This window comes from Zingiber officinale, chromosome 5A, assembly GCF_018446385.1.
Source record: "Zingiber officinale cultivar Zhangliang chromosome 5A, Zo_v1.1, whole genome shotgun sequence".
Taxonomy (NCBI): domain Eukaryota; kingdom Viridiplantae; phylum Streptophyta; class Magnoliopsida; order Zingiberales; family Zingiberaceae; genus Zingiber; species Zingiber officinale.
Genome location: NC_055994.1, coordinates 117,519,694 through 117,648,194, shown reverse-complemented (window position 1 = coordinate 117,648,194; position 128,501 = coordinate 117,519,694). Strand labels below are relative to the sequence as shown.

Below are 128,501 nucleotides of genomic sequence, written 5' to 3'. Positions count from 1 at the left end.
GGCAGTCCAGTCAGTCGGACTTCGCCTCCTTCGACTAGACTTGAAGGGGAGGCAAGTGATCCGGCGGATAGAACAGGGGGCCCCCGTTCTGAAGGGTCGACGCCACGTGGAAATCAAAAGGCCAGGTGGACTGGGCGGTTGACCGGAGAAGGTTGGGTCGACCTCCCAGCCAGCCGGATAGGAGTCGGGATACCGGCGCTTGAACGAACAATAATGAGGGGCCGAGCGAAAGTCATGCTTGGCCGAAGATATAAAGTAACATAGCGCTAACAGTCCTTGCCTAGCACCCTACCGAAATCTCCCCAGCGTATCGATACCAACGGCAGGTCGGACGTGCCGTCCGGCCGGCGCGTAAGATGAGGGCCGTCCGGACAGCACTCCCCGTCCAGCCTGCTGGACGGACCCACCGGCCTGTGGCAGGTAGAGAAAGACAAGAATATCTTATGACAGCTGTCAAGCCCTAGGGCTAGGCCATACTCCTAGTCTGACAGCTAGGTGTTCTCCTGTCCCATCGAAGACGTGCTTGGACTGTAGCAGTATGGCGTCAGGTAAGCTTTCTGACAGACACATACCGAGGTGTGGGCTGCGGATACGTATGTGCCTCGGTGGACGTGCAGGAGCTCCTTCACCACTCTATATAAAGAGCCTCATATTTTGCCGGAGGGACGCGTTCAAGACCTTTGGAGCTACTTTTTCCACCACCTGCTTACTTGACTTGAGCGTCGAAGGGTCGCCGCCGGGAACCCCTTCCCGGCCCGACTTCTGTACAGGTTCGCCGGAGGTTCATACGACTAGACGGAGGCCCACGTCATCGACTAGGAGAGCGTCACGTGCCCAGCGTCCATTGGTTCAGCGATTCGGACAGGATCAATTTACTATCTGTATCTTATCGTGAGACTGATGATACTAGATTGATTATTTAGGATAAATGATATTACCTTTATATATATAAAGATTTTACCCTACACACCCATTCAGTGCACCTGTTCAACCATGGGCAACATCCCATGTGGATCATCTGACATAGCCAAAATTGATTTTTTTTTATTCTCCTCTCTCATCTGCATGTAATTTTTCTCTCTCTTGTATACATCACCAATATGAAAATCATCACCAACACATTGATACTGATTTATTGAAACCTGCACTTTTTTTCAAAGCAATACCAACGTTGGTGTTATTTGAAAAAAAAAAATACTACTGTTGGTGCTGTTTGAAAAAAAAATATCCATCAATGTGGTGTTGGTTTAAAAAAAAAAAAATAACACCAATGTTGATGTTGTTTTAAAAAAATAGTTATACGTTGGTGTTGTTTCAAAACATCACCAACGGAATAGCACCACATTGGTGATGTTTTGAAAAAAAAAAACATCGTGCTATTTTTTTTTTCAAAACAACACCAACATTATGCTATTTTTTTCAAACTAGTACCACATTGGTGTTGATATTTTTTTCAAAATAACATCAACATGATGCTTTTTTTAAAACAACACCAACGTGTTGGTTTTAGTTTCAATAAATCAATATCAACACATTGGTGTTAGTTTGTAGAAATCAACACCAACGTGTATACAGGAGAGAAAAAAAATTGCATGTAGATGAGAGAGAGGAATAAAAAAATCAGTTTTGGACGCGTCAGATGATCCGTGTGGGATGTTACGCATGGTTATATATATATAAAGGAAATATTCTATATACAGGAGAGAAAAAAATTTGCATGTAGATGAGAGAGAGGAATAAAAAAAATCAATTTTGGACGCGTCAGATGATCCGTGTGGGATGTTACGCATGGTTATATATATATATAAAAGAAATATTCTATAATTAATAGTGAATTAATACTATGATAAACAATAATCAGTATATTTTAATTATTTATTTCATTTTGCCTTTTTTAAATTATGAATTAGTTGAGTGTTAATTATGTTTTACAAATCTAATAAAATAGTCAAATTTATTGATATTGTCCTGCCCTAATTGTTAGTGTTCGACCAATTGTTTTTGATGTGTTCGACCAATATTTTTTGATGCGTTCGACCAAGATTTTAAACTAGATTTTTACTTGTTTTACTGATGTTTGTGTGGAGTTTGCAAGGGCTTGGTAAAATGCATGTAAAACTCTTAAAGCTTGTGATTCCACATGGTCAAGTTATGATGTTAACTTGGCACAACCAAGATGGTAGCCCGAGGCTCAAGAGATCCAACAAAGTTCGAAAAAGAATGGTATGAGACATGAGGAACTGCAATACAAGAAGATTGAAACTAGTTCAACAGCTTTGAAGAGAATCACAAGAGATGGACTTCGTAAGCGATAATGAAGGATGACATGTGGAGTAGATTATGAACTTAGGCTCCGTTTGGTAGGGATGATAGGATTAGAATTATATTTTCAAAAAGTTATTAATATGTCTTTTGGTAGGGATGATAGGATTAGAATTATGTTTTCAAAAAGTTATTAATATGTCGTTTGGTAGGGTTGATTAGGGGTAGGATTATGGTTGATTAGGAGTAGAATTCACAATCGCTAGACATGGAGAGTGATTATTAATCTCACCCCTAATCCTATCCTAATCAACCCAATTCTAATCCTATCATCCTTACCAAACGAAGCCTTAGTGTTTTCGAGGGACTAAGAATGATAGAAGATAAACTCTTGGGCAATGTAAAGTTATGACAATTTGAAAACAATGAGCTGTGAGAGATTATATGATTTGTAATATTTAAGTTGTGACAATTTGTAAACAATGAGCTGTGAGAGATTCTATGATTTGTTATATCTAAGTTCACGATTCTAGGTTAGATATGTTGATTGAGAGCTTCAACAGGTGAATATGAGTTCTTAGTTGTAATCTAAGCATGAGCTTCTTTCAAATGATTGCAACGGTTATGAGGTGTAGGTCAAGTAAAATTGGAGATCGAGTTGACTAATATTTGTCTCAGTTGACTAGGCTTCTTATTCAACTATATGATCGACTTTAATCCTATACTTAAGCTTATACTTGGTCTCTAATAATTTAAGTCTATTGATGTGATCGTTAGATAAGATAAACTTAAATAGGCTATTTGAATCTACTATCATGGGTATCAGTCAACTAAACATAGTTGAATCAACTAAACATAAAAGTTGTTTGGTGATAAATTTGTGACCTTATCCAACTCAATTGACTAGATGCATACTGAGTCCACTAGAAATGTTGTTAGTCAATTTGATGTAGACTTGTGAATACTAGTTGTTAGCCAATAAAATTATCTTATTGAGATTTTAGTCCGTTATTGGATAATTAAGTCAATTGATTCCCACTAAAAGCTATATAAATGATCTATCTTATACTATGTTTACATGCACCCTTGTTACTATGAATAGGAGTGGAAAGGAACCTCGAATATACAACATTTATAAGAAGTATTCCCATCACTATTTCCATTTTAAGGCTTTTGATGCTCACATTTGGTAAATATTTTCCTCATGCTTTTATTGTCTCCGGGACTATGATACAATGGAAGGGTGTCAAGTTATTACCAAGACACCTATGGTTTAACATCCAGCTGTGACACATTTATTAAGTTTTTTCTTCTAAATGAGGCACGCAACCACGGGATATTGACATTTTGGGTTGCTCGCTACGAGTACTTCCCAATTTACCCTAATGAACGATAAAAAATTTCTATAGAACTAAGTTGATCTCCCTAAATTTAATGTTATCTAGTTCATTTTTTTTTTCCTTCTGCATTCATTTCATATATGTAAGAAAATATTTTATACAAGTTTCTTAACCTTTTTCAAAGGAGTCTTTCATAGTGGAATTAAATTTGATCATCCAAGGAATCATTAGGCTATGGAGCAGGAACTGAGTTTAAATCATTAGTACTTATGATTTCTCTATTATTTGTACATATTCATTATGTTAATCTTTAAATTTGGCTTTGCAAAGTTATTCACTCCCCTCTAGATGCACAATAATCCTAATAATTGATATAAAATTTTAGACATTCTAAAGGAATAATTGCTAATAAAGTTATATGTTAGAAGAAAAATACTTTGATACTAATTAACAATTGGTATCATAACAAGACCCTTTTAGTACTAGCTAGCCGTCAACAAAGTCTAAAACTAGAGGGTAGCAATGGTTAGATTTCAATTGACACCATTGAAATTTGAAGCAAAATTCAAAATATGGAAAAGACTAATAGAAGTATATTTTTTATTTTAGTCTAACACTTAGTATAGAATATAGATTGTGGATTCACAACTCCAAAAGATAAAAAAAGGGAGAAATTTCTAAAGAAAAACAATGAACATGTACAAATTGAGCTTTTTTACAAAGGAAATGAAAAAATAATAAATATTATTCTTTCGATTATAACTAATTTTGTATTGAGCAAACGCAAATGCAAAGAGCCTTTATAAAAAAAATCACTCCTGTGCTTGAAAGCCCCATGTAAGAACTAAAAAGTTCAAAATCCTACAAAAGTGGTTGAAGAGTTCAAAGCACTACAAAGCGATGTTGAACGAGAAGAAATAATGGTTGAAGATGTGTGATCCTCTTCATTGGAAGATTCAAATAGTGTTGCATCTATTCAAGGCGTCTCAAGGTCCTTAGAGGCCCTAGGTAAACAAAAAAAAAGTCTTTAATATTTTTTTTAAAAAATAAAATATTTTCCTCGCCCTTTTTCATTTAGTTTGGGACCAACAACTACGGATTTACAAATATTTTTTTAAAAAAAATAAAATATTAATTTTAAAAAATATATTTTTATATAAAATTTATGTTTCTAACCTTTTGAGATGTCAAATTGAATGAAGAGTCAAATATTATAGTAGTCGATGGAGCCAAATTGACGTAGATACCCCCAATAAGAGAATAAGAAAAGAAAAAAAAATAAGACAAAAGAGCACTAAAAACAACACAATTAAAGTCAATAGGATAATTAAAGACCTTATGAAAACTAAAAAAAGAGAAAAATAATAATTTGATATTAAAAAAAGACTAGCATTCTATTTGCGTTGTATGATAAAAAAAAACCTTTAATTCATGTTTTTATCGAGGAAACAGAAGAAAGAGCGGAGCAGAACATCCTAAGAGTATCACTAACGAGGAAAAAGAAGAGGATATAATCAATACGAAATTATTGATGAGAAAGAAAAATGACAGAGGATTAATGAGAGAGGAAAAAGTTATAAGATCACCTAGGATTTTTGAGAGATATTAAAGAAGAAAGTATTAATTAGGTCCTATAGCATATAATTAATAATAATAATTATAAAAAAACAAAAATGATATAAATAATTTAATATTAAAATTAAATGTTTTCTTAAAAATAAATTTAAAATATTAAAAATTATGATCATAAATTAAACATTTTATTTTTAAAAAAAATCAAATAAATATCAATATAAAAAAATAATACGTCCCAATTTAATTGGGATCTTAGGCATAGACCTTAATAGCCTATGCCTTAAGCCAGGCCTGCATCTATTTCATTAAATGATGAGAATCCATCAAAGACAATGGAGATAGAAGTTGTCTCCTCAAGTTTCTCGATTCAAACCGAAACAAAATACTATATTATTTGCTTCGGATACCATGATAAGGGGGCATTACAAGATACATGCGAAAAGGGAGAAAGGAAAGGTAAATAAGTTTAATTAAGAACAATAAATTTGAATACGTTAATGTTGTGATAAAAAGACGAATACGCTCGTCCCCAGCGCCCCTGTCAACCCGTCCCAAGGCCAATATGTTAATGTTGTTTATCCAAGTTACAGGAAAAAGTATAAAAATCATAAAGACTACATACTATGCTTCAAAGGTTCGTACAAAGGAAAGGTGACGATGAAAAAACTAAGAAAACCAAGTAAAAAGAAGGAAATTAATTCAAATCTAGGGAAACTGCAAATGGTAAATGATGAGGTATTATTTTCTTCACTCACTCTAAATTTTTCCATAAAACAGTTGATTATATTTCCCTAAAAATAGATGAATATAAAACAATGATAAGAACTTTAGAAAAATGAACTTAGAAGGATTAAAAAATAATTATTTTTGAATGAACTAGTTTGGGGTACAACCCCATATTCAAATATTAGACCAAAAGTTCATCACATGCTAGAATCTCATATAATTATGATATTAGAAATGAGCCTAAATATATTAGCACTCAAATTGAAAATAGGAAGGTATTTAGGGAGATTATTCTGAGAGAATATCTTGTAAATCCATATGGGACCAATTGATTTTGAATCCTAAAGAATATAATCCTATCATCTTAAATGAATTTAGACTGTGTCAACCAGATTGAGTGGTAAACTCAACTTGAATTAATTGATCTTAAATGAGTGTGAGGGTTGCATGAGTATTACACTAGTTGGTTATACATGTTGCATATATGTTTAAACATATAGTTATTATTTGTATAGGTGTTAAAAGGAACGTTTCTAAAGTTCTTAGTCATTGAAATTCATTAGTTGCCATAATATTAGTAGTAATCTACCATTTAAAACAATCTCATGTTTTTTATAGAAATATTTGGTTACTATTTTATTATTTAAGGTTTTGAAGTTTTGACCTATTTCACAAATTTTGTTTCAAAATAGATAATTTATAATATTTCTCATGAAAAATAATTTTTTATTAGTTGAATATCATCAAAATAAATGTTTTATGAAATTTTATAAATTTTAGATCTTTATGTTGGAACTATAATCAAAGTCTTACATTATAAATATATAAAAAAGATTATAAATTTAAAAGATAAAGATATTTCTATTGGTATTTAATCTTTTGGGTAGAGTCCAAAAATAAATCCGTAAGAGGTTAGATCTAAAGTGGACAATATTATACAATTATGGAGATATATAAATTCTTTTGATCGTAACAATTGATATCAGAGTTATAGTCCATACTAGATACCATGTGAGATGACCTTGAACAAAGTTGAGGGGAGGCCTAGAATAAGTCAAGAGTGACCAGATGGTGAGGGGAGGTCAGAGTAAGTCAAGAGTGATTAGATGCTTAAAGGGAGACCAAATCATGAGAGTAATGATGGTTCTTTATTTGAGATGATTGTTGAGAATACAATCAAAGTCTTACATTGGAAATACATAAAAAGGATTATGAGTTTAAAATATGAAGATATTTCCATTGGTATGCGATCTTTTAGGTAGAGTCTAAAAATAAATCCATGACAACTTAGGTCTAAAATAGATAATATCATATTATTATAGAAATATGTGAATTCTTTTAGCCCTCATACTTATACAATTTTTGAAATTATTTTGAAAAAAAATATATTGGTAAAGATTGACATCCAGCTTACTTGACTATTTGGTCGAGTAAAAAGATTAAAAATGAGTTGTTACAAAAAGTTTTTTAAAATAGTTGGATGACTATTTGGTCGAGTAAAAAGATTAAAAATGAGCTGTTACAAAAAGTTTTTTAAAATTTAATTTAAAATAAAAAATTTATCAAATTTTGCACTTATTTGACTGTCTTGATCTTTCTAAATTCACATTGTACAAACTAAGATCAATTTGAATTACCATGTGTGCCAAAGGATATAAAGAAATGTTAAGTTAGTAAATCTTGTCTCATATTAGGAAAACTCTTGGAAGTCGTGTAGTTAAAATTTTAAATTCATAATTTCTATGTTTCTAATTTAAAAAGATTTGTCAAGCATCAAAAGGGTAACTCAACATGGTTAAATTGACTTGGCGCGACCAAAATCGTTTAGATCAAGGCTCAAAGATTTGCTAGAGTTCGGATGGTGTGGAACATCTAAGGAACTGTAGGACAAGGAGATTGGAGCTATTTTGATAATTTTGAAATGAGTCGCAATAGGTGATAGTTAAGGATGACATGTAGAGCAGGACTTAGTGCATATGAGAGACTAAGGATCAAATAGAAGATGAACTCTTGGGTGAATTAAAGTTGTGACAATTGAAAGACTGAGTTGTGAAAGATGATGTTACTTGTAATATCTGAGTTCACAATTTTAGGTTAGATGAGCTTAATTGAGAGCCTTCGACGAGGTGCATACTTTTTTGATCGTAGTCTAAGTATGATATTGATCTTAGAGGATCACAAGGGCTTATGAGGTGTAAGTCGAGCAAAATTAAAGATCGAGTAATATTTGTCTCAATAAACTAGGATGCTTACTCGGTTGCCTTGACGAGTTGAATCCTACACTCGAGCTTAGACTTAGTCTTTGTTTGATTTGAGGTGATTGGAATGCTAAATGAGTCAACTCATGTTTGTTGGATGAGAAAAGCTTATTGTAGCGGCTACTAGTTAAGTCGACTATCAATCAATCAAATATGGTTGAGTTGATTAGATTGTCATGGAGTTGACCAATCATAAAAGTCATTGGTAGAGAAGCTTGTGATCTTATCCAACTCAATCGATTGGATGTATATTGAGTCGACTGAATGCAAACTTAGTCGACTAACTACTAGTTGTTGGTTGGTAGGAGTATCATATCTGGATTTTTGTCATTTATTAAACAATTAAGTAGCTCGATTCCAATTAGAAGCTATCCGAATGAGCTATCTTTTCCTCTTTTTGAATGCACCCTTGTTACTATAAATAGGTGTCCAAGGAGAACTCGAATAAATAACCCACTTCCAATAAATATTCGCTTCTCTGTGCACATCATAAGGCTTTTGATGCTCACACTAGTAATGTCTTCTTTGTGTAACATTTCATATTTGTAATAAGATATTCTATATGATATTTCACGATCCATCTCAAATGGATCAAGTGGAAATTTTGAATTTGATCCACCTAATGGATCATGAGGCTATGGAATAGGAGTTGGGGTTTGAGCTATTGGTGCAATCATATCCCAAGTGATCTAGTGTAACCTTGGATTTTTGATGTTTTGGAAAATACTTTAAATTAGTCTTTGTATTTGGATTCAATATGAGTTTGAGTTTGTAGAAACTTATAGGAACACACATGGAGCTTGGAGTGCACGTGACTCAACAAGGTTGAGGTTATGATGATGACTTGACATGATCAAGGTGATACACTTAATGTCTTAGAGGTCTTTAGTGATTGGAGAAGGATGATATGAGACATTCAAAAAACCGTAAGATGTGAAGCATTGAAGTGGAATTAGAGTAGCTCTAGAGCATGATTTGGAGTAGCCAAGTTGAAGGCTCAATGGCTCAAGGTCCAAATAGATCAAAGAAAGTTACACAAGGTGACTAAGGGACCATAGGACGAGGAGCATTAAGGATGGAAGCGATGGAGACACACTACATAGGTGAAGACAAAGGATGGTATGTGAAGATTATTGTTGCAATCAACCTCTAGGATTTTGATGGTTTGATTTGAATAATATGTTAACGGGAACTTGGTCAAGGGTGACCAAGTAACTTGATCAAGGTTGATCAAGTTTGTGAAAGAGTCCAAGCAAGTAAGGTTAACTTAAAGCTTAGAAGTGTGTAAGAAGTCCAAGTATGACTAGATACTTGGCAATTGGTGGAAAGTCCTAGTGGGACTAGGCAAAGAGAAGTTCTGGTTGGGAACCAAACAGTAGAAGTACTAACAAGGCTAGGCAGTGGAAGTCTTGGTTGAAACCAGACAGTGGAAGTCTTAGTGATTCTAGACGGTGGAAGTTCTGGTTGGGACCATACCGTGGAAGTCTTAGCGAGGCTAGGAAGTGGAAGTTCTGGTTGGGAATAGGCAATGGAAGTCCTAGCGAGGTTAGGCGGTGGAAGTCTTGGTTAGAACTAGGCAGTGGAATTCCTAACGGTGGTGAAGTCCTAGCAGGGCTTGACGATGGAAGACCTGGTTGGAAATTAGACGATGCAAAAACCTAGTTGGGAACTAGGTTAAGAGTTGAACACTTGACAAAGGGTGAAGTCTTGAAGGAGTGAGCTCCGAACGAGTTAACCTAGTAAGTTAGGTACTAGGTTTTTGTTTGTTGTTTGTGTGGTTTGTCTTGTAGGAAGCTAGAAGCAGACAAAGAAACATAGCAATATTAGGATCGAACCGGAGGACAGGACCGAGTTTGGTTGACCAAAGTGGTCACGATCGACAAGACCACATGTCTGAGCGATCGGACATGTCTGAATGATAGGAGATTGGTCCAGTCGCCTGGAGTCTAAGGTTGATCATCTCCGAGTAGTTTGTTCAACGGATGAGTTTTGACTGAGTTCCAAGCGACTGGAAAGCTAAAACTTAGCTCAAAGATGATCAAGTTTGCAATGGAGGTCCAGTCATCCAGAGGGAGTTCCAGTCAACCGGAAGAGTGTCGATTGAGCTCTATCAAAGGGGTCCATAATCAATTGCAAGCAATCTCTTCCTTCATAGTGCTCAAAAAGTGCTCAAGTCCTGCTCATATGGTCTGGGAAGCGCCAGGAGGAGTGATGTGACCCTCAAGGTTTCCAATAGCTCATCACAAGTTTGTTTCATACTTGTATTTTAATATCTACCTTCATACTTATGCTTTCACCTTGTAAATTATGTAAGAGGTTTCTCTACCTCTAGAAAGTGTCTGGAAAGGATAAAAAAATAGTGGACTCACACTTGATTGCATATGTTAGACATAGCACCACGGGGTGTGTAAACCAACGAAAGAAAGCCGAGGGACAAAGTTAAGCTCTGATGGTTGAACTCTGATAGTAAGCTGAGAGTTGAGTGACTTGTATGCGTGGAACGAATGTAGAACTCAATATAGACAAACTTGATGATTGGATGATTATATTGCAGAATCTAGTCGACTAAAATTGTAATCTAATTGACTAATAGAAAAATCAACTTATGTGGCAAGTCAGTTAACCGCAAGTCCTAAACATTATTAGGTTTTGTGGTTTGGATTTGGTCCTTTTGGATAGTATGGAATTCAATAGATTAACTTAAGTCGAGGAGCTAAGAAGCAAAAACATTCTATTCAAGAGAGTAGTGAACTAAATAATCAATTGATGGATGACTATACAATTAGTAATAGTGCATCATGTATGGAAAATAGAAAAGAAAAGAGTTATTATTGCTCTACTTATTAATGCCAGAATAAATTATAGCTCGAAGACTATAAAAATGAGGTCAGTGGGAACTTCAAGGCTAGCAAAATAGCATTGGTGAAACCCTATTAGAAGCCTTTGTAATCCTTTAGCCTTTTGTCTTGTAAGAGGTTTCTTCACTTACAAAAGTTGAAAGGGAGAAAAATATTAACTTTATGAGAGTAATTCATTGACCGCTCATAAGTCATAAAGTAGGAGCCGAAGGAATAGTTGAATCATGTAAGTAAGCGTGTTAGTGATTATAAGTATTTGTCTTCTATGTTTGTTTGTATTCCATTATGCTAACTTATGTGACCTTACCAAAGATTATAATAAAAGTTGTTGTAAATCATATTTGATAAGTACATACGTTATTCATCCCCTCTAACGCCCAACCATCTCATATCTATATATATCCTTCCTAACACAAATCATGTAAATTATTCTTATTTGCATTTGTGATTTCTCTTATTATTTTTTTATATATTAATCTATTTAGTTTTGCAAAAGAAAGGAATTTTATTTTTCAAGTCAATCACTCTTCACCCCTAAACACAACTATCCTAACAAAATTGAAATCCAATACAATAGGATGGATGCGCACAATACAGGATTTAGGTTTCATAATTCTTTATATAATGGATATGCACAGTTAATATATTAGAGTTTCTTAGTAATTATATATACAATGCATCTTACATATTTTATATTAAATATAATAATTGTATACAATTTATCAATAATATATATATATATAATCTTAATTATAATTTTTCATATTTATTTCATTTTATTTATAATTTCTATTTTGCTTTCTTTCAAATAATATTAGGTTGCTTCTAATTCTTGGGTGCCTTTCTTTCGGGCCCTCTATTAAAATAAAAATAAAGAAAAATATAATATATACTATGACATAAATCCAAGTGATCTTTTTTATTTCTATTTGAGCAATTACTTTAAAACCCAAAAGAAATGGTGAAGTTGCGTTGTACCAGTGTGAAACCGAGTGGATTTATTTATTTTCACTAATTTTCTATTATATTTTTTTTCACTCATGAATTATATTTAACCATAATGATTATTATATTCAACTATAAATAATATAACAATTTGAACGGCGCCAATTAGATCGAGCCAAAAAGGGTGGCATAATTTAGTGAGTGAGTCGAATTGACTGGTTTATACTACCAGATGAAGCTGGTAAGTAATTTGGATACATTTGTTAGGTGAACTGGATGGACCAGCGGTGTTAGACAAGGTGACGAGGCTGAATGTAGAAGTCATTCATCTCTCTCTTTTTACATTCTTCTGATTTTTTTCATCTGTCAAAGAAAATCAATGAAAGAATAAATTAAATAATATTCCTTCACTTATTTATCCATCCACTTATTCTAATTGATTTCTTAAGCTCCATGCTCGTCTCTAGTATGCTCTAATATCGAACTGTATTCGCAACTGTTCACTTGGGATATGAATCTATGGGATAATTATATTCCACCCAGTTGTTCCTAGGATAACGATAACAATTAATGAAAGAACTTCAAACGAATGCCAACTCTTCATCAGCCTTCCTACTACTAACACATGTGGCAAAAGGCGATTCGCTCGCCCCCAGCGCCCTCGTCAACCCGTCCCTAGGCCAACACAGAGGAGGTAAATCACACATTAATGGAAGTTTGATCATGTTTCGATATTAAAATCATCACTGGTTTGTCTCTACGTACTAAGGTTACAGGCATTTCAATAGGAGGCACAACCATTCAACCACAGCGCAGATGAAGTAGAATCTATCACAAATGCACCGACCATTCTAGCAAAATCACTGCATTGTACCTAAAGGCAATCATAAAACAAAGGAGCAGGAGCAGTAGTTGTATTCCCATCCTCAAGTTTTCACCAGCAGTAAACTATATATTTTGGGGAATATAAACAAATTCTTGACTTGCTACATGAAACTATAGAACTATAACTACTGTTAGATACGTGAGATGTAAAGCTGAGACACTGTTTGTGATACCATTATCAACTTTCCACCTTGCTCGTTGACTTCCAAAATTATATATGTCAGGTTAGCTACATCTTAGGCCCTCTTGAGATCAGTATGTCCCCATATGCTACATGTTGTTCCACCTTGATGAAGTCAAAGGTGGCGAGAACTGCAAATCAGAAACTTGTTTTAATTGGCGAAGAACATAAATGAATTGCTCAGGTTCCATTTAGTAGAAATGGAGAAAACTTAGAGCAATCTTCCTGTTTCTAGAGATATATGAATTCCTAAATTAGAAAGAAATTGCAATTCATAAGCGTGGAAACCTAAATACCGCAAGTTTGGTAAAAGAGTAGAGCAGCTGTTTTCTTGTTCATTCCTAAAGCTAACTGGTTCAATGATTCAGACTGTGGGGCTCCTGGCGTATCAAAATGCAACTTGAGATGCCTGTTCATTATCATGCAAACTATCAATCTGCTATTTTATTTGTCAAGGGAAAACGAATAGAGATGAACTAAGTTGTTGCAATTTATGGCCTGCTAAAAGTATTACTGTGTACTTACGTCCGGATCAATTCAGTAGTGTGGTCGATCGAAGTACTAGATGGAGGAACTGGGGTTTGAGTTGGTCCGGTTTCCTCCAGTAGTTCTACATGAAATTTGTTGCAAGTAGCCGAGCACAATATTTAAGTATCACCTTTTATTAGAAGGTAAAGAGTGCATCTTTCCAGTTCACAAAGTGGCAAAAGACAAAATTAGATTAAGATAACAAACCAGCATCAGGGGCTGGACTTAATTGTGATATCCTTCTGAGTTTGAAACTTCTTAAATCTTGCTGAAGTGGTGACTCCTCTTCAACTGGATCAAGGTTGCCAAAGTTAGTCGTTGATGAGGAATTCTGCTTTCTTTTAGACCTGTCTCAAAATCCCAACATAGATGGCAGATCTAAATGTGTATGCCAAGTAGTAGTATTCTGTATTAGAAGGCTATTTGCGGCAGTCAAATAACATTTCATACAAGAAATATGACTTGGGTTGACATTTAGAAGCAACCCTTTCAGAAGAAAGGGAGATACCAAGAAGAAAAAATAGCCAAAGAGATTGAATATTCATATTTGGTGAGAAATTTCACTACTGCATTCTAGTTAATATAAATATCTTGTTTTCAATCAAGAATGTGAAAACAAATAGATTTGTATGCCTTTTTTCTTCTATTTTTGAGATTTCACTGACCTTCCAGAATGTAATTGTATCTCAGGTTCCAATGGCATGAAATGTCCAGAACCAGAGCTAGGAATAGACTTTGAACTCTGCCCTGCCATTAGTTCAAGGGCACATTTATCATCTGAAACTTAAGTTGGCAAAGTACATGTAAAGATCAAGTTACCTTGACTCCCAGGAGTAGCAAAATGGTCACTACTAAATGACTTATCAATTCCCTGGAACTCCAAATTTTCAAGGTTTGCTCTGACTTTCTCAATGGAGAACTCTAAGGGGTTGGGTTGTATTTCGGCTTGAAATTCGTTGTTGGGTGGGACTTCAGCCTGGAACTCAGGGTTGAGTGGTATTTCAGCCTGAAATTCTTCTAGAAACTTCATTTCCATAAATGATTTGTTAGTACAGTTGATTAGTTACCACAACTAGAAAGTAAAATGCCTGTAACACTTACAGATTCATGTGCTTCATGTCTCTCTTCTGCAGGTGATTTATCTCCTTCAACCAATAAAAATTTGTAATTGTTTAAACTTCTGAAGTGTTGTTGACAAAGTTTTGAAGGAAGAGGGAAAAAAATATTAACCTAAAATTGTAGAATTCCTCCACAATTCAATTAGAGGGGCAGGGAAATGCACTCGAGAAGGAAACATCTCTAAACCAGTAATGAGAGCTACTGGTGGCAAGTTCATGAGCTTGGATATCTTTGTGGATCGAATGGGATTATGACACTGCAAACATTGCTATAAAACGGAGTAATTAGTAAACTTGTGAAAAAGAACTAGTACTGGTAAAGTTAAAGCAAGAACAACTTGCTTAAGCACCAACCCTAACAGTTCTTCCTCTTTTAGACACTATATCAGAAGTGTCCTGGAGCCAAGATTGATAGTGGTTGCCTGGTATCATGAGTTGCTCATCCAGGATTAGATGGGTACGCTTTCTGCGTGCATTTTGTTTAACCTGCTGTTGTTGTTGAATACCTTCTCCCTGTTACATTGACCAGCAACCTTACACTAACAACTCAATCCATTTAGACCTATGTTTGAGTTGAAGGTTCATTCCTACTATTCTTAAAAGAAACTTTGATCAGATTCTGAACAAATTTAGATATCTAAAACCTTTTCCTTCGGTTCCTCCACGTTCATACGATGGTTTGCATCTGAAGTGTTTACTGCATAGGTAATCAGGCAAATCATATTGTATACAATACATTCAAATTAGAGTACTCCAACTATAAGGTTTGGAAAAGCATACGTTGATGAGGCATTGAGCTTTTGGGTCCATCGTCTACTGGTGGAGAGGGTCTAAGAGGATTGTGAAAATGGGGTTGCTCTTGAGGAGTGTAGTTGATCTGTGTCTCATCTTCTCCTATGTCAAACCTACATACGAGAGGACACGTAGATATCATATCAATTTTATTAACCTATTAGAAATAAATAGATTAGGGTAATAAATTCATGAACGTTAATTAAACAATGTTTGGTACTTAACTTTCAATACTGAATCCAACTATTGTATTTATCAAAGGGGGCATTTGATTTTAAAAAACCCTCCTCTATAAAAAGAAATTAAAAATATTAATATCAGTGAGGAACAGCAAGACTAGCAACAACACTAATCAGCCGTGGGCATCGATCATGGCCACATCAATCTCAACCATAGGGCATGGCTAAGCCAGTCTAGCTGTAAAATTACGACCAAGTTGGTCTACCTACAAAATCGTGGTCAGTCTGATCGCAGTCTCCTGGTTACAAAATCAGTCAAAGCTAATCACGACATCTTGGCCGTGAAATCGCAACCAGGTCGCAACTGACCTCTTAGCCACGAGATTGGACTTTTGGTCGCGATTTCACGACCAAGGTCATGATTGACCTAATCAAGGTTTGCTAGAGGTTGCAAGCCGCTCTAACCTAACCGCGACTAATGGCCAAGATTGGCCTAGCCACAATCGGCAACATCGGCCGGTCATTGCTTCCCCTAGTAGCGCTGGTTGCATCAAAATTTTTTATTATTGTTTTTTTTAAAAAAAAAAAAAAGGTAATTTTTTTTTGGGGAATGTGTGCCCTTTTATCAATATAAAATTTGAATGCATTTTTATATATTATTGAAATATTTGTAAATTGTCATTAAAAATATCCACATACTTTAATCATCATGGTTTGGGTGACGCTGTAATTTAGTCTAGAAATCAATTTATTTAAATGCTTCAAATAAAATTAAACAGAGCATTGAAAATTAACAAAACGTATATTGCCAAAGTCAAAAGGTAATTTAATTTTCTTGCCTCTCAAAATGGTTACCCTCTGGTGGTCCTGATCCAAAATCGTCAAATAGGGTGATATTTTCAGCATCAACTGCAATTACATAAAAAAAACAGATCCCAACTAGTTTAGGTCGGTCTAACTTGTGGTCAAGTAAGAGCAATCCTCAAACTTGCAAAATTTTCAGGACTAAGGAATAACTAAAGGTATTAAAAAAACAATGCGAAGGTAATAATAAAGGTGTAAAGAGACCTTGATGATAGGTGTCTGGTGGATCACCGTTTCTAATGTCGATGTTAATGTAGTGTTCTTCCACCTCATCCAATCGCTGCAATCATAGTAACTCAAAACAACCAGATTATTTACTAAGCAAATATTAATTATAAAATTTAATTGAAATTGAAAAAAAAATCAACAATTTTATCTGATACGACAAATTAAAATCAAACTGATAAAATATTAAACTTAATTTTTCGATTTAGATCAACATTCAAAATGTATGCCTACCCTAGTCTACCCATAACAGAATAAGCATGCAGTCCTATAGTTGAGCCCGATTTCAGAGTCTGCCCCCACCTCAACTGTCCACTCATGCAAACTGGAAACAAGATCGACACGTACATCAGTCGATACTGGAAAAATTGTCAAAAAGGGGGAAGAATGAGGAGTTCTACCATGCGTTGGAATCTGGAGGCTGCTACGGAGGCGTCGGAGAGGAGCATCGACTGTTCTACATCCATGTCCACGCACTCCGGCAGCGTCACCGCCTCGAACCTGCAAAAAACCATCGCACGGTTCACAAGACCCCGATCGATCTTAGAGAGAGAGAGAGAGAGAGAGAGAGAGAGGCGACAGATCACTTGGCTTGAGCTTTTGCCTTCGGAAGGACGGTGGGATCGGCAACCGTCTTCGTCTTCCATGTTCCATTGATCTCTGCCTGTGGCATTCATATAACGGAGGATTAGGGATCACCGAAAACAGAACAGGGAAGGAGCTCTAGAACCTTCCAAGGGGCACACCAGTAGCCGCGTGACATCGTCTGTGAATTTCAACCAAACATTAGACGATGGAGAAGAAGAAAAACAGGAGGATCAATGTGACCGGAGGATGACGAACCGTAGAGGAGCTTGACCTTCCGCTCATAGACGATAACAACGCCGCCTGAGATTTACTGGCCGGAAGAGTTAAATCGATTTGCTAACAAATTAAAAACTAAGAAGGGAAAATTAAGGAGCTTACCCATGAGAATGCCAGAGAGGCGCAGGGCCATCGGAACCGACGGATTCAGAATCTCCTCACTGCGATCGCGTAGGAAACTCGAAAATGTTTTTCCGATCTAGAAACAAACGAGTAGAAAACAGAGCACTCGGGAGATGTTAATTAATTTCTAACCAGATTTTGATGATATCGAGCTTGTCGAGCTTCCTCCGGTTCAACTTGGCGTGCAGAGTAGCCGCCATCCTTGATGCGAGAGCCCCAGATCAGAATGCGCAGAGACGACGGAGAGATGAATGCGAAGAAAGAAAGACAAATCTCACCATATCTGCCCGAGAGGAGCCTTCTTGGCGAGGAGCTGGTGCGAGTAGAACATCTTGCTCCCCGATCTCGACAGATGAACCGCAAAGAAAAGAAAAGAAAAGATGCTAACGATGAGGAAGGGGAGGAACCATTTATAGTAAGAAGCGCGGAGCTTCGAGAGTGGACAAGATGGGTAATGAAACAGTGCGCGGAGAACGAAAACTGCAACGACCAAAAGTGGTACGCAGCTTGGGTATAACTGAAGTGAAGCCGCCTACGTGTGCACACTTATGTGACTATAAATTTTTTCTTTCAAAAAATAAAAAATCATTTGATTTTACTCTAATTAACCGTCTTCGACTTGTTGTTTCTCATATCCTACGACGTAATCGATCTATACTAATGATAATATTTAACTTTTTATTATAATTTATCAATTACGAATAAGATAATAAATTATAAATAATAGAGTAATTTCACTAATTAATATGAAGTAATTATATTTACATTATTTTTCTTTGTAAGTAAATTGTTTATGCAATGATATGACTAATAATCTGTCATTAGCACTGGAACTAATCGCTCATTATTTTATGCCGAACTAATCTTTCATTAGCTTATTAAGAGCCAGATTTGATCAGGGCATGAGTAACACTATCTCAAACTTGACACATTAAGCTCCATCATATCGTCGAATATATGGTATGTTCTATTGTTAAAGCATACGAAATATAACTCATCCTTGCTAATTAAAGCCGTGATCTTGACATCTATCTATTGTGTTTCATAATCATAAAAAATCTTGTGGACTTACATGATCGTCTATGAAAAAAGTCTTTTCATAATCAATCCTCTTTAGATTATTCCATATATATATATATATATATATATATATTCCAAGAAAGTCCCAACAACTTTGATCCCTAAAGATCTTATACCTACAGTATATTAGGAAGATATTTGATGTTGCTATATTGAACATGTACATAAGTTGTGTTTGGACGGCTTTGGAGACTGAGTTAGAGGTTAAGGGAAGAGACTCATATCGAGAAAATTCTTAGAGTACTCAAGGGTGGACAGGGGAGAAATCAGAAAAAAATTTCAGGGGAGCGTTGAATTACACAAATAATTTTTTTTGCTACTAAATAAATATATTTAATAATTAAAGTTTTACATCAACAACTATAAAAATGATAAAAATACATGAGAAAAAACATAATTATAAAGATTTTGTGATGAATCCTTGTATTCGCCGCACACGTTTGCGACATATTCGTTGCAAACTCTACGATGAATACTGAATTTGTCGCAAAAGTTTGCAACAAAAATGATATTCATCACAAAATTTATAACGAATCTGAAATTCATTACAAATAATGGGATGAATTCCATATTTGTCGCAAAAATATGCAATGAATGTCATATTCATCACAAAAAGCTACGACAAATGCCTTATTCATCGTAAATCTATGATAAATGTTGAATTTCATCGCTAATTGGCAATGAATTTGGTGACGAATTATACTTAATATGCGACAAAATATTTTTGTCGCTAATTTCATTGTTAATTAGCTATAATTTATTTTTTGTTGCTAAATTTATTACAGATTTCGGATGAAAATTTTTCAACGCTAAATTTCATCCCTAAATCAATATTTTTTTAGTGATTTAATGTCCTTATAGTTTGTATAATTTTGTATGTTTCTTTTATTCTTTTAAATATATATATATATATATATATATATATATATATATATATATATATATATATATATATATATATATATATATATATATATATATATATATGGGAATTAGAGTACTTACTATTCATTGATCAGATTTTTTTTTAATTTTCAATATTGAGTTGAATAACTTTGTAAGTCATTTATCACCTTATTTCTCAAGACATTCCCATACTTCTATCGAAATATCATTTAGTCTAATGTTTTTTCCATTTTGTATCCTATTTAAAGCTTTCTATCTCATAAAGTACATATTTGGCCGGCATATTCCCTTCAATAAGGTTCATGGGCTCTCTCACCAGTTCAGCAAAAATTTGACCAGATGTTTTATAAAATAATTGCATTGCATGAGGATGTCGAAGACAAGAAGAAGGACCTCATCGATGTGCTCCTCTAGCTCAAGACCAAGGAGAGAACATCATGATGTGGTATAAGAAGCACGAGATGATTGAACTTAAGTTTTGATAATGACAAAGAGTTTAAAGTTAAAGTTTGTTATTGTTCTAACAAGTTTGATCAAGTGTACAGGAAAGTTCTAAGTGATCTTAGGCAATGTGAAAGTCCTAGTTGAGGCTAGACAAAGAAGTCCTAGTAGATACTTGGCAGGTGAAAAGTCAAAGTTACGGCTAGGCAAGGAAGTCCTAGTCCGGGGGACTAGACGAAGTCTTGACAGGTCAAGGACATCAGATAAAACCTAGGGTTGAGGACACTAGGTTAAAGTCCTGGGGGTGGTCGCGGACATTGGGCGAAAGACTGGACGGGTCGGAGTTCGGATGCCCAGCAGAAAGTCCTAAAGTCTCAGATGCTGATCAAAAGTCTAAACAGTCTAGAGGATCAGTTTGGCATCAGATAAACTCTCTTGAGAGGAGTAAGTGAGGACGTGTTTCTTGTAGAGGGAATAGTAAGCATTGGTTCGACCTAGGACTTCAAGAAAATTCGAAAGTCAGAACCGAACAGTCCTAAGACTGTCAACACACTATAGTTTTATTGTACTAACTATATTTTGCAAACTTAATATGTTTCTGCTAGACTAATAAGTTTTTGCAGGAGAAAAAACAAAGAAAAACTTTGGGTGAATAGTGCTCGAAGCGCCTCCTATGCTGCTAGAGGCACTTCAAATAACCTGGTAGAAGACACCACTGAAAGGGCTCGGAGGTGCCTTAGAGCTAGGCGAGGAGGCGCCTTATAGAGCACAGAAGGTGCCCTCAAGTGGATAAATAACGCAGGTTGCGGGGTTTATCGAGTCCAAAGCTAAGGGGATAAATCTTGTAGCTGGAGGCACCTTGGACGAGGTTAGAGACACCCTCAATGCTCTATGAAAGACTTGTTCAAGCAGCTCTCTATACGAAATTGAAATTCAAGTTTGCTACGACTTCTCTCTTGTGTATTGCTTCAAAAATGACTCTACGAAGTTGTAGCATGACTCCGACAATTGAAAGTCCAGAACTTCTAATCCTTAGTTGTCGATATAATTTCATTTATAGCATTTAAATTATTATACTTGTACTTATTCGAATTATTAGTGAATTACTCAACAAAAGTGGTCATCGATCACGAACCTTGGAATAGAAGTCGTCACAAGCTCTGAACCAAGTAAAAAAAAAATGTTAGCACTTGTTTTCTTTTGCTATTATCTTTATCTCAGCTGCGTTTACTCTGACTATTTTACGAAAAATGTGAAAAAAAACACGAGTAGTATTCCCCCCCCCCCCCCCCCCTCCTAGTGCTTTCAATTCTACACATGACTCCCAGGGCAATGGTGCAATGATTAGAGTCTTCAAACAGTTAATCATGCATCAAAGGGTCGAATCCCAACTACGGCGCACTGTAGAGATTTTCTTCTAGTGTGATGACAACTCTAAGGCTATATTTGGTTAGGGGTAATGTAATCAAGTTTGTAATGTAATTAGGCTTAGAATGTAATTGGATTACATATTGTTGGCCTTGTAATTCAAATTATAAAATTTTATTACTTGTTGTTAGCCTTTCATAATTCAGATTATACTATATTACAGTTTTAAAATTGTACCAAATTGATTACATTATAAGGTTGATTACCCCTCACTAAATATAGCCTAAGAACATTGGTCACTTGGATGGGCCTCCATGAACACTTCCTAATTTACCCTGATAACTAGTAGAAATTTTTTATAGGACTAAACCGATCATCATCAAAATTATTAGATACCATGAATTACTATTAAAAAAATATGCTGGAAAGCATCAAGGCTATTATCCTAGTACGTAGTTAATTTAACTTCTTTTTTTTGCTTTTAATTATTATTTTTCCTTTTTCAGGAAGTACTCCTTCCCGAGAGCTAAACAAGAATGACAACCATGCATCGATGATAAGGAAACCTAAGACGTTAGTGATGTAAGGTCATGTGGAAGGGAGATAAATCATGGTCTTGAATGGCCTCCTAACATGAGTTTCTCTATATCGTCTTCTGTGATCTTTGTCGACTTTCCATTGATAACTTGCCTCACTTTCTTTTGTGCTTAATTTCACTAATGTCTCAGGTTTCATCCTCACGGGCTAGCACAGAAGGCTTATACACTGGTGTTGCCACATATAAGTCTGGGATCAATTCTCAACGGCTACGGAAGTCCTGTGGATTATCTTATCCCCTTGCATACGCTAATATTACTATGTCCCTAATGATTTACTTGTCTATATCTAACCTAAGGAGCGACCATACTAAGAACGTTATCACTTTTTACAAGTTCACGTCTAGGGTTTCACTAATTAACGTCGTTCTTGTCCTGCTCCCTACAAGGAATACTTGCTAAAAAAGAAAAAATATATATAATTAAATGGAAAAAAAAGTTAAATTAACTATATATACCAAGATAACAGCCTTAATGCTTTCAAGCGTGATCGATGTGATTTCCTTGGCCCAATGCCCCGGCGACGGTGACAGAAATGTCCTTGGCAAGGGTGCAGTCTATACTCCACCTCTCTAGTGGAGAAGAAAAACTTCATACGGGTGAGGCTCATCATTTCCATGGCGTTGATCTTCCTCAGTTTTTTCCAGTAGTCTCCGTAGGGGGGAGAGGGCAACATTGCAGTTGTCGTAGATGAAGAACTGGTCGAAGGTCACATCTTTGGTCGATAGGCGAAGTTCAAGTCCTAGTTCTTAGCGATCGCCCGTGCAGCCTCTCGGTTGGTCGCCACGAAGCAGCTACCTACCCAAGCCGCAGGCGGATGAGCAACCCTTTCACGTGCTCACGCACCAAGTCAATGAGCTTTTGGTGTGAGACACCCTTGCAAGGAGGTGCCAGTTTTCGATCAGGGGATACGCACTAGACGAAGATAAGATATTAGTTATTTAGTTCAATGTAGGCGCGGTCACTTTCGCTACCTAGCGAGGTAGCAACATGGCAGTCTCACGAGCGATTATTTCCCCACCAAGCAACGACATGGCCGCACAAGGTAGCAACAAGAGCGTATCTAACCGTTGTACGACTCATATCACAAGCATAATTCATGGTGTTTGAGCAAGTGCTGAGTTTGAGACTGTCTATAGCAATTTTTACACGGTCTTGTCTTCCAATTTTAAAAAATTTTGGTTTTATTTTGTAATGTGAGTTGAAGTTTTAGCCCTTTTTTTTTAATTATTATTATTATATCTTCTTTGGCTTCCCTTGGTTTCATTGTGTATTGTGAATTATTATTATTATTATTATTATTGTTGTTATTATTATTATTGGCTTTCTTTTTACGTGTAATACTATATTTTGTGGTCCAATGTGGAGATGGCTCATATTGGCTCCGTCCTAACGCATGCGACCCCGTTGGGAGAGGAGAACCATTGTCTCCCTTCCTTCCTCGACCATACATTGAAGAAGATGGCAGCAAAGCAAAGAAAGCGAGTAGTAGGAGAGGGCAACTTCCATGGCTAAGTAATTAAGGCCAGTTAGCTCCTTGAGCAGTTAAGTGGCCCCTCCTAGTTTATGTACATATATTAATTTTGAGAAGACTGAGTTGGAAACTGAAGGCACCGAGTAATTTTGCGTGTCAAAAATAGAAAGTAAGAAAAAAATATCAACAATCGGATTAGGGAGGGGTCTTGGTACATGCACGGGATTAGTTTCTTCGTATTCTAAATCACGGCGTTACCATTTGCTAAGAATTGAGCGTTTTCTAAACATTTTAACCATGAAAATTATTATATATATATAATTAAAGATCTATTTATAACAGTATCATTTATATAGTAGGGATTAATTGCCACCCTTGATTATTATACTTAAAAAAAAACGACGAAGATGTTAAAATAGACCTTCGCACCCCTAAAGCTTGGGGTGTGGTGTTACATTCTCAAATATGATTCAATTCTCATGTAAAATACAGGTATGATGATTAAACTACTTAGTAACATTAAATCGTCACATCAAACACAATTACATTTTCTGAATTCACTTACTGAACAAAATATAAGAGTAAGACTATCCATCTCAGACTAATCAACTAACCAGAATTGAATACACTATTAAAATTAAATTTTTAAAAAAACTTCCTCAAAATAAATGAATACTGTTTTTTTTTTATTTAGAAAATAAAACCTATTTTTTAAATATTAAAATATCATTTAATTTTTAAAAAATAAAAAGAATAGATTGAATATTAAAAACTAAATATTAAGAGAAAAAATAATAAAAATAAAAATAAGATAAATTATAGGGAAGATGTATTGTATAGTTAAAAAATATCTAAATTTAATAAAATAATTCTTCTATCCTAAATTTTAAATTTTAAATAAGAAATACGACGTGGATACTCTTATACTCTCCCGGAATCCAGCATTCTGAAACAGTGCCCGAGCTCATAGGAGAGGAGTTGCAGAATAATTCATTGAGCAGGCACAGATCGCTGTTGGAACAAATACAATCATAAACTTTCAAGAGTATTCACGAATTGTGTCAATATTCAAGCATTCTATAAGCTGAATTAACCATATTGACAGTGATGAGTGAACAGATTTATTTTCCTGGTATACAATGCCTTCCGAAAGAACTCTGTCAAGCTGCCGTCCTATGTGCATGAACATGCAATCATTATAAGTATCAGCCAGCAAAAACGATGAATAATTTGTTCGTTTCCACATTAAAGGCTAGTCAAAATGTTCCCAATCATTGGTAATCATGGCGGATGATGTGTTCGGAAAAGATGCATTTAGGTTTTCTGACCCAGAATCAAATGTCTCCCATGAAGTAGTCATAGAGACAGCACTACTGTTGTTGTCAATGAAGGGGTTAGAATTTAATGCTTTTAGCGAGTCTAGTGTCTCCACGATGTTCTGGATACGGCGAACCTGCAAGGAAGTTAGATTCTTGAACAATGATGTATTGGAAGTAATCAACTGCACAATGACTGTTAACTCAAAATGATGAAAAAATGTTCTCGATAGGGGAATCAGTAGAGATTTTCCTCTTTTCTGTTTGCACATAATAAGATCAAGTCATGATTAAAAAAAAAAAAGAGAAAAAAAAAAGAGAATTGCCTTAGGCTTAGACATCCAGTGTCAAACTCTATCGATTTTTAGTGAGAGGCTATGCCATCATCCACAGGTGGAAGGATTTTCATCATTCAAGTACCTCAATATGTAAAGGAAGAGCTAGGAAGTTGCCAAAAGTGACTCATCAAAAATAAGGGTTTTCAAATTGTTAGATGAAGTTAATCAATGATAATAAGCAACATAAATATAGAAAAACTCACAAGAAAGTACCAGAATTAGTAGGTGCTAAATAAAGTCAACACAAATTGCTTACAAGAAATAAACTAGATTGGAGAAAAAGCTAGATAAATAGGAAAAATATGTTCTAAAATTTGGTATACTGAAGTTAAGAATAAAAATGGAATGGGTATCATGCTAGAAAAGGATTATAAGAATATATTTGTCAAAGTATAAAAGATACGACGATAAAATTTATTGTGCTACAACTAGTTTTAGAAAATAAGATACTTAACATTATGTCTATACACTTCAGCAAGACTGATTGATCAAAAGGGGATTTTGAGAATACCTAAATTCAATTATTCACAGTATACCAAAAGAAATGAATACAATTTTAGAATCTTCTAATTCTCAATGCTTGCTTTTAAGAAGAGAGAAGAGTATTTGTTCACCTTTAGCAATTCACCTTTCTAAATAATTGTGTAAAAATTATGAGGTAATACCTTGGAATACAGGACTAACCATCTTAGAAACCGTATGAAAAAACTTATTTACAAAAGATACTTATTTAAAGAGTGAAAGATATAGAGATGTAGATAATTTGAATAGAAATATAAAGTAGCAAAAATTGGGATAAAAAAATTTATAAGAATAGCAATTGGCAAAACATTTTATTTTTACATTTTGGATATGTTGTTAACATATACAATAATCAAATTTTATCCCACTAAGTATGGTCAACTTTATGAATCCTCCTAATCTTTTAAGCTCTATTCTCTACTATATTATCTATATTTAAATATATTTTATCCTTAGTAACCAAGTCTTCTCTGGTATTTCTCTTCTTCATTTAATGCATTTATTGGTCTTCTAAGGTTGTACCATCTTAAACACATCTCTCGAAATTTTTTCTCAATAAGCGCAACTTCAAATTTCTCTTTAATGTTCTCAATTTTTATCCTCTTTATCCTCGTATGTCCGCACATCCACCTTAACATACTCATCTCTACAACTCTCATATTTGTATAATCATCATTTTGTAGAACTACCATTTAAGTTTTAGAGGTAGTTTACGATAACAAAGAACATCTGATGCTCTCCTCCATTGCAATCATCTTGCCTTTATTTTATGTAAGACATCTCTCAATCATTTTGCAAAAACAATCATAAATACTTAAAACTCTAGGTAACTCGTCTTCTCCTATCTTAACAATTATCTCATTACATGTAATATCATTTAACTTAAATTTCATATATTCTATCTTTACTAAGTTTAAAACATTTCAAAATATTTAAAGCTCTTTGACTCTTAGTAACTCGTCTTCTCCTATCTTAACAATTATCTTACCACATTTAATATTATTTAACTTAAATTTTATATATTCTATCATTACTAAACTTAAAACATTTCACTTTTCAATTCTAGTGTTTCCTGCTAAGATTTGAGCTTAGCATTTACTTCTTCATGTGCCTCATCTACTAAAATAATATCATCTGTAAATAAAATGCATCATAGTAACATGTTTTGGATGTCCAGTGAATTCATCCATGATTTGTGTAAAAAATTAAGAATTTAGAGTTGATCCTTGATTAACTCATCTTTATAAGAAAGACTTCGGTTAATATGTCTGGAGTCTTCAATCTTGTCATTACATCATCGTACATATTCTTTAATTATTTCAATATACATTACACTAACACATTACTTCCTTCAGGACTCTTATCATATTGTTTTCTTAAGGTTGACAACTACCATGTGTAAAACTTGCTTCTTTTCTTAATACTTTTCAATTAGTTGTTTGAGAAGATGTATAACTTCTATTATTGACTTTCTAGACATAAACCCAAATTGATTTCCGATCAATATAGTCTCTTTATTTTTTTTCACTCTTTTTCAAAGTTTCACAATATAACTCATTAGTTTAATACCGCTATAATTGAATTGCACAATTTTATGTCTCCTTTGATTTCATATATTAGGAAATATTTTCCCTTCACGAGATCATCTTAATGAGACAACAGTTTGGTTAGACTAGACCAATCGAGGGAAGCTAATTACTCCATCTAGCCCATTAAAACCAACTGAGTTGTTAGAACCAATCAACTCACCCAAACTAAATGACCTGAATGGCCTCGTGACCCAACCAAACAACTAAATTAATTGTCTCGACTAAATCACTCGAATCTATCAGTCACCTTGGCTCACACTAATTTACTAGACCACTTGGCAGTCCCATGTTGTATGGCCAAATTAGCCTTTGCAAATTGATCTACTTCCATGAACAATTGTGAAAGCTAGAAAACAAAAAAGAAAATGTTTACATATAAATAAAGTGAAGAACTTGTGGGTAAGTGAAAAAAATGACTTTGGTTTCTTTGCCAAACAAAGAAATATCTAGTGTCCCTAAAGAAATTTTTTTATTGACCAAAAATAATTTTACATTTGACCATGATTTCTTACAGCATCAAACATTAAAAAATGTAAAAAATATTTTCATGAAGCGAATTAAGCCTTAGGAAATGCTTGATGTATATATATAATTTTTTTGTAAACTTGTTAATGAGTCTTCTATAGATAATTTATTTTTGGAGACTAAAAATTATAAATATTTAAGAATCATATACCTGTTCATAAAATTAGATCAAATAAGATTTATAAAAAATTGAAGAAAATGAAGATAAATACAAGGCCGTCATATATTCCTGTAGACATTTATAAGAATTTAAAAGATCAAGGTAATCTTTAGTTAACTGTGTTATTTAATAAATTTTGAGTGCTACAAAGATACCCGAGCATGTAGGAAAAGGTTTCTACTCCAATTAATAACAATAACAATGATATACAATAGTCTCTAAGTATAAAGATATTAGTGAGTTATGCGATTAAACTTTAAAAAGTAGTTATTAAAAGAATTTGATAAAATATGAAACAATCATTTTTAAGAATCAATTAGGAACGTCCTGCAGGTAATTTGGGGTATTGACCCTAAGGCTTCATATTGGGAAGATTACCCTAGATGCAATTTATTTAATAAGACAACTATTAAAAATATTTAAATAAAAAAGGAGGAAAATTTACATATAGTGTTACCAATTTAGGATATAATAATGACATTGTTGCCATAAAAAATATGCATGATAGTTGTTACTAATATTAGAACTAATGATGATTTTCTTGTAGTTATTTATACACCTCCATTAAAGCTCATTTGTATGTTTTAAAATTAATATTGAATAAATTAACTAACTATAATCGCATTCACGAACAATATTATATTAATTGACAAATCATTTTCCTATAGCTATAGCCTTGCATTAAAGATCAAGTCAAAGTTGTTTTTAAATTAACACTAGATAATCATAATGATATTCAATAAATAAATGGTTAAAATAAAAGCTTCTAGAGTCTTGTGCGATTGTCATGTTCCTCTTTAGCTAAAATAAAAGATACTAGTATTTGAGGGAAATTAAATGTAGCTTTAGTATATAATAGAATGAGGGAAAAAAAATTGATCATCATGGCATTATCATTGACACACTAATAGTTAAAAGAGTCAAAACTAAAAGAGTGGAAGGTTGTAATGAAAAAGACAAAAAATGTTATCATAAGTAAAAAAATAATTAATTTAAAAACTTGTCAATACTACAACTTTGCACAGCAACTTAATGAAGGAAAAAAAACTCATGCAGTTGTAGTTGACCTTAAATAGTTGGAAAAAACGCAACTCAACTTTGCAATGTCCTTGCACATGACTTTAGATAGTTGATATACTAGCAATTTGGCACAGAGTGAACATTAAGTAATAAACAATTTGTTAGCAAAAAAAAGCCACTATAGAATTATCAGTTCATATTTCTTCCAATAATTTATATTCAACTTTCATAACTTCCTCAACGGTCATCTATATGGATTCTCCTAAGCGAATGAGATTGATTCTTTACTATATTATCATCCATATTTAAATAAATTTTATTCAATTTTATTGTTAATAATTAAGTCTTATTTTGTCTCTCTTACTCAATTAATGTGCATATTTGTCGTGATCATACATCGCCTAACTAGGACATTTATTGATTGCCTAAGTATATGTTTATACCATCTTAAATGCATTTCTCGGAGTTTTTCCTTAATAGATACAACTTTAATTTTTTGTCCAATGCTCTTATTTCTTATCTGTCCATTTTGGTATGTCCATACATCAACTTTAACATCCTATCTTGTAACTCTCATCTTCTGCTTGTATACTCGCTTTATAGCCCAACATTAAACTTCATATATCATATCAAATCTAATCAGCATTTTGTAGCACTTTTCTTAAATTTTAGAAATATCTTACGATCACAAAAAATAGCGAACACCATCCTCTATTTCAACTATCTTCCTTATATCTTACGTAAAATATCTATAACTCCTCTATTCTTTTGCTCTTTCAATTACAAGTAACTCATCATCTTTTATCTTAATAATTATCTTAATATGTATATTACTACTAAACTTAAATTTTATATATCTTATTTTTATATTGCTAAGTCTAAAACATTTAACTTCCAATGTCTTCCGCCAAGATTCAAACTCTAGCAATTACTCTTTCATGAGTCTTACAAATCAAAACAATATCATCTATTAACAACATGCACCATGGTAATATGTACTTTCTCATTCCACCACCAATATTCTTTTCCCTTCAATGTCTCTTGTACTTCCTCATTTCACCACCAATATTCTTTATTTAATGGTGTTTATCCTCTTGACTCACCGAGTATGCTCTTGCCACTGTTTTTATATTTGACGCTATCTTATCTAATGTATTTGAGCCGCCATGTATTTCTCATACTAGTATTTTTACCTTCCATTAAAGATTCTTTGTTTCTCGTCCTTTAACTTCCACCACTTGATCGTCATACATATTTTCCTTAAGTATGCTTGAAGCACATATCTAATTGTTCTTCTCTCTTTTTAAAAAATATATTAGCTATTATAAATTTATATGCTATTGCGAAATCCAATATACTTTTTCTTTCTTTTCTTGTTCCAAAATCATAGTCATCATGCACCCTCTCATATTCCTCGTTTCTTACTCTATATATCCATCTAGATCTCCTCCTATTAAAATCGTCTTATTTGTCGAAATTTTTTTGTACAGCCTCATTTAGGTCTTCCCAAAATCTAAGTTTGATGTCTTCATCTAATTTATTTTTTAGGTGTATCTATGTTAATTTCATTAATAAATTCTTTTAATTTCGCTAACTTAAAAACTATAATCTTATTTTCCTTTCTAACTACTATTATTATTTTATCCTTTAACGAAATATCTACAATAATATATACTTCATTTCTAATTTTACTTTTTCCTATGTACCAAAACTTAAAATTATAGTTTTCTATCATCTTTGTCTTCTCCCCTATTCATTTTGTCTCTTGTAAATAGAAAATATTTTTTTTCTCTTAAACATCGTAATTACTACCTCTATTGCTTTGTCAGTGAGTGTTCCTATGGTGTATGTTCCACTTTAAGACAATCAATAATTTTATAATATTTAGTCTTATCCAACCTGCAGAGTATAGGGGTGCATGGGTTATAGGTTTGGAATAAGAAATGAAGAAGGAAAAACTATATTGAATTTTGTAATAGCATATGACCTTATACTAGCTAATATGTTTTTTAAGAAAAGCGAAGAACACTTATCACGTTCAAAAATGGAAATAACAAATCACAAATTGACTTTCTTATGGAAGGATAGAAGAATTTATAAAGATTGCAAGATTATCTTTGGAGAAAACTTAACTACCCAACATATGTTAGTAGTGTTGGATATACGCCTCAAACATAGTATCAAAAGAAGAAAAATATGCATGACTCCTAGAATTAAGTGGTGAAAGTTAAAGGATAGGAAATAAAACATATTTAAAGAAAGGATAGGAGTACAAATATTAGAAGAAATATACGGCAATTCGAATATGATATGGGATAAGATGATATTAAAGTTGAAAATAGTAGCCAAGAGTGTACTCGGTGAGTCAAAAGGGTATGCACCACAAGTAAAGAATCTTGATAGCGGAATGAGAAAGTACAAGAGAAAGTGAAGGAAAAATGAAGTATTATATACTTGTAAGAACGAGGAAAACTTAAAAAATATATATATAATAGCCAAGAAAGAGGTTAAGAGAGTAGTGAATGAAGCTAAAAATGAAATTTTGAATGGTTATATCGTAAATTGGTAATGTTCAAAAGTGGGAAAAATAAATTACAAATTAACTTTCTTATGGTTAGGAAGAAGAATTAAAAAATTTATAAAGATTACAAGGTTATTCCGAAGAAAACTTAACTACCAAACATAGGTTAGTAGTGTTGGATATACGCCTCAAACATAATATCAATAGAAGGAAATTATACACGACTCATAGACTTAAGTGATGGAAATTAAAAGATAGAAAGCAAAATATATTTAAGGAAAGGGAAGGAGTACAAGTACGAGGAGAATTATACAACGACTCAAATACAACATAGGATAAGATGGTATCAAAGTTTAAAATAATAACCAAGAGTGTAATCGGTGAATCAAAAGGGCGTGCACCACTAAGTAAAAAATTTTGGTGACGGAATGAGTAAATACAGAAGAAAGTGAAGGAATAGCCTATAAAGTATTATATACTTGTAAGAATGATGAAAACTTTAAAAAAATATACAATAGCTAAAAAAAAGAGGAAAAGAAAGTCATGAATGAAACTAAGAATGAAATTTTAAATGCTTATATCTTAAATTGGATACAAAATAAGGGGAAAGAAACATTTACAAAATAGCTAAAGCGAGAGAGAGGAAGTCAGGAAATCTTATCGAAATAAAATGTATTAAAAATTAAAAATAAATGTAATAGGATACTAGTAAATTATGAGGAAATAAAAAAGCGGTGAAAGTGGTATTTTCATCCTTTTAATGAAGATTTATGTGACCAACTTAACTTAGGTAATTTAAGTAGGTCGATGTGTATAGAAATTTAATTTTTATTGTATAATTTAAAATTCAGATGTAGAATAAGTTTTAAATTAGATGCAAAATGAAAAAATAATTAAAGCAAATGATATTCCGATAAAGGTATGGAAGTGCTTAGGGAAATAAAATATTGAATGACTCACAAAGTTATTTAACTTGATATTGAAAACAAAAAAAACTAATCAATGGATGGTAAGTACTCTAATTTCCGTATATAAGAAGGAAAGAGTACAAAATTGTATAAATTATAAAGGTATTAAATATATGAGTTATACTATGAAATTTTAGAAAAGAGTAATAGAAAAAAGAATAAGAAAGGAGACCATGTGATTGAAAATCAATTTGAATTTATGTTTGGAAGGTCGATAATAGAAGTTATACATCTTCTCATACAACTAATTGAAAAATATCAGAAACAAAAATAAAATCTACACATTATTTTCGTTAACCTAGAAAAAAAACTTATTATAGAGTTCCAAAAGAAATTATATAGAGAAGCCGAGAAAAGAGAAGTGTTAACGCAGCATATATTGAACTAATTAAAAATATGTATGAGTATTTAATGACAAGATTGAAGACTTCAAGCGATTAACCGAAGCATTTCTTATAAAGATATGATTACATCAAGGATCAGCTCTAAGTCCCTATCTTTTTACACTAATCATGGATTAAAACACATCCAAGAAGTTCTTGTGATGTGAAACTATGACAATTATGCACATCAAACAAGAAAGACCAAAAAAATACTTGATTAGTAACAATAAAATAAAATAAAATTTATTTAAATATAGATGATATAGTAGTGGATAGAGTCCAATGGAATAAAAGGATCCACATAGTCACCCCACCTATAGGATAAGGCTTGGTGGTGGTTGTTGTATGCAACTTACAAATTAAAATCTCTTGCATATTTAACATAGTATTTAACTTAGCATCCAAATTCTCATGTCCTTGCTGAGACATTGCAATTAGACCCTACAACGCGTTTCTTCCGGACCAACATAAGATTAACACAATAGTTTGATAAATCCATACATAATATTTATCTATGTTTTAACATTGTCTGATAACCTAATACAACCCTCCTCTTGATGACAAGAAATTACAAAGAAAAAATCCCTCATAAACCGCATCAGAGTTGTGTGAATAGGAAACAAATTACCCAGAGTAAAATAAGTTTTCCAAAGGCGCAGATGAAGAGAACATTTGAAGCACTTCTAGATCATGTTTGACCTCTACATCATGTTTGACCTCTAGATCATGATCTAGTATCATCATACTCTAACTTAATTCTTCACACATTATGCTCATATAAAAGAAGGGATCATGTTTCTCTTCCCTTAGCCTCTTAGTAATAGAAGCTTCAATCAGTTTCTCTGTCCCCTTATTCATTGGTTTTGCAAAAAAAATTTTAGTCAACCTCTTTATAGACTTTCCAATTTTCTCCATCAACTGTCGACATTCATTTGTGCCATGGTCACAGTCTCTATGATATTGATAATACTTATCTATGCTTCTCTCGCCGACTAGAGAATCCATTAAAATTGAATTCCATAGCAATTTTTGCCTTTAATTGCAGTCAAGATGGAACTATGCCTAGTATTTAGACAAGTATACATCATTTTTAAAACTACCCAATAATCCTCTTCTCTTGTCCCTTTTGGACTTCTAGGCCACTCCAAGCATGATGTTGAAACTCTTCTTTCACTTCTCTAGCAATCTAAGATCAATAAAATCAGATAGCTCTCGCCAAAAACTCATAGTAACCATTGGTGGTCTGTTATAAAGTTCAAAGATAAATTCTAGATTATCAAGTCCAGCCCGCTATTACCATCAAAGGGACCACCAGAAGTATTCCAATATGGTTTTAGCTTCTACATTAAGTCTTTGACATAATCTCTAAATCTCATCTAGATGTTACTTTATTGTCAAAAGAATTTTTGCATTCTTCTTTGGTCTAGCAATTGCCATCATGTTCCTCAAATTCCAAGTGAATTTACGGAAGATAGCCATGGAACTTATAGGGAGATTCATATACCAATGGCATGCAACTGCTCTTGGAATTGTCAAAAAATTCTTCTACAATAAAATCCATAATGGCAAGTCTATCTCATGGAAATCACCTAAGTGCCATCGGATCATTAGTTCCATTGCAGATGGGTAGAGATGGAAGCTTAAAATCAGATAGTACAGGAGTTCCTCAGTTTCAGCTATAAACAGTGTCCACAACTCCCAAAATCTGAATTTGTCTCTGAAGCTCTCTTTCATCTATCATCATTGATTTATCAGCAATGCCTCTCCAAGATCCATTTTGACTAGCTTGTAAAGCAACTGGTTGTTGTGAACCCAATTTAGAGTCTTGATTGACCTCAACGTTGGAAGTTCATTAGGCATTGCCTTTTCAAGCTCCTCCAAATCACATGGCAGTGGTGGTGATGGTGCCATCTCAAGAGCCAATGAAGGTTGCCGCTTGAGATTATATATGAGTAGAAGTTGGATCCGGCATCACAGCCTTCACATAGCAATGGTTGAGCATGGTTTGCAAATGCTACAAATCCTTTGGAGTCTTTCATCTGAAGATTCGTTGGTTGGTTGTAGAGGCAGCACCTATAGTGAAGCTCCTGGCACAGCACTGCCATACTAGTTATTGATGTCTTAGGTCAAGTGGTCTCAGAAGATCTAAGATCCATCTTTTCTGTTAGGCTCTACTAGCACTAGATATTTGTGTAGTTGCATTTACCCCATGAGCAAAGATCAAAGGATGCCAAATTCAAATAAAAAATAAATAGAGTAAAAATGTGGAGTAAATAAGTACCTAATGCATTAAGTGGCTGCACAAAACTTTGAGAAGTATTAAGTCAAGACATTAAAAAAATAACTACATTCAAACCTGGCATCATTAGTCTATTGGACGTTGGAAAGCAAAGCATGAAAGTTCCAAATCATCAATTACATAGTTTGATTGCTCTTATATGGCCACTGATATCCCAACATTTAGAAATCATATTAGCAAAAGCATAAAATAGGGCAAACTTTAGTTGTTAGATGTATTGATACAGGAAAAGGATTTCATATCTGATAATAGAAATTAGAATGTGGATGAGATGAAAACAAAAGTTTAGTAGCTGGATACTAAACAAGATTAGCTAATAAATAATGCAAATAACTATAGAATAACATTAAATTTATTCTAATTTCAGTAAAATCTAGATGCATATGTTCACCTCTGACTTCCTCTGCATTTTGGCTTCGCCCTCAGCCTCAATGCCGTCCAGTTTCAACAATTGCATCATGAGCAACTCAGTCAAAACAGCAAAGTCCTTAGCATCAGCTTTCGTGCTTGAATGAACGGCAGCCTCCAAAGCTGACACCTATGTCATAAATAAACTGAATTTAATCAAATTTGGAAGGAATATTGAAGATTACCAGGTGTCACGTGGGGAAGGCGCCGACCTTGGTGGCGAGCTTGTCCACTTCCGCTCTCACAGCTGCGATGGCATCGTAGGCCTTCTTCATATACAGATCCCGCTTCATCTGCTCGAACTTCCGCGCCTTGCTCACAGGGTCCTCTAAAAGCACGACCTTGGACATGTCCTTGATACCGGCCATGCGCAAGCAGTCATCATCATCCTTCTCTTTACCCCGGAATAAGAGCCGCTGTTCGTGCGGCTCCAGACCAGTCTCTTTCTCAAGTACCTTCTTCAGCTCCCCTTAAAACCATGAATCGATCATCAGAGCCAACGAAACAAAAGAAGTGAGGGGTCAATAGGGGCGATGGAATTCGTAAAGGGAAGGGGATCTACCGAAGGTGGATTCGACTGGGACGGAGACGTCAAGGAGTTGGGTGCCACGGAGAACCTTGATCTTAACGAGGTTGCCGCGGGGACCGGAAACCGCGTCGCTTCGATTCTGAACCAGTATCCCTCCTGGGTGAAGCTCCCCAGGTGCTATGCCCACGCTGCCATCGGCCTGCGCCGCCGCAGCGGCGTCGGTGGCGCTAGAGCCGTTCATTCGATACAGAAGAGAAGGAAGATGTGAAGGTTCCAGAATAGAGAGAGATATAAAAGTAAAGCAGGTATGTGCGTGAATCGGGAGAAGGCGAAAGGGCAACAAGCATTCGCCAGGAGATGGCTGCTTTCGACTTAAGCAAAAATGACTTGACAAAAAAAAAAGGTTTCGAATGGGAATCCACTAGCACGGGGGGGGTACACGAGGTGGTTAGGCCGAGCCCCACCTAATCTTGGGCCATGCTGGAGTATATCGGTAGACCTTGTGTAGGTAGCGGCGGCTTAGCCCATGAGTCGAACTGGGCACGATTAGAAAATAAATTTTTTTTGCTTGATCTGGCACAGGACGACCTCGTTCTGGGTCGAGGGCAATTTAAACAATTGAATTTTAGAGAAAAATACCCTCTTATTTAGAAAAAAAATGGATTAGAAATTTTTTGGTAGACAATATCAATATCTATAAACCTTTTTAGAGAGTCTCATCCTAACTTCTCAATAAGTTTCTGTAATACTATCTCGTATAATGACCAATGATGGGTTATCCGCTTATCCAAAGTATAATTTTATTTATTTGGTATAGTTCTAGGACATAGTCGAGTTAGTTATTACATGATAGATTTATAGAATTGAGTAAGAGTTGAATTATGATAAAGTCCGAAGAATTATCTTTTCATATGATGGCTAGTTTTAATTTTCGAATTTACTCCTATCATCAGAGTGATAGATTTTATCATTGTAGAATAGTTTATTTACTTGGGAGAACAAAATTAAAAATTAAGAAACGATGATATGTTTCCACTATTTATTTATTTTGTTGAAGTTTGTTTGCGTGAGAACACTAAGAAAAGAAATCATAGTGTAATTTGTTTTCATTCTATCTTAATATATTATTAAGAATCTGGATCCTTTAATAACTAACTCTCAATTAATTTGTTGAAAAAAATAAATTATATTAATATCCTTTTTTGGAAAAAAAAAATCAAGATTTATTAGTAATTTTCATAGACATATCAATCAGAGATATAGAGTTCACAACTAGCTTGGGCATATTATTAAAAAAATTTCTCATTAATTAATCAAGGATCTAGAGTTTGAGACTTAGCTGTGGCATATTATTGAATTTTTATCATGAATCAATTAGGAATCTAAAGTTTGAAACTTAGCTACGATGTATTATTGAGATTTTTTTCTAACATAAATTTTCTCTAATTCTCTTTAGTCTTACATCTTATAGGATTAACAACACTGCTAGTAGAAAAGCTTTTATAAATACCTTGGGTCGATGATATTATAAAGTATTTTTTTTTATTTTTTGGCTAATATCAAGTATAATATTAAATTAATTTTTTATAAGAGTAAATCTGTTACAGTAGTTTGTTGTTGGAATTCTTGAGCATCACCTTTGTATTATACTATTTAGCGCACTCTTACCTAATTTATGAGCAACCTTTTGGCTAAGATTAAGTGTAGTATTTATTCTTATCAGTTTAATATCTGATATAAAGAATTAAATTATTTTTTATGAAGGAGAGTTCCTTGCAAACGTAAGGGTGACACTCGAGAATAAATCATATTATCATTGAATAATGTTGTTTAATTACTTATAGAAAATATTCGTTTTATAAAATTTATGTATATTCATGTATTATATTACATATATAATGTGTCTGCCCCGATCACTAGTATTTCATTAAATTTTTAGGCAGGATGGGAATCTTAATCGGTCAAGGGTGATTTGGAAGTAAAAATTTGTCAATTCCAAATTGGGAGGAAAGTAGCAAGATATAAAAGATGGAAAATAAAATGATGCATCTGACCTCCTCATCATTCGGTGAGTCATGCCCGCTTCTCGCTCCAACCATCAAGCTAAGCGACATCTTCAACATCCTCCAGGCGGGATCCTCTATTCCCACCTGCCCTGGTATGCTCCTGGACTAGGGGCAGTGATAGGCGGGATTCAATAACCCCCACTTGTTTGCTAGGGGCAATGATAGACGGGATTCAGCAGGTGGGGATCATTAAATTCATCTATTACTACATTGGACCATGGGCCCTAGTCCGCTAAATATGGATCAAAGGATCTCTGCTCAACATCCTCTAGCATTCCTTAGCGGAGTTCCTTAACAACGTGTGGCAATGTGGTCCTTGACGTTCAGCGGTAGAGTTCCTCGACACTTGCAACAACGTGGTCCTCAGTGAAGTTCCTTTGTGTCTTATAGTCGTGCATTCTCCAGCGTGCAGCAAAATTGCTCATTTTGGTCCTTATCCAAAGTGTAGCATTTGGTGACAACAGCAATCAATGCTTCTCCCTTCTTAAGGCTTTGCTTGATTTCCTAGATTTTTTTTAACGACTACTACGATCCTATCTTCTACCTTCTCCTAGAACTCCTTTTTTTTTTATCAGCTTATACTTTTTCATAGCATGACTTTTAGGGGTTTAGAAGTTCCTTTTAAATAATTTTTTATCAGCTGTGTTTTATTTTTATTTTATAGTAATTAATCTTTTTGAACTTTTTTTACAACAATCTATATTATTATTGTTACTCTTTGTATAGGTTTTGATCCTGTTCGAACCAAGGGTCAACGAACGCTGGGGATATGGCGCTCCTTGCTGGGTCCTCGAGTGCTCCGGTGAACCTGCAGCAAAACCGAGCCGGGAGGGGTGTCCCGGCGACGGCCCTCCGACGCTCAAGTCAGGCGAGGAATAACAAGAAGGTGGTCTCCAGATCAAGATTTCTCATACCTCCGATGAAGAAATGGAGGCCTTATATAGACCTCCCGAAGAAGCCTGGGCGCACCAATCAAAGTAACCACCTGCCTTTGACCATGCCCAGGTATGGGTCTGTCAGAAGGGCCATGCCCAGATATGGATATGTCAGGAAGATGTCCATGAGGCCATACTGCTACTGCATGTATCAACCTTTCCATGATGTGACGGCAAGGTCCTCCATCGTGCGATCTTGTGTACGGCCTAATCATCAGACATGCTTTAACTGATATCCCATATCCCGAGCCGAGCGCATAGACCGCTCGGCCCCCTTTGTACCCTCGCCCTTATCTTGGCCGGGCGGGTCCAGCCAAGCGGCATCCCGCTCGGCCCTTCGATCCTCCTGCCTTGGCGTCGGAAACCCAAACCCTTGGATGGGTTATGTCTAGCTCCGCTCGGACTTACTCAGCTGCTCGGCGTAGCCATTAACCGCTTAGTCAGCCCTTCATCGGTCCTCAAGCTGAGACCCTTCAGGAAATGGGTCCCCCATTCTTACCGCCGGATCACTTGCCTTCCCTTCAAGTCTAGTCGAAGGAGGCAGTGAGTCCGACTGACTGGACTATATGTGTCCGAGCGGGCGGTCGCCGCCTTTCCGTAGCTTATAATATCCCTGGGGCCGTTCGGCCCTTCTGTCAAATTCAGCCGTTCGGCTCTTCATTCCAGTTGTCTTGTCGCTCAACATGGATGTTTGCTTGTCTAGATCTTCTCGAAAATCACGCAAATCTTCTCCATTAAGTCGAAGCATGCGCGGTATGGGCGCATTAATTGTGCCTGGCGACAGAGCGCCACGTGGCTCTTCTCGCGTGGCGGTGATGATCCGTATGATGGGACGCTGGTCATTTTGAAACGGACGGCTAGATGATGACTTCGTCTTCCGTGACCTGCATCCGACGGACGAGGCTGACCAGCCTCGTTCGTATAAAGCCCTCGTCTTCGCCTTTTACGCCGCATTTTCTGTTTCATCGCGTATTCTCCGTCGAAGGTGCCCGCTGCTGCTGCATCATTCCGGCCGTCCCAGCTCTCGCCTCTTGGTGGTCTTCGGCTCTTTGGTGATCCTTTCTGTCTACCTTCCCTCAGTAAGCTTCTCCCTTCCCTTACAAGGCCTTCCCAACTTGTTCTGCCTCCTTTGTTCCCATTCCTTCGATTTCTCGCTGTCTTTTTGCTCCTTCGAGATGGCAAGCTCCTCCGAACCCGCTGTTGGTGTTCACGGCCCTTGGTACCTGACCATGGAGAGTCGGTTTGATGAGGAGGGTGCTCGGCGCCTTGTTCGGACATATGGGATTCCCGATAACTATGAAATAGTTGTAGCCAACCCGACTGACCGGCCCCATGACCCCCCGATCGGCACCATTTGTTTTTTTCTAGACCAATTCCAGGGCGGCCTTAGATTTCCTACCCATCCCTTTATTTTAGAGGTTTGCAACTATTTTCGCATCCCGCTCGGCCAACTTGTGCCGAATTCCTTTAGGCTGCTGAGCGGGGTGGTCGTCCTCTTTAAACTGCACAGTATACCTCTTGACCCCAAAATATTCCACTTCTTTTTCTACCCTAAACAATCCGAGTTGGGCACTTTCATTTTCCAGAGTAGAATAGGCTTTAAATTTTTTGATAATATGCCGACCTCCAACAAGCATTGGAAAGAATTTTTCTTCTACATCCGACTTCCCGAGCGGCCAGCCTTTCGAACCAAATGGCAAACCGCCGTGTCGACTCAGCCGGAGCTCGGCAAATTCAGAAGCAACCCGGCATATCTTCATGCGGCGAACTGGTTGTCCGGTCAGCGGTACAAGATAGACCAGTTGCTTCTCAAGGGGGTGTTGTATATTTTTGGGTTATCTCCCGTTCGGGCCAATCTTCCCTACCGTATGGGTAAGAGACTCTTTACTCCCTTCACCTTTTTTATCTAACTAATTTTAATTTCTTCTATTGCAGCTGAAGTCATGTGGCGCTCCAAGGCTACCGCTCATCTGAAACTGAAGGCCGTGGAAATTGAGGCGGCCACCCCAGCCGCCCGGCAGATGCGGGAGAGGGGGGGCGCAGTCCGCCCCTGAAACAGATGCTGCCTCATCCGCTTCAACGGAGGTTGAGGCGGATCCTGTTTCCTCAGCCCCCGCCGAGCTGGGGGTCCCTCAAGTCGGGGATCCACCGCTGGAAGTTCGGCGAAAGCGTCAAAGGGACTCCAGCCTTCCGCCACCACAAGAGGGAGCACCACAGGTGCCAATCGGCGTAACTTCGCCGGCTCGCACGCCATCACAGATCGGGACTCCAACGGCCTCGCCTACCGCACAGCCTTCCGGCTCTCCTCCCCGGACTCGTCGCCGTTTACGTCGGTTGGGCGAAACTTCCACCATAAGGGAGTCTTCGCAACAAGCGGCTGCAACTGAAGAAGCGCCGTCCGGCCATCCGACCATCAAGACCACCCTCCGATTCCCATCGGAGGAATATTTACTGTTTGCCGATCGGCCATCGCCAAGCTTTTTGAGGACGCCCAGATTCAGGTTGCCCTCATGATGCCCAAGCAGCTCGGCGATAACAATATGCAGCAGGCCACACAGGTAAATTCATCTTTCTTCATGTGCCATGCTATTGTTTGACTCCTGATTTTATTATTTCCTTACAGCGTTGGGCTGAGCAAATCGCCACTAGCCACCGGCTGGCCGAGCTGGAGGATCTCCTGGAAAAACTCCAAGTATCAGGGGGTCCATCGGCCGAGCGGGAGAAACAAACTCTCGAGGCCGAACAGAAGAAGGCTGCTGATCTGGCTGCAGAGGTGGCCCGACTCGAAGACTTGGTGAAGAAGCGGGACGGGGACGTGAAACGCGCCAGTGGCCGGAAGAGGCGGGCGATTGCTGATCTGGATAAAATGAAAGTTGAAGTCCGGGCCTTAGATCAGCAATCTAAAAAGCTAGAGGCCGAGCTGAATGCCGAGCGGGAGATCCGTTCGGCCGAACACACAAAAGCTGCGATGGACTTGAAGGCAGTCCAAGATTCCCTAATTGCCTCCCGGGCGGTGCTTAAAAGGTATAAGGAGGGAGAGCCGAGTCGCTTAGCAGCGGCGCGCCAAGAATATCTCCACTCGGAGCGGTTCGGCGCGAAATTCGGCGACAATGTCTCTTCTACATTCGCCGAAGCGGTCAAGGTCACCCTGGCGTACCTGAAGAAGGGTGGCCACCTTCCCGAGGGAATGCATATTCCCGCCTCCGACCTAGCGGCCATGATTGATGACATCCCGGACGCCTTTTTTAATTTTGAAGACCCGGAGTGAGGCGAGTTCTTTCAAGTGCTTTTTGTATTTCATCCGCTCGGCGGATGCAAAAACTTTATTGTACGTGCCGTTCGACTCCCTTATGCGCCTTGCATTTTTTGTTTGCCTTTCATTGCCCCTTTTTAATGCGTTGCTGCTCATTCGTATAATCTGTTGGGCTCCCCGGGTTTCCTACTAAACGATCGATCGGGTTAATCAATTGACTCGCTTCCTCAAAATCACTTAGCGCTTAACCATATTGTTTGCATTCAGTGCACGCGAGCATTAATCAATCTGGTACTTGTGAACGATCATGAGCTCGTCGGCGTGGATGTTTATAGCCGATCGGCGCGGCTCTCGATTTTTAACGACGGTGCTCGTCGGCGCGGATGTTTATAGCCGGTCAGCGCGGCTCTCGATTTTTAACGACGGTGCTCGTCGGCGCGGATGTTTATAGCTGATCGGCTCGTCAATTTTAACGACGGTGCTCGTCGGCGCGGTTATTTATAGGCGGTCGGCGGCTCTCGATTTTAACGACGGTGCTCGTCGGTAGCGGATGTTTATAGCCGATCGGCGGCTCTCGATCTTTAACGGCGGTGCTCGTCGGCGCGGATTATAGCCGGTCGGCTCGGCTCTCGATTTTAACGACGGTGCTCGTCGGCGGTGCGTATAGCCTATCGGTGCGGCTCTCGATCTTTAACGACGGTGCTCGTCGCGGTTATTTATAGCCGGCTCGGCTCTCGATTTTAACGACGGTGCTCGTCGGTAGCGGTTATTTATAGCCGGTCGGCGCTCTCGATTTTAACGACGGTGCTCGTCGGCGGTGCGGAGCTAGTCGGCGCGGCTCTCGATTTTAACGACGGTGCTCGTCGGGAGCGGATGTTTATAGCCGATCGGCGCAGCCTCGATCTTTAACGACGGTGCTCGTCGGTAGATCGGAATAGCGTCGCCGAGCGGCTCTCGATCTTTAACGACGGTGCTCGTCGGCGGTAGCGGTTATTTATAGCGTCGGTGGTCGACGGAGCGGTTATTTATAGCCGGTCGGCTCTACTTTAACGTCTGGCTAGACTTTATTTATAGCCGGCTCTTAACGTCTGGCTAGACGCGGTTATTTATAGCCACGGTTTAACGTCTGGGCTAGACGGCGCGGTTATTTATAGTCGGTCGGCGCGGCTCTACGGTTTAACGTCTGGGCTAGACGGCGCGGTTATTTATAGCCGGTCGGCGCGGCTCTACGGTTTAACGTCTGGGCTAGACGGCCTTCAAGGCTAACTCCTTACCAGGTCGAGCGACCTTGGCCTTCATAACTTATCTCGCGCTTGAACAGTCTTTGTGCCCGGCCGAACGGCATGGGTCATTTGCTTGCGAACCTAATCGGCTGGGAGGCCTTCACTTATTCGGGTGCTTGGCTCGGATAATCCATATGCCCCTTTTACCCAGCTTGGAGAACGTACTCCTGGCCGAACGGCTCAGGGTCTGCTTCGAGCATTTTGGCTCGGATAATTTATCTCCATCCGGAAGGTATTGGGTCTTTGATCCTCGAGCGCTTGGCTCGACCCATTTACCTCCGGTTAAGCGGCTCGTGGCCTTCGTTTCTTGCCAATGCCTTATATTTGTTCTCTTGATTCTTCATTTCTGCATTTCTAGTATTAGTTGAAAAAAGTACATAGGATGATTTACATTGGCACACCTCTCACCCCGCCCGGTAAGGCTGGAGGTGGTTCGCGCTCCACGGCCTATCTAACTGCCGACCGTCCTCATCCTCCAAATAATACGCGCCCGAGCGGAGCTTTTCAATGATTTTGAAGGGACCTGCCCACGGAGCTTCAAGCTTGCCGACGTCGCCGACCGGCTTGACTTTCTTCCAAACAAGGTCGCCGACCTGGAATGATCGGGGGATGACGCGCCGGTTGTAGTTTTGCTTCATCCGTTGACGGTACGCCATCAGCCGAACGGATGCCTTGGCACGCTCTTCGTCGACCAAATCCAGCTCCATATTCCTCCGCTCGGCGTTGCCTTCATCATAACACTGGACCCGGATGGACTCAACGCCGACCTCAACCGGAATGACCGCTTCACCTCCGTACACCAGATGAAAAGGTGTAACGCCCGTTCCTTCCTTAGGAGTTGTTCGGATGGCCCATAAAACGCTCGGCACTTCATCTGGCCAACTTCCTCCCAAGTGGTCGAGCCGAGCGCACAGGATACGGAGATTGGCCACTTCAGCTTGACCGTTGCTCTGAGGATAGGCCACGGATGTGAAATGTTGCTCAATGCCGTAGCTCTTGCACCAATCCTCTAACATCTTCCCTGTGAACTGCCGCCCGTTGTCGGACACTAGTCGACGAGGGATGCCGAAACGACAAATGATGTGTTGCCAGATGAAATTTTTAACCATTTGTTCAGTGATCTTTGCCAGCGGCTCGGCTTCCACCCATTTGGAGAAATAGTCTACCGCCACTAGTAAGAATTTCCTTTGCCCGGACGCCATCGGAAATGGACCGACAATATCCATTCCCCATTGGTCGAACGGGCATGAAACGCTTGACGCCTTCATTTCTTCGGTCGGTCGGTGGGAGAAGTTGTGATACTTCTGGCATGAAAGGCAGGTAGATACTGTCCGAGCGGCGTCTGTTTGTAAAGTTGGCCAAAAGTATCCGGCCAAGAGGATCTTCTTGACCAATGAGCGCCCGCCCGGATGACCCCCGCATGATCCTTGATGTACTTCCTGGAGGATGTAAGCTGAGTCCTCCGAGCTTACACATTTCAACAATGGGCGCGAGAAAGCTTTCTTGTAAAGCTGATCTCCAATGAGTGTAAACCGACCGGCTCTTCTCCTGAGGAGTCGGGCTGCATATTCATCGAAGGGTGTGGTGCCCGAACGGAGGAATTCTATAATAGGTGTCCTCCAGTCGCTTGGAAACGTGAGGCCTTGCATCCGATCGACGTGTGCCACCAGCAGTACTTTTTCAATTGGTTGCTGAATGACAACTGGTGTTATTGAACTTGCGAGTTTGGCTAACTCGTCTGCTGCCTGGTTCTCCGTTCGGGGGATCTTTTGAACAAGGACCTCTCGGAAAGTGGCTTTGAGTTTTTCAAAGGCTTCAGCGTAGAGCTTAAGCCGAACGCTGTTGATTTCAAAGGTACCAGAAAGTTGCTGAGCAGCCAACTGTGAATCCGAATAGAGTGTCACCCGACCAGCCCCTACATGCCGTGCTGCCTGCAATCCGGCTATGAGGGCCTCATACTCTTGGTAGCTTTGTAATCCAGCCGGACGGATAGGTGCATCTTCTCTTCTTGAGGTGAGAGCAGCAATATTCCAATCCCGCTTCCGAGCCGAGTAGAGGACCCATCCACATATATTCTCCACATAGCTTCCGGCTCTGGCCTTTGCACTTCGGTCACAAAATCAGCCAGGGATTGGGCTTTGATCGCCGAGCGGGGTTGATATTGGATGTCAAATTCACTTAATTCTGTCGTCCACTTGATGAGCCGTCCGGACGCTTCTGGATTTAACAGTACTCTTCCGAGTGGACTGTTCGTCCGGACAATGATGGTGTGAGCCAAGAAATACGGTCGAAGGCGCCGAGCGGCTAGAACTAAAGCAAAGGCCAACTTCTCGAGCCCGGTGTAACGAGATTCAGCATCTTTTAAAATGTGGCTTAGAAAATACACCGGCTGCTCTTCGCCGCTTGCCCTCACGAGTGCTGAGCCTACAGCATGCTCAGTTGACGACAAATAAATATACAGTGACTCACCCCCGATCGGCTTGGCTAGCACTGGCAGAGAATTAAGATATGTCTTCAATTCTCCGAAAGCTCGGTCACATTCTTCATCCCACTGGAATTTAGTAGCCTTGCGCAGGATCTTGAAGAATGGAAGGCTCCGGTCGGTGGTTTTGGAGATGAATCTGGACAAAGCAGGTCAACTGCTGCACTTCCCTTGTGTTTCTGGGAGGAAGCATGTCTTGCAGAGCTTTCACCTTGCTGGGGTTGACTTCAATTCCCCGCTCGGTCACTATATATCCCAAGAAACGCCCTCCTTTTGCTCCGAAGAGGCACTTTTGGGGATTTAGCTTGACTCCATATTTGCGAAGCGTTCGGAAGGTTTCTTCTATGTCCTCGAAGAGATCGGCCGCTCGGACGGATTTGATAAGAATGTCGTCCACATAGACTTCCATATTACGCCCGATCTGCTCCTTGAACACCTTGTTCATCAAGCGTTGATAGGTGGCCCCGACATTTTTCAATCCGAACGGCATCACATTATAGCAATATGTGCCGTCGGCCGTTACGAAGCTTACTTTTTCTTGATCTTCCCGGGCGAGCGGCACTTGATGATATCCTTGATAGGCGTCAAGCATGCAAATTAATTCGCAGCCGGCCGTAGAGTCCACCAGCTGATCTATCCGGGGCAGAGGATAGAAGTCCTTGGGGCATGCTTTGTTCAAATCCCAAAAGTCAATGCAGACTCTCCACTTGCTGCCCGGCTTGGAGACCAATACCACGTTGGCCAGCCAGCTCGGGAACTGCACCTCGCGTATGTGGCCGGCCTCCAGAAGTTTTTCTACTTCCGCCCGGATTATAGCATTCTGCTCGGCACTGAAATCCCTTTTTCTCTGCTTCACTGGCCGAGCATCCGGTCGGACATGCAATTCATGCTGCGCTAGGCTTGGCGAAACCCCGGGCAACTCATGTGTCGACCAGACGAAGATATCATGATTTCGTTGGAGACATTGGATCAGTTCCTTCTTCTGTTCCTCCTCCAGATCAGAGGCGATAAAAGTTGTAGCCTCCGAACGGGTCGGGTGAATCTGTACTTCCTCTTTTTCTTCATAAATTAAAGAGGGCGGCTTTTCAGTGATGGCATTTACCTCGATTCGGGGTGCCTTCCGAGCAGAGTTGGATTCTGCTCGGACCATCTCGATATAGCATCGCCGAGCTGCTAACTGATCACCCCGTACTTCTCCCACTTTGTCTTCGACGGGGAACTTCATCTTCTGATGGAAGGTGGAGACGACCGCCAGGAACTCACTGAGCGCCGGTCGTCCCAAAATGACGTTGTATGATGAGGGAGAGTCCACCACCACGAAATTTGCTGTTCGCGTCCTCCTGAGCGACTCTTCCCCCAATGAGATAGCCAGCCGTATTTGTCCGACCGGCTGCACTTCGTTACCCGTGAACCCGTAGAGCGGCGTTATCATGGGCAGCAACTCGGCTCGATCAATTTGCAGCTGATCGAACGCCTTCTTGAATATAATGTTGACCGAGCTCCCTGTGTCAACAAATACGCGATGAATAGTGTAATTTGCTATTACCGCTTTGATGAGCAGAGCGTCGTCGTGGGGCACGTCGTGGGGCACGTCTATTCCTTCTAAGTCTCTGGGGCCGAAAGTGATTTCCGGTCCACTTGCCCGCTCTTGGCTACAACCAACTGCGTGGATCTGTAGCTGCCGGACGCCCGCCTTTCTGGCTCGGTTGGAGTCTCCTCCGGTCGGCCCGCCAGCAATAATGTTAATCTCGCCCCGGGAAGTATTGCTTCTGTTTTCCTCTTCCCGAGCGGACGGTCGTGACCGTTCTCTAGACGCCCGGCGATTCTCCTGTATCGGAGATCGGTGCCGATCGGGTGTATGTTGATGTCGCCTTTCGGTGCGAGTCCGGTCGGCTTCATGGGTCCTTTGTCTCCTGTCGATGGGAGGAGACCGTCGTTCGGCATTCCTGGGAACGGGATTGGCCACGAAGGGAAGACTTCGACAATCCTTCATGTTGTGCGTATTCGTCTGGTGGAAGGAGCAGAACATAGGGGTCCACCTCTTTTTTGGCTTGGGTCGAGCGGCAGCCACTTCTTGTACGTGCGACCTGGCGTGGGGGGATCGGATTGCTTCAGCTTTCGGTCCTCTAGGTGGCTGCCGCTCGGCATGAATAGGTGCCCGCTCGGTGGGAGTTTCCTTTTTCCGGGCGGCTTGTGCTTCTTCCACGTTTATGTATTCGTTGACCCGATGTAGCATATGATCATAATCTCGGGGCGGCTTTCGGATGAGCGACCGGAAGAAGTCCCCATCCACAAGGCCCTGAGTGAAGGCATTCATCATCGTCTCCGATGTGGCCGTTGGGATATCCATCGCCACTTGGTTGAATCGCTGGATGTAGGCTCGAAGCGATTCTCTCGACTCTTGCTTGATGGCAAACAAGCTGACACTTGTTTTCTGATAACGCCGACTGCTAGCGAAGTGGTGGAGGAAGGCCGTTCGGAAGTCCTTGAAGCTAGTGATGGATCCGTCCGGCAACCTCCGAAACCACCGTTGAGCCGATCCCGAGAGAGTTGTAAGGAAGACGCGGCACTTTACTCCATCTGTATATTGATGGAGCGTAGCCGTGTTATCAAACTTACCCAGATGATCATCCGGGTCCGTTGTTCCGTTGTACTCGCCGATCGTCGGAGGCACGTAGTGCTTGGGTAGAGGGTCTCGTAGAATAACCTCCGAGAATTGACGATTGATCCGCTCGGGAGATGAGTCCGCCCGGGGAGCTTTCCCCTTCCTGTCATACCGCCTTGGCATTTCGTCCGAAGAAGAGCCTCTATCTCTTCGAGCTGGTGCGGCTTCAGGGGTGCGAAATAAGGCCCGATGGAATGCGACGGTGGTTTGAGGTGCTTCCGCTCGGCCACCAGACGCAGATGTTGCTTGTTGCTCCGGCCGTTCGGCTGATGCTTTTTGTTTTTGCTCCATAAGTTTGGCGGCCCTCATCTCGACTAGAGCATCGAGTTCTTCTGTTGAAAGCGTCACGGTGTGTTGTCGTCCAGCCTCGTCCATTGTTCCTGTTCGAATGCAGGTGCGTTCCCACAGACGGCGCCAATTTGATCCTGTTCGAACCAAGGGTCAACGAACGCTGGGGATGTGGCGCTCCTTGCTGGGTCCTCGAGTGCTCCGGTGAACCTGCAGCAAAACCGAGCCGGGAGGGGTGTCCCGGCGACGGCCCTCCGACGCTCAAGTCAGGCGAGGAATAACAAGAAGGTGGTCTCCAGATCAAGATTTCTCATACCTCCGGTGAAGAAATGGAGGCCTTATATAGACCTCCCGAAGAAGCCTGGGCGCACCAATCAAAGTAACCACCTGCCTTTGACCATGCCAGGTATGGGTCTGTCAGAAGAGCCATGCCCAGATATGGATATGTCAGGAAGATGTCCATGAGGCCATACTGCTACTGTATCAACCTTTCCATGATGTGACGGCAAGGTCCTCCATCGTGCGATCTTGTGTACGGCCTAATCATCAGACATGCTTTAGCTGATATCCCATATCCCGAGCCGAGCGCATAGACCGCTCGGCCCCCTTTGTACCCTCGCCCTTATCTTGGCCGAACGGACGACCCGCTCGGCCCTTCGGTTCCAGCCGAGCGGCATCCCGCTCGGCCCTTCGATCCTCCTGCCTTGGCGTCGGAAACCCAAACCCTTGGATGAGTTATGTCTAGCTCCGCTCGGACTTACTCAGTTGCTCGGCGTGGCCATTAACCGCTTAGTCAGCCCTTCATCGGTCCTCAAGCTGAGACCCTTCAGGAAATGGGTCCCCCATTCTTACCGCCGGATCAGGTTTGATGAGATGGTGTGAGATAATGGTGAAGGAGATGACCTAAATTTTAATGATGAAGTTTTAATAAATAGGAATTATGTAGTCCTTCCTTGGATGATATTGAAGTATATGAGAAAATATGTAGTTAGGGGTTTGATAGAGAGTAATCAGCAAAAAGATAATGTTCGACGTGTTTTATTACATAATCTTATTGAGTTATTGTTGGTACTTGGAGTACAACATTTAATCCAGAGGTTTAATGCATGACTAAGATTAAAGTTAGATTAGGTATGATCTAATAATTTGCGTCAAGTATGCAGGTGTAGGTTACTTGACAAGTGGTGAAGTCTGGTTAAGAGTCTAACAATGACTATGTCTTAGTGAAACTAGGTAATTAAAGACTTGATTGAGAGTCAGACATGAGCTAAGTCTTGATTGGAATTGAACAAGAAAGTCCTAAATGGGTACTAGGTGAATCAAGTTTAAGTGGAGTCAGCTAGGAGCTGGAAGTTTGGTGGACAAGTACAAGTGGAGTAAGCTTAAGTTTGGCAGACAAGATCAAGTGGAATCAACTGGGAGTTGTATCTTAACAACTCAATTTAGATGAGTCAGTCGGAAGCTAAGCATCTAGACCCAAAGTAAGTGCGAGCATTACAAGAAAACCCCTCATAGACATCGGTGGAACAACAACGGTTTTAAGCAAAAATCGATGTCTTTGAGTATTTTACACCGATTTTTCCAAAAACCGGTGTCTATGAGCGCAGATTTTCGCTCATAGACATCGGGTTTTTTAGCCGATGTCTATGAGCGCACTATGTGAAAAATGACTTTTTACTTCGCCACAATTTACTTCGTCAATTCAAATATACGAAGTAAAAGTGTATAAGCAACTTCGCTGAAAAACCCGACGAAGTATATACAAATATAGACTTCGCAGATTTAAAAACGCGGGCTTCGCTTTAAACTGAAATAAGCTATTACTTCGGAAAGTTGTTAAATACCGAAGTAGTAACGTCATGAATACAATTTTTAGTGTTTACTCCGAAGTAATAGTACAAGAGTTAACTTTTATTTTGAGACCACTTTTATTTCCCCCCACTTTTTCGTTTTCTTGGGTTAGGGCTTCCCTCTGCCGAAATTGTTTTTTTGGACCTCCTCTTCCTTCCCCTTCATTTCAGTCCTCTCCGTTCCCCCTCGTTAGGGCTTCCGATTTGGAGTCTTAGGCAATAGAGATGAAGGTTTCCTCGTTAGGGCTTCCGAAATAAGGTTTGACAACTTGAACTTTCTTACGCAGGGTTTAGGTTGCAAGTGTTTGAGATATACCGTATGTTTTCAATTTGACAGAGTTGGCGGAAGGCTGAGGTCCAGGTTTCTTTCCTTCGATTTTTTTTTCTTATTCTTCTTCTTTTTCTCCTCCTTTATTTTGCAAAATCATGTTTTAGACGGTCTCCAATTTGTTGTAGGTTTGGTGCTATTCTTCCAACAAAGACAAGTGTTTGGAATTTTTTTTTGCTTTTTTTGTTCAGTCTCTATGTTTACGAGGTCATTACCTAAAGGGCTAATTCATGATGCTTTCTTGGAGTAGATACTTCTGTTTTCGGTTGTTCTTTATTTGGTTTGTTGTTGTGGATCGTGATGAGACCCGTGGTGGGGGCTGCCATAGTCCTCACTGGTCAGTGGGAAGGCAAGGAACACAAATTTCCGACGACGGCAACTGCTTCTGGTGGCCCGTAGACCTTCAAAGGTTTCTCCGGTAAAGTCTTGGGGAAGAAGAGTGTGGCAACCTTGGAAACCGTGGCCAGCAAGGCAAGAGAGGTTGCATTCAAATTTTGTGCCCCGAAAGTCAAAATGAACAGGGAGGGCGGTGGTTTCAAGAATGGCACGTCACCGCTGGAGCTGTGCACGGCATTTTCCAAAGTCGAGATCAGTCAAGGCACGACATTTGAAATACAAAATTTGAATTCATTCTAAGCAATTCAATCAAGGCACGACATTTGAAATTTTGAAATTTGAATTCAGTCAAAGAAATTCAGTCAAGACATGACATTTGCGGCATTTGAAAGTCGAAAATTGAATTCAGTCAAAAAAATTCAGTCAAGGCACGTCATTTCAAATTCAAAATTTGAATTCACAATTTGTTGCTGTAAAATAGTATCAACTACTTCGGTTATTACCAAAAATTCCGAAGTAGTATCTATCTATTATTTCGATCCAGAACGAAGCTAAATATAATTTAATCGATAATTACTTCAGGAATTAATGATATATTACGAAATAAAAGTAATCCATTACTTCATTTTTAACCGAAGTTAAAGTAGGTATATTACTTCACAACAAATACTAAACGATGAAGTCGAAAAGGATTAATTACTTAGGTGTTTTTAAAAACCGACGAAGTTATATGCACTTTTTACTTCGTAATATGTCCGAACCCGACACCCAATACGACTTCGTTTTTTCTGGGCCTACGACTTCGGAGTTTATCCGAAGTAAAATGAATCTTTTTACTACACGCGTGTCTACTTTGGTAAAAACATGTCTTTTACTTCAGGTAATCAACGAAGTAAAAAGTCGTTTTTCACATAGTGGCACCTTTTTTTCATTAATAGACATCGATTTTAACCGCGATTTTTAAAACCGGTGTCTATGAACCAAAATTTTGGCGGACTTTCGTAGCGCCCTTTCTTTTGGGCCTCGCCCACCATAAATCGAAACCCTAATCCTCTACATCCTCCTTTTAGGAGATACCATTTGAAAGATGAGCAATGGATATCTCGACAGCGATATGGATGGCGGCCGTCGTCGGCGCTATCGCGGTCTACTGGTTCGTGTGGGTGATGGGCTTGTCGGAAGTGAAAGGCAAACGGGCAGTGAACCTTAAGATGGGATTGATCATGCGGGATAAGGTGCAGGACAAGTACAAGCAGTACTTGTCCTTCTTTCTCCGCTCCAAGGAGGGCATTGTCGTCGCGCCCGACGACGATAATGTCCCTGCCTTCGTCGACACCTTCTACAACCTCGTCACAGACATCTACGAGTGGGGATGGGGGCAGTCCTTCCACTTCTCGCACTCACTTCCCGGCCGCTCCCACCGGGAAGCCACACGCATCCACGAGGAGCTCGCCGCTGATCTGAGAGATGGGGATCTCCTCTCTCAGATCCCCATCTGAGGTCGCTCGCTCCTCCTTCCCTTCACTATGACCGGCAAAAGGATGGTCGCCCCATTTCTCTTGCTGCTAATCGCGTCCTGCTAATCTCTCTTGCTGCTAATCGCGCTCCGGAATGAATCGCAGCGCAAAGGGCGGCTCAGACTCTTTGTCCCTCCATCTCTGTCCTTTCTCCGTCTCCCATTGCTTCGCCCGGAGCTAGATCGAGATGGTGGTGAAGCTCTCGAAAGCGGAGAAGAAGGTCCGCTACGACAAGAAGCTGTGCTCGCTTCTGGACGAGTATGGGAAGGTCCTAATCGCCGCCGCCGACAATGTCGGGTCCAACCAGCTCCAGAGCATCCGCAGGGGCCTCCGTGGCGACTCCGTCATCCTCATGGGCAAGAACACCCTCATCCGCCGCTGCATCCGCTTCCACACCGAGAAGACCGGCAACAAGGACTTCCTCAACCTCCTCCCCCTTCTCGTCGTACGCACTCTTCGCCATTTCCCATTTCCTCATCTTTAGTTCCTCCATGAATCGATCATTTAGCTATTTAGTAATTATCCTTGACTGATTCAGGGGAATGTGGGATTGATATTCACAAAGGGCGATCTTAAGGAAGTTAGCGAGGAGGTTGCCAAGTACAAGGTGTTGAATATAATAAATGTGATTTTTTGATGTTGGTTATCACGATTATCATAGTTTTCTGTCGAGTGATCAATATTTTTGGTGTTTTCCATTTGCAAGTTCGTAGACAACTTTTTTGCTAGATTGTATAAACCTTTTCCACTCTGTAGTATCTTTAGTTCAGTACCCCATGCGTACATTTGAATTCCTTCACCAAAGGGGCCAGATATGAAACACTGAATCTATGCTGCTTGATCATCTATCTGTTAATGTGTTTTTAATGCTATTTTATGTTGGATATTACAATGATCAGAGTTTTGGGTCAAGTGATCAATATTTGTTGGTTGAGGTTTTCCATTTTGCAAGTTCTTAGATAACTTGTTTGCTATATTGTATAAACCTTTTCCACTCTGTATTACTTCCTGCACCAAAGAGACCAGATATGAAACACTGAAACTAAATCAGCGATTAAAGGTGATTAATCATCTCTAGTTTAAGACATTTTGTTCTCCAAAGAAAGTATCTTTCTTCTAGTGCTCTGTCAAGCAAATGAAACATTTAATAAGAGTGTTGATGCAGGCATTGATAATGAGAAGGCAGTCAAGTTTTATGAAGTTCCACTCGTCAAATTCTTGGAGCAGAAATAGCTTTGTCATTTGGGTGGTAAGTTCCTTAAATCCAAAATTTTGTATGAACTTTTAATACACTAGGAAAAGCATACGAGAATCTCTAGCAACATAAGACTCCTTATCAAAGGTAGCACCTAACTCCAGTTTATGGATGATAGGTGTAAATGCTCTTTGCCTAAATGATCTTATAGAGCCTAGGAATGTATCTTACTTGTTTCCTTTATTAATATCGTCACATCACATTATGCAAACTTGTTTCTTTCGTCAGTTTGGAAAGTCGGTCGTACGGGCTGACTACCCTTCGTCAGGGTTTTATCTTGGTATGCTGGAAGTTTTAAAGACATTTTTATATTTGATATCTTGTTCATTAGTGATGTTGGCTTCATGAGTATAAAGGCCAGAGGTTAGACTCATGGAGTGTGATAATGCATGAGTATAGGATAAAACCTTTATTTGTTAGTTGTCTTTGGGCTTGCCATAGATTGCCATCTTAAATTAATACAAATGCATGCTTGCTTTACTTTGGGAATGTTTCCAGATAAAATCTTGTCTTTTTGACTCGCTTAATTTATTCTTCGTGGGAGAAAAAAAAAGGAAGAAGGAATCACTTTTGGTTAGGCTGTAATTGGGCTATGAAGCCAATCACTTACATCTTATGGTTACAGTTTCTCCTTTGAAGATAAAAACATTGCATTATAATCTTTATTTCTAAGAAATTTTTTAGTAGTACTTTAAACAAGTCTTCAGTATTTATAGTATGACTAGCATCATTTATTCTTCTAGCTGCTACCAGTGTAGCCACTTCATATGATTTGCTAACTTAATATCTAAAGTGCGCTTTATTTTTTGAGCTCGGGGTATAGTCAGAACTGTCAATCGGACGTGCAGAGAGTTTTTATTTATTGGCTGGCATAATGAAGGATCACTGCATCTGGAATTGAGTCTTTCTTGAGCACGTGGCAAAGTTATAATGTCTTGGCTTCTAAATGTAACTCTTGCTTTTCTGATTTTCAGTTTATTAATTGCATTTTCTAGTCTCATTCGCCTGACATAGGACTGTATAACCTGTATGCTCGATGTTCAGGTTTTTCTAATTCTCTCCTTTCCATATATTTGGGATTATTTGGGATATTTTCTCTCGTTGATGGAATTAATTTATTTTACCTAAAACTATTTTTCATGATAACTGGATTCTCCTTGGTATTATTCATGATTACCAGATAGATTTCGTAAACATCGTACTAGGGTGTATATAGAGAAATCACTAGGGTATGTTCCAATTTAAGAAAGTTATCTATGCTGTCAAACAAATTTTTAGAGCATGGTTTAAGAAATCACAAGGTTACTAAATTGATAATCAAATCTTTATTGAGTACAACTTGACAAACTAAGCACCATCAATGTCTATGCTCCATTATGTTCTAGCTTGATGGAGAGAAGTAGAATAAATAGTTATAGACTTCAACATTCATCCCAAATTGCCTATCTGTTATTTTATGTATGGGATTTGTATCTGATGTAATTTTACTCTTGGTATTAATAATATAATCCCTTATTCTTAGCTGAGTTTCAATTGTTAGAGATGAGTAATTTTTGTTGTTTGGTGCAGATGTTCAATACAATTTATGTAAATACTAACTTGACGCGGTTGTTTCTTTCTTGTTGGTTAGCATACCAAGTTTGTTAGCACCTAGCCCATGCCCTGTGCTTTTACTAGTCTTGCTTTTGCTGATAAAATTACTGGGTCTCTTGGTACAGCCAACTCTTAATGGTTCAACATCTAATCTTGCAGACTCCTCAGACCGACCCTATACCACATTATTTTCTGGCCAGTCTGCGGCAGTGCCTGGGTTCCATCCTTCTGGTTAGACATTCCTACATAAACTTTATTAACATATTCATGTGAAATTTTGCTTGTATGTGGAATTTTGATTACGGTTTGTAAAAAAATAGGTGGTCTTCAAGGATTGCATAATATTCATGGAAGCTTCAACCTGCCAAATGTGCCTGGTTCACTTGCATCCAGAGAGGTTGCAATGGGTGTTGTACCATCAGGTGGTGTTCAGCAACCAGGAGGAAGCATTCCTAGTGGATGGTTCTCATCAAACAATCTTTTGGTTGCATTATCTCAGGTCCGGCATGAGTTTATTTCCACATTACTTCACTGCATCATATGGTCCTTTGAATGTGTTTTATAGTATTGATTCTGAATTTTTTTTCATGCAGATGCCTCATGGCTCTGGTGTCACAAATAGAGGGGGTATTAATGTTGTTGGAAATCATGCTTTTAGTAGTAGTAATATTAATGAAGTCACTGGGTCAATAACTGGTATTTCCTCAAGTTCAGCTTCTGGGAATCGTAGTTCTGTTCCTGGTTTGGGAGTTTCTCCGGTATTGGGTAATGTAGGGCCAAGACTTACGAGCTCTGTAGGCAACATTGTTGGTAGTGGTAACATGGGAAGAAGCATCAGTTCTGGAGGATTATCTCTGCCTGGAGGATATTTAGGATACCAAGATGGCATCAGAGGTAGTACAATAAATAGTATATCTCTTCATTAGAGGTAGCTTTGTTCTTCTATGCTTCCTTCACTGGATTTGTTGTGTAGTCATATTTCTTTGTTCAACCATTATCATGCCTAGTAAGTTGTTGTATGATGCTGTCGGTTCTTATCAATCTGTACACTTGAATTAGAAGGAGCAAATTATCTATGTTATATTCTAAGCAGCATATACTAAGTGTCATATATGAAAGTTTTAGATTCTATGTTATATTCGTTATCTTCCACAGCAGCCTTTAAAAACTCAGTATTCTATTTTATTTGATACATGTACACATTTGTTTTAGTTATTTGACATATGGTGGATTTATGTGTTTTTACAGTTTACAAATCTCAAGTACTCCAGAGTTGAAATTGATGAAGTGCGGTTCGAGTGGGCTGAATGCATGCTAGATTACATTTGAAGTGTGGTTCTACTTTGATGTGTTAAAAGAATGTTCTACCTTGATTTTGATATCTATTAGCTAGCTTTTGATATAAAAAGAATGTTTGAGTATTTTATGGATATTGTTGTAAGAAGATTATTTATATAATTTGTGAATATTTGTGTATTTTATGGATATTATTGAATGAAGAATATTTGTATAATTTGTGAATATTTGTGTATTTTTTTTGTTATTGTCGGTATGTTTCGGAAATCAAATTGTGCTGTTAAAAAATATACATATTACATCGGTTTTCCACCGCTGTAAAACTGGTGTTATTAACTAATATTACATCGGTCATTTACCACTGCCAAAACTGGTGTTATTAACATACAATATTACATCGGTTTTACACCGTTGATGAAACGATGTCGTTAAGTGATACTACACCGGTTAATAACCGATTCGAAGACCGGTGTCGTTAAGTGATACTACACCGGTTTTAACCCGATGTCTAAAATGGCAAACTTTTAACATCGGCTTCATAGACATCGGTCGAAAATGAAATAGACACCGGTGGAAAACCGATGTCTATGAAGGTTTTTGTTGTAGTGGAGTAACTTTACTTTTTCTATCCTATTCATTACGTGTAATCACATCAAGGAAGCAAGGTTTGATGGTCTTAGGTGATCAGAGGGAGTCTAGGCGGCTGAACTCTCAACGAGGGAATTCAGAGGGTCCAGACAATTGCATCGATCAAGGTGACTGGAGCAGGTTCTAGGCAACTGGGAGATGATGCTATCAACAATTCAAATGAGTCAGGTCAAGATCACATTTGATAAGCGAGCGGAGGGTTTCCAGTTGATTGGAGAATTTTGTTAACGTTATCTCACAGATAAACGTTGCAGCCATATCAGCACCTATCCAAGCAACCAGGGAGGCTCTAAGCAACTAGAGAAGGGTTATATAAAAGGCTTTGAGACAGAACTTGATAAATTCATTTTACTTGTCATTGAATGAATAACTCCTAGACAATTCAAAAATATATGTTCGAGTCTTTGATAAAGGGCACACCACTCCCAACATCTTTAAATTATTATGTTTAATGTTATAAGTATATCAATTAAGTTATAAAATATTTTCAATATTATTTGATAATAGTAGTTCTAATACTATATAAGTGTTGAGTATTGATGAACTTCAGTCTATATGTCAGTCTATTATTAATGGTTTATTTTTTCATATTTACTGCATATGTCATATTTTAAATTTATGTCTGCAAAATAAATATTTTTTTTTAAAAAAATCAAATTAAACCAATTAAAATTTCTATTACTTATTATGGTTGCGTTCTAAACTTCTAATATAATAAAATAATGAGGTAAATTTTGTAAAATTAATTGAATAAATTTTTAAAAAATCATGTACCAATACATTAGAATTTAACATATCAATTATTATAAAATTTATTTTAATATAGATAATTATTATGTTTATTTATACATAAAATACTAATAATACTAATACATATTTATTTTCACACTAATAAAATATATGTTGTATCTATGAAATTTTAAAAATATTTAATGATATAATTGAATAATTTTTTGATATTTATTATCTTACTTCTCATTTAGTTATGATGATTTTTTATAGTATAACTTTGGTTTTAAATTAATATATCACGAATGAATTTTTATTTCCTTGTATATTAGCAATGAAAGTAAAATAGAAAAAAAAAATCATATTTTTATATTTATTTAGTTGCATTTATTTTAGATCATAGACTTAAACTATATGTTTTACATAAAATATTAGTTCACTATGCTTAAAATATTAATAATAATATTTATTTAAAAGTTATGAAAGCATAATTTTTATTAAGAAAATGGATGAAACATGATCCTCAAGTTCGAAGTTAAAAATTATTTTATATTTTTGTAGAAAAGATATTAAATTTGGTAGAAAAGCCATTTTTTATTTTGAATAAGAGCTTTAAAATGAATATAAAGAATTTAACTTTCCTATGACGAGGTATAAGACTATGATACTAAAGGAAGTAGCATCTAAGAATAGAAAATAGAAGTGAGTAATAATATCATTTCATAAGATATCAAGGATAAAAATATAAATACTTCATTAGTCATGGTGCGATATAAAATATAAGGATGATTCTTATATAATAAAGGTTCAAATCTCACGTGGGATGTTTCTTGTGGAGTTTGAACTACTAATAACGTTGGATGTTATGTTAGGATTTATTTATGCATTTTAGATTTATTTAGTGGCCTGTATGTGAGATCACAATATAGTTAATCTCTTCGATTAGTTGAATTGAAAATCCAAATACTGAATTATAAAAAATAATAATAAAAAAATAAACAAACGGTATGATTAATTTAAATAAATACAATTCTTTTATAAATACTAGTGATCGTGCACACGTGTGGCGCGTGTGTAATATAATACATTGAAATCATATTGACCCTTTATAATGAAATTATATTAATTAAAGTATTTTAGCATTAAAATACTAAAGTAGAGTCATTAGGGTAAAATACCTAACTTTTGAAAATCTGAATTATTTGGGTCTTTGAGAATTCGAATTGTTTGAATTTTCGAATGTCAGCCGACTTTTGTCAATTATAAGATGTGGGAGTAAAGAGAATTATATTATTTTATATAAAACAATCAGAGAAAATTAATGATGAGATAAATTCATAATAATATGTCGCAGCTGAGTCTTGAACTCTAGATCACTGATTGTTTCGCTTGTGGAATTACTAATAAACTTTGAAATTATTTTTAGTGTGAATAGAAAAAAAGATATTGACCTAAATTTATTTTAGGCTTTATCAAAATTAGTTAGTAAAGAGGAGAGATTTTTAATAAAATAGTAAAATTTATATATTTTTAAATTTTAATTCTTTAAATAAAAAAATAATAATAATCTAAAATCGTTTAATCATAATCAACGATGTTGAACCAGCAACTATAACGGTCGGTTAAGATTAAAAATCGACATTCGTGAAATGGTCGGTTAGGCTTAACATCACCTGTGACTAAAAAACGTAAATCACTTTAAAATTAAATTTACAATTTACAAATTTGTGGAAAATTAAGATAAAGCTGCGGCGATGCCACCTTCGACGATTCCTCGGGTTCAGATAACGATCGATCCGTACGCAACCGACGCAGCGCACGCCTTCCCTTCATCTGACGACGACTCTCGTCGCGTTAGAAGCAATGGCCAACGGCGAGGTGCCCAACACCGCCTCTTCCCCGGCGGTGGCCGATCCCTCGGAAAGCGGTTCTGGCTCTCGCTTTGAGTGCTGCGTTTGCCTGTGAGTGATCTTTGTCCTCTCCATTTTTGCCAGATCATTCTCGTTCGCTTCTTCGCGTCTTCTTTCGTTTCGGGGGTTTTCTGTTCGAACGACTGGATTTTTTGTCTTTGATCGTGTATCTTCAGTTTTTTTAGTGAATCTGACGTATTGCCTTCGCGTAGAAGCCACATCGTAATTCAAGGGTTCCTCCGGATTAGCTATCTCTCGAGAGTGCTTCGTCTTGAAGGAAGCAATGTTGATTTTTCTGAAGAAGGTTTACCAGTAGAGAGAAATTTCGTTATGAATGATCTGATGATGTCAGAAGGTTTTCTCGTATGCAAGTTCGTGCATGATTGTGACTGATGCAGAAGATGAGATGGAGAGCAACGAAAAGGGGGAAAAAAATTATAGAGGTGTGATCTATTGTGCGGTATCCTTCAATAGACCCACCGTAGTGGTTTTGGGTGGCCTCTATGCTACTAGAAATCAAACAATCAAGGATTCCGTTGAAATGCTTTAACTGGGAATTACACCACATCATATGTTCTCGTGGAAAATTTCATTCATTTATGATAATAAGTTGTTTTTACATGCGCGTTTACACTGGGATGTTGTTGAACACGATATACTGACTACCTTAGAGCCTTTAGAATCAGTTTACCTGCACAAAGCAATTTTCTTTATGATTATATATGAATTCTTTTAGAATATTATTCCCTACTGTGTGAGATTCACCAGATTATTAATTCATGTTGAACTTAAATACTTTTCTTGAGGTGCTATTTTAGTTCTTTTAGTTTCTCAGCTACAAATTTCAATATCTGATATTGCAGGGATCTGCTCTACAAACCAGTTGTGCTTGGTAAGTCGTCACCTTTTCCATTCTCTATTACAAGTACAAATATTCTATTACTCATTTTTCTGTAATGCAGCATGTGGACATACTTCTTGTTTTTGGTGTGTGAACAAAGCCATGCATGGGTTCCGAGCATCATATTGCCCTATTTGCAGGCAGCCTTACTATCATTTCCCAAATATTTGCCAGTTGCTCCATTACTTGCTGTTAAAACTTGAACCTGAGGCCTACAAGAGGAGGGAAATGGAAGTGTTTGGTGAACACCTAAAACAATTAAACTTAGTCTGTGAAAATGTTAAGCTAAATTCTTTGATTTTTCTCGTTATGTGAATTGAGTGTTTACTTTACCTTGTCCTGTATTTTAGAGGAAGAAAAAAGTGCAGACATCTATTCACCCCAGTTGGTGGATCAGTTATGTGAGAAGAAACTAAATTCTGGTAAGGGTTATAGCTTATCTTACTATTGATCTTTCTTTACTCCATAATTGATTTTTTTTTTCTATTTGAAGGCGGGGTGGGTTCTAGTGAATATGTCGATGATAGCAGACACACTGAATTGCTAAAGCTTTCTCCTGAGAAGACCATGAAAAGGAGCATTTCTGTAGATGATGTATTATGTTCATTGTGCGAAGTAATGATATATAAACCTATGGTTCTTAATTGTGGACATGGTGAGTTACTAAGTAGGGATTAGGCACAACATTTCTATGATAATTTATCTATAATCTTTGTATCGTTCTTGTAGTATATTGTGAGACTTGCCTATATGGCTTAAGTGGGGATCCTCTTCAATGTCAAATTTGTGAAAGTCTTCATCCTGGTGAGTTTCCAAATGTGTGCTTCGATCTGCATCATTTCCTAGAAGAAGCATTCCCAACAGAATATGCCGTGAGAAGAGAACAAGTGCATCTTAAGAAAACTCAATCTCTAGCTGTTATTCCATCAGCAAGTAAGTTTTTCTATCTATATCCATGCTAAATCTGAGGGAAATTGTCTTCTGATTACCCTGATATTGAGGGTAATTAATCATGTAAAGCAGAGGCTAACATAAGCACAAGTTTTCATTCTCCTGATTTTTTAAACAATCCAACAAAAAATTTAAAACGTAACTTTGTCTTACACCTGAAATATTATTACATTGTAGAGAATTTTTCAGTGATCAGTGTAAGGTAATTAGTCTCTTCACTAGTGAGTTGTATTTCCATATGCATCCTTTGTAATGCGTAAGACTCCTATGGTTGAAAGTTGATAGAATTTTGATTTCTTCCCACTCTTACTTCTCCCTCTTCTACAGCTTTCTTATGCAAGCCAAATTGTTACCTTCCCTTCGCTCTCTTCTTTTCCTTTCCCTTAATTTAGTTCAAACTCTCTTTCTCATCTTTGGATGTCTTTTTTTCTTCCTATTGCTCTCTACTATTCTTCCTAAATATCTTGTCTACAATTGGATTAGGTTGCCTTTGAGGATTCGTAAATATTTCCATGATTCTTTTCCTATATATTTCTTATGTTTTTACCTTTACGGATTGTAGATGCTGTTCAAACACAGAATCTGAAAGCAAAGATACCGTCTGAAACCATGGATTCATGGTTTACTCAAGACATGCATGATATTCATGTAGGAGTCGGCTGTGATTCATGTGGGGTATGCTCGCAGTTCCTTTCCCTTTTCCTTTTCAACCTTTTATGTTAAACTGCTTTATAACATTACGCTAAAATAGACTTCGTTGATGCATTCTGCTTTACAATGTGCATTTCTGTTCTAGAATCCCAATTTCACCTATTGTCTAATATTTCTCACTGAAGACACCAAATTATTGTTTGGATAGTTACTGATATCATTGTGGATTATCTGTAATTTTACGAATTAGTAAAATTAATTTCTCCCATTTGTTTAATATTTAGGCATTCTTTACCCCGAGGTGCAGATAGAGGAAGGAAAGGAATTAAAGGTGAGGAAAAAAATTCACCCCGGAAAAGGATGAGAAAAGAATGGAAAGGGAAGATAAAGAAGGGTGAAATGCAGATAGAGGAGGGAAAGGAATTTAAGGTGTGAAAAAAATCCGTAGTGGAAAAGGGAAAAAACTAAAAAGAATGGAAAGGAAAGAGAAAGATGGAAAGAAGGGGGGAAGGAGAAAGGTAAGGGGGTGCATCTTCGATAGCCTTGATTCACATCCACACCATGAGGATGTGTCGGCTTAGCCATGAGCTCGAGATTGCAGTAGACCATTCGCGACCTGGCTGTGAGTGATTTGCGGCTTGCCCATGAGTTTACAATGCCCTCAAGTGATTCTCGACCTGCCCCGAGCTTATAGCGGTTGTGAGTTTGCAGATTCTTAGTCACTAGAATTATTGCAGTAAGGAAATGCCCGTATTTAGGTGGACAAAAAAATGATCGAAAATTGTACATGAACGATTACTTTTATAATAGGTAAATGAAGAAAGATGTCTCAGTTCTTGTATAATCCATCATTCCTTTCGTCCTCGCTTCAAAGTAAAGAGGGCATTAGGGTTAAGACTGGATTTAACATTGTATCTACACTTAAAATGCATTTAGTGAATGCACTTTGCATCATATAAATTATAAAAGTTGCTTAGTGTTTGCTTATTTAGTAACCTACATCTCAAAATAATTCTCAAAATAAAGTAATTTTACAATTGTCGATAAAAGTCCAACTAGAAAGAACTTTGACTTTAAATAAAATAATAATAATGATGATATAAATACTTAGAATATATTATCAATTAAAATTTCAAATAAATCATATATTTCTTCCTTTTTTTTTTATATTTTTATCAATATAATATATTATCATTATTATTTTATTATATTCATTATAATATAGTAAATACTATATTATAATAAAAAAATTTATTTGTAGATAACACAATGTTTCTAGCATATATATTCATTAACAATTTTATTATTAATACATATTTCAAGATTTCATAACATATAAACAATATCATTTATTCATTCAATAGAATAATGATTCTAATATGTTTGAGTTGTTTTGTTATTTTAATATAATTTATAATAATATAATGATATTCTTCAATTATTTAAATATTATCTCAATGATTGATTTTTATATATTAAATAATAATTAGAATATTTTTCTAGTTTTTAAAATTTTAATATGATTTATTATATTATTAACATATAAATAATAATTTGATATTTGCCAATAAAATATTATTTAAACATCACAAATTTAAATGGTAAAATATCATCATAGGAATTGTACAACCGTTTTAAAATTATATTTTAATATTCAATATTAATATTTGGTCTTATTTAATTTTTACAGTAATTTTTTACAACATTTTTAAAGGGTGCTTGAGTTTTTATTCCTATGGTATTCCTTATATTTTAATTACACAAAAGGCACAAGGCACCACATACCCAAAGGATATACCTTGAATATCCTCCTTTCTAAGGCTTACCTCCTTTTCGCCCTTATGGATGCCACTGGAGCCTATCTCCTTTGTCCTCTTCCTCTTCTCCATCTTTCTCAACCAACCATAGGAAACATACATCCTTTGTTCCATGGTGGTAGCGATGATGACCTCAGTTGGTTTGCATATGTTGGAGCTTATGTAGTTGTGATCACTACTTAAGCTGCAACTGAACAAGACGCTTGACTCCATGCTCCATCATATGTGGGCCACCTCGCAAGTGGGATTGCAAGCTACACGTCTTCTCTTACTCATTGGCCTTGACACCAAGGGCCTCCTCTCTAATTCCTTTATTGGACTTTGCATCAACACATCACTTGACTAGGAGGTCGCCACCCCACACACCTCAATGTTGCCCCCATTATGGAGCTTGATAGTTAATACGAAATGGAAGTGGTTATTGGCTCCCAACCTCTTATTGTTGATTTGGAGGACTACAAAGTAATTGTCATGTTTTAGAAATAAGATGTATGTTTAGATGTTGTATATATAAACCCGTCGATGTTTAGAACTAATCTCAGATGAAAAAGGGTAAGGGTTATGCTAGGTTGTCAGTCAATGTTGAATTTTAGGCAAATGCTCAATGAATAGATCTATCAAACTACTACTACATCTCCATGAGAACTTGGATATAGAATTAAATATGCAAGAATTCTCATATCATAGATTAGATAAAAATAAATATTATAGGAAAATTAATTATTTAAGATTTGAAATATGGAATATAGGACGCTCACTAGTAAAACAATGAAGGTAATAAATATGATGTTTAAAATAAGAATTAATATTTTATGTGTACAAGCTTCAAAATAGGTAGAAGAGAAGGTATAAATGATATAGAACTCGAATTTTAAGTTATGATACACAAAGAGTAAAATAAGAAATGAAGTAGGTATTGTTGTAGATAGTTCACTAAAGGATATAATAGTATGAGTAACACGAAAGAGAGATACGATTATAATTCTTAAGATAGTGGTAACAAAAGAAACTATCAATGTAATTAACACATATGCACCTTAAGTAGACGAAGACACTAAATCTATGCTTTGAGATGACTTAGATGAGGTATTACAAAATATTCTGCAAAACGAAATGATTTTAATAGGAAATCTAATGGACATATAGTAATGAAAAATGAGAAATATGATAAGGTCCCATAGAGTTGTGAGTTTGGAATAAGAAATTAAGGAAAAACTATATTGAATTTTACGATAGCATATAATCTTATAATAGTTAAGATGTTTTTTAAAAAAAGAAAAGAAAACTTGGTCAGATACAAAAGTGAGAATAATAAGTTACAAATTGACTTTTTTTTTATGGTTAGAAAGAAGAATATAATGATTTGTAAAGATTGTAAGGCTTGGGATGTGGGGGAATGGTAGAGCCTCCACGTGTTCTCCACAAGGGTCAAGATAGCTGCTTACGCGGAAGACAAAATTCAACTCAAGGTAGCTTATTTGGGTAAGATTGGCTTGAACCATGTCGACTGGGGCGAGGTTCGTGAGGCTACTCCGGCTAATACTCCCGACTGGCCGTGTTTGCCTGGGCGTCACTAGGGCTAGGCGCTAGGGGCAACGCCATTCCCGACCGGCCGTGCAGACATCGCATGAGTCAAACACCAGGCAAGGGTTTACCTCATTCGAACGACCAGATACGACAAAGGTGTAGGCCTTGGGTCACCCGACCGGTAAACACCAAAGTCGTATACCTGGTTTCCCGATTGGTTATATAATGCTTATGATATCCTTTTCACCTGATCTCAAACCAAAGTAACCAGAAGCCCCCAAATTATGCATAATTAATATACCTCGAAGCACCTTTCATCAATACATTAAAGACAACGAACTATTACCATAGCACAGGAAGGTGTGAATGCCATTAGATGATCATTAATACAAGAGAAGGTTAAAAGTCATCAAATGATCATTAATACAATACAAGAGAAGGTCAAAAGCCATCATATGATCATTAATACAATACAAGAGAAGTTCAAAAGCCATTAGATGATCATTAATACAAGAGAAGGTCAAAAGCCATTGAAATCATAAAGATCATGCATTAACACATAAAAGGCAAAAGGCCACCAATGAAGAATATAAACAGGGTTAGCAAGGAGAGGTAAAAGGGCAAAGGTCTACTCCCAAGAACTCTACTACTTGTTGCTTATATTCTTCATCTACTTTCCTGTTGGTTCTTACTTGAGCTTCGGAGTGGCAATGCTGGGTATCCCAACATCATTTTAACCCTGTTCAGGTTTATGTGATTCTCTAGGTGCTCAAGGAGATGGTAGTTCCTCCCTCCAACCTCCTTCCTGTAGGATCGTAAAGCGCTAGAGGGGGTGGGGGTGAATAACACTCGTGACTTTCACGTTCGTTTCGTAAATACGCAGCGGAATAATAAAAATCAAATCGCAAACACCAAGGATTTACTTGGTTCGGAGCCTGTGGCGACTCCTACTCCAAGGCCCGCATGTAAGAGTACTTTTGGTGGTCAATCACTATAAATTCGCAGAATTACAAGTACAATGATTTATATTTTAAGTGCAACAATAAAAGTATACTGATGACTTTTCAGATCTCGAGCTTTTGGTCGTCGGAGATGCGTCACTCGGTATCCTGAGTTCGATCGTCAGAGTCGCGTCACTGAGTCCTAGGTTCGTCTTGTAGAGCAATGCGCAGTAGAAAGATCGCAAAGAGAAGTATTTATTCTGCATCAATTCGTGACCTGCTTATATAGGGTCGTTTGAAGGCACCTTCAAGCTCCTTGGAGGGCTCCTTCAGCGAACTCTTATCCCCCAAATCTCGGTCGTCGATAAGCTCCGATGCGGTCGCTGATTATCCACCCGAAGGCGCCTTCAGCGTCCTTGGAAGGTGCCTTCCATCAGCTATCCAAGGCGCCTTCAGCGTCCTTGGAAGGTACCTTCTGCCCTGCTTCCTACGTAGCTGCAGCCAAGGCGCCCGGGCGCCTCCAACAACCCGAAAGCGCCTCAGACACTGTTCATCCAAGCATTCTCTTGTGCAATTCCCTTCCTGCAAGGTATATTAGTCTATAAACAAAGTATATCCTGCAAAACAAAGTTAGCACAATAAAATAAGATAAATATAAGTATTTGACAGTCACCGGACTGTCCGATTTTGACTTCGAATTTCGCTCTGGAAGCCCTAGGTCGAATCGACGCCTATTGTTCCTTCATCGGGGAACACACCCTCATCTACTCCTCTCAGGAGAGTTTACTTGTTGCCAGATTGATCCTCCAGACCAATTGGACTTTTGCTCAGCGTCCGAAGCTTCCGGTCTTCATGCTGGACGTCTGCTCCACGACCCGTCCAGACTTCCACCCGATTCGCGACACCAAGATTTCAACCTAGAGTCCCCGACTCTAGGATTTTACCCGAATCTCTCGACCCGCTAATACTTTCTGCTTAGGGTTACCACCCCTAAGAACTAGAGTTACCACCCCCTAGGGTTTTCCATTTGCCTTACCGCAACTAGGACTTTTCCTCACATAGGGTTACCACCCCCTAGGACATAGGGTTACCACCCCTAGAGTTTTCCACCTGCCTAATCGTAGCTAGGACTTTTGCCTAGAACACTTGGGACTTTCCTGCAATCTTATTCAAACTTGTCAGACAACAAATAACTTTAACTTTGAATCCTTTGACATAATCAAAACACACGTTCGACCGTCTGGTGCTTCCCTCACCAACACTTCCTTTTGCGGATTTCAGTGGCAGCAGTCAACACCCTCATCTCGTTATCGGTGTATCAATCTCGAAAGTCTTGACGCAGGATCAGTCATCTTTATGGAAAACTTAACTAGCTAGCATAGGTTAGTAGTGTTAGATATGTGCCTCAAACATAATATCAATAGAAGAAAAATGTGTACGACTCTTAGAATTAAGTGGTGGGAGTTAAATAATAGGTATAAAAAGAGGGTAGGCGTAAGTATTAGGAAAAATATATAGCGGCTCGAATACGACATGGATGACATTAAAGTTGAAATGGTAGCTAAGAGTGCACTCGGTGAGTCAAAGGGACGTGCTCCATAAGTAAAAAATCTTGATGGTGGAATGAGAAAATATAAGAGAAAATGAAAGAAAAACAAATAATATATATGGTATTATAGACTTCTAAGAACGAATAAAACTTAAAAAAATATATAATAGAAAGGTGTCAAGAAAATAGTAATGAAATTAAGAATGAAACTTTTGAATATTTATATCAACAACATGATACAAAAGAAGGGAAAAAGGATATTAATAGACTAACTATAGCGAGCGAGAGAGAGAAAGATAACAAATCTTATCCAAAATAAGATGAATTAAAGATTAATGCAATAGAATACTATTGAATGATGAGGACATAAAAGAGTGATGGAAGAGGTATTTTAATGAAGGTTTAGGTGATCGACTTAGGTAATTTAAATATGTCAAAGAAATTTAAATTTTTATTGTATAATTCAAACTTTAGAGTAGAATAAGTTTTAAATGAAATGCAAAATACAAAAAGTAATTAGACTATATAATATTTCGATAGAGGTATGATTTGCATAGGAAAATAAAGTATTGAATGACTTACAAAGTTATTCATCCTAATATTGAAAACAAAAGAATACTCGATTAACGGAGGATAAGTACTCTAATTATCTTATAAAAGAACAAAGACGTATACAATTATGCAAACTAAAGGAATATTAAACTAATGAGTCATACCATAAAACTTTAGGAAAAAGCAATAAAAAAATTAAGGAGACCATGGTGATATGTTTCGAAAGTCAATAGAAATTATACATCTTCTTAGATAACTAATTGAAAAGTATCGGGACAAAAGCATGGTATTTGTCGATCTACGAAAAACTTATGATAGCATCTTAAGAGAAATTAGAGCATCCATATTTGGAGGGGATATTTCTCAAAATATCTTCAATCTCAAATATCCCCTATTGGAAGGGGGGATATTATAGAGGAAATTTGAAATCATCGGCCATAGAGTTATGCCCGACGATTTCTCTTTCTCTCTCTCTTTGTTTTTTTAACAAAAAAAAAATTTTAAAAAATATATTTAATGATGGAATTTGGAATATTTTATAGTGGGACATTTAATAGGCGGACCCCATAAATATTTAGTTTGTGGGATATTTGATTGTGGGATTTGGGATATTTAAGAAATAAGATATTTGATTGATGATGTGGATGCGGGGACCACAAATTTTTGATCTTATTGTGGATGCTCTTATATGAAGAATTTAGAAAAGAGAGGTGTTAGTGTAGTATATATTGAAATAATTAAGATATATATGAAGATGTAATGACAATAGTGAAGACTTCAAGTGGAGTAATTGAAGTATTTTTCATAAAGATAGGGTTAGTTTACTCTAAAAGATGGAAGGAGAAAGAAAGGAATTGATGGTGGAAAAAATTTTGTAGGGAATGGTAAAGAGAAAGGAAAGAGAAAGAAAAGAATCCAAGGGAAAGCAAGAAAAAAAAAACGAAGGACCAAATTGTGTACCTGTCCAACGGGCGTGAGGTGGCCATGGAGACTTTGTTCTTGCGAGACCATAGGCCGTAGCGACCTTGCACTAGCTTTCACTCGTGGTGCCACAACGTCCTCTCGCTCGCTATGTCGTCGACATCCTCTCGCTCACGGTGCCGCCGACATCCTCGCTCTTACGAGGCCGTAGGCCATGGCCACATCCTGCTCGTGAGGCTACAGGTTGCGGTGACCTCGTGCTCGCTAGGTGACCTCTTGCTAGCGGCTCCGTCAATCACACAGACATGTGAAGCGATCTCGTGCTTGTGGCACATCGGTCATGGTTGCATGAGGTCGCCACCTCGTGTAGGAGTGCCGGCCACGAGGTCGCTGCCTCGTGCGGACTCAGTTGGGTCAGAGCGAGTTGGGAGTTGGGAAGAGGGAATTGCTTTGACTCGTTGATGGATTCACAATTTCGTCTGCCCATTTGGTAACAAAAGAAAGGAAAATAATTCATCTATTTTGACGAAGGAAAATAGAGGGAAGGTTTCTACCATGGAAATCTTTCCACGATTTTTATTTCCATCCTAGCCTAAGGATTAGTTCAATCCCTTTTTTTATATTAATCATGGACACTCACAGGACATATTCAAGATACGGTACTGTTGTGCATGTTGTTTACATATTATATTGTTTTGGTAGATGAGATGTAAAGGAGTAAATGCTAAACTTGAATCTGGGTAGAAAACATTAGAAGTGAAAGATTTTAGGCTTAATAGAGTAAAGACAGAATATATAAAATTTAAGTTTAGCAATATTAAACGTAATGATACAATTGTTAAGATAGGAAATGATAAAGTTATCTGTAACTGAGCTTTAAGTATTTATTATCATTTTTTTTCAAAAGGATAGAGGAATTGAGAGATGTTTTATTTTGAAGTAAGATGGTTGAAATGGAAGAGAGCGTCATGTGCTCTTTGAGATCGTAAAATACCTTTAAAATATAAAGAAAAGTTCTACAAATTGGTGGTTAGACATCTATGTTATATGTAGTTGAATGATGAGTTATGACTGGAATACTTGAGTAGAAGATGAGAGTTGCAGAGATGAGAATGCTAAGGTGCATATGCGGACATACGAGGATGAATAATATAAGAAATGAGAATATTAGAAAGAAAGTCAGAATTGTATCTTTAAGGGTAAACTCCGGAAAATATGTTTATTTGAACATATACTTAGACGATCGGTAAATGTTTCAATTAGGGGTTGTGAAATTATGATAAATATTCAAGAAGAGGAAGATAAAAAAACTTGGTTAATAATAATAATAATAATAACATAAGATAAAATTTATTTAAATATAAATGATGAAATAGAGGATAAAATCTAATGTGTAGAAGGATCCATATAACTAACCCCATTTAGCGGGATAAGTTTTGATGGTTGTTGTTTAATGTTTAGATGTAATATACAAATAGCAAATTTGAATGACAATTTCACAAATTGTTTGTAGTAAATAAAGACGTCCAGATAAACATCATAGCTGAACTTTAATCACCTCCAGCACTACATCTGCCATTTCTGAAATTGACATTTTGAACAAGGAGTATCTGATAGTTTTGTCCAGAAATAAAATTTCTGGATCATTTTCGAGTCATTTGGTTATTTAAAAGTGAAAATTTCAATGAAGTGCATCAAGCTATTTAGAATCACTATTTAAAGCATTTAAAAAGATATGTAAGCATAAATTCGTCTCTGTCTGAATACCATTAATAAATTACAAAATTACCATATGAGTTGATTTTAAAACACAATTCAAAACTAGTTAAAATTAGGATAATAACCACAAAATCCCATTTGCAGTTCGTGTTTTCTCAATAAATAATTCTTTGTCCATTTGTTGTCATTTCGCAAGCAAACGTTTTTAGCCGAAGGGAATCTGCATGATCTCTAGTTGTGGCTAACTTGCTTGCAACAAGCTTTACCATTATCCTCAGACCCAATCCAACCATTTTTTCTTCTACTAGTCTGTAAATTCTCTAGGTGGTAGAACAATAGAGTCGTAAGATCTTGACTCTACTTATCAAGGGTGTAATTAAAAATTACATAAATGTAGATAGTCCATATTTTAATATACTATAATAACAAACACATGGGAGCATAGGAACCTAACTAATAAAAGACAAGAAAATCAAATTTATGGGGTTCCAAATCGACAATAAGAGCCTAGAGTTAGCAACCACTTTTATTTCATACTAATTGTCAATCCCCATGGTGGAGTTGACACAGAGACTGTGTAGGACACTCGCCATCATAAAATGCAGTAAAAACATCGAAGAGGACCAATAAAGAAGCAGGAGAAGACATGAAGCTTGGGGTCCCAGTTGTAGGTAAACTACTACAGAATGGGTCCGAATCGGGTTTGGTCCAGATCCGTAATTAGGTTAATGGGTTGGTTACCCATTGACACGATTAAATGGGCTCGAATTGGAACTGACATATCTAGAGTTGGGCTGGTTACAATTCCGACCCCAAATTAATCGTGAACGACAATTTGAGCTGCCGTTTCAAACCGGCGATTCAAATCATCTGTTCAATTTTCTTTTTTTGAGTTAAACGTTAATTGACGATTTAGATCATTGGATCTAGTCATTGGAATTTTTTTTTCATTTTTTTAAAAACAGTTAAGATTATTTGATCAATGACTACGATTTAATGTATGTTATTTTTCAAACTCTATAAATACACAACTCATTTCATTATTTTCACATCACCTTCTGTATTCTCGTCTTTGAATTTCAAAATTTTGATCACTTTCAACTTCAATTCTTCAATTCTAATGAAAGGAGGTTCATCTTAGTCTTGGAAGGGCAAATGAATAGTTAATCCAAATATGGATCTCGACGATATTTAATTATCGATGAACTAGAGCTACTTCCGACATTCGAAACACAACGAAGTAAAACTTCTAAGGTTTGGGATACTGTTTCATTAAAATGGTTTGTTTTTACTAAACATTTTGATAAAATCACTCTTCCATTTAGAGAATTGCGTGCAAAATGTTAAGTATTGCAAATCTTCTATAAATTTCCAATCAAGCAACGATTATGGGTCATTGAAGTGACATGTTTAAACAAAACACTCGACAAAATTTAGGGTCGAATGTTCTTAAACGCAATTGCCCATATTTTCATTGACTAATCGAGGTACTAATTCAAGTTTATTTAAATATTCTGATAATAAATTAAGTGTAGAATATTTTTTTTAGTTTTTGGTCTAAATGTATATTTCAAGATTTCTGTCAAGAATCACTTAATCCATTTGCTAAATGTGTTCAACTACACAGAAAAAATGATTTAATTAAAGAATTTACTAAATTACATAATATAATTTTTTTATATTATGATATTTGTTGGAGTGACCATTAACAAATTCATTTATATATGTGTGTGACTTGCCATTGGATTGATAAATCATGGACAATTCAAAATGTTTATTAACATATCGAGATTTCGATGAAGCACACACTACTCACAACATTTCTCAATTATTATGCTTTATTTTGAAGAATTTAGATTAACTTCTAAAATAATTTCAATATCATTTAATAATGTTAGTTTTACTAGAGTAAGTATTGATGAACTTAAATTTATATAAGTTTGTTATTGATGATTTATTTTATCATATTTGTTACATATGTGATGTTTTAAATTTATGTGTTTTAAATAGATTAAAATTTTTAAAAATCAAATCAAACCAATTAAAATTTTTATTTATGGTCACATCCTATAAAATGAAATAATGAAGTAGATTTTATAAAACTAATGAAATGAAATTTAAAAAATATTCGTCTGTTGGAATTCAATTATTATAAAATTTATTTCAATATAAAAATTATTATATTTATTTATTTTTTTTGCATAAAATACTAATAATCCTAATGCATATTTATTTTCACATTAATGGAGTAATAACATTTATTAAAGTTTAAAAATATTTAATTTACGCAATAGAACAACTTTTCGGTATTTATGATTATATTTCTCATTTACTTATAGCATAGTTTAAAATCTCGAACCGTGTCGAGGTTTCGGTCCCAGACCAGAACAATACTATTTCGATAACATTTCGTGTCATGCTGATATAGTTTAAGTATTTTTTAAATATTAAATATATTAATCTCAATCATAAATAGGAGTTGATTATAATTATTAATCTAATAAACCTAAGTTAAAATCACCCCTATTCCACGTCGTCAGCGAACCTGGGCTAGTGCGATGCGTTCGGATGTGTTTCGGGCCATCAACCGGACTCGTCTTAAAGCCATCATGACTTATCCAGATGCATCGTCGGGCCATCACGATGCGTTTGGATGTGTCACCGGGCCATCACAAACCCGTTGAGGGGCCTTGGGGCCCGCTGACACTAGAGGTGTGCTATTCTGCGAGCGGAACGAAATGTTTTGCTTGTATTAGGCGAAACGGTTCGAGGATTTGAACTGAATTATAATGAAATTTTGGAGTATAACTTCAATTTTAAATGAATATATTACAAATGAATTTTAGTAATAAAAGAAAAATAGAAAAAATAATTTTATCATATTTTTGATATTTATTTAGTTGTATTTGATTTAGACCCTAGAGTTAAATTATGTTTTACATGAAAGTTTAATTATGTATTATGAAATTTTAATTCTATTTAAAGATTCTTCTTTCCTTGATATGCTAATATTATATAAAATATTACAAATAATTTATATAATATTTACAAAGATTATAGTTTAAAATATGGATTAGAAACTAATATATCGGGAATACAAAATATTAGTAGCACTAGTAATTAAAATTTGCAAAAGCATACCTTTTATTAAGTGAACGGACAAATTGTGAATGAGGATCCTCAAGTTTAAGACAAAAACTTAGAATTATTTTGACTTTTTTTTTTAATTTTAGTGAAACATATAGCGAGTCAGCTTTCAATATTCTATGATTATGGCCCTCAAGGTTTTCTCATCCTCTCCATTATAATAAAAGAAATTTTAACTTTTCCTGGTGCTATGAGCAACATTTGGTTCTTAAAGTAGTATATTGGATGAACAACGATCTACTTTGTGATTCTTGGAAATATAAAATAATTGGACGAAAGATGCAAAAAATATAAGGAATGCAACTTTTAGATACGAGAAAGAAGACTTTGATACTGAAGGAATTAATACTACGAGAGCAGAAAATGAAATTGAGTAATAATGTCACTTTCTAAGGTAATAAGGGTAAAAAGTTAAACGAATTTTGTGGGTTTTAATTCTTCTATACCTTTAGAGGATATGTAGACAACTTAAATAAGTACAAATTCTTATTTATATTTTTATAAAATTATAATTTTAAATATTTTTTAAAATAAATAATAATAATAATCTTAAACGGCCATGAACCGTGAACCGTGAACCAAAGCATAATCAGTGGTTCCGAACTGTGAACTGTAACCGCTTTGTATAGTTAAGGTTAAGAGCTGATATTTCTGGAACCGTCGAACTAGCGATTCTGAACCATCAAATCGTCAATTCTGAATCGTGATCAGATTTAGTCGTAAGTGGCCTACATGTGGCAGAATCGAGCATCTTGTTAATCATTGCCACTATAGAAATAGAGGATGCATGATTGTTGGTGGAGAAGAGGAAGAGGAAGAGGAAGAGGAAGAGATGCTTGTTGGTGGAGAAGAGGAAGAAGAAGAGGAAGAGGAAGAAAAAAGACTTGATAAAGAGGTTTTGCAAAGGCAGAAAGGATGGAATACTTAGAGAGGAGGGTATTTATGATATTTCTTTTGTAGGGCGCCCACTGAAAACAAACATTGAAGAATTTGCAAAAGTTTTATTATTATTTTTTTAAACTGACTTTGGAAAGTAACTTTAGATGACAGTATAACCTTATTTATAAATAAATTTTGGAAGTGCAGTGGTTTTAATAAAAGCTACTGGGACATGAATTTTATCGAACACTTTAATTACCTCTCAAGGGACTTGACCCGTCAAAGACCAACAAAATGCGCTTTTGACCCTAACAACCCTCTGGAGAAGCATTCCTGAACCCAGGCTAAGCTTTTCCTTTCGGATCTCTTTTTCCTTTCTATCAAGGATACATTGCTTGCCTAAGTTCTGAATTGTAAATTTCAAAATTTCTTTTGGTAGTTACAGATACCATTGTGCAACTATCTCTAGTTTCACAAATCAGTAAGATTATTTTGGCTCAAATGTTCATCTGAATTCTACATAAATGATTAGCTTTTGTTGATCTTATCAACAGCTGTATCCAATATCTGGAAAGAGATACAGGTGCAAAGATTGCAAAGAAACAGTCGGCTTCGACCTCTGTGAAACATGCTACAACACCACTTCTAAGCTGCCTGGCAGATTCAATCAGGAGCACACACCAGAGCATAAGTTTGAGCTCGATCAGTCGCGTACCTTGGCAAACATTTTCTTGTTGCAGAGGACTCAAGCCAATACTACCGTGGAGATTCCTCCAGAAGGCTTCGAGGCAGATGCCCTCTCCGTGGCTGACACTGAGCATGACTATCGAAATCATGATGACCCAGGACGAGACGATTTCATATGAAAGTACAAGAATTTTGGATTAAAGCTTTCAGCCAGCTGCCCTTTAAGGTATCTATTATAGTTTTTTTCCACAAGTGGACTGAAGAGGAAAGAAGTGGGAAAAAGCAATAGAAAGAATAATTTACCTGTAAAAAAAAACTTGAAAGTGTGTCTTTTGCCATTTTTTATTTTCTACTGTAACATTTAAAAAAAATGGTTAATTTATCTGCTGAAATTGTTTTAAAATCATCTCTATAGGCAATGTCCAATTGCAGATTGTAAAATTTAGCGTCGTTTTAAGTTCATGGTAATATTTTATTGAGGTAAATATCTTTGTCTTAGTAAATTATAAAATCTTTTTCCAGGGAAATATATCTTTGTCACAACAAATCATGTAATTTATTGCAACTTCCAAAGCTAGACATCTTCACCTCACAAGGACCCCATGGAGCAACACAGCGGAGGTGAGGTAGCAGTTATTGAACTACTGATACTGACACCGCAAAGTTATTCGGCTACAGAAATTTTAATCAATTCAGTAATAGTACCTGATAAAGATATGCAACCAAGGTCATAGGTATCTAGGGAGACTAAGGTCTTGTTTGCCCAAAAGATGGAAAGGGGAAGGGGAAGGGGAAGGGGAAGGGGAGGGGAAGGATTGATGGTGGAAAAAAAATTATCAGGGTAAGAGAAAGGAAAGAGAAAGGACAAAAATACGAGGGAAAGGAAAGAAAAAAAAATTGAAGGAAAAATTTACTGCCTCGCATGTGCGTGGCTGCCGGACGTGCGAGGTCGCCTCCTCGCAAGTGGCCGCTGACCACAGTGTTGCTGTGTATCTGTGTGAGAGATCTAGTTCCGTGTCTTATGAGTTGGGTTGAAGAAATTTGATTTTGCAACGAGCCAACGAGTTGGGAGAGGGAAGGAATTGCTTTTTACTAGATTTGGACGGATAAAAAATGGGTCCAAAATTGATCCGTGGATGGATTCATAATTCCATCTGCCCATCTGGTAAATAAAATAAGAAAAGTAATTGATCTTTTTTTACTAAGTATACCAGGAAAAGTTTTTCACCGTGAAAATCTTTTTATAATTTTTATTTCTTTCCTTCCAAATAAGCAGAGTTTGAATACAGTTCGGATTCAAACCAGGGCACAATTAGGTGACACTCGTGATAGGGCAAATGCCAAGAACCAATTGCCAACATAGGAGGAGGCAGTACTTCAGAGGGAAGACACAACAGTTTCAATAAAGGCAGTAGGGAATTTCACACCAAGGGCGGCACCAATTGCCGCTAGGCCATGAAGATGGTCACATGGAATATTAGCAGGTTTAACAAGCCGCTAAAATAAAAGGGAGGAGCACTTCCTTCGTAGGCATCGAATGGTAGTGTCGGGATTGCTTCATATTGATGCACAGAGTATCAAAAACTAATACGGCTCAGATTTCATCAATCCCATACAACACACAGTGTTTTGGATATGCAGAGGAGTCGAATGCTCATCATTTAGGACACGGGCAAAAGTTAATTTGAGCATCTTGGATTGGCAGGAATAGTTAATTCATTGGCGAGTGAGTTGCAAAGTTACTCAACTTACTATCATAGTCACATGTGTCTATGGCAGACTTTCCATCGTCAGTGGATGACCACTTTGGGGGAATTTGCAAGGCATATTTAACAAGATTTCCTATGGATCAACCGCACATACCTGACCAGAGCAGATATATGGACTTGGCAAGTCAAAGGATCAACACATTTGGTATCACACATTGATTGCATCTCAATCAATTGATTAATTAATCAGGTCAGATAACATTAAACCTGGGACGACTGATTTAATTCTACGGAAATTTTTCATCGGCTGTCAAGGTAAATCAGGAAGCGCTCGTGCAGACAGTTCAGAAGCCCAATATCTTTTGATTACGAGTCTCATTTAAAAAAAAATCCCTACAAATATAGGCTCATTGTACTTTTTGTTTTTTAACTCAATGCTTACACGGTAATGACTTGCAGTGACGGAGATTTGGAGTAGAGAGTGGGTAATTTGTAGTAGGGATCCTCTGGTCCATAAATTATGGACCAGGAGATGGTCCATTACATGAGAACCCCTGATTTAGATAGGCTCCACCTTTAAATAGATAAGGTTAATCCAAATCAAGGGTCTAAAAAAGTTGACCATCCTCTATTCCGCAATTTACGAACTAGAATATCCATCTTCCTACCTCGGTAACGGGTGGATTCTGATAAGTAGCACTATTAAAATCTTTTTATTACAATCATTTAATTATTTGAAACTATCAAGATTTATAATAGAGTAATTTCATATAATAAAGTTGGGTAAAATCAAAGAACACTCCTTTTAATTGGAGTCGTCAAGTACACTCCTATTTTATTTCTAAAAAAATACTCTTTTTGGTGTTATTGTAGCAACCATGAGGTCATAGTTACGATATAATTATAATCGTATAGTTATGGTAGCTTTGAGATGAACTATATAATTGATATAAGTGTGTAACAGTTATAATCTTGTAGTTACTACAACTATATAATTAGTTACAACCGTATAGTTGTGGTAGCTCTGAGATGAACTATACAATTGGTATAGCTGTGTATCAGTTATGATCTTGTAGTTGCTACAACTATATAATTATAATAGTTACGATTATGTATCTACTGCAATTGCATAATAGCTAAGATCTCAATGATCTTAAAGCTGTTATAATATAATATTGATTAGTATTCACTAGAGATGAATTGTACATGTTATCATAGTTTGATTCGTAATTTCTATAATATAATATTGATCGTATTGACTAGATATGAACCGTCTATATTATATAAACAATTTATAATTGCTATAACATAATAATCACCAAAGATGAAGTGCCAATGTTGCAGGACCTATGAATCATAACTCCTACAACAACGTCGAATAATGATATTTTTGAAAACAAAAATGAGCTAAGATGGGATGGGATATTGTTTTCATAATAAATGAACAAGGGGTGTCCTTTGACAATTCCAATAAAAAGGAACATCCTTTTGATTTTTGTCCAATAAAGTTTAATTAAAATAGTCGATAAACCTTATACAACCCAATATACCTAATGTATAGGTAACTCATTCAAGAATTCAATCTATATAAGTGTTAGAAGTATGCTAATCTACAAATGATATGTTTGTGACAATCTTGAGTCTAAGGATCACTTCCACACACTTTGTACGAGAGGCAATAGACATTGATAGATACTAAATGAGTTTTGATTCTTAGTCATGTGTAATGACTATTCGTCAATAAGCTTATCTACACACTTTTCTAAATATTATCATGTTTATAGTCATGAAACACTTACTCCTATCTCATAGTATAAACATAACATGTACGCTAGATGTATAATCTTGATGCTAATTGTGACTAGACGACTAGACACAATAACAATACAATTTTAAGCATTATTTATCATCTCACATTCATATAAGATGGCATGATCATTAACATAGGCTTAATTTTATTTAGATATCTTCACGAATACTTGCAACTTAATATAGTCAATTTGAGGTCCCCATTATATTTTATATAGATTCAAGGTTTGATCCCATAAACTAATTTATGACCATTAACTTGCATAATCAAAAAAAAAAAAAAACTAGGAACCCATAATAAACTAATGTATTTCCTTAAGCGGAAAGAGACTTCTAAATTAAGAAAAGAAATTGAAAAGAGGAGATTAGAACAAGGGGAGGTTGTTGGACCCCGTGGATATTTTGATGTGATCAACCAAGTTAGATTAGGTCCTGCTTGTTATTTGATCCCTGTGTCTAAGTGTGCAGGAACTATGGAGCAAAGGAAGTCGAGCGGAATACGCAGCTAGCGAGAAGGACGGCACGGGAAGGGAGCCGACGGGCTCGGTGCGTCTGAAGGACGAAAGAGCTGCGGAAGAGTACACCGGTAGACGAGAAGCCGGGTCAGAAGCTTGCTCGAAGAGAAGGCCAGAAATTGGATTCAGGTGAGCCCTATTTCGGTTGGTCGAAATCACCCAAGCGGTCGGAGCTTCAGAAGAAGAGGAAAAAGAGAAGCTAGAAGCTATTTATATCATACAGGTTGAAGGTAGTATTTATACCATGCAGGTTGAAGGCGCCCTCAACATTATTGAGGGCACCCTCAACATTGAAGGCGCCTTCATCACCTTGAAGGCGCCTCATACCAGTCCGAGGCGCCTTCAAGGGCATTGGAGGCGCCTCAGACCCAATGTTCATGACCGTTTGCAACCGAATAGAGCTTTATCCGGTCAGACTGCTTGGAGGCACCCTCAACCCTCTTGGAGGCGCCTTCAATACTCGGGATAAGATTTCCAAGAGCTATATAAAGGTCCCTAGAGCTAGGAAATTAATGAATCAATTCTGTAACAACTTCCTAGCAACTTGTAAAAGATTTTAGTATGTAAAAGGCTTCTCTGCCTTCAGAGAAGGAGATCTTTCTGAGCTTTTTCATCACATTGGATTAACAACCCGTTGGGTTGTAACCAAGTTAAATTCTCTGTCTCCTCTTTATTTCTATTAGTTTATTTCTTTATTATTATTGCATTTTCTGAGTTGAAAGAAACGAGAAGGGTATTCTTATTGTGCAGGCAATTCACCCTCCTCTTGCCGGCCCCGCTACACCAACAAGTGGTATCAGAGTCCGACAGTCTCAGAAGGACTAACCACCGACTGAAGCACGAAGATCAAGATAATGACCTAAACAAGCATTCATCCTCCAAAATTTGACGGAGACTTCGCTACATGGAAGCGAAGAATGGAAGTATTTTTTAAGACTGAGTTTGATATTCTTCTTATTATGAAATATGATTTTGTAACCCCCAAAGACAAGGAAGAATATAACTGGACGAAGAAAGAGCAAGCCGATTTCGTGGCCAACGGAAAGGCGGAGTTCCACCTGCTCAATGTCTTGCCGCCCCAGGAGGTAAGTCGGATCGGAAGCTATGACTCCGCTAAAGACCTCTAGGAAAAATTCCTGGAGCTCCACGAAGGCACCTCCGAAGCAAAGTTAGCAAGGCGCGACATCCTCCGGACTCAGCTGACGAATCTCCGGATGAACAACGGCGAGAAGGTAGTCAACTCCAGGCGAGAATTAAGGAGTTGATAACTCAACTGACTAATCTCGGAGAACCGGTAACGAACTGAGATTCTATCCGGTATGCGCTCAACGCCTTCCCAAGAACTCTAGAGTGGGCTTCCTTAGTAGATGCTTACTACATCTCTAAGGACTTTGAGGTAAGTACTTTAGAAAGTTTGTTCTCTACATTTGAACTTCACGAATCAAGAATTGCAGAACATAAAGAGAAGTCAAGTCTCAATGTTGCCCTACAAGCCAAGATGGGCGATCCCGACTCTGAAGCGTCAATCGACGAAATTGAAGCGACATTATTGGTAAGGAAGTTGAATAAATTTGTTAAAACTAATAAATTTAGATCGCAGTCGAAGAAGCATCAACGCAACAAAAGGACGATCTGATGCTACAACTGCAACGAAAAAGGGCACATCAAGGATGACTACCCCAAATTAAAGAAAAGGGACAAGGAGAAGTCTCGAAGACCGGCACCCTCCAAACGCAAGAGTCTGAAGGCTACATGGGATGAATCTTCATCCTCGGAATCTGAAGTCGAAGCCTTCTCGAGATTAGCACTGATGGCTAACCATATTTTTGAAGAAACCAACTCGGAGATGAGCATAGATGAAGGGGGAGGATCATCAGAAGAAGAAAGCTACGATAAAGGGGGAGCATCACCAAGTGAGGTAAGTAAGGTACGTGCTCTAACCCCTACTCAGTCCTTTTAATTTATCAAAGTGCTTACGAAAGATCTAGCAAAATTAGAAAAAGAAAATGCTGAATTAAAATTAAACTTAGCAAAAACATACCCTCTAGAAATATATGATAATTTGAAATTAGAATATGAAAAATTGAAAAATTTGAAAAATGATCATGCATGCCTAAATAAATTTCCAAAATCAAAAATTAAAATTTATGAAAAATTGAATTGGTATATTAGAAAACACCAGAGTCAACTTAGAAAAGTTTCCAAAAGTTATGTACCCCCTAAGTTTTTAAAAAATCCAGTAGGAAGGAACCTATACTGGGTTCCAAAATCTTTGCTAGTTTAATTTTTTTTTAAGTTAGAGCTTATAGCGAGAAAATTAAACGTTAAAATTTCTTTATGAGGCTTTGTCTAAAGAAGTGGTTGTTGCTCCAATAATCAAGAAGGCCTAGTGCTGCGCCACGACCTGGAAGTCAAAATATCGAAATAAAATATTTAATTAACTTTCTGGTAAAAACATTAAAATTAGAATTAAATAATACTTTAAAAAGTTTTTCAAACATCTTTTTTAAAATTCTTCAAAAATATTTTTTTTCTCTTAAGAAAAATGTTTGTTACTTAAAAAAAAATTCTCAAATAACATTTTTTTTTAAGTTAAAATTTATTCTGAAGTTAGAAATGTGTATTATCTTTTTATCAAAAAGTTGTCTTACCTAAGTTTTATTTAGAAAATTTTTAAAAAAGATTTTTTTTCTTAGAAATCATTTTGAAAATGCTACACTTGGATTTTAAAAATCATTTTTTTACTTGAATTTTTTTTTACTTGATAATTATTACCCCATTCTTTTTGCTTTGATCAAAGGGGGAGAAAGATAGGTACAAGTTTAGGGAAATTTTTTAATATTTTTTACTTAAAATTTATTTTTAACTTGTGTTGCAAATTCTATTGCAATCCTTATGCTTGAACTGTTAGTTTAATAATTTCTATAAATTACTATTTATCTATTTTGTTTCCCTAACTTGAACTTGGGTTGATGCACATAAAAAAGGGGGAGATTGTTGAACCCCGTGGGTGTTTTGATGTGATCAACCAAGTTAGGTTAGGTCTTGCTTGTTATTTGATCCCTGTGTCTAAGTGTGCAAGAACTTAAGAGCGCAGGAAGTCGAGTGGAAGACGCAGCTAGCGAGAAGGACGGCACGGGAAGGGAGCTGATGGGCTCAGTGCGTCCGAAGGACGAAAGAGCTGCGGAAGAGTACACCGGTGGACGAGAAGAACGTGCACGGCGTTCGAGGGACAAGAAGTCGGGTCGGAAGCTTGCTCGAGGAGAAGGCCAAAAATTGAGTTCGGGTGAGCCCTATTTCGGTTGGCCGAAATCACTCAAGCGATCGGAGCTTCGGAAGAAGAGGAAAAAGAGAAGCTAGAAGCTATTTATACCATGTATGTTGAAGGCAGTATTTATACCATGCAGGTTGAAGGCACCCTTAATATCATTGAGGGCACCCTTAACATTGAAGGTGCCTCAAACCAGTCCGAGGCGCCTTCAAGGGCATTGGAGGCGCCTCAGACCAATGTTCGTGACCGTTTGCAACTGGATAGAGCTTTATCCGGTTAAACTGCTTGGAGGCGCCCTCAACCCTCTTAGAGGCACCTTCAACACTCGGGATAAGATTTTTAGGAGCTATATAAAGGCCCTTGGAGCTAGGAAATTAATGAATCAACTCTGTAACAACTTCTTAGCAACTTGCAAGAGCTTTTAGTGTGTAAAAGGCTTCTCTGCCTTCAGAGAAGGAGATCTTTCTGAGCTTTTTCATCGCCTTGGATTAACAACCCCCTGGATTGTAACAAAGTTAAATTCTCTATCTCCTCTTTATTTCTGTTAGTTTATTTCTTTATTATTATTGCATTTTCTGAGTTGAAAGAAACGAGGAGGGTATTCTTATTATGCAGGCAATTCACCCCCCCTCTTGCCGACCCCGCTGCACCAACAGAGGTATCTATCTTATTGATGTGACAAGTGTAGGTTAAGCTTTGGACAAATTACATAAAAGGGAGAATGGAAGGTAAGGAACCTTCACTTAGGTTTTGGCATGATATTTAGAGAGCCTTTTTATGTATGCCAAATGGGAGAATGAAAATTTTAAGTTAGGAAATCTTCATTTATACTTTGACATGAGATGTAGGAAGTTAGACTAATCAGCTAGTATAACTTAAATATATTTTCAAACATCAAAAAGAAGATATTGTTGGTACAATTGATTTGTAGTGACTTAGCTTGAATTGGATTGTGTTTGATTAATATATTTGATAGTTGAGTGAGATGTCAAGTAGATCAAGGTTGACTAATAATTGATAGTGGAGAAGTCCAAGTAAGTCATAATTGACTGAACACCTAGCAATCGAAAGTCCAACAAGGAGTTGACAACAATAAAGTCCAAGTGAGTCACTATTGACTAGACATTTGGTAATGATGGAACTCCTAACAAGTCATAGAGGATTGAATATTAAGAATGTGAGTGAAGTCCTAACAAGTGATGGAAGGTTGGATGTTAGGCATGCAAATGGAAGTCCAAATAGGCAAAGAGGATTGAATGTTTGATAATAGTGAAGTTCCGATAGGTCAAAGTTGATCTCATATTAGGCAGTAAGTAATGTCCTAGAGACGAGAAGTCTCTAGTCAAGAAAATCCTAGTAGGTCAAAGAGGATTGAATGTTTGATAATAGTGAAGTTTTGATAGGTCAAAGTTGATCTCATATCAAACAGTAAGTAATATCCTAGAGACGAGGAATCTCTAGTCAAGAAAATCCTAGTAGGTTGAAATCATCTCTATACTAGGAAAGGATGTGATGTAGGAGGATCCAAATAGCATTTATACTATTTTTAGTAAGTTTTAAGTTTTTTTGTATTTAAGATATTTTACTATTTAGGGTATTTTTTTGTAATTTTATCTTCATATTTTGAGTCCGTTTAAGAATTTTAAGATTATAAGTTAATTTTTTTCCTTTCTGTTAAGATTTCTTTCTTTTCTTTACAAGTTAGAATTTTGGGTCTATATAAGCATCTTGTCAGTTGATGTTTAGGGCGAAGTTTTTTTGGAGTGATAATATTTTTTGGCAGTACCGCTTATTTTTCTATTTCTTGGTATTCTTCTGATGTGCGCAGATTTTATATATTTTTATGCATGTTTTGACGCACATTTACATACTTTGAGCATGCTTGATGTATGCATTTTTGTACTTTCAATCTTCCTTTTACAATATTTACTCTTTTTGTTCGGAGATCTGCTTTTGTGCATTTTCTGTTCACAGGAGTCGAATTCGGTGAAGATTCTACATTCTTGGATAAATTTATGAGCTAAGCAAGCGAGAAAGCACCTGGCCGTGTACCAGACATGGCCTTGCATTGGTAGGGAGCTCTGGCCGTGTGGAGTTCATAGGCTGTGTGACAGCAACAGCAAAGGAAGAAGTCCAGGCCGTGTGAACCTCACACGGCCGTGTCAAGTTTTGAAGCAAATCAGAGTTCAATCCTTACATGGCCGTGTGGATCTACATGGCTGTGTAAGGTTTCCAGAGACTAAGAAGGCCCTGGTCGTGTGCACCACACAACCGTGCCAAGTTTCCAGAAGCTGGGGCAGTCTAGGCCGTGTGGATCTACATGACCGTGCTTGGAGGTCTTGAAGATAGTTGTCTACGGTCGTGTACCACACACGACCGTGTATAGATGGCAGAGAGGGGAAAGGCTCTGGCCGTGTGAACCTCACACGGCCATGCCTCGGGGCCGTGTGGCGCCCAAAAGCTTCCCTCTATTTAGGGCCTCCTTGGAGATTTGAAAGGGGATCTTCTCCCCTTTGGGAGAAAGCAAGATTTGGTGGATTCCTCCCATTCTTGGGAGGATTTTTGGGCAATCTAAAGGGAGATCCTGGCGAATTCGACTCCGAAAGCGAGGATTGGATCCGAAGATGGAGCTATATTGTAGATAAGCTTTCTTTCTTTCCTCTTCTTGGATTGGGATTGAAGAATGCTTGTAATCTTCTTATTTTTGGTCTTCTTCCTTCGTTTTATGGAGTAGATCTTGTTGTTCTAGGATGGAGGGAGTATTTGTGAGATAAATTGATGTAAACTCTTGTGGATTTGCCATTTCTTGTTTTCTATGATGTTGCCTAGTTTGTATCGATTGGATCTTGAATGATTAATTGTGATTAGGGCTTAATTCTCATTTTTAATTGATCGTTTGAATATCTTATAGACTTTGTAGGGATAAACCTTCACTCGATTTTCCGAGGGATCCACGTGACAGGTGCAAGCCCGTGTAAGGACGTTTGGGGGATAATCTTGAAGGGGAAATGAGAATATTCAAGAGGGTAAGATAGATTTTATGATTTAATCCTTGTATCTTTATGGGTTAAGAAGCTATGAACTTCTATGTTGATATCCGAGGGAAGCATAGTAATAGGTGCAATCCTGTGTAAGGACAACGTAGGTTCATATCTAATTGATTACATTTAGGTACATTTTTCAGTTCTAAGCCGGTGATCTATTGCAAGAGAGAACCGGCAACCTTCTACAATTATTAGACAATTGAGAAATAAGAATTGGTAAACCATATACATTCAAGAGATCTTACAAAGAAACCAAAACTCCTAGAACCTCCCTTTATCATAACTCAAACCCCCAAATTCTTGTTTGTTAGTCTTTCATTTTAGATTTATTTTTCATCCTTAGCATTTGAAACCAATTGATTAGTTGTTTAGCTAATTCACTTTGAGATATTTCTAATGCTTATTCCAGTCCCTGTGGATACGATAATCTTTTATATTACTTGCGACATTTCCATACACTTACGGAACGTAACAAGTTTTTGGCGTCGTTGCCAGGGACTGCGCTATAACATTGGAAATTATCAATTGAGTTAGACTAAACATAACATTTTTATTTCTTTTCATTTGTATAGTAAAAAAAATCTTTAGAATTTTGTCTTCATAATTGTGCTACTTAAACATGTTGTGCAGGTCATTAGGGGATTATGGAGCTCCAAGGTCCGCAAAAGAATTGGGACCAATTGTCTACCCTAATATACAAGCAAGAAATTTTATACTCAAACCATCTTTTGTTTCAATGGTTCAGAAAATTCAGTTTGGAGGATTGGAGATTGAGAACCCTTATTCACACTTGATGGAGTTTTATAGATATTGTTATACTCTGAAATACGAAGAGGTTCCATTTGATGTTATACAACTGCTTGTTTTTCCTTTTAGTTTGAAGGATGCTGCAAAAAGATGGTATAATTCTTTAAAATCTCAAAGTATTAAAACATGGGATGAGTTAGAGCAAAAATTCCTGGACAGATATTTCCCTCCAAAGAAGACTACTTATTTGAGAAGTCAAATTTTGAATTTCAAGCAATTAGATGGAGAAGAATTATATCAAGCTTGGGAAAGATATTCTTCCTTTTTGCAATTATGTCCGCATCATGGAATTGAGAAATGGTTAATAATGCATTTGTTTTATGTTGGACTTTCTTTCTCAAGTAAAAATCAACTGGATATAGCATCTGGAGGATCATTTATGAAAAAGAATTTAGAAGAGGCCTACGAGATAGTTTGCAGAATTACACAAAATTCCAATGATTGGTCAGAGTAAGATAACTCATTCCTAACAGTTGATATTATGGGAGAAAAGGAGAATGGTGAAAAAGGGCTTATTTTGAATCAAAATGATTTTCAAATATTATTTCCTTGGTGTTGTGAATTATTATCAAAAATATTTGATGAAAAAACATTTTCAACAGAAAAAGAGGAATGTCAAATAAAAGAAAGAGAGGAAGATTTGTTTTCAGAAAATGAAGAGTATTTAGAAGAGAGATTGGTTAAAGAGGAGATTAAGTTGATAGAACAAGAGCCAGCTCTACCAGAAATAGTACCACCTCAACTTGAACTTAAACCATTACCACCAAATCTCAAATATGAGTTTCTTGGGCCAAATTCTACTTATCCAGTTATAATTAATGCTCATCTAAATGAATTTGAAACAAAGAGACTAATAAAGGAATTAAAGCTGCATAGAAAGGCAATTGGATATACGATTGATGATATAAAAGGGATTAGTCCTTCTCTCTGTATGCACAGAATCTTACTTGAAGAGGGGTACAAGAATTTAATTGAGCATCAAAGGAGATTAAATCCAAACTTAAAAGAGGTGGTAAAGAAGGAAGTACTTAAACTTCTTGATGCAAGGATCATTTACCCAATTTCGGATAATGAATGGGTAAGTCCAGTTCATATGGTTCCAAAGAAAGGGGGAATGACTGTTATCAAGAACGAAGATGATAAGCTAATTTCAACACGTACAGTGACAGGGTGGCGAATGTGTATTGATTATCGGAAGTTGAATAAAGAAACTAGGAAGGATCATTTCCCTCTACCATTTATTGATGAAATGCTTAAAAGATTGGCTAAACAAACATACTTTTGTTACTTGGATGGATATTCAGGATTTTTCCAAATTCCAATTCATCCTCAAGACCAGGAGAAGACTACTTTTACTTGTCCATATAGCACTTTCGCTTATCGTCGGATGCCGTTTGGGCTTTATAATACTCCAACCACTTTTCAGAGATGTATGGTGTCAATTTTTTCAGATTTAATAGAAAAAATTATGGAAGTATTCATGGATGATTTCTCAGTTTACGGAAATGACTTTGATTCTTGTTTGTCAAACCTTTCTACTGTTCTTCAAAGATGCGAAGATACAAATCTAGTATTAAACTGGGAAAAATGTCATTTCATAGTTAAAGAAGGAATACTTTTGGGGCATAAAATTTCAGAGCGTGGTATTGAAGTAGATCAAACAAAAGTGGAAGTGATAGAGAAGTTACCCCCACCCATCAATGTAAAAGGAGTTAGGAGTTTTTTAGGGCATGCTGGTTTTTATAGACGTTTTATTAAGGACTTCTCAAGGATCTCCAAGCCATTAACTAATCTATTGATTAAAGATGTTGAGTTTTGTTTTGATAGTGAATGCACTGAAGCTTTCAACAAAATAAAGAGTGCTCTTACAACAGCTCTAGTTATTCAAGCCCCAGATTGGGATCTTCCTTTTGAAATAATGTGTGATGCTAGTGACTTTGCTGTAGGAGCAGTTTTAGGACAAAGAAGGAATAAGGTTTTACATGCAATCCATTATGCAAATAAAACACTTGACGCAACCCAAGTAAACTATTCTACTACAGAGAAAGAACTCCTAGCGGTGGTATTCGCTATTGATAAATTTAGATCTTATCTAGTGGGTTCAAGAGTAATTGTATATACTGATCATACGGCTATCGGGTATTTACTGGGAAAGAAAGATGTTAAACCTAGACTCATCAGATGGATTTTATTATTACAAGAATTCAACCTTGAGATTTGGGATAAGAAAGGAGCTGAAAATGTAGTAGTTGATCATTTATCCAGAATATCTCAAAATTCAGAAAAAGAAGTAGATTTTGATTTGCCTATTGATGACATTTTTCCGGATGAACACTTATTAGCTTTATCAAGTGTTAAAACACCTTGGTATGCAGATTTTGTAAATTTCCTTGCTAGTGGAGTGTTACCTCCGAATTTCTCTTATCAACAAAGGAAAAAGTTTTTTTTCAGAAGTTAAGAATTATGTTTGGGATGAACCTCTCCTATACAAGAAGTGTAATGATGTGATTTATTGAAGATGTGTGCCTAAAGAAGAAGTTAGGGATATCCTGTTTCATTGTCATTCTTCATCTTATGGAGGACATTTGGGCAGTTTAAAAACAATTACAAAAATTCTTCAAGCAGGATTTTATTGGCCAACCTTATTCAAAAAAGGTAGATCCGCTACCTTAGCGGCCAACCTTATTCAAAGATGCTAAGATGTTTGTTCAGTCTTGTGATCAGTGTCAGAGAACTGGGAATATAACTAAGAGGAATGAAACGATGTTGAATTACATTCTTGAGGTTGAGCTATTTGATGTATGGGGAATAGATTTCATGAGACATTTCCCTCTTTCATATGGGAATAGGTTTATTCTTGTGGCGGTGGATTATGTGTCCAAATGGGTAGAAGATGTGGTATCTCCTACGAGCGATGCGAAAACAATTATCAAATTATTTAGGAGTATACTCTTTCCAAGATTTAGGGTGTCTAAGGCGGTCATTAGTGATGGAGGATCGCACTTCATAGAGAAACAGTTTAAAAATTTACTCAGAAAATATGGAGTGAAGCATAAAGTAGCAACACCTTATCATCCTCAAACTAATGGTCAAGCAGAGATATCTAACCGGGAGATTAAATCCATATTAGAGAAGACCGTATCCACCTCAAGAAAGGATTGGGCACTAAAATTAGATAATGCTTTATGGGCATATCGTACTTCTTATAAAACTCCCATTGGAATGACTCCATTCCGGTTGGTTTATGGAAAGCCTTGCCATCTTCCAGTTGAGCTAGAACATAAGGCTTATTGGGCAATTGCAAATTTGAACATGGATTTAAAGGAAGCAGGAGAGAAAAGGAAGCTTCAGTTAAATGAGCTTGATGAATTAAGGATGGATGCATATGAGCATGCTAAATCTTACAAGGAAAGGACGAAGAAATGACATGATCAGCACATTCTTCGTAAAGATTTTAATGTAGGAGATTTAGTTTTATTGTTCAACTCAAAATTAAAGCTTTTTCCAGGAAAGCTTAAGTCAAGATGGACGGGTCCATTTGAGGTAAAGAAGGTTTATCCTTTTGGGGCTGTAGATATTTGGAAAAAAGAGCTTGGGATAATTAAGGTAAATGGTCAACGCTTGAAAAAATATATTCACGGTATGGAATTAGAAGAGGTACAAAGGTTGTATTTTTCTGAACCTCGTCCTCCAGATTGATTCTTTTAGTTAGTATAAATTCGTTGTTGTGTTTTAGTTTGTTTTCACTATGTTTTAATTTTGTTTTCAGGTTGAAATCTACTTCCATGAGCTGGCCATGACTTCTTCATGGGCATGGAAGTATTGGAGAAGTGGATTAGGAGAGTAAACATCAAATGGAGTAAAACAGGGCATGGCCGTGTATTGCACACGACCAGGCAAAGAATGCAGAGAAGGAAAAGGATCTTGCCGTGTCTACCAGACACGGCCGTGTGAAGTCTGCAGAGAAGGAAGGGAGCATGGCCGTGTACCAGACACGATCGTGTAAAGAATCCAGAGAAGGAGAGTTCTTTGGCCGTGTTCCAGACACGGCCGTGTGGAGAAATCAGAGCAAAAGCTTACATCGGCCGTGTACCAAACACGGCCGTGTACCAAATCCAGAGAAGAGAACTCAGAAGCTCGTGTCCCAGACACGACCGTGTGAGTAAAGCCGAGGAGGAAAAGGGAGAGGCCGTGTAGATCTACACAGCCCGTGTGGAGAAGCCCTTAAGAGGCCGTGTTCTCCTTACACGGCCAGGTTTTGGCCGTGTCCTGCATACACCCACCTCTCTTAAAACATCTTCTTTTCTCTCAATCTCTTTAAAATCCCTCTTTTCTTCAACCTTTTCCTCAAACTCTCTTAGATCCAGATTCTTTTTCTCTCCAACACTCAAGATCTTTGTTCTCCTAACCTCAGATCTTGTTCTTCAAAAATTTGTTTCTTTGAGATTTTACTTCTCTAACCCTAAATATCCCAATTCCCTCATCTAAACTCAACAAGATGTCCAATCTTTTGAAGAAACTTCGTAAAGGGGGTAGTGGATCCAGTGGAGATAAAGAGAAGGAACCATCTAGGGATAAAGGAAAACTACCGATGAAGGGCAAAGGAAAGAGGACATCACGCAACTAAGGTAATGACAATGAATTCAATATTGTACTTAGAAATGATGATCAAATTACTAGATTTGCAATTCTTATCAATAGAAAGATTGTGTGTACTCGGTATATGGACCCAACTATTCTTGATATGCTTGGAATTAAGGAAGATGTAGATTTGTTGATTGGGTTTTTAGAGTGGGGTGATATTATGTATACACATTTGCCTATATATCCTCGTCTTGTTTTGGAGTTTTTAAGTTCATTAGATGTCCATTTTACTAACGAGGATGATTATATTGGAAAATTTTCATTTAGATTGATGAATCAAGAATTTCAATGGACATTTAGTGATTTTAATTCTTGTTTTGGATTGTCTACCGGTAGTCCTCGTAGGTTTGATTCAAGGTTTAATTGGAATCACTTTTGGAATGCATTAACTGGATTAGATCAACCTTATGCGCCTTCAAGAGCTAAGACTTCTCATATGCAAAATCCCATTTTTAGGTACCTACATAGAATTATGAGCAAAACTATTTTTGGTAGGGGAGAGAGTGATGGGGTAGTTAAAAAGATAGAGCTTTATGCTTTATGGGCCATGCTTAATAAGGTTGATTTCGATTCTGGTTTTCATTTTGTACAAACCTTGTTAAGAGCCGCAAGGGCATCATCGGGATCAATTGTCTTTGGTGGTTTGATTACCCGAATAGCTTACAATTTAGATCTTGATTTAGATGGGTTGGAAATAATTCATGGCGATGACATGATAGACATTGATGCATGTCTTGCCATGAAAATGATTGTTCGGGATGAGAATGAGTTTATATTTCCTAGGAGGAATGATTTTCCTCTACCTCTTCCTTGTCCTGGACGAACGTCTATTCATAACCCTGCTAATTGGGTAATCACCAATATCGATCCCGAATATGTTCCCTCTATATCCAGAGACACAGAGCCACACATTGAACCCTCGACATCTGGATACCCGCAGCCTTCCGGACATCCGGATCCTACTAGGTATTCTTTTGCTTATAGTGTTGGTTCCTCCAGATTTGATTTTTCTGATTTCCGTACTTTTCTAGAATCGCTCCACGAGAAGCATGATGCCCAACGAAGAATGTTGGAAGGCCGCTTCTCTTTATCAGATAATCAGTTTAGAGAAGTACAAGAGCACTTTCAGTTCACAAGGAATTTTCAGAGTCAAGTGGCCGAATTTGTCTAGGATTATGATACTGATCAAGCTAGAATGAGAGACTTTATGCAGCGCATGAGTGTCACTAGCCAACAAGTTGATGCTTTGTTTGAGTATCATGTAATCCTAAGTGAAACTCCTAGTTTCCCGAGTTTTCCCGTTGGTCAGCCACGTCGTAGACACCCTTTTCCTCGTCCACCTCCTCCATATTGATTTCATCGGGACGATGAAAAGTTTGAGTCCGGGGGGGGGGTGTTAAACCTGATTTCTTTTTGTTTCAGTTTTTTATTGTTTTTTTTTATTTTCTGCATGTGTAGTTTTTGTCTTGCTTGAGTTTTTGTTTTTGAAATAATTTTGGCAAACATCTTGAGAGCATCAAAACTTCACTTATATGCTTTCTTGTCTTCAAGATAAAATGTTAGCACGTTCATTATCTAGATTCATGATGTTGTAAATGTTGCTAGTAGTAAGCTTTATGTACTTCTTTTCTCTATCTTGGGTAGCATGAAATAAGCTAAGAATCATATGGAGATGAGCTTTAGTCTTGGCTTGACCTTAAGAATCTTATTTTCACTACACTTTGACTTGATGCTTGAATGGTTGATATCATTGAAATAGTCATGATTCATCTTGTTTGCTTAGTACTTGGTTTCCATGGTGATTTTTCAAATTTCATTTTGGTTACTAGATGAGGCTCAACTCATGCAAGCTCATTTGGAAAAAAATCAAAATATCCCAACATTTGTGCTAAAAGTACACTTGTGAAACAAGATTTGCACAATGCAAATGTTTATGAAAAAAATGGGAAAAAGTGAATATAGGATATAAAAAATAGTTGTCGTGAGTGAAATCTAGCAAGTCACCCCTTTGAAACCGAGTTATGTTACTGGGGAAATGACTGCTTAGTTTCTCTTGAGATTGAGCACACCTTTGAGACCTTGGGCTGATTGAGAAATATGAACCAAGTGAGTGGCAAGTAAGTGCCTATCACTGGTTACTTGTCTCTCACCGGAAACATTAGGAATTCAAATTTGATGATGACTTGACTAGGACATAGATTGAAACTTGAAGGGTTTTTGAGTTACTTTTACACGGTGCACAGGATGCTTAAGCTTGAGCCATACTTGATTTGTTTCCATGATTATGCTTGTTATTGGAACTCTTTGATAGAGTTTGGAAAGTACATTAGGATTTATGAATGCGTTGTAGAACATATGAATTTAGATTGCAGCATTTTACTTGAGGACAAGCAAAGGTTTAAGTCTGGGGGTGTGATGCGCGTAGATTTTATATACTTTTATGCATGTTTTGACGCATATTTACATACTTTGAGCATGCTTGATCTGTGCATTTTTGTATTTCCAGTCTTCCTTTTAGCATATTTACTCTTTTTGTTCGGAGATCTGCTTTTGTGCATTTTCTGTTCACAGGAGTCGAATTCGGTGAAGATTCTGCATTCTTGGATAAATTTATGAGCTAAGCAAGTGAGAAAGCACCTGGCCGTGTACCAGACACGGCCTTGCATTGGTAGGGAGCTTTGGCCGTGTAGAGTTCAGAGGCCGTGTGACAGCAACAGCAAAGGAAGAAGTCCAGGCCGTGTGAACCTCACATGACCGTGTCAAGTTTTGAAGCAAATCAGAGTTCAATCCTTACATGGCCGTGTGGATCTACATGGCCGTGTAAGGTTTCCAGAGACTAAGAAGGCCCTGGCCGTGTGCACCACACGGCCGTGCCAAGTTTCCAGAAGCTGGGGCAGTCTAGGCCGTGTGGATCTACACAGCCATGCTTGGAGGTCTTGAAGAGAGTTGTCCACGGTCGTGTACCACACATGGCCGTGTATAGATGGCAGAGAGGGGAAAGGCTCTGGCCGTGTGAACCTCACACGACCATGCCTCGGGGCCGTGTGGCGCCCAAAAGCTTCCCTCTATTTAAGGTCTCCTTGGAGATTTGAAAGGGGATCTTCTCCCCTTTGGGAGAAAGCAAGATTTGGTGGATTCCTCCCATTCTTGGGAGGATTTTTGGGCAATCTAAAGGGAGATCTTGGCTAATTCGACTCCGGAAGCGAGGATTGGATCCGAAGATGGAGCTATATTGTAGATAAGTTTTCTTTCTTTCCACTTCTTGGATTGGGATTGAAGAATGCTTGTAATCTTCTTATCTTTGGTCTTCTTCCTTCGTTTTATGGAGTAGATCTTGTTGTTCTAGGATGGAGGGAGTATTTGTGAGATAAATTGATGTAAACTCTTGTGGATTTGCCATTTCTTGTTTTCTATGATGTTGCCTAGTTTGTATCGATTGGATCTTGAATGATTAATTGTGATTAGGGCTTAATTCTCATTTTTGATTGATCGTTTGGATATCTTATAAACTTTGTAGAGATAAACCTTCACTCGATTTTCCGAGGGATCTACGTGACAGGTGCAAGCCCGTGTAAGGACGTTTGGGGGATAATCTTGAAGGGGAAATGAGAATATTCAAGAGGGTAAGATAGATTTTATGATTCAATCCTTGTATCTTTATGGGTTAAGAAGCTATGAACTTCTATGTTGATATCTGAGGGAAGCATAGTAATAGGTGCAATCCTGTGTAAGGACAACGTAGGTTCATATCTAATTGATTACATTTAGGTACATTTTTCAGTCCTAAGCTGGTGATCTATTGTAAGAGAGAACCGGCAACCTTCTATAATTATTAGACAATTGAGAAATAAGAATTGGTAAACCATATACATTCAAGAGATCTTACAAAGAAACCAAAACTCCTAGAACCTCCCTTTATCATAACTCAAACCCCCAAATTCTTGTTTGTTAGTCTTTCATTTTAGATTTGTTTTTCATCCTTAGCATTTGAAACCAATTGATTAGTTGTTTAGCTAATTCGCTTTGAGATATTTCTAGTGCTTATTCCAGTCCCTGTGGATACGATAATCTTTTATATTACTTGCGACATTTCCGTACACTTGCGGAACGTAACATCTTCCAGATCAACAAATTTTAAAAGATTATTTTCAATGTTCAAGTTGAATCAATGAAATTAATACTGCCGACAGTTTAATCGCTATCTTGCCTGGCGTCAGTTGGTATCAGAGCTCTAGATCCCATTGATGGTCATCATAATCATGTTCGTGGTTGTGACATGCAGGTTCCAGTTGTGGAGGTTTCGTACCGTGATCATAGTACCCAAGACGAGATACTTGAAGATCTAAAGAGATAAGTCACGAAGTTATCTTAGCCTCTAGCGATGCAAGATCTTAAAGATCATGAGATATATCGTTGAGGCCGTGGTAGGCAAATTTTACCCTAAACCGTAAGTGCATGGTCATCACCAAGTAATAAAATTATTAATCTCATAAGGATGTAAAAAATCAAGTACTAATTATGTCTGTGAAGTAAGTTATTTAGAAGATCGCATGTTGTGAGAATTATACGAACTAAATTGAGTCAAGTTGAGAGCGCACGTAAGAAGTCGAGAAAGAAATTTGGATCGGAGGAAATAATTCTAGAATTTCGGTACAATGATTGTTAACACCCTAAGTTCTATCTATTTTTCCTACCTCTATATTTGTTCACATGCAGGTGGTTTATCCCGAGTTACCAATATAGACTTTTGGAATTATACCGGCGTGCCTACCCAAACTCAACACCTACTTTCAAGGAAACCTTACTAGAGTGACCACTTTCTCAAGAAGGCTCCTATCACAATGCCATACAATCCTCTAGGTGTCATCCCCTATTTTATGATGCTGAGTAAGGGAAAACTCGTTAAGTTTTGTGATAGCCACATGAGATTTTATCCTACTTTCATCACCAAACCCTCATGTCTTGATTCTTTATGGGTCAGAAATTTGGGTGCACCTTTTGGTCCTTCCTTGTGTCCCGTGAGATACGAAGGTACATAATTACTGTCACAATCGTATGTGCATAATAAAGCCATATCATGCAATAAACATATCATACGGTAAAGAAAAGGTAATTAAACTTATAAAAGCATGTCAACAATTACATCAAGCTAATTTCTTGTCCTAGAATCTAGAGAACTACTCCATAGAGATGGAGTTACAACCGAAGGACATGAAATTCAACAATCTATAACTCCAAATAGATAAAGGGGAGAAGAAAAGGTTTAGCGAGATGATGCCAGTGTGTTCAGAAGGTTTTCCAAGCTCCAAAGGTGGATGGATGACTTTGACAGTGTTGGTACAAGTTCAACTAATGATCTAACTCAGGTTTTGATAAATGACAAGTGGATTAAAGTTAGAGCATTTTTAATCTAATTAATTTACCAAGTGTATAGGAGTTGATAGATCTGGAGGACCTGACACTAGATTGAAATCTAGCTAGCTCCGTGGGACTCGATAGCTAGTGCGAAGTCCATATAGGCCAAGGAATGACCTGATATCCGACGAAAAATCCGGTTGGGTCCGTGGGACTTTACAACCGGTCGAAATCTAGTTGGATTTGCGGACTTAACAATTGACAGGAATACTGGTGGGTCAAAGGCAAGTCAAGCGACTACAGTGGTAAGTAAAAGGTAAGCAACTGGAGGAGAGATCCAGTAAGGACGCATTTCTGGTTGAGGGAACAGTAGGTGTCGATCCAGCTTAGGTCTATTTGGGAAACCTAAGTTAAGATCTTGACTAGATCCTGGTCTAGAGGAGACAGGATCTAATTACTACTACTATCTTATTATGTTGTGCTAACTTTATTTTGTAGGATAAACATATTTTGGTTGCCCGGATTAACTCTTTTTAACAGGAAAGAAGAGACTGAAAAAGAGTTGTCTGGGTGCCCAAACTCCAGATGCCTGGAGTTGATCCGGGCGCCCAAACCAGTTTCTCCCGAACATGTGTTTGGCCAGGCGCTCGGGTGATCCGGGTGCCCTGAGTTGATCCAAGCGTTTGAACCAACAGAATTCAACCAGAAGCTGAGTTGGAGCGCATCGACTGACCGAGCCCACATCAACAATCTAGGCGCCCGGAGGGGGTCCGGGCATCCGAAGGTGAATAAATTTCGAGGATGAAGTTTTGACGAGAGCTTGCCATGTCAGCACAGTCCAGGTGCCCGGGAGGGGATCCAGGTGTCAGGACTAGGTTATAAAAGGAGCCTTTGATCAGTAGCTTCAAAATATTATTTTCTATGATTTTCATTCTTATGCGCTGCTTTGGAAAAGCTCCTACGACGCTGTGATGCTCTTGCAACAACCAGCGATCAAGTTCTATTTATTTTCTCTATTGTCGGTAACATTTTCTTATAGTTCTTGTACTTAAAATTTGTAACATTTCGATCTATTAGTAGATCTCTCAACGAAAACACTCAACGAGTGTGGGCCTTGAAGTAGGAGTCGTCGAAGCTTCGACCTAAGTAAAAATTATTTGTGTTAACACGTGCTTGTCTTTTTCTTTCTTGCTTCTTTCCCCTTAGTTTTATATCCACTGCATATTCTCAATTTTTAAAAACAACGACGAATGTTATTCACCCTCTCTAGTATCTTAACGATCCAATAAACAGTTCCTTGGACTGTGCTCCCTAGGGTTGCATGTCAAGGGGGAAAACCCTCCTAGTTTTGTGGCTTCTTGGGCGTTTTTAGCCCTTTCAATCGTAAAAAATGGTTAATCAACTCATAATCATTGGGGGAAATTTTGTCACGTCACAACAATGCTTAAGAGGCACGACCTAGCCATGTTGCACTAGTGGATACAACTAGAGGGTGAAAGGCACGATCATGCCGAGGGTACAACCAGAGCTTGTCGAGCACGGAGCAAAGAGACACAATCGTGCCAGGGGGACACTTCCTGGGCATGTTGCTCTGTGGAGAAAGACACGATCATGCATGGGGGCACAACCTATTTTGCATATTCTTGGATACTACTAGATGGGGCACGACCGTGCCAGGGGGCACAACTTGCTGGTGTCATATGCTCTTCGCCTTGTTTTTGCTCCATTCTTCCTCTAGCTTTGACCAGAGGAACACATCTGTGTCATGAGACATGAGTAGAGCGTGTTCCTTATATTGGATCCACATTCCAAGGCATTTAAACTCAATTTTTTTTCTAGTTGCACATCCTATAAAGGAAAAAGTGCAAAGAGAAAATCTCTGAATGAAAAAGAGTAAAACAATAAAAAGAAGGTGCAAGTATGCAAACTATGTTGAAAAATTGGTTTGGTGACCAACAGGGATAAGATGACTATTTCACGAGTAAACCGTTGTAAACCAATTTCTCAAGTAAATGAAAAATTAATGTCTAATAAAGGGTTGGTTCAATATGATCGGATGGAAATTTGATTCACATATTAGTTGAATTCATGGATATTGAATGCTAACTCGAGTATGTGGAACCATTGAGGAGTATGAAATTATAATTTTATTGATTGATTAAATGATTAATCATTGTGATATTAATTAATTGATTAATTAATATTTATAATAGATTAAGTAAATAGTTAATCATATTAATCAATTAAATTAATTAATCATAATGAAAAGGTTTAAGTGAAAATGTTTAAGGCAAAAGACACATCCCATATTCTTTCACCTCTTGGAAGAAACCTTTCATCTCTTAAGAGTAACCCTTTATCTCTATAAAATAAACCTCATTCCTTCCACTTAAAACACTCAATTCTCAAATTGTGAATTCTCCTCTTGGATTATCTCTCTCTCATCTCTTAAGAGTTTCAAGGCTTCGAAAGTTCGACAAAGCTTGAAATTCGGAGTGCTCCTATTTCGAGATGCAAATCATTGTATCTTGGGAAACGATTGTCAATAAACTATAAGCATCTGGGCAAGGTAATATCGTCTTAAGGAAAGAAGGCCTAGCCTTCACGTTGACCTTAATACTCTTATCCTTAGGGATAAGTTTACCTAAAGGGGTTGTGTCGATATCCTAAGGGACAGCTCAATGATCGATAAGATTAGGTCAATAGTGGCGATACCAAGAAGGGTATATATCTTACCCGAAGGGTAAGTCTCTTACCTGAAGAGATACTTCGATAACCAAAAGGGAATGTTGAGAGTATAAATGAGACAAGGTCCACATCGTCATACCAAGCTCCACCAGTTAGAGTTATCGACTCATTGTCGAGATGACTAATCAGGACCAACTGTTAGATCTCAACACCGAAGATCAATGTACTCATATTTTTCTTATAGAAAAATATCCAACAATCTTAAGATGATATTAGCTGTTATGGTGATCATGGGTCCCACTCCTACTGGAGAAAAATTGAAGAAATTCTCCATAATCGTCTTCAAGCGATGATAGTAAAAAATATTACATTACTTGAAGAAAATGTATCTTTTAACGTTATTATCAAAATGTCCTAGCACATCTAAAAGTGAACCTCAAGAAATGGGAGAATTACTCCAACTAAGAATAGAAATTTTCTATGTGAAAACCAAGCCTTAAAAGGATGGACAACAAAACTATATCATGCATATAATGTAACAATGATGGTTAAGACTTTGTGAGGGCCATTTGACTAAAGTTACAAAGTTGAGGATACCGAGTTTAAACTATCTAAAAAGAGGGCTAATGAAAGTCTTTAAATAGAAGATCAAACCCATTTGGAAAAAAGCTACACTTGAGTCCAACTCAATAAGACCTAAGTTGAGGTCAAAATAGATGAGTTAATTAGAAGGATTGCATCACATGTGTTGTAAGTGACTAAGAATTGTGTCAAGTGTCTCACAAAGAATAAATATAATCATGGTCAGCACTCCAATCAAACAATTACAGCTATGACTCGATAAGATTGGAAGACTAAGGAATGTATACTTTTTGAGTCGAGTATCTCTCAAAGAGTAGTACATGTTAGTTAGAGCCCTAGAGCCAATCATATGATGATTGTTGTATGGACTCATTGTATCATATTACTTATGTATATAAAAATATTTGTTTATGGTTATTATACTTACTTGTATTGGTGCCAAATAACTAAGTATAATAGCATCCTTGAGTAGAAGGTTCTTATCTATATCAGTCGATTAGTTGAATCGATAGTGAGATGATATAGGGAACACTACTCTTAATCATTCCTAGTCAAGTATTAACATTCAGGAACAATGTTAATGCGATGAGACTAGCATGTAGGTCAACTCGATGACTTGATCTCACAAGTCATGGATATAGAGATATCAAGTTGACACATGGGTATGCATTAGAGAATGTATACTGAATGACCCGCCATGAGAAAGTATCATGGATCGTTATATAAGTGTCATATACTTTCTCATGTGGCTATTAGTATGACTATTAGTTCTTGGTCCTGAAGTCACCATGGTTCCCTACATAATGAGTTTCATACTTTGGCTTCGTCAAACGTCACCTGTAACTGGGTGGACTATAAAGGCGATTACTGGGTATGTAACAAATTATGCGGAGGGATATGAGTGATGTAGATGGGAACTATCCCTCCTATATGATGGGAGTAACATCATTATTCTTGATAGAGTGAGACCACTAAGTGCATGGCCATGCCCAAATGAGTCAATATGAGATGTTGAGCTCATTTGATTGAGTGAGTCTACTTGGAGTTCAAGATTTAGATTGATTAGAGGATGACACGGTCTATGTCTCACATTGATCAATCTAGATGTCTAGGATAGAAGGACATTGCCACATATTGTGAAGAGTCACAATTAGTAGTCACAAGGTGATGTTGGATTTCAACATTCTTGTAACTTGGGTAGTAATGATGTGTTGCTAGATACCTCTCATTACTTATGCTTCTAAATGGATTTAGGAGCATTGCCAACGTTACAAGAACCTATAGGGTCACACACAAAGGGCAATTAGATGATGATTATGTTCATTTGATGAATCAAGAGGATTAGGTTCATATGATGAACCAAATTGGATTAAGAGTAATCCAAAGTAAACTAATTGAGTTTGACTCAATTTGGTTCATGTGTTAAATGAGTCTAATTTAGACTTAGACTCATTGAGCCAATTTAATTCAATGAATAGAGATTCATTAAATTAAAATTGACTTGAACCAATGGTTAAATTTGATTAACCATGGGAGAGAAGTGGTCAAGTTTGACTTGACTTGAGAGGAAGATAAAAGGTTAAGTTTGACTTGACCATTGCCACCTCATTTGTGAGTTGACATTAAGTGGACTAATGATGATGTGCCACATCATCAAGGGTAGCACATGTGGGTGCCACCTCATGAGGGAGATCAAGAGCCTTGACTCTTGATATCCCATGGAGGTTTAAAAGTTTTTTGAAGTGGCCGGCCACTTTAACTCTTGTGTGAGTTTCACTTTGGTTTGGTAACCTCCTTCTTCTTCCTCCTCTCATCTTCTTCTCCCTCTCCTCCACCTTGGCCGAACCTTCAAAGGTGCTAGCACACCTTTTGTTTGGTTTTTCTCCACCTAATCGTTCATGTGGATATGTATAGAGGAGTGTCCACTTGAACACTCTCGAGATCCGACAAACTTGGACGAGCAGGATAAGCGAAGGGCTTCGCATCAAGGGTAATCTCTCTACCATGTAGATCTAGGTTTAGAAAACATGTATATGAAAATTTTGTTTTTATAACTTCGCACGGATCCGGTGGCATGGGATTTCGAGGTTTTCGCAACACAAAAAGCGATTTTTGCGGCTCGAAAATCCCAACAGTGGTATCAGAGCCACGTGCGAAGCGTGTACATGTTTTATTTTGATTTTTATGAAAAATTAAGGATCTGTAAGTTTCTATGATTTAATGATTTTTATGTATTTTATGGGTATTTTTCTCGTAGAAGCGAAGCAACAAGTGTTTGGACACTTGTAGGCTTCGACTACCGAGAAACAACTTCTGAATCGGCAAGGTCTCGCCCAAAATAATTTGGGACAGCAGGCTAAGGCACTGTAAGATCATTGTAGGACACTCGTGTGATTCATTTCGCGAGAAGGGGTGCTGCCCCTAACCCCGCAAGGGGTATTGTCCCGCGATCGCACCCGAAAATCGCTAATCGGGACCGCTGGGAAGTTGCGACTCATAAAATCATAAAAATATTAGAAAAATTACAAAAATTTATGGAAATTACATAATTTAGAATTATGTATCATTTTGTGATGGTCATGGCCCAAAGAACCCAATTTGATTGGAAATATGTGTTGTAATTCATAATATGACCTGCGTGCCATTTTGTGTGTTTGTGCGTGTTGTACTTGATTCGCGACTTGCGCGTTGTGTCTTCCTTTATTTTATATTCCTGTTGTAAATAGTTTAGACTCAAATGTAACTCGAGTTTCAAATTTGTAATGTACAAAATTGGAGCGGTGGAAGGTCCACTCGAGACGGAGTTACGAGGAGGGTGCGAGCAACATATGACGGTCAAAGGGAGGAGCTTGAAGAAGCTGTTGACCCTAGGTTGACCATCCGATCTTCTCATTGGCTTGAGAAGATCGTAGTAGGGCCATGACTAATCACAATTAATTAATTGCTTGTGTGTGTATATGTGATGCATGCTAGTAGAGTAATTAATTAGTGCCACCACGATTAGATTAGATCTAAATCGCGTATATGATGCACCACGATTAGATTAGATCTAAATCGCGTATATGATACACATCAATGATTAGATTAGATCTTAATCGCGACAACTCAAAATGCCTACCATGCCGTGATACCCATTACTACCTCAATCACATGTTGTTGTTGAATTTGTCAAAGCAGAGCAACGAATATTATCTTGGTAGGGTGCGGAGAGACAATCTTGGTCCCGCCTATCAACGCATGGGTGAGTACAAATTCAATTAGATTGAGTAAAACTAATTAAACTCAATTGGATCGGGTTTAACTATAGACATTTTCCAATGGTTGGTAGATAGGTCAAAATCACGTTTATATTAATTCTTGGGTGATTTAGACAAAGCTAACTCAAGTTTTAATATATATGCGGATCTTGATCTTATAAACAAGAGTTGCATAGAGATGAAATTGGTAATTAGTTACCTACCGATAATACTAAGTCTTGGGCGATTTAGCCAAAGCTAACTCAGGGCGTAGTATGATGTGGATCTTGTCCCGCACGAATTATAGATAGTGAGAATCTAGTAAGTGTGGTTTGACCACGCCCATGACTTGATTCTACAAAAGTTCTATAATTCAGTGGAAGCATCATTTAATTAAAGGCCTAATTAGATGATTAATTGGAATATGATATTTATTTTCTACATTTTTCTATTGTAGATTGCCATGTCGTCAAACACGAACTCTTTCTCCCTGCGTTCTGTCCTTGATAAGGACAAGCTCAATGGAGCTAATTTCCTGGACTGGTACAGGAACCTGAGAATTGTTCTCACACAGGAACGAAAACTATACGTCCTGGAGCAGCCCATTCTTGAGGCACCTCCTGCCACTGCCACACGAGCTGACCGAGATGCTTACAAGAAGCATCAAGATGACGCATTAGATGTGTCCTATCTCATGCTCGCGACCATGAACTCTGAGCTTCAGAAGCAACACGAGTTGATGGGAGCTTATGATATGGTTGAACATATTCATCAACTATATCAAGGACAAGCTAGGCACGAGAGATTCGAGATCTCTAAGGTACTGTTTCAGTGCAAGATGCAAGATGGGACTCCCGTAGGCCCATATGTACTCAAGATGATTGGGTACATAGAAAACCTACAGAGGTTGGGGTTCCCACTTGGCCAAGAGCTGACCACTGACCTGATCTTGCAATCCTTGCCAGATATCTATAGTCAATTTGTTCTAAATTATAACATGAACAAAATTGACAAGCCACTGCCTAAGCTACTAAGCATGTTGAGAACTGCTGAGCTCAACCTTAAGAAGGTAAAACCTAACTCCATTTTGATGGTGCAAAAGGGCAAAGGCAAGGGCAAGCCTAAAGGTAAGGGAAAGTCCGAAGCCAAGGGTAAAGGCAAGGCACTGAAACCCAAAGGAGGGGTCGCCAAGGATGCTACCTGCTACCACTGCGGTCAGACCGGGCACTGGAAGAGGAACTGCAAAGTCTACTTGGAAGATCTTAAGAAGAAGGGATATAAGATTTCTACTTCAGGTATACATGTTATAGAAGTCAATCTCTCTATTTCTTCATCGTGGGTATTAGATACCGGATGTGCTTCTCACATTTGTACCAATGTACAGGCGTTGAGAAATAGCAGGGTATTGATGAAGAGCGAGATAGACCTACGAGTAGGCAATAGAGCACGGGTTTCTGCTGTTGCTGTAGGAACTTACTTTCTATTTCTGCTCTCTGGGCTTGTACTAGAACTAGATGAATGTCGTTATGTGCATGTTTAACTAAGAACATAATATCAGTTTCTTGTTTAGACAAGAAAGACTTTTCATTTATAATAAATAACAAATGTTGTTCAGTTTATTTAAATGATATGTTCTATTGTAGTGCACCTCTGATGAACAAACTCTATATTCTAGAGTTAGAGAACCCCATCTATAACATAAATATCAAAAGGTTCAAATCAAATAAAATGAACCAAACCTATCTCTGGCACTGTTGCTTAGGTCATATAAATGACAAACGCTTATCCCAACTCCATAAAGATGGTTTGCTGGACTCATTTGATTTTGAATCATATGAGACATGCGAGTCATACCTACTAGGCAAGATGACCAAGACTCCCCTTTGGTGGACACAGCGAAAGAGCGACTGACTTGTTAGGACTTATACATAGTGATGTATGTGGCCCTTTCAATGTTGCTGCTAAAGGTGATTATAGGTATTTCATTACATTTACTGATGACTTCAGTAGATATGGCTATGTGTATTTGATGACACATAAGTCAGAATCCTTTGAAAAGTTCAAGAAATTCAAGAATGAAATACAAAACCAGCTTGGCAAGAGTATTAAGATATTTCGATCAGATCGAGGTGGTGAATACCTTAGCCATGAGTTTTGAGACTATCTAGCTGAGTGTGGGATTCTATCCCAACTCACTCCTCTTGGAACACCACAGTGGAATGGTGTATCCGAAAGGAGGAATCATACCATATTAGATATAGTACGGTCTATGATGAGTCATACCGATCTTCCTATCTCACCTTGGGGCTTTGCTCTGGACACAGCAACCTTCATACTCAACCGTGTTCCATCCAAGGTTGTGATAAAGACACCATATATGATATGGACTGGGAGAGATGCCCAGGTGTCTTTTATGAGGATTTGGGGTTGTGAGGCTTACGTTCGACGTCAAGTCTCGGACAAACTGGGACCCAAATCCGATAAGTGCTATTTTATTGGATATCCCAAGGAAACGAAGGGATATTACTTCTACATTCCCAGTCATCACAAAGTAGTTGTGGCTAAGACTGGGTATTTCTAGAAAAAGATTTTGTTTCTAGAAAAACTAGTGGGAGTATATTCAATCTTGAAGAAGTTCAAGATGTGGACCATAGCACTGAAGCCTCGATGGAGGTTGAACTGGAACCACAAAGTGTTGTGGATGATGTTGTTCTACAAGGAGTTGAGGAACCACAACTAGTTCAAGTAGACCTACCTCTTCGCAGGTCTGATAGGGCACGTCGTCAACCTGAGAGATACTCATTTCTCTTGTCTGACCATGATGACGTTGTGCTCATTGAGGATGAGCCTACCTCATATCAGGAAGCTGTGATGAGCCCAGATTATGAGAAATGGCTAGAGGCCATGAGATCCGAGATGGAATCCATGTACACCAACCAAGTATGGACTTTGGTTGATCCACCTGAAGGGGTTAAACTCATTGGGTGTAAGTGGGTCTTTAAGAGAAAGACTGACATGGATGGACTTATTTATAAGGGTCGCTTGGTAGCTAAAGGTTTCAAGCAAATTCATGGTATTGACTATGATGAAACCTTTTCTTTAGTAGCGATGTTTAAGTCCATTCGGATCATGCTTGCTATTACAACATACCACGATTATGAGATCTGATAGATGGATGTCAAAACCGCATTTCTGAATGGAAACCTGCTCGAGGATGTGTACATGACACAACCTGAGGGTTTTGTAGATCCACAGCATACTGGCAGAGTATGCAAGCTGCATAGGTCCATTTATGGACTAAAGCAAGCTTCTCAGAGCTGGAATCTTCAATTTGATGATACAATCAAACAGTTTGGTTTCATCAAAAATGAAGATGAACCTTGTGTCTACAAGAAGGTTGTAGGGAACACAATTGTCTTCCTAGTATTGTATGTGAATGACATACTACTCATTGGGAATGTCATCCCTTTGCTGCAGTCTGTAAAGACTTGGCTAGGGAATTGTTTTTCAATGAAGGACTTAGGTGAAGCAGCCCGCATTCTAGGCATAAAGATCTATAGAGATAAATCTAAGAGATTGCTTGGCCTAAGTCAGAGTACATACATTGATAAGGTATTACTATGGTTTGCCATACAGAACTCCAAGAAGGGATTTCTGCCGATATCACATGGTGTGAGTCTTTCGAAGACTCAAGGTCCCTCTTCTAGAGAGGAGAGAGATCGCATGGATCAGATCCCTTATACTTCAGCCATAGGATCTATCATGTATGCCATGCTATGTACTCGTCCTGATGTCTCGTATGCTTTGAGCATAACGAGCAGATACCAGTCAGATCTAGGTGAAAGTCACTGGATAACGGTCAAGAATATTCTTAAGTACTTAAGAAGGACTAAAGAATATTTCTTGATATATGGAAGCGATGATGAGCTAGCTGTAAAGGGTTACAGTGATGCCAGCTTCCAAACTGACCAGAATGATTATAGATCGCAGTCTGGGTTCGTGTTTTGTTTTAATGGTGGTGCTGAGAGCTGGAAGAGTTCACAGCAATCCTACGACGCTTCCATCTCATTCGAGAGATTATTGATAGAGGAGATGTGAAGATTTGCAGAGTACCCACAGAGGCTAACATCACAGATCCCTTGACCAAGGCTTTGGCACAGAGAAAGCATGATGGTCACACTAGGTCATTGGGCCTTAGAGCCTATACTGATTGACACTAGTGCTAGTGGAAGATTGTTAGTTAGAGCCCTAGAGCCAATCATATGATGATTGTTGTATGGACTCATTGTATCATATTTCTTATGTATATAAAGGCATTTGTTTATGGTTATTATATTTACTTGTATTGGTGCCATATAACTAAGTATAATAGCGTCATTGAGTAGAAGGTTCTTACCTATATCAATCGATTAGTTGAATCGATAGTGAGATGATATAAGGAACACTACTCTTAATCATTCCTAGTCAAGTATTAACATTCAGGGACAATGTTAATGCGATGAGACTAGCATGTAGGTCAACTCGATAACTTGATCTTACAAGTCATGGATATAGAGATATCAAGTTGACACATGGGTATGCATTGGAGAATGTATATTGACTGACCCGCCATGAAAAAGTATCATGGATCGTTATATGAGTGTCATACACTTTCTCATGTGGCTATTAGTATGACTACTAGTCCTTGGACCTGAAATCACCATGGTTCCCTCCATAATGAGTTGCATACTTTGGCTTCGTCAAACATCACCCGTAACTGGGTGGACTATAAAGGCGATTACTGGGTATGTAACAAATTATGTGAAGGAATATGAGTGATGTAGATGAGATCTATCCCTCCTATATGACGGGAGTGACATCATTATTCCTAATAGAGTGAGACCACTAAGTGCATGGTCATGCCCAAATGAGTCAATATAAGATGTTGAACTTATTTGATTGAGTGAGTCTACTTGGAGTTCAAGATTTAGATTGATTAGAGGATGACACGGTCTATGTCTCACATTGATCAATCTAGATGTCTAGGATAGAAGGACATTGTCACATATTGTGAAAAGTCACAATTAGTAGTCACAAGGTGATGTCGGATCTCAACATTCTTGTAACTTGGGTAGTAATGATGTGTTGCTAGATACCTCTCATTACTTATGCTTCTAAATGGGTTTAGGAGCATTGTCAACATTACAAGAACCTATAGGGTCACACACAAAGGGCAATTAGATGAAGATTAGGTTCATTTGATGAATCAAGAGGATTAGGTTCATATGATGAACCAAATTGGATTAAGAGTAATCCAAAGTAAACTAATTGAGTTGGACTCAATTTGGTTCATGTGTTAAATGAGTCTAATTTAGACTTAGACTCATTGAGCCAATTTAATTCAATGAATAGAGATTCATTAAATTAAAATTGACTTGAACCAATGGTTAGATTTGATCAACCATGGGAGAGAAGTGGTCAAGTTTGACTTGACTTGAGAGGAAGATGAAAGGTTAAGTTTGACTTGACCATTGCCACCTCATTTGTGAGTTGGCATTAAGTGGACTAATGATGATATGTCACATCATCAAGGCTAGCACATGTGTGTGTCACCTCATGAGGGAGATCAAGAGCCTTGACTCTTGATATCCCATGGAGGTTTAAAAGCTTTTTGATGTGGCCGACCACTTTAACTCTTGTGTGAGTTTCATTTTGGTTTGGTAACCTCCTTCTTCTTCCTCTTCTCATCTTCTTCTCCCTCTCCTCCACCTTGGCCGAACCTTCAAAGGTACTAGCACACCTTTTGTTTGGTTCTCCACCTAATCGTTCGTGTGAATACGTATAGAGGAGTGTCCACTTGAACACTCTCAAGATCCGACAAACTTGGACGAGCAGGATAAGCGAAGGGCTTCGCATCAAGAGTAATCTCTCTACCATGTATATCTAGAGTAGATCTAGGTTTAGAAAACATGTATATGAAAATTTTGTTTTTATAACTTCGCACGGATCCGGTGGCATGGGAATTCGAGGTTTCTGAAACGCAAAAAATGATTTTTGCGGCTCGAAAATCCCAATAGTACAATCCTAGTCAGTACTCCAATCAGATGACCACTATTTGGCTCGATGAGATTGGAAAACCAAGGGATGTATAGTTCTTGAGTCGAGTATCTCTCGAAGAGTAATACAATCCTGGTCAACACTCCAATTAGACGATCATAGCTCTAGATGAGTGAAATTGGAAGACCAAGCGATGCACACTTTCTAGATTGAGCACTTTTTTGACAACAAGTGTAATCATGATCATCATCCTGATTAGACAATCGCAGTTTTAATTCAGTGAAATAAGAAGATTGGAGTTATGGAGACTTGTTTTTAAGCAAGATTGAGACCCTTGAAGTGTTTTATAAAACACTAGAAATGTGGTTAGAAAAATCAACTAAGCAAGATCATCCATGGTGATTGAGGGAGAGAATGCAAGATATTGCTCAAGGAATGTTTCTTAAGGAAGAGCAATATTTCAATAATTAATTATATCACATTCACTTCAATTCAACAATGGTGGCTTAAACATTGAGGAGATGATAAAAGCCATGTTGATAAGTTTTGGGTTTTTTTTTTCTAAAAATTATGGGAGAAATTATCCTCTCGGTAAACTACAAGCCCCAAAGATAGAAATGAAAATTTTCTATAAGGCATTGAAAGGTCATGAACCTTCTAATGAAGCCTATAAATGTGGGGGTTAACCACTATGCCAATATATATGATAAATTATGTTATCTAAGAAATTATGAGAAGGACACTAATGTAAAATGATAAGTTTTGAAATGATTTAATACCATTAAAATAGTAGATCTCTAGTGGTAAAATCTCTATTAAAGATGGAGAATTGTGTAGATCCACTAGGTCTACCAAGAGATCAATTATACTGCATGTTTAGGGAAATGAGTTTAAAACTCAACATTTAAATCGAATAGTGCTAATCCAATCATGTTGACTGGAGATCCCAAGATTATGGTTCAAAAGGGACAACTAAGCTATAAGATTCAAGACACCTAGGAGTAATTACTCTAACTCATTCCTGGAGACAAAAGGTGCAACCTGTGAAATAAGTAAAGGATGAATAAAAGTTTTTAATGATTCCTATATTATACCGTAAATGGTATAATAGGCTATTACAGGATACTCTAATTAAACCTATATAAGTGTGAAGACGGGTCGTTTCAATGAAACACTTATGAATCCCAAGCTTTGTCCATGGCCAAAATGGACACGATAAAGAACTGGTAAAAGTCTTGGGGGCTATTGTGTGGATATGATTGTCTTAGTTTACACCAACGATAATTCAAGACATAGTTCATTGGGTAACCAAGTAAATTCGATCGTACTCCACTATGGAAGGTTCAAAGCCACAAGCTACCTCTCCTGATGCAATAGTCTTCCGATGAAACTCTTGTTTGAGACTTGAAACTTATCCATAATTTCTATTCATCTGGGGGATTATTGAAAAATTAGTTTGGTGACCAATAGGGATAAGACGACTATTTCGCGAGTAGACCGTCATAAACTAATTTCTTGAGTGAATGAGAAATTAATGTCTAATGAAGGGTTGGTCTGATATGATCGAACAAAAATTTGATTCATATATGAGTTGGATTCATGGATGAACGTTAACTCAAGTATGTGGAACCATTGAGGGGTATAAAATTATAATTTTATTGATTAAAAGATTAATCATTGTGATATTAATTAATTGATTAATTAATATTTATAATAGATTAAGTAAATAATTAATCAATTAAATTAATTAATCATAATGAAAAAGTTTAAATGAAAACGTTTAAGGGAAAAAACACATCTCATATCCTTTCATCTCTTGGAAGAAACCTTTCACCTCTTAGGAGTAACCTTTATCTCTATAAAACAAACCTCATTCATTCCAATCAAACACTCAATTCTCAAGTTGTGAATTCTTCTCTTGGGTTATCTTCTCTTTCCCCTCTCTTAAGAGTTTCAAGGCTTCGAAAGTTTGACTGAGCTCGAAATTTAGAGTGCTCCTATTTTGAGACGTAAGCCGTTGTATCTTGGGAGACGATTGTCAATAAATCGTAAGCACTTGGGCGGGGTAATATCATCTTAAGGAAAGAAGACCTAGCCTTCACCTCGACCTTAATACTCTTATCCTTAGAGATAAGTTTATCCAAAGGGGTTGTGTCAATATCCGAAGGAATAACTCGACGACTGACAAGATTAGGTCAGTAGCGACGATACCAAGAAGGGTATGTCTCTTACCCGAAGGGGAACTTCGATAACTGAAAGGGGATGCCGAGAGTATAAATGAGACAAGGTCCATATCGCCATACTGAGTTCCACCGGTTAGAGTCATCGACTCATCATTGAGATGACTAATCGGACCCAATTGTTGGGTCTCAACACCAAAAATCAATATACCTATATTTTTCTTAGAGAAAAATATCCAACAATTTTAAGACGATATTGGCAGTTATGACGACCATGGATCCCACTTCTATTAGAGAAAATTGAAGAAATTTTCTATAATTGCTATCCCGTGTGACTTTAGGATGAGATCCTAATAAGTCAAAGTTGACTTATACTAGACATATAAGGAAGTTTAAAGACATGGGATCTCTTAGTATAAAGAATTGGGTATGACTAGCAAAGGTAAGTCCTAGCCAAAGGATAGGCAGGTGAGAAATCTACCAAGTGAATAGTCTTAACTGGAGGTTAGGCAAAGTGGAAGTTCTGGTGAGTGAAGTCAGACCTTGGTGAGTGAAGTCAGACTCTAGTGAGTGAAGCTAGGTAGTGGAAGTCCTGATGAGTAAAGCCAAACCATAGTGAGTGAGGCTAGGTAGTGGAAGTCTTGGTGAGTGAAGTCAGATCCTAGTGAGTGAAGCTAGGTGGTGGAAGTCCTGGTGAGTAAATCTAGGCCCTAGTGAGTGAAGTTAGGTAGTGGAAGTCCTGGTGAGTAAAATCGGGTCATAGTGAGTAAAGTTAGGTGGTGGAAATTTTGGTAAATGAAGCCAGACAATGGAGGAACTACTGGAGAAAAATTGGAAAAAATTTCATAATTACTATCTCATCCGACGTTAGGATGAGATCCTAGTAAATCTAAATTGACTTATACTAGACATATAAGGAGGTTTTAAAGACATGGGATCTCTTAGTATAAAAGAATTGGGGATGAACAATGATGCGGATGTATTATGGGACTTGGAAGGAATTAAGGAGACGGAGGAGGGCATTTTTGTCATCTCACCTGTTAAGGGTTTTTAGTATATGAGGAGCACTGTTCATGGAACAGAGGGAGGGGGTTCAGGTTAGGGGATGCCGCCGCCGAGCACGAAGGAGGCTTCGGGGGTTTTTTCCACCGCCGCAGAGAGGAGAGGCTTCTACCTCGTCCTCGCGCCTCTCGCCAGCATCCTCACGAGCCCTCCCCTTTTTCTTCCCTCGCCGAAGGCCACGATCTCAGGCACTACCGAAGTCGCCGCCGCTCCTCTCCTCTCTGATCTTCTCCGCCGCCTTGCGCAAAGGGGGTTCTTCTACTGTCTGCTACCACCACCATGGACAGAAGCCAAGGCTTCTTCTGGATCCCTCGTTACTGCCGCCGGAGAGATCCGCCGGCGACGAGGGGCCACCTCCTCCCTTCTCCTCCGACCTCGGTGCCTCCCGTCGCCCCAACGGCAGTGGATGTCGTCGCCAACGCCTTTAGCAGGCGTGTACACCTCCTCGCGCCATAGCCATCGCTGAGAGCATGCCATAGCCGCCTATGGTAGCCAGCGCTGCCACCGCCACAGCCGCCTTCGTCGTTCAGCGCTGCCATCTCTGGCATCCACCTCCACAGCCGCCTTTGGCAGCCAGTGTCTCCGGCGTTCAGCGCCGTCACCTCTGGCAGCCACTGCCGCAACCGCCGACACCTCCTGGTAGCCGTCGTCACCCGCCGAGCAGCCGTCGTCCGAGGGCTCAGGTATCGTACTATGCCCTATATTCCGGCCTGCGAGCCAAAAGTGTGTTCGGCCTTTGTGCCGCTATTATATCTTGGTCTGTGAGTCGATGGAGTGTTCGACCTTCGTGCCATTGTTGCATATCGGCCTGCGAGCCGAGGCTGTAGTCGTACCGTGCGTCACCCTGCGGATCCATATCGCACCTGGCTTCGAGCCACCGAAGCCAGCCACTCGCCCGGTGGACATTTGTCTACTATTCAAGGTCACAACACCTCGATCAGCTCACCCACCTATCCGAGAGCCCCCCCCGAGGCCAGGGTACGTTCTCGCACTCCTTATTCGTGCATTTATTTCTCTATTATTATATGGCTGCTCATATATTTACGGGACCCACCTCGAGCATCGAGGTACCAAGGATCGGGGCAACCCGATCACTGGCTGCAAGTGTTGTTGACCAGAGGACTCCGGACGACTTGGTCAACATAGAGGACAACTCACCATCTGGGTCATGGAGATGCAGTCAACCTTCCAGACACGTCATTCCGGCATCCCCATCTTCCCAAATTCCCGACAGAATCAAATTGGCGCCGTCTGTGGAAAAGCACCTGATCTAGAACGTGAAGACGGACGACCCGGAAAATTCCGCCATCCTCATGACCTTGACGAGTATATCGTATCCTCCTCACTCCAAGGGTATTCGGGAGTCTAGAAATTTAGTCAGATCCTCCGCTAGTCTGCAGGTCAGTCTTTCAGTTATATTCTCTTTTGGTCATAGAGTGTATCATAATTTCTCGAGCAAGGACTCCCGTGCCGATCGGCCGGGTTTCCATTATATCCGAGCCACGGGCTCGATGTCGAAGACCCCACATAGATTGGTCAGGCGTATATTATCTAAGCTACGGGTTCGATGTCGAAGACCCCGTGCCAATATGCTGGGCATATATTATCCGAGCCACGGGCTAGATGTCGAAGACCTCGTGCCGATCGGCCGGGTGCATATTATCCGAGCCACGAGCTCGATGTTGAAGACCCCGTGTCGATCGGTCGGGCGTATATTATCCGATCCACGAGCTTGATGTCGAAGACTCCGTGCCGATCGGCCGGGAGTATATTATCCGAGCCACGGGCTCGATGTCGAAGACCCCGTGCCGATCGGCTGGGCGTATATTATCTGAACCACGGGCTCGATGTCGAAGACCCCGTGCCGATCGGCCGGGCGTATATTATCCTAGCCACGGGCTCGATGTCGAAGACCCCGTGCCTATTGGTTGGGCGTATATTATCTGAGTCACGGGCTCGATGTCGAAGACCCCGTGCCGATCGGCCAGGCGTATATTATCCGAGCCACGGGCTCAATGTCGAAGACCCCGTGCCGATCGGCTGGGCGCATATTATCCGAGACACGGGCTCGATGTTGAAGACCCCGGCCGATCGGTCGGGCGTATATTATCCGAGTCACGGGCTCGATGTCGAAGACCCCGTGCTGATCGACCGGGCGTATATTATCCGAACCACGAGCTCGATGTCGAAGATCCCATGCCGATCGATCAAACGTATATTATCCCAGCCATGGGCTCGATGTCGAAGACCACGTGCCGATTGGTCGGGCGTATATTATTCGAGCCACGGGCTCGATGTCGAAGACCCCGTGCCGATTGACCGGGCGCATATTATCCGAGCCACGGGCTCAATGTCGAAGACCCCGTGTCAATCGAACGGGCGTATATTATCTGAGCCACGGGCTCGATGTCGAAGACCCTGTGTCGATCGGCCGGGCGTATACTATCTGAGGCATGGGCTCGATTCAAAGACCCCGTGCCAATCGGCCGAGCGTATATTATTCGAGCCACGAGCTCGATGTCGAAGACCCCGTGCCGATCGACCGGGTTTGAGTTATGCTAGAAGACCGTCGAGCGGCGACGTTAAACGCCAGAGTCGAACCAGCGACCATAAAAACCCCGGTTTGAAGACCGTCGAGCGGCGACGTTAAACGCCAGAGTCGAACCGGCGACTATAAAAACCCCGACTTGAAGACCTTCGAGCGGCGACGTTAAACGCTAGAGTCGAACCGGCGACGTTAAACGCGAGAGTCGAAACGACTACTATTAAAACCCCGGCTTGAAGACCGTCGAGCGACGATATTAAACGCCAGAGTCGAACCGGCGACTATAAAACCCCGGCTTGAAGACCGTCGAGCGGCGACGTTAAACGCCAGAGTCGAACTAACGACTATAAAAACCCCGGCTTGAAGATCGTCAAGCGGCGACGTTAAACGCTAGAGTTGAACCGGCGACTATAAACACCCGGCTTGAAGATCGTCGAGCGGCAACGTTAAACCCCCGCCTTCATGGACCAATCCGTGGGATATTCTTTCTCCCCTGTTCGGGGTCGAGCTTATCATAGCATCTATCTCCCCGTTCGGGGTCGAGCTTATCAAAGAATGTATCTCCCTCATTCGGGGTCGAGCGGTCGTCACTGGTCTCAGACCAGCTTCAGATATTTTATCTCCCCCGTTCGGGGTCGAGCGGTCTTCACTGGTCTCAGACCAGCTTCAGATATTCTATCTCCCCCGTTCGGCTCACTACTTTCGCTTTCATGCGCCTTCGACTCACGGGCTACACTCCAGTTCGGTTCACGTGCGGTGCGCCCATTCGGCTCACGATTTTTTCATCTCCATTCGCATTCGATTTCACGAGCTATGCTCCCGCTCAATTTTCAGGCTCCATGCCTGACCAACGCTACTTTGCCTCTTGCTCAGTCTCCCGGTCGCGTTTTACGGCAATCCGAGCGGTAGTTTATGATCGCTCAGTCATCCGTTCGGCCACACTTAAATCACTCGATCCAGCGCTCGACATTCTCACGATGGTCTAGTCAGCATCTTATGGTCGACCGGCCGACACTTTCTCAGTCGCGCGCTTGGCATCGTCTGCTCGACGTCTACTCACTCGATTAATATCCTTTCGATCACCCGATCGGTCTCTTCGTGGTCGTGTGCTTGGCATCGCTCATCCTCTCGACGCCCTCCCACTCAGCACTACTCGATTGCCAGGCCAGCATTTTACGATCACCCGATTGGCCATTCTTCTAGCTGCTCGGTTAGCACTCACATAGCCATCTGACCGGTATCGCTCGACCATCCGTTCGGCCGCACACCTGATACCACTTGAGTCACTTGCTCGGCATCGCCATAGCTACTCGGTCGACGTGTAACGATTATGTGATTCTGATTTCGCGTTCGGTAGCGATTCTGTTTTGGGCTTGGTCTAGTCAGTTGGACTTGCGCCTCCTTCGACTAGACTTGAAGGGGAGGCTTGTGATGCGGATGTATTATGGGACTTGGAAGGAATTAAGGAGATGGAGGAGGGCATTTTCGTCATCTCACCTACTTAGGGTTTTGAGTATATGAGGAGCACTATTCATGGAACAGAGGGAGGGGGTTCAGGTTAGGGGATGCCGCCGCCGAGCACGAAGGAGGCTTGGGGGGTTTTTACCACCGCCGCAGAGAGGAGAGGCATCTGCCTCCTCCTCGCGCCTCTCGCCAGCATCCTCACGAGCCCTCCCCTTTTTCCTCCCTCGTCGAAGGCCACGATCTCAGGCACTGCCAAAGTCGCCGCCGCTCCTCTCCTCTCTGATCTTCTCCGCCGCCTTGCGCAAAGGGGGTGCTTCTGCTGTCTGCTACCATCACCATGGACAGAAGCCAAGGCTTCTTCTGGATCCCTCGTTACTACCGCCAGAGAGATCTGCCAGCAACGAGGGGCCACCTCCTCCCTTCTCCTTCGACCTCGGTGCCTCCCGCCGCCCCAACGACAGTGGATGCCGTCGCCAACGCCTCCAGCAGGCGTGTACACCTCCTCGCGCCATAGCCATCGCTGAGAGCACGCCATAGCCGCCTCCGGTAGCCACCGCTGCCACCTCTGGCAACCACCACCACAGCCGCCTCCGGCGTTCAGCGCTGCCATCTCTGGCAGCCACCGCCACAGCCGCCTTTGGCGGCCAGTGTCTCCGGCGTTTAGCGCCGTCACCTCTGGCAGCCACTGCCGCAGCCGCCAACACCTCCTGGTAGCCGTCGTCACCCGCCGAGCAGCCGTCGTCCGAGGGCTCAGGTATCGTACTATGCCCTATATTCCAGCCTGCGAGCCGAGAGTGTGTTCGACCTTCGTGACGTTATTGTATCCTGACCTGTGAACTGATGGAGTGTTCGACCTTCGTGCCATTGTTGTATATCGATCTGCGAGCCGAGGCTGTAGTCGTACCGTGCATCGCCCTGCGAATCCATATCGCACCTGGCTTCGAGTCACTGAAGCCAGCCACTCGCCTGGTGGACATTTGTCTACTATTCAGGGTCACGACGCCTCGATCAGCTCACCCACCTATCCGAGGGTGCCCCCCCCCCCCGAGGCCAGGGTACGTTCTCTCACTCCTTATTCGCGCATTTATTTCTCTGTTATTATCTGGCTGCTCATATATTCGTGGAACCCACCTCGAGCATCGAGGTACCAGGGATCGGGGCAACCCGGTCACTGGCTGCAGGTGTTGTTGACCAGAGGACTCTGGACAACTTGGTCAACATAGAGGATAACTCACCATCCAGGTCATGGAGATACAGTAAACCTTCCAAACATGTCATTCCGACATCCCCGCCTTCTCAGATTCCCGACAAGATCAAACAATATTTTCGGCACCGGGAACCGTGTCATCAGTTGACTACAACAACTGACTTAGTTAAACAATATGCTCAATATGTGGTAAAAAGCGATTCGCTCGCCCCAGCGTCCCCGGCAATCCGTCTCTAGACCAACACGGAGGAGGTAAATCACGGATGACTACTAGCCATTATAAATAGTGAAAACCCATTATCTAAAATATACAACCGCATTCAACTTCAAAATTTCTCTTTGGCCGGGATGACTAAAGGCTTTCAAGTGATAGAGTGGATTGAAGGACACGATGCAAGTAATGATGACGACAATGGAGATGATGAAGAAGCTCCTAGATTGTCACCAGCCAGACCATGAGCAACTTTGATAGGCTTGGACACATTGAGACAATGCTGGAAGAAGGCCTTACGCAGTTCACTGACTTTTAGGAGTCAGTTGATACCGGGCTTGAAGAGCTAAGCTTGGAGCAACATTTGATTGATACATGCTTGACTCATCTCAGTTCCCAATTCTAGACTTTAATTTTGAGCGGCATTAGTCAGAGATGTCTGAGATGTGCACACCCAGAACCTAAGCCAATAGCCACCTCCGGCAGATGATAGTCGACGTTTTTTAGGTGTTTGGGATACTTGTTATGGAACATTTATGCAGCATTTGAACTTATCTGTTGTAATAGATTTTTATTTATTGCCCTTGAACATATTTACTGTAATGGATATTTTGTCATTGTCTTAGAACATCTCTTTCTTGCGGGCCGCAGAAATGGGCTTGGTTTTCTGCTAGTGCTGCTATTCTAGTCTCCGACGATCCAAGGTGGCCCACCCACCACTCGTCTAGGGCCAATACGGAGGACAAGAAAGGGAAGGGAAGTGAAGTGGTTGGCTCACCTTCTTCCACGACACCCTCCTCCTCCCTTCCCTATCCGGCTATCCGCTCCCACCACTCACAAACCACCGCTCGCTCATCTTCCCTCCTCGACGCCGCCATGTCTGCCCTAGTTTCCTCTTCGACCATTGCCAAATGCCCCAACAACCCAGGTTCCTTTCTTTCTCCTATTTCTGTTGTTTTTGTCAGTGATCGATAACACTAGCTCGCGCTCAGCAATCGATGGCTTTATCCCAGTCTTAGCGTCTCCTCCTGCTGTTCCTGGCACAAATCTTCGCCCCGCGTTTGCCGGAAGGCCTCTGTGCCTGCCTCCCCCGCCGGCCGCGTCGAGAGCGCGGGGGCCATGGAACCGTAGCAATAATCGTCATCGTCACTTTCCCAGGACGCGGCCGGTACTGGTACTGATGATGGGGAAGCCGGCGATCCAGTTCATCCAGGGAACCGACGAGCAAACGATACCGGACGTGAGGCTCACCAAATCAAGGGACGGCACCAACGGCGTGGCGATCTTCTCCTTCGACCAGCCGTCGGTGTTCGACTCCTCCGGCGAGCTGGGGGACATCACCGGCTTCTACATGATCGACGAGGAGGGCGTGCTGCAGTCGGTGGACGTCAGCGCCAAGTTCGTGAACGGGAAGCCTTCGAGAATCGAGGCCAAATACGTGATGAGGAGCCCGAGGGAGTGGGACAGGTTCATGAGGTTCATGGAGAGGTACTCTCAGGCCAATGGCTTGCAGTTCGTCAAAAATTGAAGACGGCTTTCTTTCAGCTACTGACTGTGACCAATGCCTATAGATCTCTCTCTCTTTCTTATATTTTGGTTCACTGTCGATCGTCTTCTTAATTAGTTATCGCCTTCTCCTCGGAGACGACGATGTTTGGTGCTCCGTTTCAGATGTGAATGGTCATACAAAATTTATATTGTCTGTTCGCGAACCGGATAAATTTGTTTGACTTGAATCAAACCTATTTTCTATTTTCTATTTTATTTCCTATTTTCTATTTTCTATTTTCTATTTTATTTTCTAGTTTCTACCCTGGTCGAAGCTTATCAAAAGAGTCAGGTAATACAATGTATTATATTCGATACACACACAAACTACTACGCTAAATCATACGTCAAATTATCACACCTCCTCGGGGTAGTGTATCCGAGTTGGTATGTGGTGAGATGCTTATCACATAAGATCATGGGGTCGAAATTCAGGATAGTCGGGGGTGTAAATCTCCGGTTTCTGTGCAACTCACCCCACCTGCCACATGCTCGCTCAGGATGCTGTGATTTACCTCTCTCGTGATGGCCTTGGGTCGGGTGCGACGGGGGCGCTGGGGGCGAGCGATTTCGCCTTATTGCCACATATATATGGGGTGTTGCCACATGAGGTCTTGGGGTCGAAATTCGGCGTGACCGAGCATAATCTCCCCCATGTCTTGACCATTTGCACTAATGGCTAGTAACCACCCATGATTTACCTCTTCCGTGTTGGCCTAGGGTGTAACGCCCGCCCTCCCTGCTAACCCTAAGGGACGGAGCTACGATACTCTATGTACAAATTTTTCTTTTTAAAACAACGGAAGACTTAAAATAATTCTCTTAGTTTAATAAAAACTTTTCTTTTGTTTTCCCTTTCATCAAATCCGAACTACACTATCATGGCCTCAATAACATGATATCAAAATTAGTAGAAACATAACATCAAGTCACACATACGGTACTACAATTCATGATACCAAAGCATAGTTCTTTAAAAGTTTTTAAAGCAGGTTCTTATTTGGTTGCCTAGCCACTGCCACACACATCTCCTTGCCTCTCCTGCTGCTCCTCTAGCTCATCCAACTTTTTCCTTTATCTGTGGTACAAGGACAGTAAGCTGTGAGCACTCATGGCTCAGTAAGTTCCTTTCCTACTCACTAAAACCGAAAATCATAGTATAATCAAAGAATGTCTCAACATGACATCATTTCAACTAGTCATGACATAATGTAACATACTCTTTTAAGCATATCATGCAACATGAAGAAATCATAACTAGTCATGGCATATCATAGCATAAAGCATAGCATGAAGCATAACATAATCGTATCTAATCATGGCATATCGTCATAAGGAGTCATGGCATATCCTACACATGGACATATCATGGAACATAATCATATCTAACCAGGGCATATCATAAATCATCATAAGGTATATGCAATATGATTTTGAAAAACATGTATCCGAAAAAACATGTGTATGTCTCATGATCTTTAAAACCATTTCTTCTTACATATATACTTGAACATAATCTCAACTTAAAGGGGATCCCGGCTATGTACCACTTACATATTGCGCGCAACCTATGTAGGTCCAAGGTAGCAAGTCTTGAACCCTACAAGGTAACATACTAGGTCTGAGTCTTACTCCATCGACCTAGGGGCACTTAGGAGCCCATCCCTAACGAGGCCCGAGTCTTATTCCATCGACCCCGGGGCGCTTATGGAGCTCACCCTTGGTACAAGCCATATAAAGTAAAGTACATGTCATACTTATACATATCATACATCATAAAAGCATGCATCACTTAGGCACACATCCTATCATAAAAGTATGCATCACTTAGGCATACATCATGTCATAAAAGTATGCATCACTTAGGCATACATCATGTCATAAAGGTATGCATCACTTAGGCATACATCATACCATAAAAGTATGCATCACTTAGGCATACATCATATCATAACAATATGCATCACTTAGGCATAGATCATAAAAACATGCATATCTTAAGCATAAAGCATATCATCAAGCATGCATAATTTAACTACATAGCATATCATGAAAGCATGCATATTTTAAGCACTAAACATAGCATCAAAGCATGCATAATTTAACCACATATCATAACATAAGCATGCATATTTTCAGCTCATATCATATCATCAAAGCATGTAAAATTTACCCACATATCATAACATAAAGCATGCATATTTTGAACTCATAACATATCGTAGAAATTCTCATCTTGTATAGCTCACAAGCATACATGTCTAAGCATAAAAGTGTATCATGTGCTCATCCAATCATAAGGAACAATGTAACATGATTAATTTGGGTACTAAGCTTCCTAATCCTTTGGGTTCTTATCTTGGCCGAAACCCTCTTAGGTGCCAATTCAGGTTTTAAACAACATCCAAGCATGTAGAACCTAATTCATCCACATATCATTTTCATAGGAAGTATTATAAACAAGATTTACTTGGACTCTAAGTTCTCCAAGTCCTTAAACCTCATTTGGCCGAACCTTAACAAGTGTGAAACAAGGTTCTAAATGACATAAAGCATGGAAACCTTAACCATATTTATAGCATTTGTTTCAAGGAATATGGTAAGCACAATTGAGTTAGTTCCTAAATCCTTTAAGCCCTTAAAATTATGTCATGGCCGAAATTTACAAGTACTCATTTAGGTTTTCAAGCAAGCATACAAGCATGTGAACTTACTCTAACATCATGTATAAATTTATAAATGGCATCATACAAGTGGTCATGGCCGAAACTTCCCTTAGCATCGATTTAGGTCACTAACAACATATAGCATGTGAATTTTTAGCTTTCTACATTTCATATTTCATGGAGAGTGACATGAACATGTTCAATGTAATTTCTAGGGTTTCTAAGGCATGTATCCCTTCATGGCCGAGACTTTAAGGTATCCATTTGAATCATAGTTAAATATATAAACATGTGAACACAATCAACATGTTATCTCAATTTCATAAGAAGCATCTTTAACACATGAGGTCTAAATTTTAAGGTTTCTAGGTCTTTAAACCCTACATGGCCGAACCTCATCAAGCATGGAATTTGTTCAAATGGCATAAAAGCATAGAAAGTCATAACACATTTCATAACATGTATAAAAGTCAAGCACTATAAGCATACATTTAAATTGTGTCTTAGGTTTCCTAGGTTTTTCCTTTCTTTATCTCATAGCATATGTTTGGCCGAAACCTTCCAAGTCTTTAAACTAGGTTTTAGGTGGCCTAAAGTATGGAAAACCTAAACAAGTTTTATGGCAAAAACATCAAAGGAACTATACATATAAGTTTGGTTCACAAACAAGCTAGGACCCTTGTGGTCATAATTATCATATATCATGCAACCAATTTTCCTATACTCTAATTAAGCATGGGAGCATCAAACAACTTTCATATCTTATTGTCATGGAGGTTTTGAGCATGTTAAAAAATCTGTTTAAGCTATTCTAAACCATCCTCCTTACCATGGCCGAAACATTAAAAGTGATGTTCATGAGTTTCTATCAACATACAAGCATGCAACTCTTTAAGAAACTCTATATTCTATCATATAAACATGGTGAGTTTAAATTCAAAGTCTTCCTAACCCTAAACCCTTCCTTGGCCGAAACTTGTGAGTGGGGTACTTTTGGTTCCAAGTAACCTTCAAGTATGAAAACAATAATGGATCCTTAACCATTTATTTAAAGGGTTTTGTGCAAGTTAGGTAAACAAATAAATTCCCTAGCCCTTATAAAACCTTTTTGGCCGAAACTCTAGGGTTAGGTACATCTCTAATCCAGCATCACATATATATAAAAATATGAGAGAAAACCTTCTTACAAATCATAGAAAAATTATCATGAATCAAGGCTTATATTAAACATTCCTAGGATCAACAAGTCCTTTCTTTGGCCGAATTTTCACAACTTTGTTTCTAGGTTTTAAAATCCTCATAAAATCCAAAAACACATTAAAACCACTTGTACCACAGGTGAGGGGATACTTACTTCCTTTTCGCTTGTGGTTCTAAAGTGTGGTGATGGAAGAAAGGGTCTCTTCTTCTTGTTTTCCTCCTTTGATTTCCCTTGGTAGCCTTCCTTGTATCCTAGGAGGAACCTTGTTTTGGGGACGAAAATGGAGGAGAGGGGGCTGAGGCTCTCGGTGGTGGAGAGGAGAGAATGAGAGAAATGAGAGAAAAATAAAATCTTCTCTTTACATGCTCCCTTTTATGTTAAGGGGGAAGATGTAGCAAAATTGGTTTTTGCTTTCCTTCTCCCTTAGCCCCCCTTTTTTTTTTCTTTATTTATTTGTTCTCATCATTCACGATGAAACAAGGGGGAATGAATCCCCTTAATTGTCCTCTTTAAGTCACGACAAAGGGAGAGGAAGAGGGAGAGAAAAGAAGGAAGGCAAGTTACCTTTCTCTTGCTCTTTTCTTGCTTTCTTTTGGCTAGCTTTTACTCTCATCCTTATCATGAGTTTCCCTCCTTTGCTATCAATATATCATTCCTATCCCAACTGGTTATTACCCATTAATCCTATCATTTACATCATGAGAGGTTCAAGGTTCAATCCTTGACCACTTCCTATTTTTATTTCTTTTTGGTTCAACATTCTACTAATATTTTTCTAAGGCAAATTCATCATTCTCATATTTATCTTAAAAGCTTAGTGGGTGTTACATAGGGACGGGTTGGCGGGGGCGCTGGGGGCGAGCGAATCGCCTCATGCCACATATATATGGGGTGTTGCGTCCCCTCGGGGCGGTGCGATGATTAAGGTATGGGGTGTTGCCACATGAGGTCTTGGGGTCGAAACTCGGCGTGACCGAGCATAACCTCCCCCATGTCTTGGTCATTTGCACTAATGACTAGTAGTCACCCGTGATTTACCTCCTCCGTGTTGGTCTAGGGACGGGTTGGCGGGGGCGCTGGGGTGAGCGAATCGCCTTTGTGCCACATATATATGGGGTGTTGCCACATAAGCTCTTGGGGTCGAAACTCGGTGTGACCGAGTATATAACCTCCCCATGTCTTAGCCATTTGCACTAATGGCTAGTAGCCACCCGTGATTTACCTCCTCCATGTTGGCCTAGAGACGGGTTGGCAGGGGCGTTGGGGGCGAGGGAATTACCTTTTTGCCACATATATATGTGCCACAATATGTGGGACGGGTTGACGGGGGCGTTGGGGGTGAGCGTATTCACCTTGTGCCACAATATATGCCACAATATGTGTTATCTCGGATGGATCTAGTGGCTAGCGGATGAGGTGTTGTCATAATGAGGTTTGGGGTTAGAATCTTGGCAAAGTCGAGATAAATACCTCCCTTTTGTGCTAGTCAATATTCCAAAGGCTAGTAGCCGCTTGTGATTTACCTCCTCCGTGTTGGCCCTGGGACGGATTGGCGGGGGCACTGAGGACAAGCGTATTCGCCTTTTGCCACAATATGTGCATATATTTGCACATATGTGCATATGTTTGTGTCCCCTCGGATGAGTCTAGTGGCTAGCGTATGAGGTGTTGCCACCATGAGGTATGAGGTTCGAATCTCGGCAAAGCCGAGGTAAATGCCTCCCTTATGTGCTAGTCACTATTTCAAAGGCTAGTAGCCGCTCGTGATTTACCTCCTCTGTGTTGGCCCTAAGACGAGTTGGGGGGGGGCGAGCGTATTTGCCTTTTGCCACCATACGTGCATATATTTGCCACAATGAGGTTTGAGGTTCGAATCTCGACAAAAGCTGAGGTAAATACCTCCTTTATTTGATAGTCATTATTCCAAAGGCTAGTAGCCGCCCGTGATTTACCTCCTCCGTGTTGGCCTTGGGACAGGTTGGCAGGGGCGTTGGGGGCGAGCGTATTCGCCTTTTACCATAATATGTGCATATATTTGCCATCATATATGCATCCATATTATCCCCTCGGATGAGTCTAGTGGCTAGCGCATGAGGTGTTGCCACCATGAGGTTTGGGGTTCGAATTTTGACAAAGCCGAGGTAAATGTCTCCCTTATGTGTTAGTCACTATTCCAAAGGCTAGTAGCCGCCTGTGATTTACCTCTTCCGTGTTGGCCCTGAAACGGGTTGGCGGGGACGCTAGGGACGAGCGTATTCGTCTTTTTGCCACCATATGTGCATCCATATTATTCTAGTAGCTAGCCCATGAGATATTACCATCATGAGGTCTAGGGTTCGAATCTCGGCAAAACTAAGGTAAATGTCTCCCTTATGTGCTAGTCACTATTTCAAAGGCTAGTAGCCGCCCGTGATTTACCTCCTCGGTGTTAGCCCTAGGACGGGTTGAGGAGGGCGCTGGGGGCGAGCGTATTCACCTTTTGCCACCATATGTGCATCCATATTGTCCCCTCGGGACGGTCTAGTGGCTACTACATGAGGTGTTGCCACTATGTGATTTGGGGTTTGAATCTCGGCAAAGTCGAGGTAAATGCCTCCTTTATATGCTAGTCACTATTCAAAGGCTAGTTGTCGTCCGTGATTTACCTCCTTCGTGTTGGTCCTGGGACGAGTTGGCGGGGGTGCTGGGGGCGAGCGTATTCACCTTTTTGCCACCATATGTGCATCCATATTTGTCCCCTCGGGATAAGGTGGTTCGATAATTAAGACATAGATAGTTACCATATAAGGTCTTAGGGTCGAAACTCTGTGTGTCCGAGCATACTTTCCTCCATACCTTGGTCTCCTATACTAATAGTAAGTAGTCATTCGTGATTTACCTCCTCCGTGTTGGCACATATGTGCATCCATATTTATTGTCATAATGGACTTTATTTTTTGTCCCCTCGGGATGGTCTACTAGCTAGCGCATGAGGTGTTGTCACCATGAGGTTTGGGGTTCGAATCTCGGCATAGCCGAGGTAAATACCTCCCTTATGTGCTAGTCACTATTCCAAAAGTTAGTAGCTACCTGTGATTTACCTCTTCCGTGTTGACCTTGAGACGGGTTAGCGAGTGTAGTCACCTTTTTTTTTTTGCCACCATAATGAACTTTACTTTTGGAAGATATGTCCCTCATGTCTTGGCCACCTATACTAATGACTAGTAGCTACTCGTCCTACTCGTGATTTGCCTTCTCTGTGTTGGCCTAGGGACGAGTTGGCGAGAGCGCTGGGGCGAGCGAATTTTTTTTAACCACATATGTGCATCAATATTTGTTCCCTCAGGGCGATACGGTGGTTGAGACATGGAGTGTTACCACATGAAGTCTTGGGGTTGAAATTTGGCGCGCCTGAACATGCCATCCCCCATGTCTTAGCCACCTGTATTAATGACCAGTAGTCACCCGTAATTTATCTCCTCTTGATTTTTTTTACCACCATAATGAACTTTATTTTTGGAAGATATGTCTCTCATGTCTTGGCCACTTATACTAATGACTAATAGCTATTCGTGATTTATCTTCTCTGTGTTGGCCTAGGGACGAGTTGGCGGGGGCGTTGGAGCAAGCAAAATTTTTTTTACCACATATGTGACCTCGAGGTGGTACGGTGGTTGAGACATGAAGTGTTGCCACATGAGGTCTTGGGGTTAAAATTTGACGCGCCCGAACATGTCTTCCCCCGTGCCTTAGCCACCTGCACTAATAGCTAGTAGTCACTTGTGATTTATCTCCTCCATATTGGCCTAAGGACAGATTGACAGGGGTACTTGGGGCGAGCGAATCACCTTTTGCCACATATGTGCATTTATATTTGCCCCCTCGGGCGGTGTGATGGTT

At 38.7% G+C, this 128,501-nt stretch overlaps 5 protein-coding genes, 1 non-coding gene and 1 pseudogene across 6 annotated transcripts; 4 read left to right on the top strand and 3 right to left on the bottom strand.

Annotated features, from left to right (window-relative positions):
• Positions 1-13,078: 13,078 nt before the first annotated feature.
• LOC121979927 (sister chromatid cohesion 1 protein 1-like) lies at positions 13,079-18,059 on the bottom strand. The gene is made up of 20 exons (XM_042531902.1): positions 18,002-18,059; positions 17,856-17,924; positions 17,703-17,761; positions 17,580-17,624; positions 17,483-17,502; positions 17,324-17,400; positions 17,138-17,237; positions 16,716-16,791; positions 16,487-16,556; positions 15,457-15,581; positions 15,321-15,373; positions 15,031-15,189; positions 14,789-14,933; positions 14,660-14,703; positions 14,378-14,582; positions 14,224-14,305; positions 13,766-13,905; positions 13,556-13,640; positions 13,327-13,439; positions 13,079-13,161 (listed from the first exon to the last, which is right to left on the bottom strand). The coding sequence occupies exons 1-20, from the start codon at positions 18,052-18,054 to the stop codon at positions 13,079-13,081; spliced, it is 1,803 nt and encodes a 600-aa protein (XP_042387836.1). The 5' UTR covers positions 18,055-18,059.
• Positions 18,060-24,581: 6,522 nt separating this feature from the next.
• LOC121981472 (BAG family molecular chaperone regulator 4-like) lies at positions 24,582-36,538 on the bottom strand. The gene is made up of 4 exons (XM_042534002.1): positions 36,200-36,538; positions 35,850-36,106; positions 35,621-35,767; positions 24,582-25,041 (listed from the first exon to the last, which is right to left on the bottom strand). Exons 1-4 carry the CDS (start codon positions 36,405-36,407, stop codon positions 24,841-24,843), a joined length of 813 nt encoding a protein of 270 aa, XP_042389936.1. The 5' UTR covers positions 36,408-36,538; the 3' UTR covers positions 24,582-24,840.
• A 1,296-nt stretch (positions 36,539-37,834) lies between these two features.
• On the top strand, positions 37,835-37,963 carry LOC121983420 (annotated as a pseudogene).
• Positions 37,964-53,356: 15,393 nt separating this feature from the next.
• Positions 53,357-58,327, top strand: LOC121979926 (probable NOT transcription complex subunit VIP2). The gene is made up of 6 exons (XM_042531901.1): positions 53,357-53,614; positions 53,708-53,776; positions 56,143-56,248; positions 56,338-56,516; positions 56,611-56,911; positions 58,203-58,327. The coding sequence occupies exons 1-6, from the start codon at positions 53,357-53,359 to the stop codon at positions 58,325-58,327; spliced, it is 1,038 nt and encodes a 345-aa protein (XP_042387835.1).
• LOC121983659 lies at positions 56,171-56,248 on the bottom strand. Its single transcript, XR_006112680.1, has one exon. It is a non-coding gene; the product is annotated as a small nucleolar RNA snoR35 (small nucleolar RNA).
• Positions 58,328-60,438: 2,111 nt separating the features above from the next.
• On the top strand, positions 60,439-77,245 carry LOC121981470 (E3 ubiquitin-protein ligase PRT1-like). Its single transcript, XM_042534001.1, has 8 exons — positions 60,439-60,651; positions 61,464-61,492; positions 61,563-61,742; positions 61,852-61,923; positions 61,995-62,156; positions 62,231-62,434; positions 63,015-63,127; positions 76,710-77,245. Exons 1-8 carry the CDS (start codon positions 60,554-60,556, stop codon positions 77,019-77,021), a joined length of 1,170 nt encoding a protein of 389 aa, XP_042389935.1. The 5' UTR covers positions 60,439-60,553; the 3' UTR covers positions 77,022-77,245.
• Positions 77,246-119,344: 42,099 nt separating this feature from the next.
• LOC121979924 (photosystem II reaction center PSB28 protein, chloroplastic-like) lies at positions 119,345-120,978 on the top strand. Its single transcript, XM_042531900.1, has 3 exons — positions 119,345-119,436; positions 119,834-120,135; positions 120,221-120,978. The coding sequence occupies exons 1-3, from the start codon at positions 119,345-119,347 to the stop codon at positions 120,733-120,735; spliced, it is 909 nt and encodes a 302-aa protein (XP_042387834.1). The 3' UTR covers positions 120,736-120,978.
• Positions 120,979-128,501: the final 7,523 nt, after the last annotated feature.

What these genes read in the sequence shown, in the direction of transcription:
- LOC121979926 (XM_042531901.1), top strand. Translation starts at nt 53,357, where the DNA reads ATGGTGGTGAAGCTCTCGAAAGCGGAGAAGAAGGTCCGCTACGACAAG. An exon ending in TTTTGGTTGCATTATCTCAG is followed by an intron (nt 56,517 to 56,610) that starts GTCCGGCATGAG and finishes TTTTTCATGCAG; the next exon opens with ATGCCTCATGGCTCTGGTGT. An exon ending in ATACCAAGATGGCATCAGAG is followed by an intron (nt 56,912 to 58,202) that starts GTAGTACAATAA and finishes GTTATCTCACAG; the next exon opens with ATAAACGTTGCAGCCATATC.
- LOC121979924 (XM_042531900.1), top strand. Translation starts at nt 119,345, where the DNA reads ATGACTAAAGGCTTTCAAGTGATAGAGTGGATTGAAGGACACGATGCA. An exon ending in GATGAAGAAGCTCCTAGATT is followed by an intron (nt 119,437 to 119,833) that starts GTCACCAGCCAG and finishes TCATTGTCTTAG; the next exon opens with AACATCTCTTTCTTGCGGGC. An exon ending in CAAATGCCCCAACAACCCAG is followed by an intron (nt 120,136 to 120,220) that starts GTTCCTTTCTTT and finishes GCTTTATCCCAG; the next exon opens with TCTTAGCGTCTCCTCCTGCT.
- LOC121981470 (XM_042534001.1), top strand. Translation starts at nt 60,554, where the DNA reads ATGGCCAACGGCGAGGTGCCCAACACCGCCTCTTCCCCGGCGGTGGCC. An exon ending in GAGGGAAATGGAAGTGTTTG is followed by an intron (nt 61,743 to 61,851) that starts GTGAACACCTAA and finishes CCTGTATTTTAG; the next exon opens with AGGAAGAAAAAAGTGCAGAC. An exon ending in AGCTGTTATTCCATCAGCAA is followed by an intron (nt 62,435 to 63,014) that starts GTAAGTTTTTCT and finishes TACGGATTGTAG; the next exon opens with ATGCTGTTCAAACACAGAAT.
- LOC121979927 (XM_042531902.1), bottom strand. Translation starts at nt 18,054, where the DNA reads ATGTTCTACTCGCACCAGCTCCTCGCCAAGAAGGCTCCTCTCGGGCAG. An exon ending in TGGAGGAACCGAAGGAAAAG is followed by an intron (nt 15,190 to 15,320) that starts GTTTTAGATATC and finishes TCAATGTAACAG; the next exon opens with GGAGAAGGTATTCAACAACA. An exon ending in ACTCTTTTACCAAACTTGCG is followed by an intron (nt 13,162 to 13,326) that starts GTATTTAGGTTT and finishes TCTGATTTGCAG; the next exon opens with TTCTCGCCACCTTTGACTTC.
- LOC121981472 (XM_042534002.1), bottom strand. Translation starts at nt 36,407, where the DNA reads ATGAACGGCTCTAGCGCCACCGACGCCGCTGCGGCGGCGCAGGCCGAT. An exon ending in CCCAGTCGAATCCACCTTCG is followed by an intron (nt 36,107 to 36,199) that starts GTAGATCCCCTT and finishes CATGGTTTTAAG; the next exon opens with GGGAGCTGAAGAAGGTACTT. An exon ending in TGGACAAGCTCGCCACCAAG is followed by an intron (nt 35,768 to 35,849) that starts GTCGGCGCCTTC and finishes TTTATGACATAG; the next exon opens with GTGTCAGCTTTGGAGGCTGC.